This window comes from Temnothorax americanus, unplaced genomic scaffold, assembly GCF_048541705.1.
Source record: "Temnothorax americanus isolate GAGA-0224 unplaced genomic scaffold, ASM4854170v1 Scaffold133, whole genome shotgun sequence".
In the NCBI taxonomy this organism is placed as follows: domain Eukaryota; kingdom Metazoa; phylum Arthropoda; class Insecta; order Hymenoptera; family Formicidae; genus Temnothorax; species Temnothorax americanus.
Genome location: NW_027509268.1, coordinates 25,178 through 164,337, shown reverse-complemented (window position 1 = coordinate 164,337; position 139,160 = coordinate 25,178). Strand labels below are relative to the sequence as shown.

The 139,160-nt window shown below is 36.3% G+C and overlaps 8 protein-coding genes, 1 long non-coding RNA gene and 1 pseudogene across 16 annotated transcripts; 6 read left to right on the top strand and 4 right to left on the bottom strand.

Moving 5' to 3' along the window:
• Positions 1-7,160: 7,160 nt before the first annotated feature.
• On the bottom strand, positions 7,161-15,524 carry LOC143894245 (solute carrier family 35 member G1). 5 transcript variants are annotated; one of them, XM_077400387.1, is made up of 5 exons: positions 15,299-15,522; positions 14,932-15,016; positions 14,253-14,447; positions 13,940-14,180; positions 7,161-13,651 (listed from the first exon to the last, which is right to left on the bottom strand). In XM_077400387.1, exon 5 carries the CDS (start codon positions 13,647-13,649, stop codon positions 12,603-12,605), a length of 1,047 nt encoding a protein of 348 aa, XP_077256513.1. In that variant the 5' UTR covers positions 13,650-13,651; positions 13,940-14,180; positions 14,253-14,447; positions 14,932-15,016; positions 15,299-15,522; the 3' UTR covers positions 7,161-12,602. The 5 variants fall into 5 exon arrangements, with proteins under 5 accessions (XP_077256513.1, XP_077256514.1, XP_077256511.1 ...); XM_077400388.1 differs by having other exon boundaries at positions 14,277-14,447; XM_077400385.1 differs by lacking the exon at positions 13,940-14,180 and having other exon boundaries at positions 15,299-15,524.
• A 4,217-nt stretch (positions 15,525-19,741) lies between these two features.
• On the top strand, positions 19,742-21,434 carry LOC143894247 (THAP domain-containing protein 11-like). Its single transcript, XM_077400390.1, has 4 exons — positions 19,742-19,972; positions 20,093-20,267; positions 20,346-20,388; positions 20,601-21,434. Exons 2-4 carry the CDS (start codon positions 20,109-20,111, stop codon positions 20,639-20,641), a joined length of 243 nt encoding a protein of 80 aa, XP_077256516.1. The 5' UTR covers positions 19,742-19,972; positions 20,093-20,108; the 3' UTR covers positions 20,642-21,434.
• An 8,051-nt stretch (positions 21,435-29,485) lies between these two features.
• LOC143894248 (uncharacterized) lies at positions 29,486-37,374 on the top strand. 4 transcript variants are annotated; one of them, XM_077400392.1, is made up of 2 exons: positions 29,486-30,321; positions 30,379-32,374. In XM_077400392.1, the coding sequence occupies exon 2, from the start codon at positions 30,561-30,563 to the stop codon at positions 31,575-31,577; it is 1,017 nt and encodes a 338-aa protein (XP_077256518.1). In that variant the 5' UTR covers positions 29,486-30,321; positions 30,379-30,560; the 3' UTR covers positions 31,578-32,374. The 4 variants fall into 4 exon arrangements, with proteins under 4 accessions (XP_077256518.1, XP_077256519.1, XP_077256521.1 ...); XM_077400393.1 differs by having other exon boundaries at positions 30,372-32,374; XM_077400395.1 differs by lacking the exon at positions 30,379-32,374 and adding an exon at positions 34,814-37,374 and having other exon boundaries at positions 29,515-30,321.
• An 11,652-nt stretch (positions 37,375-49,026) lies between these two features.
• On the bottom strand, positions 49,027-49,848 carry LOC143894256 (uncharacterized). Its single transcript, XM_077400400.1, has one exon. It carries the CDS (start codon positions 49,846-49,848, stop codon positions 49,027-49,029), a length of 822 nt encoding a protein of 273 aa, XP_077256526.1.
• Positions 49,849-54,796: 4,948 nt separating this feature from the next.
• Positions 54,797-76,437, bottom strand: LOC143894255 (FHF complex subunit HOOK-interacting protein 1B). Its single transcript, XM_077400399.1, has 8 exons — positions 76,418-76,437; positions 76,270-76,351; positions 75,027-75,194; positions 73,674-74,936; positions 66,171-66,369; positions 65,959-65,970; positions 65,721-65,868; positions 54,797-55,303 (listed from the first exon to the last, which is right to left on the bottom strand). The coding sequence occupies exons 1-8, from the start codon at positions 76,435-76,437 to the stop codon at positions 55,165-55,167; spliced, it is 2,031 nt and encodes a 676-aa protein (XP_077256525.1). The 3' UTR covers positions 54,797-55,164.
• Positions 66,376-67,857, top strand: LOC143894244 (uncharacterized). The gene is made up of 2 exons (XR_013256031.1): positions 66,376-67,327; positions 67,629-67,857. It is a non-coding gene; the product is annotated as an uncharacterized LOC143894244 (long non-coding RNA).
• A 2,098-nt stretch (positions 76,438-78,535) lies between the features above and the next one.
• Positions 78,536-85,057, top strand: LOC143894243 (uncharacterized). The gene is made up of 2 exons (XM_077400384.1): positions 78,536-84,229; positions 84,313-85,057. The coding sequence occupies exons 1-2, from the start codon at positions 83,789-83,791 to the stop codon at positions 84,856-84,858; spliced, it is 987 nt and encodes a 328-aa protein (XP_077256510.1). The 5' UTR covers positions 78,536-83,788; the 3' UTR covers positions 84,859-85,057.
• Positions 85,058-121,567: 36,510 nt separating this feature from the next.
• Positions 121,568-123,007, bottom strand: LOC143894249 (uncharacterized). The gene has a single exon (XM_077400396.1). The coding sequence runs from the start codon at positions 122,850-122,852 to the stop codon at positions 121,662-121,664; it is 1,191 nt and encodes a 396-aa protein (XP_077256522.1). The 5' UTR covers positions 122,853-123,007; the 3' UTR covers positions 121,568-121,661.
• A 4,952-nt stretch (positions 123,008-127,959) lies between these two features.
• Positions 127,960-131,079, top strand: LOC143894250 (uncharacterized; annotated as a pseudogene).
• Positions 130,038-132,489, top strand: LOC143894254 (uncharacterized). The gene is made up of 5 exons (XM_077400398.1): positions 130,038-130,260; positions 130,364-130,509; positions 130,748-130,973; positions 131,071-131,699; positions 132,073-132,489. The coding sequence occupies exons 1-5, from the start codon at positions 130,038-130,040 to the stop codon at positions 132,487-132,489; spliced, it is 1,641 nt and encodes a 546-aa protein (XP_077256524.1).
• The last annotated feature ends 6,671 nt before the right edge of the window (positions 132,490-139,160 follow it).

Here is a 139,160-nt window from a genome sequence, read left to right as displayed (position 1 = left end):
TCTTTTATAGCAATGTTATGCATAATACAAACGGCTGTTATTAATTTTGGGATGAATTGAATATCAAGTAATTCTAAAAATCTTAAACGACGGAAACGTCCTTTCAAGTAGCCAAACGCTCTCTCTACTGCCATCCGTGTCGAAGAGTGCAAGAAATTGAATTCAGACTGTTGTGCTGTTAAATGACCGTTATCTCTGAATGGTGGTACGAGCCACGGTAGCAATGGGTAGGCTGAATCTCCTATTATACACGTTTTATTAGGGAAAATATTTTCCATGTTATTTTGAGCAGTATCATAAAGTAATGACCTTCTTAAAACACGGGCATCATGCAGCGAACCCGGCTCTCCACAGTAAATGTTCGTGAACTTCATATCTGCATCTACAACACCTTGTAATACTATAGAGAAGAACCTTTTCCGGTTGCAATAGTCTCTAGGGTGATCAACAGGCTGTCGAATGGCGATATGTGTACCGTCTATTGCTCCGATACATTTTCTTATACCTCGTTTTGTCTCGAATTTTTGCGATGTTACAAGGATGGCGTCATTTCCATCTGGCCACTTTATCTCTTCGTCCAGTCTTGACAATAGCCATTCCACAACACGACGTATTACACGAAAAATTGAAGATATAGATACATCGAATCTATCTCCCAAAGTTCGCAATGGCTCAGTATTTGCGACATACCAAAGAAATATAAGGAAACTCCACTCAGCAGATATTTTACGCATACCAAAAGAATGAGATGGGATAAAATCGCTCTGCTGCAACATGTCTGCAAATATAAAAATAAATATAGCACACATATTATTAAAAAATATAAATAATACGTATTTTTAAGAAATGTAAATAATACACAATATTTGATATACCTATTTGAAGATATGCTGTACGTCGCTGTAATCTAAAGTGTTCCTTAAATACAGTATCACTATATAAGTGGACAGTATCGAGGAAGCCTTGAACTTTGCTACGTCTCCTTCCCTGTATAAGAAGTTGATATAATGGAAACAGTATTTCATCTTCAGCTTCTTCGCTTGAAGAAGATGCACCAGATTCGTTAGTGGAGTTCATTATCTCACTAATGCTGTCGTTGAAAATATTTGAACTTGAACTGGTATTAGTAGAGCTGGACGACAGATCTGCAGCAATCGCTATTATTTCGTTTTCTATTTCTATCTGTTGTGACATATTGTATGTGTTATTTTTAATATTATACCTGTGAAACAAATAATTAAATATAATAGTAGGTAGGTTTTGCTACAAAATCTTATAAGTAATTATTAATATATTATAGTTATACACAAATACGTAACATTAAAGAAAATAAATAAAATCTAAAATACCTTCTCTTTTTTTTTTGTTATCCCTGTCAAGAATATTGAAATATTATTTTTACACAAATATGTTTAATACAAACTGTACAAATATGCTACGCAAATTTTAATTGTTTTTCTTTAAAAATGGTGAAATATACGCAGTTGGAAACGCAGTTTTTCTCACCACCACGGATTAAAAAATACCAAGGCATGGATACGGTATTGAAAAATAATCCCTAACTCTACCCGAAACCGTGCACAGCGTACACATTAGTACACATTTTGTTCCAATTGAGTCGTGCACATCGCTACACTTTGTGCCTTCCTGTGTACGTTTGTGTTAAGATGTGTTAAGCAATTGGAAAGCACCCAGTTACCGTGTCTCTTGATGACGGATTTGTGAACTGAACATTTTCAATCAATTTTCTCTAAATAATCTGGTTTTAGATAACATTCAAGTATGGTTCTGTATAAGGTTTTTATACGGGAATATAAAATATGAATTTGAGGTTTCTCGCTTTGCATTTCTCTATTTAAATCTTGGAAAAAGGGCAAAGTGAATTCAAGAAAACTTAAGTATAAATAAGTAATTGGATCGTGAAGTCTATCTAAAATTTGTCTTGAATGATTTAACTCCCGTTTCACGCATGATGCATCATTTATCCTTGCGGCTATGGTCAACGTGACGCTACAAATGCTTTGGAGCGTTCTTCTTCTTTTTCCTTCTTCATTGAAAAAAAAAGAGAAGAGGAATGCTTTGAAGCATTTGTAGCGTCACGTTGGCCGTAGCCTGGGCCAGCTGAGATAATGTGCGTGTACACGAAGGTCGCTCGAGACTCGTAAAATCGATCGATTCAAGATATCCTATTCAATGATTCAATGTAATTAGGAATGTTTGGTGTAAAACTTGGGGCAGATGGCTCCATGGCGTCCAGTCCTGTCATGGCAGCGTTACTAACACTAACTCAATAAACATGTATGTGTTGGTGTATGCGTGAGCCTATCTGTGATACTTCGCGGCTAGTTCGATTCATCAAAAAGTCGAAAGAAGATTATTACGGTCGAATCGAATCGAGTCGAATCGAATTGATGAATCGAACTAGCCGCGAAGTATCACAGATAGGCTCACGCATACACCAACACATACATGTATATTAAGTTCGTGTTAGTGACGCCGCCATGACAGGACTAGACGCCATGGCGCCATCTGCCCCGAGTTTTACACCAAACATTCCTAATTCATGTTTGCCTGACATTTTGACAATTTAAGGATCCTCAAATAGGATAAAATTTCTCAAATAATTTTAATGAATACGTTATTACCGCTAATTACCAAATGCAATCTCGTTCTGATGTGTATAACTTATTACACGTTCAGGAACATAGTTTTATATAATATATGATAGAAGCCAATCCGTTACACATAAGCGAGATATACAGTATACTGAATAATCTTATAAACAATATATCTTATAATCTTATAAACCGTATATAATACAAGGTATGAAGCTAAAAGTGTTACGGACTATTATTTCTAAAGAAAACAACAATTTAATATTTTGCTTAGTTTTTTTTAAATAATAATCTGTAACCCTTTTAGTTGTACACCTTGTATATATTTTTCAATTTCAACATAAAACATAATCGCAATAAAGCATGATTAATGTTAATAAGTCGTTAACTGTAAAATTCTTTATTTATTTTTATTTGCGTGTCTTACTGAATGTTGTTCGCAACTGTATATGTACCGATATCTTCAGGTATCGATATTTTTGATAATTATTTTTACGTCAGACATAATTTTAATTCATCCAATTTTTATTATGTCTAGACATAATTTTTGCCCAATTTTTATTATGTCTAGACATAATTTTAATTCAGCGATTTTATTATGTCATGACATAATTTTAATTCTGCCGCTAGGGAAATTTTAAGTCGATTGTTATGAATCAAGCTTGAATTCAATGTTTAGGTGTCCCAGGTTGCCGATGACGAGGTCCACATAGCCGCGCTCTATAGTTTTCGGTGTCCAGGTGTATTAATACCTTGAATTCGATGGCCACGTGTTCCAAGTTGCCGATGACGAGGTCCACATAGTGCGCTTCGTAGTTTTCGGTGTCTACATGTATTAATACCTCGAATTTGATATCTACGTGTCCTACATTGGGTGTGTTCAGCCGATACTTTGCTAGCCTAGCAATCGTGAGCAGTCGCTCTTTTTCGCTCGTTTTCTCTCTTTTGACCTACTGGATTAAAAAGAGAGGAAACGAGCAAAAACGAGCGACTGCTCACGATTGCTAGGCTAGCGGAATATCGGCTGAACGCACCCATTCAGATTTAAAGTTATTAATACACCTAGACACCAAAAACTATGAAACGCACTATGTGGACCTCGTCATCAGCAACCTGGGACACCTAGACATCAATTTCAAGGTATTAATACACGTAGACACCGAAAACTACGGAGCGCAATATGTGGATCTTGTCATCGGCAACCTAGGACACCTAAACATTGAATTTAACATATTAATACACGTAGACACCGAAAACTACGGAGCGCAATATGTGGATCTTGTCATCGGCAACCTAGGACACCTAGACATCGCATTCAACGTACGATTACACTTGGACACCGAAAACTATCAAGCGCATTATCTGGATCTCGTCATCGGCAACCTGGGATACGTGAACATCGAATTCAAGGTATTATAATACGTAGACACCGAAAACTACGGAGCGCACTATGTGGACCTCGTCATCGGCAACCTGGGACACCTAGACATCGAATTCAACGTACGATTACACCTGGACACCGAAAACTATGAAGCGCACTATCTGGATCCCGTCATCGGCAACCTGGGACACGTGAACATCAAATTCGAGGTATTATTACACCTAGACACCGAAAACTACGGAGCGCGATATCTGGACCTCGTCATCGGCAACCTGGGACACGTGGACACCAAAAACTACGGAGCGACTATGTGGACCTTGTCATCGGCAACCTGGGGCACCTAGACATCGAATTCAACGTACGATTACACCTGGACACTGAAAACTATGAAGCGCATTATCTGGATCTTGTCATTGGCAACCTGGGATACGTGAACATCAAATTCAAGGTATTAATACACGTAGACACCGAAAACTATGGATCGCACTGTGTGGACCTCGTCATCGGCAACCTGGGACACCTAGACATCGAATTCAACGTACGATTACACCTGGACACCGAAAACTATGAAGCGCACTATCTGGATCCCGTCATCGGCAACCTGGGACACGTGAACATCGAATTCAAGGTATTAATACACGTAGACACCGAAAACTACGGAGCGCACTATGTGGACCTTGTCATCGGCAACCTGGGACACCTAGACATCGCATTCAACGTACGATTACACTTGGACACCGAAAACTATGAAGCGCATTATCTGGATCCCGTCATCGGCAACCTGGGACACGTGGACATCAAATTCAAGATATTAATACACGTAGACACCAAAAACTACGGAGCGCACTATGTGGACCTCGTCATCGGCAACCTGGGACACGTAGACATCGAATTCAACGTATTATTACACCTGGACACCGAAAACTATAAAGCGCACTATCTGGACCTCGTCATCGGCAACCTGGGATACATAGACATCAAATTCAAGCTTGATTCATAAGAATCGACTTAAAAATTCCCTAGCGGCACTTTCTGCCAAGCGTAGAGAACCTTCTTTTCCGTTGACTCAATATTTATTATATATATACCTAATTTACCTAAATAGAAATCTTCCTCCTGACCGATAAGTCTATCGACCTAATTTCGAAATACGCGCGCGATATCAAAACTGGCGATACCTGCGCCGCCAGTTTCGAAAAAGTGAAAGTGACGTTCATGTTTGTTACATGTATGTTACAAAGAGCGGTCGACGTAGACGACGTATCTTAAAAATAAATTTTCGCATTTGGACTTTGCGTCGCAATATCTCCGCTCGTAGGGCACGTAGCGGAATATTATGAGAGAAAACCCCCCCCCCCCCTAATTGGACCCCAAGCTATCGATCAAGCCTACTTAGAACTTGATTCGTTCACTCGTTATCGAGATCTCAACATCTCGGGTACTCACAACCCGTCGCGTCGCGTAAAAGAGTCACGGTCGGTCTCGCTCCGCGTGTACTTGGCGCGAGACACTACCGTGTCTCTTGATGTGTTAAGGCTGGACCACCTTATACATATATACATATACTTATAAGCGTGCAATCACCCATCGATCGAAACATATTAGAGACAATGTTGCATGCGACTTTACATATATGGTAGCAAAGAAGCTAAAAATATAACAGCGTGACTTGAGTTACGAGAAGATCGCGTATGCGTACAAAGATAATCCATAAACATACATCTTGTGCATCGCATCTCGTTTCTATAAGAAAGAATCTTTACCGCAATATATCAAAAATCAAAATATCTTTTACCATAAAAGAAAAACGTAGCATTTTTTATCAGCTTTGGCATTTTTCACTATTTATGCAAACGCGTATTAAAGAATTCTTAGATGAAAGATGATTGACAATTGCATTCTTTTCTTAATATAACTAGTGATATGATCGTATAATTATTAAAATGATCTTTGTACACTTACTTTTTATTCGTTTTAAGTCATATGTTGTCTCCTCTTAAAAAAAAAGATTCTTTTTTTAATCTTTTCAACATGAACAGTTATGTACGCTTTTAATATTTGTTATTAAAATTACATTCTCTTAATCTATGTGTATCAGAAGACTAATAATATGCAAGGCAAATAATTTTTCCCGCAATGATGTAATAATAAATGTAATTTTTATTATAATTTTCATAAAACTATTACGAATAGAATATTACTATATGGTAAGAAGGAAAACAAATTGTAAACAAATTTGTTATGTACAGTAATAATAAGTTTTATTCCTATTTTGTTCGTTAATTTTAATTGATCATCTTTACATACTAGAGCTAAAAAAATGCGTTTGTAATAAATAAATATAATTTAACTATCGCCAGATAGACTAGGCAAAATAATTTGAATTATAATTCGATTTGTATAATATACTAATATTAATACATTTGTTATACTATTTATTTAATGAAATTGTTTGTATGCAGGGTGATCATTTATAATGTTAATGACAAATATCTCATAAAATATGCATTCTATGAAAAAATGGTTGACAAAACTTGGTTGAAATCAAAGGGGACAAAATAGCACTATTTGCTTCATCACAGATGGCGCTACTATGAGTGAAACAAAAGTCAACTTTATTTTTTAAAATAGGAACCCCCATTTTTTATTGTATTATCTTATGTCCCCTTTAATTTCAAACAAGTTTTGTCCAAACCATTTTTTTTTCATAGAATGCATATTTTACGTTTGTCATTAACGTTATAAATGATTTACCTTGAATAAATCCAAGAAAAGAAGAGACAGAAATAATGTGACATTTTTTTTTCTGTCTCGTTATAAATATAAAATTCTCTAGCGAGTAAAATGGAATGGAGTAAATGGAAGTTTTTAATCGATCCTCTTAGGGTTACAATTCTCATCCATCACTATCCTTCTTCTCTCACTTAACCCTTTGGACCAACGGCTTAACGTCTCTTTTCCGAAAGACGGAGCCCAGTTTGCTCCGCACAAGAGCCTATCTTGCACGGAGGGCGCAGCTTTCGGAAAATAAATTTCATGTTTACATGCTCTAGTGGACTTGAACCTGGTTCTTCAGATTACGAGTATGGCGCTCTACCACTAGACCACACTGCCGCCCCTTCTATAGCAAGTATTTCTTTAAAATTGTTAGAGAATCAAAAATATACTATACTAATCAAACATTTAATCTTTCTTACTATGGAAATGCACCTTGTATATGTACACTTGAATCTATTACAATCGAACTTTATTGTTCTTAACATCTCGGGACCAAATAAATTTCCTATTTTTAATTATTTTCTTAATTTCCACTTATTATAACATATGCACGTAGTAAAAATATCATCACGTTAATTATGCTATTAACAAATAAAGTTGGAATATACATAATATTCTTTTTTATTCACTTTTTCAATTTACAAAGTCACATGGAAAATCACATAACACAGGGTAAAGTTCAAGTAAAAATGTTAAAGATGCGGAGATTAAAAGTGTTAAATGTATAGAAAAGTGTTAAAAATAGGAAATTTAGTTATACCAATATATTCCGACCTTTAATTTAAAAAGATTATGTACAATACATTTTATATACATACTTATCCCACATGGGATATATAAACACGGCCGTTTCAAGGGCTTGTACGCGCAGAGTGTTCTGTCCTTCTACCGATTGTATTTATGTTGATAACCCAAATGAACCACACGAACCTTCATTAAACCCAAATGACTCCTATCCAACTCAAACTAATACGACCCAATAAAACTGACTCCACGTATGTACATATTGTTATTGGTAATTGATCGAAATCAAGCATTAACTTATATTAACAATTGCATTGACAGCAGAAGCGTTTTTCAAATATAAAATAATGTGCGTAGAGCAAAATTTCAATTATTTTTTTGTTTTTAATGTTCTGTAATATTGTCCGGTAGTATTTAAATATTGTTTGGCTTTTAATGTAATATTTATTTCAATGTTCCCTTTTAATAAATACCCCGATAAGAAAATTGCGAAAACATTGTACAATAATTTCTTCATTTAATTGAGACAAATTTCACAATTATTGCTCTAAGATGGTTCCTCATAATACAGCGTTCTTGCCGGCATAAAATTTCTGAATGATATTTGCACAAAAATTGAGAAATTCAATTTTAGGTTTAAATTTTGCACAATTATTTCGACATTTAGAAGCAAAATCATCACTCCAGCACACTTCAGTAAACACCGATATATAACAGTTACAATATATAGATACCACTGTTCATTATATTTTACATACGAGAAAAGATGTCATCTGTCGGCAATCCAGCAAACACAGAATATACTATGTACCTAATACAGGAATGACACATAATAAAACTTAAATATATTTCACAATTTCTTTCCAAATTTAATTATGCAAATATTCCGGTAAGATAATTCTTTTATCGCTGCTATTTTAATTGCTGAAATACTATTGTGCAAATAAATTGTGCAAATATTTATCAATATTTGCATAAAGGTCTAAATTTCTATTAGTGTTGCTGCAAATATTGAGCCAATTTCATCCATATTTTGTCATATGATGTTATGAATCTTTTCCTATTGTAGTATTTATTAAAAGCGAACATTGAACTTTAACATATTAATACAACAGTTTAGAACAGTTATAAAATCTGAATATCTTGATAAACATTGCACTAATTGAAATTACATTGATATAAAGCTCTATTTATATAAAACGCGCACGTCTCGCTTTTACTTCAGCAAATTGTTTGATAAGCTTCGATGTTTCTAATTTGCTCACAATTTTATTTATGCTCGATCGAAATTGTTGCTAAAATTAACCTTTCCTGAGACACAGTCGGACGCAAATAATTTTTATAAATTTAAGTTTTGAAAATAATCAGCGTCACTGTAATTCAGCGTGATTCAGATTTCTAGTTTAACTGATATTTCAATTTTTTTCCAATTTTTTCATTCTTAGATAGCAACGTGTCTGGATTGTTGCCGACGTGCTGGCATGTTGCCGACAACATATAGTATGTGTTGCTATCAGAATTGTGGCAACTGAGTTTGCATTTGTCGGCAAGTTAATGCCTTCACGATATAACAATTTTGTATAGCAACTTGCCAACAATTTGTTGGTAACTTATGCTGTGTTCTAAAATCGTCTTATTTAAAATTCGAGCTGTTGCTGTCATGTTGCTGTAATAATTCATATATAGGACATAGGATCACACAATGCTGTCATATTGCTAGCAACGCGAAGTAAATTTGATGCTGTTCTCTTGCCGACAAATTGCTGATATATCCAATGTTGCCTGCGTGTTGCTTCAAATATTAAATTACTCGAAGTCAATTAAAGCAAATGTACGGAAAGTTGCCAGCATCATAAGCAATCACAGGTTTGCGCGATTATGCTCAGACACCCTTTGCTATCGGGGTTTTTATTTCGGTTGTACAATTACTTTTAAAGACACGTCGGCGGCGGCTCGGGTAAACTGCACCCGTTGCACCCCAGCTTGAAACGGCCTTTATATAATATAAAGCAATGGACAGCAATGTGTGCGCATATGCACGCACATACACTCTTATCATGCGCCTCCATATACGTACGCACACTCACTTTCACTTTTTCTCTCGCATACATCCACATGTGCAAGTTTACGTATCTAAAGAAAGAAAGTAAAGAACAATAGAAAAACCTGATTAAATAAGATATTTCAAATCTACCGTATCATCTGTTAACGATAGATTGCAGATATTATTTGGACTATAATGTCAAAATATCAAGTTAAACAGAAAGTTTAAAAACTGTTATACATAGTTTTTAAACTTTACTTTATATACTATAATTGAAGTTGGTCAATTGAGTTTGCCAAAAACTCAGGCATAAATAGCAACATCAAATATAGCAACATTTTATAATAATAAAGATACTCTTAAATATCGACATAATTTGATATTAATTAGAATTATATGAAAAAATATATTAGTCTTATATAATTTAAGTTATAACATAAATATTAGTAATATAAAAGCTTTGACAGTATAATCTACACGATATCTTAATGTAAATATTTATGCTACTATTAAAAATAAGAGTACAATTGCAAAATTATAAAATAGAACTATTATATTTATGTTCCTTTTTCTCATCATTGGGTTAACATATTCGAATTCTTTTTTTATATTTTTTCTTATTTAATTGACTCTATATTTTCATGAATATTTTTTTCTAAATAAGCTTTTTTCCTGAATTTTAATTATAATTTAAAAAAATTAATTTTTTATTATTTTAATGAAATTATTCATCTTTTAATAAAATTAAAATTTTTGTAAACTACATTAAATCATGATTTATACATTTTTAAAGAAATTTTTAAACATTTGCTATTTAATGTTATAATCTCATATTCCTTGCAAAAATTGTTTTTCTCTTTAAGCCAATATTTTGAGAATCAAAGCTTCCAGTAGTAAACGCTACCAGGTGACAAATCTAGTAAAAATCTAAAACAAATTTTTTAAATTGTTTTTTGACCATTTGCTTCTAACCATTTAAATTGCAAGAAGACTACTAGGAACAAATTTTTTATATATAATAATATATAAAATATGTCCATGTTTCTTGCTCTTGTATAATCTCTGTTTGTATTATATATAAAAATAATAAAAATTAAAAAATAATTAAAAGGATAATTTTTACATTGTTTTCACAAAAAACTAAAGTTCAATGAAATGAGAAAGACTGCCTAATATAATCATATATAAATGTAATTGTATATAAAATATGATTATATATGATTACATATAGAATATTGTATAATTTAATAGCAATTTTATTTTTTCAAAAAACAATACAAAAATTAATTTTTTTATTATTTGTCAATTTTATTTGTTATTTTTCTATATACGAACAGAAATTATACAAGAAAAAGAAATATATACTTTAAATAAACTTTATGTACTATATAATATATACAAGGTGATTGAGAAAGAATCTGCAATATTCCGGGAGGTAGTATTGATGATTCTAAGCAAAAAGAACATAGGTCCTATTCCTAACTGTTACTAAGATATTCTGGTTATAACATGAAAAGAGCACAATGTATATGGAGGGATAGAAATAAATCCATATGTATTATGCCCTTTTCACGTTATAACCAGAATATCTCGGTAACTGTTAGGAATAGGACCCATGTTCATATGACTCTTTTTGCTTAGAATCATCAATACTATCACCACCTGGAATATTGTAGATTTCTCCTCAATCACTCTATATATAAAATTATACAATATAGAAATTTTTTTTACTGTACATTCAACTTCTTTTTTTAAACGTTCAGACATATTTAAAAATAATTGTATATAATTCAAAATATGTAAGAAATAATCAGTTAAAAAAAAACAATTAATATTTTAATTGTTTTCAAATACATTCTCCTCAACATTATTAGCAAGCACAACAGAGTTATCACATAAATCACATCTACGGCTAGTTCGCACTTTTTCGCCAATCTTGCCTACAGCTATCCCAATTTTTCGCATTTTATATAGCACCTTGACTACTCGTAGAGAAATAAAACACTCGAGCTCAGGAACAGTATTAGCTATAAATAGATATAGGGTTTTGGACAGTGTTGTTCCATGCAATAATAAACAACGAACTATATATATTATATATATATAATATATATATTTATACATATTATGTACCTATCTATATATGTACAGGATGACAAGAAAAAACCCGGAATTTTTTTAAAATTATGAAGCAGCTAGAAATCAGTACAGAAATTAAACATGTACACTTTAAATATAACATAAAACTTTATTAAAACATCAACAAAATTAAACAAAAAATTTTAATAAATGTTTAAAATTGCTTCCTTGCTTTCAAAGTGACTTAAAAAATGTATTAAAACCAAAGGAAATAATTTTGAACATTTATCGTAATTTTCTTTGTTTAATTTTTGTTATTAATATTCTAAGAAAGTTTTATGTTCTGTTTAAAGTGTAAGTAGATGTTTAATTTCTATACTGATTTCTACCTGCTTCATGTATTTAAAAAATTCTAAGAACTTCTTGTCATCCTATATACATATATAGATACGTATAATATATGTATAATAATAACTCTATAAACAGTAAATAGTGCACAGGGCAACACACGCCAAAGTTCCAATTAAGCTATAAATCAAATACAATTTATAGCTAATATTCTGAACTTGAGCGTCTCTGCAAGCAGCATAGATGCTACGAGAAGTAGGGATGGCAGTAGGCAATATCGGCCAAAAAGTACAAACCAACTATAAACCTGACATAAAGAAACAACATTGACAATGTTGAAAGATATTTTGAATAGACACAAAATTATATTAATATTTAAAAATTAATTAATATTTTTTTAGAGTATCTGTATAGCAATATAGAATGCAATTATTGCAATTATTTATTGCAATTAGAATGCATAAGATCTTGCCAATCCAATTTGCTAAATTCAAATGCTTATTTTGTATCAAACTTTTCATCTTCAAGTAATCACTAAAATCAACCATTAGCAGGTGAGCTGATATATCTAAAATACCTTGTACATATAAACTCTAAATAAAAAAATCATTATTTATATGACTAAGATTCCAAGAGACTTTTTAATATTTGATGTTTCCGGTAATGAAAGAGCCCATTTTCTTAATCCTGTTAATAAAACTGAGCTAGTGACTAATATAGCCCCGCCTACAGAATAATAATTTGGTATTTCATTAAAAAATAATACCTGCCAAAAGAACGCAAAGACAATATCTGTGGATCTTGCTATGGCCACTGGACCAGCTTGTTCAATTTGAAGAGCTAAGGTTAACAAAATTTGGCCTGCAAAACTAAACAGTGCGAGTGCAACAACCAAAAGTCTATCTGTACCACAATGTGGCATACATAATGCGCCAATTACCCATGATATAAGCGTAGTTTGAATCAAGGCAAATAAACCAAAGTTTGTCATTATAACAGAAAAATGAAGACCTTTTAATGCACGTAGTAAAACATATGCATTCGCACCAAATAAAGTAGCTGAAAAAGCAGCCATAGCACTCCATAAATCTGCATGCTCTGGCTTAATATGATCATCCGAGAGAGATTCTATGGTGTTACCAAAAATTAACGGAGGTCGTGTTATCAATATCACACCAATCAGTGTCAAACATACAATTACAACGTTGAACAGCCCACAGGGTTCTTTCAAAAATATCCGTGCAAATATTGCCACAAAAACAGGAACAGAAAATACAATAACTGAGGCATCAGCCAACGGCATATGTCTAAACGCGTAGAAACTAAACATAAGTCCTGTTGTACCAATAAAACTCCTTAGAATAAGTATTAATCTACGTCCCTTTGGAAAAGGATGTTCACCTTTATAAATCACAATTGGTATAGCTGGTAACAATACCCCTAAAAATCTAAAGATTGCCATTTCTGTTGGATTTACTTCTACCAAGCTCTTAACAATCACACTACATAATGAGAAGAACAGAGATGAGAGTGTCGCTAAAATTAAACCCATATAAGGACAAGATTTACATAATAGAATAGAAAACTTTTTTTTATGATTTGTTGTGTTATTTTCCACATTGGCGTCTACTAAATGTTGCAATTCCACATGCTCTGACATATCTGCAAGAAAAATAACGTTTATAAAGATAAGTACACTTGCATTTGTAAATATGTGATATATATATTTTAGAAGATAAAAACAGCATTTTACCATAGAATACAATTTTAAGATAATAAAATATTCTTGTACAAATCTGTAAAAATATTACCGCAACAATAACTAAAGTTATAAAGTAGAAGATAAAACAAAGATTTTTTGAAACAATAATATATCTTTGAACATAAATCTAATTCTACTAAATAATTATATTAGAGAAATAATATGATATAGAATAATATCTTTTATACTCAAGACAAAGTTTCCCAGATAGCAACGTGTCTACATTGTTGCTGGCATGTTGCCGACAACGTAGTATGTATTGCTATCAGAATTGTGGCAACTGAATCCGCATTTGTCGGCAAGTTGATCTTTTCATGATTTAACAATTTTGTATACCAACTTGCCAGCAACTTGTTGGCAACTTATGCTGCGGTCTAAAATCGTCACCCATTTAACTAATTCAAAATTTGAGCTGTTGCTGTCATGTTGCTGTAATAATTCATAGGATCACACAATGCTGTCATATTCCTACGCAAAGTAAATTTGATGCTGCTCTCTTACCAATAAATTGATGGCAATACATACACCAATGTTGCCTGCGTGCTGCTTCAAATATTAAATAACTCGAAATTACTGATGCAAATATACGGCAAGTGGCCAGCATCATAAGCAATCACAGGTTTGCGCGATTTTGCTCAGACACGCTTGGCTATCTGGGTTATTATTAGTAGTACATAGGAACCCAAAGGTAATGATCTATATGAAAAATAAATAAAAATTGTAGATTAGAATGTTTATCTGAAACTTTGTCTTTAAAATGTTAAATTTAAATAAAAATTAATATTATTTTACTGATATAGTATCAAATAATAGAATTATCATACTTTTTGTAGTTAAAATTATAAAGTACAAAAGGTACTAAAGTTTTACGATTATCAAATATTTTTGTATAAATTTAATCTTATTAATGCAATATTAATAAAAGTAATAATGCAAAATTATAATGTTTATATAAAAAATTTGAATAATTATATTTAGTTATACATTGTACTAAAAGAAAAAAAACGAATCTATAAGTCTCTTGTTAAATTATCTGTTATTTGAAAAATAGAATAATAATATACAATAATTAGTATAAGATAGAAGAAGAAACAAAAGTTGTTCTATAATTATAAATTTATTTAGTCAATTTGAATTCTATATTAATTAATCACATGTAGAGAACTTTGTTGGCACTTACCTATTAATGTTTGCGTTTCATCACATATGTCATATGTAAACAATCATAAGATTATGTGACAAGTAATATAGCCACAAAAGAGAGCCTAGATAAAAAACCAAAAATAAGCAATCAGAATTTGTTTTCTAATGTTCTGTGTCATTAAATACATGCCTTATATTTAATTGCTATATTTTATTTTAATCACATTATCAACTATATGCTAATGACAAAAGTTATTTCACATTTACATCTCACAAATGATATAATTTTACTTACAGACGCCTCCTTTGTATTTACTTATAATTTATATTATCTAAATTACTATCTTGTACGCTAATACGAGAAATAACAGTAATAATTCTTTACTAATAACAAAATATTTTACCATTTGAGAGATTTGTTCATTTTAATTGTATTTTCTTGCATTTGCTGTCCATAAATCTATATCCACTTTGAATGGAAAAAGAGAGGAGAAGAAACAACAAAGTGTAAAATATATGCAACTAAAACGAGCAGATCTAATTTTCAGTAAAGCTCGTAGCTCGTATCAAACTATATATTTGTGTCTGTTTTTTCTATTGCTGCACTGGCTACACTAGTTCGAGAAGTGATACGTGATACCAGAGAGAAACCTGAGAGCGGCCACCGGGATCATTCCGTTCCAGCGGAGCGGACGTAGAGTCCCTTTATAAGAGTCTGGACAGACTTTGGGAGTGCAACAACATGGCGTGAACGTCACGTATATAGAGACTCTAGTCTAGACGCCCTAGACGGAAGAAAAACCATGGCGGCGATGGATGACTACACGTGAATCGTATATCCTGGAATCGTTGTATCGTCGACGTTGTATATAAAGATTTATATCATCTCCAAATTAGTCTACATAGAAAGTGAGTTTGCTTATATTTTTATTTTAGTTTAATAGAGAGATAAGATAACTAAAACTTGAAAATATCGAGATGTACATACGATACATACATAGATAAATGTACGTGTTTCACTTTTAAAAGGGTTTTCTCTGGCATAATGGCTGGTTGTTGTATACCTGGATGTACTAACAACAATAAAAAAGGATATTCTATGAGAAGATTTCCAAAAGATGTAAAAAAAAAATTAAATTGGATAAAAAATATCAACAATCTGTGGCCTAATTGGAAACCTCCTGAGCATGGACTTATTTGTCATGTAAGTATGAAAATGTATTTTTATAATAAAATAACTAATGAAGGAACTATGATATTAATCTAAATGATTTATTTATAGTCACATTTTTCTGATGCAATGTGGGAAAAACCTCGTGTAGATGGTAAACAAAAATTAAAAGATGATGCTGAGCCAACTATTTTTATAATCATAATGTTAATGTAAGTTTTATTTTTATTATTTTTTATGTCATATATGTGTATATATATATATATATATATATATATATATATATATATATATATATAAGAAACAAGGAAATAATGATAATTTACTAAAAATGTGCATTTTTCAACATTTTTGTATTCTCCTTGCCAGATAAAACCTGCAGCTTCTTCAGTTTCTCCACCGTTAAATGATCAATCATCAACAGATTGTAATACCAATAGTTCATCGCATGACGAAATTGTGGAAGTAAATATGGAACCAAATCAACAAATGAATTCAATAGAAGTTTTTACTAGTAAATTACCGAGTACTGAAGTTAATAATATTTGTGAAAAAACCAATTCCACGGATTATGAAACTCCAACAGATTGTACAACTACATCAACGTTAGATGAAGCATTGAAAATTGCTGTTCTAAAAGCTGAAAATCTGGAAAAACAATTAAAAGTGGCAAATGCTAAGCTTCAAGCTGCAGATGTATCCGTTCGAAAAGTACTAAGATCAAATAACTTTTTATTAAGACGTATCAGACGGCTGAGAAGTAACAACAGAATACGTGTTGAGAAAAGTTTATTAAAATCTACAGAAATTTTACACAAAGTATTCAATGATGACCAAATCAAATGGCTCCAACGTGATTCTAGTTGTAAAACTGTACATAAATGGTCTGAAGAAACCATAAAAAAAGCACTTCGGTTAAAAGTATCATGTTCCAATAGTGGTTACCAAGAACTTATGAAACAAAATATTCCTTTGCCATCTACTAGAACACTTCGTAGAAGATTAGAAACGATTACATTTGAACCTGGAATTTGTGATGATATATTTGAGGCTCTAAAAGAAAAAGTTGAACAATTTGAAGATGACAGACAAAGAGATTGCATGCTTGCATTGGACGAAATGAGTATTATGAGTGGGAATCAAGTTGATTTATCAACAAATTCACGTTTTGGTGATACTACTATTCCTAACACTTTTGGTAATTTGCATGCTCTTTTCTGTAACAAGTTTTATTCATTTGTTAACATTTTTCCTATATTATATATTTTTCAATTTTCTTACATTTTATGGCGCATGAAACACCTACCTATAAATATGTATACTTTCATATTTCACATTTCATTCTTTGCATTATTTCATTCTTTGTATTATTTTCACATTTAAATTGTATAGGAAAAAAAACAGAAGCAACGCATGGTTTGGTCATAATGCTTGCTGGCATTTTTACTAGATGGAAACAAGTCGTAGGGTATTATTTTACTCCAAACGGATTTGATGGTGTTAAACTGAAACCTATCATTGAAGAAATTATTAGAAAAGCAGAATTAATTGGTCTTTATGTGCACAGTATTACATCCGATATGGGTGGAGTAAACCAAGCAATGTGGAGAGCTTTTGGAAACGTATCTGCTAGTAGGTATGGTGAAATTGTAAATTCAATATCTCATCCAGTTGATGAATCACGTAGATTATTTTTCTTTGCTGACGCTCCACATCTATTTAAGAATCTCCGAGTCTGTCTGATTAATAATAAAGTTATATTATTGCCTGAAAAATTTGTAAAACTTTAAAGTTATCTTCTGATATTGTACAATTTGAACATTTTAAAGAATTAGTAGCCGAACAAAAAGATTATCATTTAAAACTTGCACCAAAGTTAAATGAAAATGTTATTAAAACGACAACGTTTAATAAAATGAAAGTTGGTCACGCAGTGAATATGTTAAATAGATATGTGAGTGGTGCATTTAATTATATGGACCATGAAAATGGTAATAAAAATATGAAACAACAGCAAAATTTACTGAAATAATGTCTAAATGGTTTGGATTAATAACTGCACGAAGTCCTATGATGGCTTTAGGTAAAAAAGAAAACAATGAAAGAACACAAAATAAATTTAATGAAAGCATACAGTTCCTAAATTCGGTAATTGAGTTATTCCGTGATGTAAAAATTGGTTCAGATCAGCGATTTAAACCAGTCCAAAGAGGCATTTTAATAACTACAAAATCTGTAATTGAACTTACTAATTATTTAATTAATAAACGAGGATATTCGTACGTTCTTGCTGGTCGATTTTCTCAAGACTGCGTGGAAAATCTTTTCTCAAATATTAGAAAAAAATTTCCAATTCCGAACGCTTTACAGTTTAAACACAGTTTAAGTTCTGATGGTTTCTCAGTACTTACAAACGTTACAAAATACAAATTATGACCAAGATGAAGGTTCTTTCATTGCTGATTTTTTAAGACGGCCAGCTAAAACTAATTATAATCAATTTGAAGAAATTTCTCCTGTCCTTCCTCCTGGAATAGAAAATAAAGTTATAGGTATATCAAAAAAAGAATTAAATTCATTGTATGGCATATGTGGATACATTTTAACTAGAGTTTCGAAATTACCTAAAGTTTGTAAACAATGTATAAATTCTGCTGGATCCACAACATATAATGGTAGTTCACAATATTCTGCATACTTCGCCTTAGATGTTATAAACCAAATACATTGTTTTTCGTGAATGATGAAACTTTTAGATTTTTTTATCATATGGAAATTGAAATACGACGTTATTTACCTCATTTGAAATACGCAAAAGTTGATTTCGTTAAATTTTATATAGTTAAACTGAAACACATTCAATGTGATACATTGTTAAATTGCCACAATATTTTCGAAAAAATAATGAAACGTTTTATTTTATATAGAGTTAAAATTGAATGCAAAAAAGGAATTTTAAATGCTTACAATAGTAAAACTAGAGTCCCTTTATAAGAGTCTGGACAGACTGGTCCTTATTTTCATTGGACGTGCAACACCATGGCGGAACCAATCACGAGCGATAAATGGAGGCCCTCTCAGGGCGCGTATTATGGAACTTTCCGAAATGGATTCTGATCGGAATTGTTATTTCCTACATTTCTATTATGTTTTCAGGGAAAACAGCATAATTTCGATCAGAATCCATTCCGAAAAGTTCCATAATACATGCCAGTACACACTAAAGCGGGAGTACACACTTCTGCATAACGCATAATGCGTAAGCATAAGAAAATTGATTGGTCTATTTTTTTATGCACATGTGTATGGACCAATCAATTTTCTTATACTTACGCATTATGCGTTATGCAGAAATGTGTGCTCCCCGCTTAACAATATCGTTACGTGCTTTGCTACAGTGTTATATGTATATCTGTGCAAAGCACGAAATTATGTTGTTAACATTTATACTGAATAGGTGCCTTATAATTAAAAATAAAGAATTACGAAATTAACAAAAATGACATTAATGTCAAAATATTTTTATTAAAAGTTTGAAAAAGAAAATATTTAAATATATTTTTACATTTTATATGTATAATACAGTGAATATATCTTATAATATACTTTATAATATATAAATATCTCTACTATACCTTATACAATATACTAATCTAACTACTTAATTATTGAATGCATACTCATAGTTTTACTTAGAGTCCCTTTATAAGAGTCTGGACAGACTTTGGGAGTGCAACAACATGGCGTGAACGTCACGTATATAGAGACTCTAGTCTAGACGCCCTAGACGGAAGAAAAACCATGGCGGCGATGGATGACTACACGTGAATCGTATATCCTGGAATCGTTGTATCGTCGACGTTGTATATAAAGATTTATATCATCTCCAAATTAGTCTACATAGAAAGTGAGTTTGCTTATATTTTTATTTTAGTTTAATAGAGAGATAAGATAACTAAAACTTGAAAATATCGAGATGTACATACGATACATACATAGATAAATGTACGTGTTTCACTTTTAAAAGGGTTTTCTCTGGCATAATGGCTGGTTGTTGTATACCTGGATGTACTAACAACAATAAAAAAGGATATTCTATGAGAAGATTTCCAAAAGATGTAAAAAAAAAATTAAATTGGATAAAAAATATCAACAATCTGTGGCCTAATTGGAAACCTCCTGAGCATGGACTTATTTGTCATGTAAGTATGAAAATGTATTTTTATAATAAATAACTAATGAAGGAACTATGATATTAATCTAAATGATTTTATTTATAGTCACATTTTTCTGATGCAATGTGGGAAAAACCTCGTGTAGATGGTAGACAAAATTAAAAGATGATGCTGAGCCAACTATTTTTATAATCATAATGTTAATGTAAGTTTTATTTTTATTATTTTTTATGTCATATATGTGTATATATATATATATATATATATATATATATATATATACATATATAAGAAACAAGGAAATAATGATAATTTTACTAAAATGTGCATTTTTCAACATTTTTGTATTCTCCTTGCCAGATAAAACCTGCAGCTTCTTCAGTTTCTCCACCGTTAAATGATCAATCATCAACAGATTGTAATACCAATAGTTCATCGCATGACGAAATTGTGGAAGTAAATATGGAACCAAATCAACAAATGAATTCAATAGAAGTTTTTACTAGTAAATTACCGAGTACTGAAGTTAATAATATTTGTGAAAAAACCAATTCCACGGATTATGAAACTCCAACAGATTGTACAACTACATCAACGTTAGATGAAGCATTGAAAATTGCTGTTCTAAAAGCTGAAAAATCTGGAAAAACAATTAAAAGTGGCAAATGCTAAGCTTCAAGCTGCAGATGTATCCGTTCGAAAAGTACTAAGATCAAATAACTTTTTATTAAGACGTATCAGACGGCTGAGAAGTAACAACAGAATACGTGTTGAGAAAAGTTTATTAAAATCTACAGAAATTTTACACAAAGTATTCAATGATGACCAAATCAAATGGCTCCAACGTGATTCTAGTTGTAAAACTGTACATAAATGGTCTGAAGAAACCATAAAAAAAGCACTTCGGTTAAAAGTATCATGTTCCAATAGTGGTTACCAAGAACTTATGAAACAAAATATTCCTTTGCCATCTACTAGAACACTTCGTAGAAGATTAGAAACGATTACATTTGAACCTGGAATTTGTGATGATATATTTGAGGCTCTAAAAGAAAAAGTTGAACAATTTGAAGATGACAGACAAAGAGATTGCATGCTTGCATTGGACGAAATGAGTATTATGAGTGGGAATCAAGTTGATTTATCAACAAATTCACGTTTTGGTGATACTACTATTCCTAACACTTTTGGTAATTTGCATGCTTCTTTTCTGTAACAAGTTTTATTCATTTGTTAACATTTTTCCTATATTATATATTTTTCAATTTTCTTACATTTTATGGCGCATGAAACACCTACCTATAAATATGTATACTTTCATATTTCACATTTCATTCTTTGCATTATTTCATTCTTTGTATTATTTTCACATTTAAATTGTATAGGAAAAAAAACAGAAGCAACGCATGGTTTGGTCATAATGCTTGCTGGCATTTTTACTAGATGGAAACAAGTCGTAGGGTATTATTTTACTCCAAACGGATTTGATGGTGTTAAACTGAAACCTATCATTGAAGAAATTATTAGAAAAGCAGAATTAATTGGTCTTTATGTGCACAGTATTACATCCGATATGGGTGGAGTAAACCAAGCAATGTGGAGAGCTTTTGGAAACGTATCTGCTAGTAGGTATGGTGAAATTGTAAATTCAATATCTCATCCAGTTGATGAATCACGTAGATTATTTTTCTTTGCTGACGCTCCACATCTATTTAAGAATCTCCGAGTCTGTCTGATTAATAATAAAGTTATATTATTGCCTGAAAAATTTGTAAAAACTTTAAAGTTATCTTCTGATATTGTACAATTTGAACATTTTAAAGAATTAGTAGCCGAACAAAAGATTATCATTTAAAACTTGCACCAAAGTTAAATGAAAATGTTATTAAAACGACAACGTTTAATAAAATGAAAGTTGGTCACGCAGTGAATATGTTAAATAGATATGTGAGTGGTGCATTTAATTATATGGACCATGAAAATGGTAATAAAAAATATGAAACAACAGCAAAATTTACTGAAATAATGTCTAAATGGTTTGGATTAATAACTGCACGAAGTCCTATGATGGCTTTAGGTAAAAAAGAAAACAATGAAAGAACACAAAATAAATTTAATGAAAGCATACAGTTCCTAAATTCGGTAATTGAGTTATTCCGTGATGTAAAAATTGGTTCAGATCAGCGATTTAAACCAGTCCAAAGAGGCATTTTAATAACTACAAAATCTGTAATTGAACTTACTAATTATTTAATTAATAAACGAGGATATTCGTACGTTCTTGCTGGTCGATTTTCTCAAGACTGCGTGGAAAATCTTTTCTCAAATATTAGAAAAAAATTTCCAATTCCGAACGCTTTACAGTTTAAACACAGTTTAAAAGTTCTGATGGTTTCTCAGTACTTACAAACGTTACAAAATACAAATTATGACCAAGATGAAGGTTCTTTCATTGCTGATTTTTTAAGACGGCCAGCTAAAACTAATTATAATCAATTTGAAGAAATTTCTCCTGTCCTTCCTCCTGGAATAGAAAATAAAGTTATAGGTATATCAAAAAAAGAATTAAATTCATTGTATGGCATATGTGGATACATTTTAACTAGAGTTTCGAAATTAACTAAAGTTTGTAAACAATGTATAAATTCTGCTGGATCCACAACATATAATGGTAGTTCACAATATTCTGCATTACTTCGCCTTAGATGTTATAAACCAAATACATTGTTTTTCGTGAATGATGAAACTTTTAGATTTTTTTATCATATGGAAATTGAAATACGACGTTATTTACCTCATTTGAAATACGCAAAAGTTGATTTCGTTAAATTTTATATAGTTAAACTGAAACACATTCAATGTGATACATTGTTAAATTGCCACAATATTTTCGAAAAAATAATGAAACGTTTTATTTTATATAGAGTTAAAATTGAATGCAAAAAAGGAATTTTAAATGCTTACAATAGTAAAACTATGAGTATGCATTCAATAATTAAGTAGTTAGATTAGTATATTGTATAAGGTATAGTAGAGATATTTATATATTATAAAGTATATTATAAGATATATTCACTGTATTATACATATAAAATGTAAAAATATATTTAAATATTTTCTTTTTCAAACTTTTAATAAAAATATTTTGACATTAATGTCATTTTTTGTTAATTTCGTAATTCTTTATTTTTAATTATAAGACACCTATTCAGTATAAATGTTAACAACATAATTTCGTGCTTTGCACAGATATACATATAACACTGTAGCAAAGCACGTAACGATATTGTTAAGCGGGGAGCACACATTTCTGCATAACGCATAATGCGTAAGTATAAGAAAATTGATTGGTCCATACACATGTGCATAAAAAATAGACCAATCAATTTTCTTATGCTTACGCATTATGCGTTATGCAGAAGTGTGTACTCCCCGCTTTAGTGTGTACTGGCATGTATTATGGAACTTTTCGGAATGGATTCTGATCGAAATTATGCTGTTTTCCCTGAAAACATAATAGAAATGTAGGAAATAACAATTCCGATCAGAATCCATTTCGGAAAGTTCCATAATACGCGCCCTGAGAGGGCCTCCATTTATCGCTCGTGATTGGTTCCGCCATGGTGTTGCACGTCCAATGAAAATAAGGACCAGTCTGTCCAGACTCTTATAAAGGGACTCTAAGCGGACGTATACTGACGCGCTGCCTGAGAAAGTGGACGTCAACTACGTTGTTACGCTTGATAACGGTACACACATGGTTCGTGTCCGTGCTATGGTTCGTATCCGAACTACTCAGATGGAGGGGATATGCCAGTCGGCTGACCGGCACTCGGCAAGCTTCGAGCGGGGAGAGAAGGGCAGACGAGAAACGTATGCGCAAACTCTGCTCTAACAGAAAGGCTGCAAATTGATTGGCTATCGCACAGTTTTTAGCCAATAAGCTTGCAGCTTTTCTGTTAGAGCAGAGTTTACGCATACGTTTCTCGTTAGAGAATCGGAGGGCTGCTGTCTCCTTCTCGCTTGAGCTGTGACGTAGCTGCTCAGCACGCGCCGGCTATGCCACGATGCCATGCATTTCGGGTATCGCTCCTCGCGTCTCGCCGAGTGCCGAGTCACGAGTTGGCAAATCGACGATGCGCTATACGTTACATTTACGTTTATATTTACAAATTTTAATTTTTATATTTATAAATAAATAAATAAAGATATATATATATATATATATATATATATATTATATATTTGAAATTTATATAAATATAAAGATTGCAAATATAATTAATTAAAAAAATATTTATAAACATAAAAACTAAAATTCGTAAATGTAATGTATAGAAATCCCCGTTCTGCCAAATTTCTCTTATATGAAAAAAACTTACATTAAAAACCTTTACTTTAGCATAATAGTATTTAAATTTAATATTTAAATGCATAACAATAATTACATCTATATCGAGAAAAAAAGTAGTTTATAATGTTCTTTTTACTCTTATTAAATTTATATTAGCTATTAATGTTTATAAGCGGCCACGAGCAACAACAGAGAGATATTGGATTAAAATAAAAACAATTTCTTAAATAAACAATACACATGGTTAACGTTTCGACTGTACTTGGTCTTCTTCGGAACGGATTACTACGATAGAAGAAAATAAATATAAAAAAACATGCTAATTAATTTTCAAGTTTACATACTAAAACATTAAACAATCATCTAATAATATAAACAAAGTAAACAATAATCTATTTAAATTACAAATAAACGCCGGAATAATCGAATAAAACCATAACAAGGTAAATTTATATTTATGGAAGAGAATGTAAAGAATTATTTTAACGGAGGTATTCTGATTTAAAAGATCTTTAAAATATATATTTTTCAGGAATTTTTTATAGAGAAACGAAGAAAGTGAATAACGTTAAACTTTGCATGTTCTCTTCACCTTATTTTAAAAATTTATTTTTATTTGTTAAGTATCAAAAATGCGCTCTTCTTTTCTGTTATATCCTGATCACCATAAATGACAGACGGTGTAAATAATTCTAGCTGTTCTATAAGGTATCTGAAACGCAAAAAGCTAAAATTTTCTTATTCAGAAGAAGTATATGTAGCTATACCGTCTGAACTAGAACTAAACCAATATTTCCATTCTAGGTTCTAGGTTCTAGGCGGCCTTTTTATCAAAAATATTATTAATCAATATTAAATAAACCATTTACGATCTGAGCTTAGATTTTATTGTAGCCTAATAATATATTTTATATATTATACTTCCATATTTTCCCAACTTTAATCAACTACGCGCCGACTAACTTGTCAGGCTTACAACACATCTCCTGGATTAATAAAATCCCCTTGGATTAATAAAATCCCCTCACACCCCTCTAATTAAATCGATTTAAATAATAGTAAAGAATTTACTACTCCCCAACAAGAGCTGTGTTGTAAGTCTGACAAGTTAGTCGGCGCGCAATTTATTAAAGATTGGAAAAAATATACGTGTAATACACAAAAAATATTATTAGGCTATTAAGATCCAAGCTCGGATCGTACTACACGGCTTATTTAATATTGATTGATTGTATAACGGTCACATAAAACGGTCTTATTTCTCTTATATATTATTAAAAATATTATAACTTTTTTCAAAATTTTGTTAATATTTTATTAAAAGAAAAAAACTAATAAACGCGTATAATATATGTTTATTATTTTAGTTCAGACAATAGCCACACTTATTCTGAATAAGAAAATTTTTTGTTTTTGGGTTTCTGATACCTATAGAACACTAGAATCATTTACTCTGTCTGTCATTTACACCTTCTAGTGATCAGGATATAACATAGAAAAGAAGAGCATTTTTCTTACTTAAAAAATAAAAATATATTCTTAAAATAAGGTTAAAAAACATGCAAAGTTTAACGTTATTTGCTTTCTTTGTTTCCCTATAAAAAATTCCTATATATAAAAAATAGTTATTTTTAAGACCTTTCAAACCAGAATACGCCCTTAATTTATTATTTGTTATTACGATATTGTTATTAATTATATACATATAAGTATTAGAAAGCATATGGTATAAAATAATTTCAATATTCAAATTATTGTAATAATAATAAAGAAATCAATTATCTACATTTTCTTCTGTGTGTGTGTGTGTGTGTGTGTGTGTGTGTGTGTGTGTGTGTGTGTGTGTGTGTGTGTGTGTGTGTGTGTGTGTGTGTATGTGTGTGTGTGTGTGTGTGTATGTATGTATGTGTGTGTGTGTGTATGTGTGTGTGTGTGTGTGTGTGTGTGTGTGTGTGTGTGTGTGTGTGTGTGTGTGTGTGTGTGTGTGTGTGTGTGTGTGTGTGTGTGTGTGTGTGTGTGTGTGTGTGTGTGTGTGTGTGTGTGTGTGTGTGTGTGTGTGTGTGTGTGTGTGTGTGTGTGTGTGTGTGTGTGTGTGTGTGTGTGACGTTATCGACAATAGTTTTTTTGCACGTTTACATTTTTTTGCAGATTTTTTACACGCTTAATTTTAACAAGTGTGATGCCAAATGCAGACAAGATTTTTGTTTATCTGTTATAAGCGGTTATAAGCGTTATTTTGAATGCAAGATTTTAATAATCAAACGTTTTTAATAATCAAACATTTTCAAACTGCAAGCGAGGGACAAGCAATGATGACAGACTAGCGTATAATTTGTCCGCCGACATTACAAATTTCTTCTGCTGCAACACATAAAATGTTGAACAGTTTTCTCGAATGGTTCCTTGCATTATTAATTCGTTAAGGTATTGCTCACATTCTCATTCTAAAATAATAATCTTATTAAAAAATGTTTATTCTTCTTTTTAAAGAAAATACTGTCTCAAATGTTCTTCTTTCAAAAAATTTTGACAGACTTGGAAGAAAGAGTTTTATAGAGACAGAAACTTATCTTAATTTTTAAAATATATTTTAAATTTCTTTAATGCATTTAATGCACGTGTGAGTATAAAAATGCAATTTGTCTTTCTAAATATGATAAATATTATTTTTTTAAAGACTATAATAATAATCAACAGCAAGACGTTTGTGTGTGATAACAAATTTACAACGTAAAAATACATCACAAATATATATAATTATATGTAAAATATGTCTGTTTAATTTTAATAATATTCACGATGCTTAGAAGGATAAATTGAATTTTCATATTCACACGCGTGTGGCCGGGGGCGTATTAAAAAAAGAGGTACGCCTCGGAGGGTTAATGATACAAGGGCATGCAGCGTTGTTACAATCGTTCAAGAAAACTGTTCAACATTTTATGTGTTGCTGCAGAAGAAATTCGTAATGTCGGCGGACAAATTATACGCTAGTGGCTAGTGCTGCTAGAAAAGATCGTAGTATTTTAAGGATATACATACTGTAGATGATATTGCTTGTCCCTCGCTTGCAGTTTGAAAATGATTATTAAAAACATTTGATTATTAAAATCTTACATTCAAAATAACGCTTATAGCAGATAAACAAAAATCTTGTCTGTATTATTTGATATCACACTTATAAAAATTAAGCGTGTAAAAAATCTGCAAAAGAAATGTAAACGTGCAAAGAAACTATTGTCAATAACATCACACATACACACACAGAAGAAAATGTAAATAAAATTGATTTCTTTATTTACAATAATTTGAATATTAAAATTATTTTGTACCATATGCTTTCTCACACTTATATGTATGTGATTAACAATAAAATATCTTAATGACAAATCAAAAGACACGGTAGTATCTCGCGCTAAGTACACGCGGAGCGAGACCGACCGTTGCGAGTACCCGGGATGTTGAGATCTCGATAACGAGTGAACGGATCAAGTTCTAAGTAGGCTTGATCGATAGCTTGGGGTCCAATTAGGGGGGAAGTTTTTCTTATAATATTCCGCTACGTGCCCTACGAGCGGAGATATTGCGACGCAAAGTCCAAAAGTGAAAATGTATTTTTAAGATACTTCTACTTCTAACGCCGACGTCTTATATGATGACGTCATAATCAGAAACGTCACTTTCACTTTTTTGACACTGGCGGCTAGCGGCGTTAGTATCGCAGTGCAGTGCAGTGTAGACAGTGCGTTCGTTTAGCGCGCTGTCAGTCAGTTCCTATTCATCAGTTAACCTATCTCGAGAGCACTCGAGAGACAGGCCGCAGGGGGAATTGATCCGCGCAATTCCTTGGGCCCAACGCACCCACGGCATACCGAGTTCAGTACACCGCGGACATACACACACAGTTAAGCCCCTTGCACAATAGGCGATAGCAATAGCGATAGCGACAGCGACAAAGTTGCCGACAAAGGTATAGCCATGGTGTAAGTAGACAGGTGAAGCATTGCGCATAATGACGGTAGTATTGGCGGTTGAACCAATCAGGAGGCGACCCATTTTGTTGCGCTCACTTTAAGGTGAAGTTCGCTTATAAGAAATAAAAATGTGTGAATCATGTAAAATTTTAGACTTGTGAAAATGTCAACAAATTAATAAACAGCTATACGAGTCAGGCGCGGTACGTGGTGCGCAAGTAAAGAAATTAATAGTTACAGAAGTAACGAATTACAATGTATATAATATACATATACATCTATTCCAACTTGATAAACTGCGCGCTGATTATTTGTAGGACTTGAAACACAGCTATCGTTGGAACATTAATCCCCTGCCCCCCCCCCCACTAGAATTAAATCGGCACGAATTAATTATTTTAAAAAACTGTAAAGAATTTATATTGGCGAAAAATATTACCTCAGCCAGGATTCGAACCTGGAACCTCCCTCATTCCGTGAAGGGCGTCTGAGGTAATATTTTTCGCAATAAATTCTTTAATTTTCTAAAATAATTAATTTGCGTCAATTTAATTCCGGGGAGGGAAGGCTATTAATGTTCCAACGATAGCTGTGTTTCAAGTCCTACAAATAATCGGCGCACAGTTTATCAAGTTGGAATAGATGTATATGTATATTATATATACATATATTGTAATTCGTTACTTCTGTAACTATTAATTTCTTTACTTACGCAGCGCCTGACTCGTATAGCTGTTTATTAATTTGTATTAATAAAACATTTATTTAATGTAAAAAAACATTTTTTAATGTTAAAAAACGTTTTTTTTACAATGTTAAAATAAATGCAGCAAAAATAAGAATTTAAATCGCCAGTGAATTGAAAAAATCAATAAAATAAATACTTTTTTAATAAGAAAAAAAGGATTTGTTCCATTAATTTAAACGTTTTTTATATATTTTTTTTATTACTAAAAATGTTTTTAAAAACGTTGAAAAATATTTTTTTGCTACTTGGGTTATTTAGCAAATATCAACCAATATAAATGCCTCTCAACATTAATTATATTTACTACTTACTGCGTATGTTGTGTTAAAGTCGCAAAAGTTAAACACACAATATATCCCGCACAACAGACGCACGCGACGGATAACGGACGTAACGGACTACAAATTGATGGAAGCAGCCATATTGCTTTTCTCGCAAAAAAGGTCGCGCGCTGATTGGTTCAAAAACTGAACGAGTGCGCAGCATCGGGAATGCTTCACCTGTCTACTCATGGTGTAAAGAAACAAGGTGAAGCATTGCGCATATGGCGATCGCACGATAAAATTAACCAATGAAATGTGGGTCCAAGTACACGCGCAAAATTCAAATAAGAAATAATCACGTAATCAATGTCACCGATGAGATACCTCGTCGGTGGCAATGTATGTTTATTTATAATTAAGATTGTAAGAATAAAATGTAAAAATTTTTTAAACTATGTACAAAAATATTAATATATATATAAAATTTCAAAAATATATAAATAATAAATATTTTATCTCTTATGTGTAATCTCATAAAATAAATTACAAGGTATCTTTTCAAAAGGTATATGTATATGTGTTACTAAAAGAAAAATAAAAGGTTCTGAGCTGGCAGTCGAGGAGAGTAGACGTGGAGAAACAGGTGGAATTTGGAGAGCTAGAAGGAGCGGTATAGTGGAGAGAAAAAGGAGAGCTGTAGGAAATAGGAAAGAGCGGAAGCAGGGCAATAAGCAGAGATACGGTGAGTCAAAGTAGGAATCAGGAAGGTAATAATTAATAGAACGTAAAAAGTCAACAGGTGAGAAGGTTAGGGCGGCAGGAGAAGGTACGTAGGCGGAGGAGGCGGACAAGGCGCCACCTGTTGGAGAAGGAAGGAGGTAAATTACCAACAGGAAAGGAGCGGATAGAGATAAGTGAAAAGGGCGGAAAGACTAAACGTAGAGGGAGCCACGGCGAGTATACGGTAAGTAAAGGTGGCGAATGGAGGTAGAAAAGGAAGGAATAGTAGAAAGTAGACAAAGAGGTGACAAGGAAAAGAAAGGAGAAGAGGAAGGAAGGAAAACGAAGGGAAGACCAACAAAAGCGGAAGGACTGGCCAAACTGAGAGGAAGAGCAGACAGCTTAGGAACAGGGTCAATCAAAGATTACATACAGAAGAGGAAAAGAGAAGGAGTAGAGGAGGAAATAGCCAAAGCAGAGAAAGAAATATTGGAGAAATTTAACGAAGCAAGGAAGGTTGACAGATCACCACCAAATAAAATAAAGAAAGGAGAGGAAGAGGAAGAAAGCATGGCAGCAGAGGGGATTAAAGAAATTCTAAGGAAACTAGAGGAACAGGAAGCAGAAAGAAGAAAAGATAAAGAAAAAATAAAAAAAGAAATAAGAGAGCTGAAAGAAGAATTTAAAAGGAGAGAGGAAATTTTGGAACAGCAAAAAAAGTCGCTGGAGAAAAGAATAAAAAAGGTAGAGGAGAAAATAGAAAAAACAGAATTGAACATAGAAGACAAGAGCGAAGGAGGATACTTGATGGAAAAAATGAAAGAGATGGAAAGAAATATGGAAATCGCGGAGAGAAGAAGGAGGAGAAATAACATAGTTGTGAAAGGAACAGCGATAGGAAGCGAGGCAGGAAAGAAAGAGAAAGTAGAGAAGATGATAAGCGAAATAAAAGAAATGAAAATAACCATCGAACAAGTACATGAAATAGGAAAAGGAAGAAATAAAATGACAGTGATGAAATGTAAAAGCTGGGAGGACAAAAGAGAAATAATGACAAAAAGAAAGGAACTGGGTAAAAAATATAAATGCTATCTGGACGACGATCTAACTAGATTGGAAGGGCAGATACAAAAAGAGATAAGAAGAGTAGCAAAAGAAGAAAGAGAAGCAGGAAAGAAAACCACGATCGGATACCAGAAGATGTGGGTAGATAATAAAAAGATGAAATGGAACGAAAGTAAGGGAAAATTGGAGGAAGAGAGTGGGTTTCGAAAGTAGTAAAAGAAAGAAAAGAGAAAACGAGGGAAGAGACACAAGAAGCAGAGGGAGAGGAGAGGAAATATGGAGAGGGAACAAGGAAAAAAGCAAGAAATATGAAGAAAAAGAGAGTACAATAAGCATAGGCTTCTGGAACATAGCTGGACTAAAGAGAAAAAACGAAGAATTCTGGAAAGAGATGGAAAGCTGGGATATAATAGCGATGTTAGAAACGTGGGTAGAACAAAAACATTGGCGCAAAATCAAAGGAATGTTATCAGATAAATACGTATGGAAATGCCAACCTGCGACAAAAGAAAAAAGAAAGGAAGAGCGAGAGGAGGAATAATAACTGGTGTTAGGAAGGAAATAGTGGCAGGTGGAACAGAAGAGAGAGAAGAGGAAGGAATTGTAGAAAGAATAGCAAAGACGAAGGAGGGAACGTGGAAGATTATAGCGGTATATGTGAACAACGATATTGAGAAGAAAATAAGGCATATAAAGGAATTCACAAACGAAGGAGGATTAGGGGAGCAAATAATAATAATAGGAGGTGACTTTAACGCAAGAACTGGGGAAGAAGGTGGACTAACAGAGATAATGGGGGGAAAGAAAAAATCGTAAGACAAAGAAATTAACACAAAAGGAAGGAAACTGTTGGGGTTTATTGAGGAAGGAGGATTAGGAATATTGAACGGAACAAAAGGAGACAACGATGGAGAGTTCACATTTACAGGAGGAAGGGGAGAGTCGGTAATCGACTATATAATCGGAAACCAGGAGGTATGGGAAAAAACAGTGGAAGTGAAGATTGGAGAGACGGAAACAATAAAGATAAAAGGAAAAAGTGAAAGAGGAGAAGAGGAGAGAAGAGTGAGAAAAATAATGAATTGGTCGAGGGAAGGAAAAGAAAGGTACAAAGAAAGAATGAAAGAAGAGAAGATTGAAGGTACGAGCATAGAGGAAATACTGGAGGAAATAAAAAAAGCGACAAAACGAGCCGCAGAGTGGAAAGAAATAAGAGAGGACGGGAAAGCAAAGAAAAAAAATGGATGGTGGGATAAAGAATGTGCAAAACTAAGGGAGGAAGCACGTGAGAACCTAGCAAGGTGGAGAAGAGGAGAGACAGACAAAAAGAAGTACATAGCAAAGAAAAAGGAATATGAGAAGAAAGTAAAAGAAAAAAAGGAATCAGAGAAGGAGAGAGTAATGAAGGAAGCGAGAGAAGCAAATAATGAAACGGAAGTATGGAAATTTATAAACAGACAAAGGAAAAGCAAGAAAGAGGTATGCGAAGAGATAACGGAGGAGCAGTGGAATAAACACTTTATCGAACTACTGGATGGAGTTATGACGAAGCCGTATGAAAAGGATAGGAGGAGAGAGGAAAGAATAGGGAATAAAGAAGAGCAGGAAGGAATAAGAAGAGAAGAAGTGGAAGAAGTAATTAAAGAAATGAAAGAAAAGAAAGCTGCAGGCACGGATGGACTAGCAAACAAGGTTTGGATCTATGGAGGCGAGAGACTGAGAGAAAAAATATGGGAGGTATGTGACAAAGCATGGAGAACGGGGGAGATAGCAGAAGATTGGAAAGAAGGAATAATAGTGCCAATAGTAAAAAAGGGAGAAGGAAAGGAAGCACAGGACTACAGAGGGGTGACGCTAATGAATACAAGTTACAAAATATATGCAGCAATTTTGACGAAGAGGCTAGAGAGAGAGGTAGAAGAGAAGGGGATGCTACCAGAAACACAGACAGGATTCAGAAAAAAGAAAGGAACAATGGAGAATATATACGCGCTGAACTATGTGATTGGGAAAGCTATAAACAAGAGGAAAGGGAAACTAGTAGCAGCATTTATAGACCTGAAAGCCGCATTCGATTCAGTAGACAGAGAAAAAATATGGGAAGTCATGAAGAAAGAAGGAATCAGTGAGAAATTGAGAACGAGGATAGAAGACCTATATGAGGAGACAAGATGTGTGGTAAGGGTAAAAGGGGAAAAAGGAAAGTGCTTCTGGACGGTCAAAGGAGTTAGGCAAGGATGCCCGCTAAGCGTTATGCTCTTCATACTTCTGCTGGCAGACATGGAAGAGACAATGAGGAAAGGACAAGATGGAGGAGTAGTTGTAGGAAAAATGAAATTCTGGACGTTAGCGTACGCGGATGACATAGTTGCAGTAGCAGAGGATGAAGAGGAAATGAAGAGAATGCTGAAAAGACTAGAAAGATACTTTGACAGAAAGAAGCTGAGAGTTAATGTAGGGAAAACGAAGGAATTCTGCTATCTAGGCTACACATTCCAAAAGAACGGAGAACAAGAGGCACATATAAATGAGAGAGTAAGAAAAGCGACCATAGCAATGAGACAGGTATGGGGAATAGGAAAAAGGTTATTTGGAGGAGACTGGATAAGAAGGATCAAGTTATATGATGCGCTGGTTGCAAGCATAGCCTTATATGGAGCAGAAGTATGGGGATGGAAAGAAAGAGAGAAAATAGAAAGAATGCACGAAAGGTATATAAGGTGGACGTTAGGCCTGGACTGGAGCACGCCCGGATATATGATAAGAGAGGAAACTAAAAGAGACAAAGAAAGAATAAGCGCTGGTAGAAGGGCGATGAAGTATGAAGAAAAATTGGAGAGAGGAGAAGGAAACGAGATTGCAAGAGAGTGCTGGAGGGAAATAAGAGAAAAGGATAGGAAAGAAAAGTCAAAAGGGGAAGAAGAAAGAAAGAGCTTTTACGAGCGAAGAGGTTATGCAGTCAAGGAAATAGAGAGAAAAAGAGGGGAGGGGTGGAGTAGCATTGAGGAATTAACGGAAAGAGACAGGGACATTCAGATTCAAGAGAAGGACGAAAGGATAAGAGAATCAAGATACAACAAATGGTACAAGGAGGTAGTAGAAAGCAGGAGGCCTGAATACCTGGAGAGAAAAGGAAAAGAGCAATCTATGATTAGGATAGCGAGATTCAGATTAGGTAATGAGATGAGAAGCGGAAGATACTGGGATACAATAGAAAAAACAAGCTGCAGGATATGTGGCGTGGAGGCAGAATCATGGGAGCATGTGTTAGAATGGTGCGCAAGAGACGAAGAAGGAGAAGAAAAAGAAGGAATTAGCGAAAGAATCAAAAGAATACTGGACAGCAAGGGTGAAGAAGAGAAGTGGATGGCGGAATTAGAAAGGAAAAGAAAGCAAGCGAGTCAATGACAGCTAAGCAGAGAGAGTAAGTAAATGTCTTTTGATTTCAGATAAGCAGGAGGTGAAGGAACAAAGATGGAGCGAAAGCTAATCTGCAAAGGAACAATGGCAATCGACAAAGAGGCGATAGAGAAGGTTGCAGAAGAGCGAATGGTGAAGGTGATGAAGGAGTACAAGGAGGAGATAAAGGAAATGAAAGAGGAAATAGAGAAGCTAAAAAGGAAAGTATACAGACTAGAACAATGTTCAGGTAAAAGGAAGAGAAGCGAAAGTGAGGAGGAAAATAGTAAAGTATGTAAAGCAAAATGGTGGTACGAAGAAGAAGAAGAGAAAGACGATGAAAAAAGAAAGAAGAATGTAATAATTAGGGTCGAGAAGAAGAGATGGGGAGGAGGTAGCTCGAATATGAATAAGGTGAAGCAATTTTTTACAGATGGGCTTAAGGTGAGGGTAGAGGTAAAGGAGGTGAACCAGATAGGATATAGAGAGGATTGGATAATATTCCTCGTAAAGATGGAAAGCGAAAGAGATAGCAGGAAAGTACTGGAAGCGAGAAGGAAGGAGGGAAGTAGAATGAAGGTAAAGATAGATGCAGATAAGTCGGTGGAAGATAGGATCAAAGAAGGAAAAGAGAGGGAAAAGAGAAAGGAAAGGAAAGAGGAAGAAAATGGGGAGACCAGGAAGTCGGCGGAGGACGAGATCGTGGAGAAGATGGAAGACCAGCTGCTGATGAGCACGGACGAGGACGAGGCGGAGCAAAGGAAGAAGAGAGAGGGAAGGTCCTAGAAAAGGTGGGATGGGTAACAGGATATGTAAGGTCGTAAAAAGGCCAGGTGATAAGTTGGGTTAAGAGACTTATGTAAAGGATTGGGTACGTCCCTATAAAACGCCATGTGAAAAGTGTTGTATATGTTTATATGAATAATATGTAAGGGTTTGGGAACGTTTGCCCAATAAAACGCCTTTTCAACCCCGGAAGGGGAAAAAATAAAGGATTGAATTGAAATTGAATACTAAAAGAAAAAGAATATAATATAGACAGAGTATGTAACATGTAAAAGAACAATGGAATAATACAATTTGTAGTATAAAAATGCTGTTATTTTTATTTCTCACTACATTTTACATTATATATTTATACAGTACTTTGTACAAAAATATATATATTATCTTATATATGTGGGATTTTTTTTATTATATATTTTAGATATTTTTTTGCTTTTTTTCTTTAAAATATTATTTTCTACAATTTCTTTATTCAGTTTACGCAATCGTATTATGTACGAGTACGTACAAGACAACCAATGACTGCTCTAGGAAAGTTATTATTAGTTTTTGTACAAATAATATCAATTAATTTATCAAAAATCCATGGTTCTTTATTTAAAAAATTACTATGAAATTTTTCGAATTCGGAATTCATAATATTTGCTACTGCTTGTAATTCGGTAGTGGGATACATGAAATTTCCTCTAGATTTAAAAGTAACCCAATTGTCTGAAATTGCTGGAAGTGTTTTTGTAGGGACACCTAAATTACTATAAGTGTTACGGAATCTATGTGCTACATATCCAGCAACATACAATAAAGCATTTTTTTCGATAATTTCGGTGCCTATGTTTTGTTCAATGGCTTCAAGTAATTCTAATTCTTCTAAAGTTGGAGTATAACAGCTTAAATCAATTGCTGGAAAAATTATAAGAAGACAATTATGGAAAAAATTATAAACATGGATATAAATAAATTATATCACATTATTCAATAAAAAATAGTAAATTGAATATATTTTGAATATATTATGATCCATACACATACATAAACTTAATGACAATCTTAAATATAAGATCAGACTATAAATATCGATGTATAAATATAAGCTTTAACATTGATGTATATAAAACCGGCGGCACACGATGCTTATTTTATGTTATATTATTTGCTGGATTTCCTTGCTGCTGTGTGGGCAGTTGTCGTAGCAATGCTGCTAGCTGTGTTGTTAACTTCTTTACATGGTGCGGTCTTTCGTACAGGCTGAGTAGCTGGACCTTAATTTTTCAAATAAAAACAAAAACATACCGTGTGCCGCTAGTTAAATGGATGTCGATTAAATTACTATTTCTCACTAAATAAGCTAGACAGGACGAATTTCTAAAAAAAAAAAAAAATTTTTTTATTTGCTGTATTAATATTAAAAAATAATTAATAAAAAAATTAAATTAATATTCGTACTAGTAGTCATACGTTATAGAAAGAAAAATGATGAAATAATTTAAAATAAAAGAAATTCACAAAAAATTTCATTCAAATAATTTAAAAAAAGGAAAATTTTATAATATAGAATATATACATACGCTAATACTAGATATTTTATGTATTTTTTTCTATTAATAAATTAAAATGCACGCACACACTGCATACACACACCCACACACACACACACACACGCACGCACGCACGCACGCACGCACGCACGCACGCACGCACGCACGCACGCACGCACGCACGCACGCACGCACGCACGCACGCACGCACGCACGCACGCACGCACGCACGCACGCACGCACGCACGCACGCACGCACGCACGCACGCACGCACGCACGCACGCACGCACGCACGCACGGTCGCACGCTCGCACCTACGTACGCACGCACGCACGCACGCACGCACGCACGCACGCACGCACGCACGCACGCACGCACGCACGCACGCACGCACGCACGCACGCACGCACGCACGCACGCACGCACGCACGCACGCACGCACGCACGCACGCACGCACGCACGCACGCACGCACGCACGCACGCACGCACGCGCGCACGCGCGCACGCACGCACGCACGCACGCACGCACGCACGCACGCACGCACGCACACACACACACACTCGCTCGCACATACACACCAGGCTGACCTAATTTTGAGGTCTAGCTAGCAGCGCCAAGTTTTTTGACAAGAAAAATTTATGTATTTTAATAAAATATTTTTATTTTTTGTACTGTTACCTCTGTAATTCTTTGCGATGCGATTAAATCTTTTAAAATACATATATAAACTTTGTATTTAAATACCTTGTATTTCCTTGTTGGGTTTAAATATTTCAATAAAATATTTGTATTTTGTACTGTTACCTCTGTGTAATTCTTCATGATTCAATCTTTTATTCTAATCGAAGAAAAGCAGTGGTAATATTGGACCTCAAAGAAACCTAAGTAACAAGTGGTAGAGGTAATCTTTGTATCTCGAAAAATACATTGAGAAAAAAAATTGTTAATTCCAAGAAATATTAAGTTCGATACGTTCAACTAAACATTTTAGTTAGTTAAGTAAATATTAATTGTTTCAACAATTTATTTCGTTTCTTTAATCAAGAATTAATTAATTCAACTAATGTTTAGTTAGCTAACTAAAATGTTTAGCTAAACGTATCGGACTAAATATTTCTTGGGATTGACACATTTTTTTTCTCAGTGTATGTTCTCTGTAATTGGCGCTGTAATTTAAAAAGAGATATCATTTCTTTTTTGTAATTGTAATAAAATAATAGATCACTTGAAGCGCGACTCATTTTTGATAAGGTAACGTAATTTTGTGATGTGTATCATTTGAGTAATAATTTTTTGGAAATAAAAATACTATTGTTTAAGTTTTTTCGAAATTTTTCAAGATACAAAGATTACGTCTACCACTTGTTACTTAGATTTTTTTGAGGTATAATACTACCACGTCTACCACTGTTTTTTTTCAAGGTAACAACATATTTGGAAATAAAAATACTACTGTTTAGTTTTTTTTCGAGATTTTTCGAGATACAAAGATTACGTCTACCACTTGTTACTTCGGTTTTTTTCGAGGTAAAGATACTACTGCTTAGGTTTTTTCGAGATTTTTCGAGATACATACAAAGATTACGTCTACCACTTGTTACTTCGGTTTTTTCGAGGTAAAGATACTACTGCTTAGGTTTTTTCAAAATTTTTCGAAATACAAAGATTACGTCTACCACTTGTTACTTAGATTTTTTTGAGGTATAATAGTACCACTGTTTTTTTTTTTTTTTAGGTAACAACATATACACTACTATGCGTGTACTTGGCGCCTTTCTTTACCTTTTTTTTAAAAAAGGTAATTTTGTACAGATATCACGCCTTTTTGTAATATTACGCATTGTATAAACAGTATGTACAGGGTGTTATTTCGAGGTATAATACTACCACTTTGTTTTTTTCGAGGTAACAACATAATACATATGTACTACTATGCGTGTACTTGGCGCCTTTTTTTACCTTTTTTTTTGAAAAAGGTAATTTTGTACGGATATCACGCCTTTTTGTAGTGTTACGCATTTTAATCTTAACAGAAAAAAATTACACTTTATAAAGAAATGTGTCTGAAGTTGTAAATATATATATATATATATATATATATACATATTGCCGGACATTGCTTTTATGTAAAATATGCATGTATATTACGTTGCTTGTATAAATTATTTCTTACCAACTTTTTCCAAAAATAATATATAAAGACCTTTAGCACCTGTAGGCCATCGTTTATTTTCTATAATTTTTCCATCATCAAATTCAATCCAAAATGTCCTTTCTCTACACATACTTGTATAATGACCATCTTCAATAGATGTACCCTGATGAAATATAGTATTCATTACTTTATACTGCTGTTTAGCTATCGATATCTTAGTTGTTGATATGCCAGTTAAATTAAATGTCTGTGGTATTTTCACTAATTTATTATCCTGTGACGAGAACAAAATTAAATGAATGATAACTATTTCTTTCGTCAACGTTAATTCATTTCTAAACACTAGATTTCCTGCACAAAATTGGCATGTTTTTCCATATAACGGACCCCAATTTAAAAATGTATCCTTCAATAAATTATTAAGACCGTGACTCTTTTACGCGACGCGACGGGTTGCGAGTACCCGAGATGTTGAGATCTCGATAACAAGTGAACGGATCAAGTTCTAAGTAGGCTTGATCGATAGCTTGAGGTCCAATTAGGGGGGGGGGGGTTTCTCTCATAATATTCCGCTGCGTGCCCTACGAGCGGAGATATTGCGACGCAAAGTCCAAATGTGAAAATTTATTTTTAAGATACGAATACGTATATACTTCTAACGCCGACGTCTTATATGATGACGTCATAATCAAAAACGTCACTTTCACTTTTTCGACACTGGTGGCAAGCGGTTCTGATTATACAATATAATTATATACGAGATACGGTTATACATATACATAAAATACCTGAACGCAATTTTATTTTTTATAATAAAACAATACGAATGCATTCATCTCTAATTACTTTTCAATTATTTTTATTGTGTGTATCATATATATATATATATAGATTATATAGAGACATTATTATATATAGAGATTATTATATAGAGACATTATATAGACATTATTATATATAGAGATTATATAGAGACATTATATAGAGACATTATATAAAGATTATATAGAGACAAAGATTAAATCCTGTTGCTCTCAACGTTTGCCTCTGCCTCTGCCTCGTCTACCCCAATGGTAATTGGATGATGACAATTTATATAAGAAGGCCATGAACCTTTCTTCTTGCCGTCGTATCCCCGCGGCTCTGCCTCTTGGTCTTCAAACTGTAAAATAATAAAATTGTATAAGAAATTTTATGAATTAAATACATATAATATGAATTAAATTTTTTATATATAACAAGAAGGTATTTATTAATTTCGATTAAGATGGTATGTTTGTTTGTTATTGCGATAAATGTTACCACATGCCTCAGTGGTCGAATTGAGGCGACGCCTGCACGGATAGCGGGAGGTTCCAGGTTCAAACTCTGGCTGGGGTAATATTTTTCGCAATCGCAATCAAATTATTGGCGGAATATATCATGAATATGTCATTACTTTTTGTTAAATATACATAATATTAATATTACCTTGTCTATCATCTTCTGCATCAAAACGAGCAGCGGCACGATCGGCGACGACGGGATCAGCGGCGACAGGTCCGGCGACAACGGGACGGGCGGCGACGGGACGGGCGGCGACGGGACGGTCGGCGACGGGACGGTCGGCGACGACGAGACGGTCGGCGACGAAACCGGCGGCGACAGGTCCGGCGGCGATGGGACGGTTGGCGACGGAACCGGCGGCGACAGGTCCGGCGGCGACAGGATGGTCGGCGACGACGGAACCAGCGGCGACAGGTCCAGCGGCGACGGAACTGGCGGCGACAGGTCCGGCGGCGACGACAGAACCGGCGGCGACAGGTCCGGCGGCGACGGGACCGGCAGCGATATCGGTGACTGATTTTTCTTCCAATGATAATTCTAGCTCAAAATCGGCGAAATCGTTATCATCTATATCCATCTAAAATAAAATAAAAATAGCAACATTGTAATTATGTGAAATATATATTGAAAAGACAGTACTTACCATTTATACTTTCGCGATTTCTCTCAGTATGAAACGGTGGTTTCGTTGGCTCCTGCCTCTAACCGAGGACAATACGGCCAGTATTTGCCATCATATATATATCAAGATATATATAATATCAACAACCTGTTCACCGTTCTCTGGATAGAATTGTAACACTGCTCTTGCGCTTCTTGACAGACATGCATACAACGTTGATAAGAAACGATATAAACGTTTTGTAGGATTGTGCAAAGTTTTGCTTGCATAGCACAACCACAAGCGCAGAAATACTGACAGCCCCATCAAACGTACCAGCTTTAAATGGCAATCCTTGACCTAAAAAATAAAATAATGTATTAATATGATATTATGGCTACGGTCAACGTGACACTACAAATGCTTTGAAGCATTCCTCTTCTCTTTTCTTTCAATGAAAAAAGAAGGAGAAGAAGAACGCTCCAGAGCATTTGTATCACGTTGACCGTAGCCTATACATCAAGATATATATATATATCTTTCAGCAACGTGCACAACTTTATTTGAGGTTATAATTGGGTACAACATTCATCGCACGATACTTTTATAATTGCAAATCGGAAACGTACCTCGAGTTCAGCTCTTCTGCGATCAACGAAGTCGGGATCGAACGTGTCAGTCGTCACTTTCTGCCAAGCGTAGAGAACCTTATTTTCCGGTAGCGATAGTAACACGATGGGTGCGTTCAGCCGATACTCCGCTAGCCTAGCAATCGTGAGCAGTCGCTCGTTTCCTCTCCTTTTAATCCATTGGGTCAAAGGAGAGGAAACGAGCGAAAACGAGCGACTGCTCATGATTGCTAGGCTAGCGGAGTATCGGCTGAACGCACCCAATGTAGGGATACGAAATCTTTAGATAAGCACGAAGCAATTCAATTCAGTATATCGCCGGCACAATTACGGTGTTACTGCCGTTTCGCGTACGCGCGTATGCGCGCGTTGTCGCACCTTACCTCGCGACGCGTAATAAAGAGTCACACGATCGGTCTCGCTCCGCGTGTACTACCGTGTCTCTCGATCGATCGAGATAGGTTAACTGATCAGATGATGAACTGACTGACAGGATAGCGCTCTAAACGAACGCACTGTCTGCACTGCACTACACTGCGACACTAACGCCGCTAGCCGCCAGTGTCGAAAAAGTGAAAGTGACGTTCTCTGTTTGTTACATGTATGTTATAAAGAAGAGCGGTCGACGTAGACGACGTATCTTAATAAAAAATTTTCACATTTGGACTTTGCGTCGCAATATCTCCGCTCGTAGGGCACGTAGCGGAATATTATGAGAGAAACCCCCCCCCTAATTGGACCCCAAGCTATCGATCAAGCCTACTTAGAACTTGATCCGTTCACTCGTTATCGAGATCTCAACATCTCGGGTACTCGCAACCCGTCGCGTCGCGTAAAAGAGTCACGGTCGGTCTCGCTCCGCGTGTACTTGACGCGAGACACTACCGTGTCTCTTGATTCTCTCCCAGTTTAGTCTGAACTGTCTCTTTCAGCTTTTTTACCTCCTCTCCAGTTTCACATCCCATGATTATTACTCCTTTGTTTCCTTTTTTTAATTTCGTTATTCCAATTGCCATATTCTTTATATCTACCTTTTTCTTAATCACTTTTTTCGTGTCTTCACTCTCCTGTTGCACTTTCGGCTTAACAATTATAAGACTTTCTTTCTTCTTTTCTTTAACCGCTTCACTGTAGCTTTTTTGCGTTCCTGCCTTCGATCCATACTCTATTCCCTGTATTATTTTCTTCAAGTTTTCCAGCTCTTGTTTAACATTAATTAATTCTTCATGAACTACCTCCTTAATCATTATTTTAATTTCATTTTTACGCAGCGTTTCATCTTTTATTTCTTTGACAGTTCTTATAATCCAGTCTACTTTTATATCCATGCTTGATCCTTTACTTCCACTGCTCAATGTTGTGAACGCTCCTGTAGATCCTGTAGATCCTGTAGATGATGTCCTGTCTCTTCCTGCCGCCGGCACCTTCTCACTATCAATTACGAATTCCTCAAATGGGCCTTTACACGGCACGTACTCTTAGTTTCTATCGATAATTTTATGCTTACTTACACATCCTGGATGGTAAAAAAGCTTTGGGCAAATTTTACATTTAACGGCTCTGCTCTTAATTGCCTTCCTACATGCCGAGCATCGATACTCTGCATATTCTTCTTCCATGCTGATAATTACCGGCCGAAACCGTTAATATCAGCGTAATCGATCATTCACCTGTGATCCACTTCCACACGTCAGCACTATTGTTGTGAGAGAGTCACGCATCAACCAATCAAAGCAGCTCATGCGGATCACGTAGGCGCCACTCAGAAAGCCTCATGCACAGTGCAGAAAGTGAGGTACAGAAGGAGCAGATCGACAAGGTAAGCGCATGCGCAGCATCGGCCAACGTGCCGCACGGGTAATTCCGAGAATTACACGATGATTCCAAGAACGAGGTTAGAATCAGAAATGAAGCTTGTCACGAAAATACTCGGAATTAGGTGGCAATCTCCGAGAAAGCGAGCAAGGCGCGTGGCAAGCAACAAAAGCTTTGCATAAATCTGCAACAAAAAGGCCCGGAGGCAACTCACGGCAGAAAACAGATCAAATCAAAGCAGGAGCAAAAATACAGCGTGACACAACCGATACTTACGAGAGAGAGAGAGAGAGAGAGAGAGAGAGAGAGAGAGAGAGAGAGAGAGATGATATGATATGATATGATTTATTTATGCCCAAGCATAGGCTAAAGGGCAAATACAGAATAATACAAATAACAAAATTATACATGCTCTCTCTAGCACATGTGAGTTCACAAAGCATGATAAGTGAGACATAATAAAAAATAACAGCGCAAATTAAGTAAGCGCGCAACTTAAAATAAAAATATGTACATTATACTAAAACTAACTTACTACTAACGCAACTAAGAACTAGCGCAATTTAAATCTAACAGAATAACGCAACGTAAACAAGAATACTAGAAGAAAAAGAATACCAAAGAAATACAAAAATAGGAAGTACGCAAAAACCAAAGAAGGAAGGAACAAAGACACATCACTCCGATTCAGTTGAAAGCAAAAACATGCGAAGTAAGGTCTTAAATGATGTGAGAGACGAAGCTGATGTAACTGAGTTAGGAAGAGAATGCCAGAAGTAAATGGAAGAAAGCTGAAAAGAATTTCTGTAGGTGACGGTTCTATGAGCAGGAATGTGAAAAATTAGAGTAGATGATGAAGCGAGCCGGTCAGACTTCCTTAGAGTAGGATCAGGGGAGGTAAAAAGTTCACGCAGGTAAGATGGTGAGCTCATATGCAGGATACGATAAATCTGGCATCCAAGAAAGTAGTATCGTCTGTTTTCAACAGAAAGCCACTTCAACCTACGTCTATATGGGGTGATATGTTCATCACACTTAAGGTCATAGATAAACCGAATACAACAATTGACAAGTCTCTGTAACTTGATATTTAGTTCCTTGGTCAAACCATGGTATACGAGGCAACAGTAATCAATATGCGGCAAAATCAAGGTTGTAACGAGCTTAATCCTGAGATTGGTGGAAAGAGAGTTTTTGTTATATTTCAAATTGTATAGTGCATGATGGACCTTCTGCGAAACCAACGAGATATGCTTCGTCCAGGATAAGTTGGATATGAAGATGACACCCAAATTCCGTACCTCACTCACAAATGGTAAAGACGTATTGTTTACAACGATAGGTGGTATACTGCCAAGATCAATATGTCATTCACATATGCTTGACTGCCAAATATGATGACCTTAGATTTGGCAGGATTTAGCTTAAGTCCGTATATATTAGCATAATCAAAAATAGCATTAGCATCCTTAGTGATTAATTCTAGAGCCTGAAGAATATTAGCAGGTGAACACAAACAATAAATCTGAATATCATCAGCGAAAATCATATGAAACACATAACGTAAAATTTTATATATATCGTTAATATACAAAGAAAACAGCAGAGGACCAAGCACCGAACCCTGAGGAACACCAGAAGAAGTGAGTATCCAGTCGGAAAGATTGCCAGCGTCGTCTATGACCGCCTGAGAACGGCCAGTTAGATAAGAGAAAATCCAGTTTAGAACGGCATCTGAGAAACCGATCTCTTTAAGTTTGATAAGCAATAGTAAATGGGGAACGGTGTCGAATGCTTTGCTAAAATCAAAAAGTATCAAAATAGTGATAAGCCCTTCATCAATCCCCTGTTTTATATCATTACAGATACGTAGAAGTGCTGACTGCGTGTTATACCCCGGGCGATATGCAGACTGTCTTGGATTTAAGATGTTGTGTTTATTTAGATAGTCAACAATCTGTGAAGCAACTATCCTCTCTAATAGTTTAGACAGTTCCGGCAAATTCGCTATTGGTCTTGTATCCGACGGGGATAGCTCTGTACGAATTTTAGAGAGAGAGAGAGAGCGAGAGAGAGAGAGAAAGATTGATTGATTGTTTTTTATTATGCCATGGTCGAACGACTTTTAGACAAGAAATGTACAACGCAGAAGAAATAAAACACAAAAAGGCAAAACAAAAATTATAGACTAAAGCAAAAGTGCGTGCATGCTCACTCTCTAAAGGACCAGAGATTGAAGCGCGCTGAAGCATGCTGCTCGCCCCCACGCAGGGTGCAAAAGAAGTGAACCAATACTATAGTTTCACAAACTGAAGACGCAAATCGCAGTGATAATGATACGATCTTAAGACTAGATGAAATTTTGAACAATATATATACAGTGAACAATAACACAAACTAAAACTAGATCTGATTCAGGAACTGCATATATATACAGACTATGTTACGCTTAGACTAGATTATACTTGTACAATAGGTAGCCCCGAGACAGAACCATGATCAGAACCCAGCTCAAGCGAAAATAAGTGATCATGGAGCTTGCCTTTAAATTCATTGAGAGACGATGAAGACACCACGCCGGCGCCGGTAGGAAGAGAATTCCACAAATAAATTCCCGCGAGGTGGAAAGACCTATGGTAAGTCTCAGTTCTGTGGTTAGGTATATGAAACGTATGCGGCAATGCCAACCGTGACGAACGCTTAATCGAGGGATCAGCTTTTGCAAAAATATCCAAGATATAGCTTGGAGACAAATCCCTCGATATTCTATACATTTCAACACCAAGGAAGTACAAGCGTCTGTTTCTCACAGACAGCCACCCCAATTGATGTCGATAAGGCGTGATATGTTCATCGCGTCTCAAATTAAAAATGAACCGTATTGCACAATTTATAAGTCTTTGCAGTTTAGTATTAAGCTCATCGGTGACATCGTTGTAGATAAGAGAGCAATAGTCCAATAGAGGCCACACCAATGCAGACACGAGTTTTACGCGCAGTTGAAATGACAAAGAGTTCTTATGAAATTTCAGCTTGTGCAATGTGAAGTGTACCCTCCTAGAAATATGGGAAACGTGGCTTTTCCAAGAAAGATCTGAGCTCATGATGACTCCCAAGTTTCTTGCCTCGTCAACGTACGGAATGGAGATGCCATTGACTGAAATAAGGGGCAGGTCTTTGAGATTCAATTGCTCCACGTAGCCCCTGCTGCCTAGTATTAAGACCTTGGATTTCTTGAGATTGAGAGACAATCCGTTCACAGTGGCATACTCAGAGATAACACCTACGTCATGTGCCACGAGCTGCAAGGCAATACTCAGCTGGCTAAAGAGGCACTTGCGATAAATTTGGGTGTCATCAGCAAAAATCAAATGCTCAGTAAACCTTAAAAAGGCACCTATATCATTGATAAACAGAGAAAAGAGAAGCGGTCCAAGTACGGATCCTTGCGGAACACCAGCAGTGACGGATAGCCAGTCGGAGAAAACACCCTCAAGGTCAACAACTGCTTGAGAGCGACCTGAGAGGTACGAAAAAATTAGTTTGAGAGCTAAGTCAGAGAATACCAATTTCCTGAGTTTGGTTAGTAGCAGAAAGTGGGATACAGTGTCAAAAGCTTTGCTGAAGTCGAAAAGGACCAGAATCAAAACCTCACCCACATCAACGCCACTCCTAATGTCATGAGATAGTCTTAGAAGGGCAGACTGGGTAGAGTAACCCTTGCAATAACCAGATTGACGATCATCTAGAATATTATGGGAATTGATATGGTCCAAGATTTGTCGGTGCATGATCCTTTCAAACAACTTAGAAAGTTCACACAAGTTGGCTATAGGTCGCGTATCCGAAGGAGAGGTAGGCGACTTGACTTTAGACAGCGGGCGCACTATGGTTCGCTTCCAAGGAGACGGAAAATAACCTAGATCGAGACAGCAATTGAAAAATGAGGTCAAGAGATTACCAATGTGGGGCAAAGCCAAAGCAATAGCGAACAGTGGTAGTTGATCATGGCCAGAGGCAAAAGAAGCAGACGATGTTGAAACCATTAGAGAGCATAGAGTGTCGTGCGATATATAAGAAAAACAGAAATGTGGTTCTTCAGGTACAGTGGAAAGAATAATATCGGAAAACTAAGATTGTGAACAAGGAGGGTAACAGTTTGAGATAGAGGCGTAGTGGGCATTCAAAAGATCACGAAAGAAAAAATTAAGAGGTGAAGGAAGAGGCGACTCGATTAGACCCAGATTGGTGAGTTCACGCCATATTTTAGACGGATCAGAAATAGTGCTCAACTTCCCCAAATGATATTGCTCTCTGGCCTTTCTCAACTCCACCGTGAGATTATTCCTGAAGAGCCTGTAAATGTGGAAATCGAGGACATTACCTGATCTACGCGCGGCTTTGTAGAGCCGGTTGCGATGCCGAATTTCACGAACAAGATCGCCGGTGAGCCAAGGCGCTGGCGGACGGGTTACGCAAAGGTATGGATAGGAGCAAATGAATCCAAGCTGGTGGTGATGTCATTAGTAATAGTACTTAGGAAATCCTCGATATCCAACTCATCAGGACTCGTGTGGCCAAAATCCTCGGAAAAGGATGAAGACAGTTTAGAGATGAGACTTTCAATAAACCCCTGCTTATCGAATTCCCTGTAGGAACGCCGAATCAAAGTACGCTTTGCATAGGACGGAAAAATGAATGAGTAAGTTAATTCGATAAGATCATGACCATTGATGAAAGGAGCGTCAGACTTGCGAAATGATGAAACCTTGTCCAATTTGTCGACTACAAAAACATCTAACCATGAGTTAGAAGAACTGGTATGGTAAGTCGATTGCGACTCAACAATATTCAGCGACAATTGTGATACTGTGTCCCTTAAGTGATTTGATTCATATGCGGAAGCAAGAAGATTACAGTTCAAGTCGCCAGTGATAATGATGTTTTTGTAACTGTGCAAGAACACCGTAATCGCATCAACATAAATATTAAAATTTCTTCCCTTTGGTCTACGGTACATAGAGGTGAATAAAAGAGGTTCGCGTGTGCCGCCGCGAATGTCCAGAATAATATACTCCGGTTCATTGGAAAAAACAGAAGGCGATGACGCCAGAACACGCGCCTTTAGCGTCTCATGTATGTAGCAAGCCACACCACCCCCCTCCCTAACCCCTCTGTCAACACGCAACAAATAGTATCCGGCAATTCGTACTGTATCATCAGAAATATGCGAGTGAAGCCAAGTCTCGGATACGGAAACAATATGGAAAAAATTAGACGCTAAGAGAGCTTGAACTGATTCAAGATGGGCAGGAAGTGAGTTGGCGTTAAAATGAGCTACGCGGAGCAGAGAAGAATCACAAGTTGAATCATGCCGAGCGATCAGAGGTAATGGACCATCAGGTCGGACCCGTCAAACGATCTTGGCAAGATCAGTATCTGAATCGACATAAGTAACAGGCTCGCCGTCAGCATGTCTCACACATATCCTGCCATTCCTTATCCAGACATACTTATATGACTTCTCTTTGGCGATACTCTTAGCACGCTGAAGCATGTCATAAGCACTCTTTGTCAAGAATTCATTGACATGAATAATGCGATCCGAGTTACCACCGCACACCTCACTCGCCCTAAGTATGCCCCTTGCTCGCTTCTTGATAATAACCGCGTCGCGAACGGCATTCGAGGACAGGGTGACAATCACCGAGCCTGAAGATGTTGAGGATGAGGAAGACTCAGACCGTGACCTCTTGACAACTCTAGCACCAAGAACGTGACATGCCAGGTCAGGAACACCCAACGCCGTCAACACGTTTCCCGCGAGCCGGGATGGAGAAATTGGTAGTGCTGACGGGAGACCCGATACCATCAATTCATTCCCATTATGGGATTCGTGAAAAGATTGAGCAGACTTAAGGTCATGAATTACACGAGTGAGCTCGGCGCTGTCTTGCTCGAGTTTAGCTATGCGCTGACTATTCTGAGCCACGGAGTCAGTGAGACGATTCAAGTGATTTAGTTTATCACTTAGTTCTTTGTTTGTGCGTTGCTGACTGTCGATGAAAGCAGACAGCTTGGCATCTGACATTTTCATCTGCTCAATCAATCCACGCAAAAGATCGTTGGTAGAGTCGTGAACAATGTCATGCACAGTGTCATGCCCGGCTAGCTGCGCTCCTTGAGACTGCGACTGAGGCAGCGACCGAGTGCCAGTGCTAACGGGCGTAGCCATAGTATCAAAACTGGATGATTTTACGATATTTTCTACCTCAGGTGTAAGAGGTAAACTCAGAGAAATAGACAACGCTTTGCAGCAAGTGTCAGCGTATCTGGTTACAGAATATGATTTGACACAACCCGGATGAAACACCCGCCTGCACTCACACTCAACGAAGGTAGTCGCGATTGACTTCTTACACCTAGTGCACGCACGCTGCATTCCCGTCGGACAAGCAAGCAGTAGATCACACGCGAAAACGCAGAGTTCAACGTAAAAGTTGCAGTGTATAAATCGCGAGTAGAGCACCACGCAAAAGCAGTCACCGAATTAGCACGCGCAACAGATCGACACGCTCGGGCGCATAACAGCCAATCGGAAGACACTAGTAAGCACGCGCCCGAGACAGCTTATAGCCAGAGACGATTGGTAGTGATGGACACGTGCGCAGCAGTGAGTCACAATTCACAATCCCGCAAGCACCTCGCCCCGTAAAGCCGCCAATCAGCAATCACTCGAATAACATGCCAGGAAACAGCAACAAGATGGAGAAGGTTGGCAATGATGGGCGCAAGCGCAGCTGTACTCGATATCACGCCTCTATCGATCGACAATTGTCAATATCGACGCTCGGCTCGATGGCTCGCAAGAACAGCAGGTGCAGGAAGAACCAGGCAGCAGGCACATGCGCAGAAGAGGACGACGTCCTCCATGAAATGATTCTCAAAAACTGTATTGAAATAATGAGAAACATTCGTCACGCAAATGCCAAGAATCCGGCGACGGCCCGACGCGAAACGATAACGGCTCGTAACGAGCAGCAAAAAGACTTGCTTACACCTGCAACAAAAGAGCCCGAAGGCAGCTTACGGCAGAGATTGTGACAAGAGCAACACAACGGACGTGCACACCGTACTCACCAGAGAGAGAGAGTAGATACTCTGTGAATTCTCTCACTTTTCGCATGTTTACCTCGTGAAAAATACGTAATAGGACCCCAGAATATTTTCTCCCTCTCTATAATTTTCCTATCAGAGGGACTTGTACGGGTCCAACTCGCAAATATGTTGCATAGTTAGCCACATATTTATCAAAAACCTACGCAATATTACCGGTACAAAATATTTATTATGCGGTTAAATCGGTCATATTCGACCATATGATGTAAGCCCCGCTCCCATGTTGGATTCCAATAGTTTTAATATTTTCAATGTAAATCCAATTTTATTCAGATATTGCAACAAATCCGATATCAGTTATGTCCGCATTAAACTCGTGTTTTGCTGGCAGAACATGTCGATATAATCTGATAATAGATAATCGTCAGAAACTGTCATTTCGTACACATTTAAATGGAATGCATTATGTAAATAGTTACGAATTGGCAGATTCTACTGGTTCTACAGTTAATCTGTCATTATATTCGTTATATTTTTGTTGACATTCCATTGACAAAATGTGCAGCAGTCATTTTCAGTTCTCAACAGATTTGGCTATTCACACAACATGCGCACGCGCTTTGATCGTGTGATAATATAGGTGTAACTTTATTAATATATATATATTAATATACATATATATATATATATATTAATAAAGTTATAATGTGTGTGTGCGCACGCGCGTTGTGTATGTGTGTGTGGAGTTATTATGGATATGTTATTGAAAATTCGCGATTTTATCTGACTTCATAAATATATATTATATCATTATTATAATGTTCCTTAAATATGCAACATAATAACTGTTATAATTATGCTAAAGTTTTTACTAATTCTATGTTCTTTTAATTGTTAGAATTTTTTATATATTTGTGTTATAATTACAATTTGTATTATATATTTATGCTATAATTACAAGAAAAGTTTTATATTTGTATTATAATTACACAACATGTATTATTACGTATGTTATTATCTATCTATCTATATACATACATACATACATATACATACATACATATACATACAGATACAAAATATCAAGAGAAAAATATTTATAGAATTTTGTTTTTCTCATTATAACATTATCTCATTTATAAGTGTCCTTCTCGATTTTAATAACTCTTAGTTATAAAACAGTTTAAAATAAAAAACATGTGCTTTCTTAGTAACAAATAAGATTATGTTACACAGTTACAATATGTATGAATATATTTAAAAGCTGATATTCATAATCGTATATAATTTTTAGTCTTTTATTAAGAATATAATTATCTATAAAGAGATATACATTCAGCAAATAGTTATTCAGCTGTTCGGATAAATATTTCACAAATTTCTGTTTCACAAATCCATGTTTAAAAAATGTTTTTGTTTACCATTTATTTTGTATCTTCTCTTAATTTTTTATTTATTTTATAAGAATTAATCCGCGCGTATTAATCCGTATTAATCTTTAATTATAAATCATAAATAAATAATTATCAATTTTTTAAGCAAAATTTTGATTTTACACACAATAAAAATTTTCTATCAACTAATTTGACATAATCTCGTATAAATTTGTTAATCTCGTATAAACATCATTAAAAACATTTTCAATTATTTATTCAAAATTTATTAAAAAATTTATTATGGATGATTTTTTGATCATTATACAGGGTGTAACAAAAAAATGGGGACACACTTTGTGTACGAAAACTCATCGGTTTCGCAAAGGTCTCCGCCCACAGAACATCTATTTACGGGCATACGATACGCCACGCTTTAGGAACTTTACCTCCACTTTGCTCGCCTATACGCAGAACCAACCATAATCGGACGGAGTATAGGGAGGGTTGATATAAGTAATTTGAGTATAGAATGCATGTCCGCTGAAGTATCGTTTCTGTGCTACACGGCTGTGAAGTTGTCTAATTACCTATGTAGGTAAAAATACCATGCCATTTCGGTTAAGGATAGGGAAAAGTTTTATTTGAGAAAGCAGGTTAGAATTAAAAATCAGACACGTATACCAAATTTTGAATCAATCGGCCTACTTTGACGTTTGATTCATGGGCATTCATGGCATACCATTAATGATAAATAAGCAAAAAGTCCAAAGTAGACCGATTGATTCAACATTTGATATACGGGCCTGATTTTTAATTCTGAACAGTTTTCTCAAATAAAATTTTTAGCTATCTCTTTTACTAAAAAGGCATTTTACCTACACAGGAAAAGGCAACTTCACTGCCATGTAGCACGGAAATGAGGCTTCAGCGGACATGCATTTCTATACTCAAATTACTTATATCAACCTCCTCTACAAGCACACAATCTGTCCCCATCTTTTTGTTACACCCTGTATGATTATGTATGAAGAAAACATTACAATATGTTAAATGTGCCACAGAAAAATATCCCTACAAAAAATCAGTATTCAATCATTTATAATTATACTAAATGGTTGCTTTAATTTTACAAATTATCGCATATTGCAAAATATAATATGTTAAGAAAAAGCAATAAAAGACAAAATGTATATATAATGCACAACATTATTAAGCAGAAGATTCCGCCCGGTGACAGAAAATGCCAATACTTATCTATTTTGAAAAAAAAGTTTTGTATATATATATATATAGCGTGCAAAATATATAAATAAAATATAAACTTTGAAACATATATGTAGGGGAGACCGGGGCGAAGTCATCACTATTTTTTCGGTGCCGATTTTTAACAACAAAACAAATAATTTTAGTAAAATGTGTTATACCGTTGTAAAAAGTGAACCCTTGGCTACAAAATTTATACGGACATTTTTGGCCTACGTCGCTTTGTTCAACTGGTATAGAGTGAAAACGACAAAGGTGCAAAATTTGAAATGTCAAAACTGCCGGGGCGGAGTTGTCACTCCATTCTCGGATTGAATTTTAAATGAAAATTCATAATTCTGATCATGAAAAATAATAGGATACATTTTATTAATTATTTTTTAATAGAAAAATGGAAACATTAATTAAAAACACAATGGCAGAAAATAATTACAAGAAAAACGCACACACTTAATTATGTGCCCTATGCTACGCACGTTTCTCGTCAGCTCTATTCTGTCCTGAGCACACGCAACACATATTATCCAAGTCCTCGCCGGAATCCGATCACTGCTGCTTCTTTGACTTTGATTTTTGCCGGAAGCCTCCATGATATGGCTTGGTGACGACTTCGCCCCGGACACAAGTTTCAAGTTTGGTTGCTCATAAAATATTAGAAATCAATAAAAATAAAAGAACTTCACTGAATTCGTGTTCAGCATGCCTCTTTGGAATCACTTACTTTGAGATTCGGAGACACAATTAATAATATTTAAGGATCTTTATTTAGAATACGGGCCTGAACGCGAATATAGATAAAATTATGTTCAATCGACGCGTTTTTGCACGAAATAAAAGAATCTCGCAGATAAACGCGGCGGTCTGCTTCGCGAAGCGAGATATTAATAGTTGACGATTTTTTACCTATATATAGGTTAGTGACGCGTTTTACGCATGCGCAAGTGGCCAAAGCGCATGCTCGTATCGTTGCATTTCGTCGATGGCTGCGTTCGGGGAGCGCGCTATTAGCGCTATTGCATCATTCTATCTTTATCGCTCATCAGGTGTAAAACAATAAGTATAGAATAAGCAAATAGCACGAATAGCGCGCTCCCCGAATCCAACCGATATGTCAGATTTTCTAACCTGAATAGTCGTCAACTGTAACGATTAATATCTCGCTTCTTGAGGCAGACCGCCGCGTTTATCTGCCAGATTCTTTCATTTCGTGCAAAAACGCGTCGATTGAACATAATTTCATCTATTTTCGCATTCAGGCTCGTATTCTAAATAAATACCTATTTAAAATATTACAAATTTTCGACGCGCAAAAAATTTTACTTTTGACCTCCAAAAACACGTTTGCCTTGATAAGAATCACAACATGGCATATAACCTCACTTCTCGCCGTTGATCAGTCCTATTACTCAGGTCCGAGCGTGGTGGCTTATTTATATAATTTTTTAGAGAAGCGTTCTTGGCAAGACATACTCTCGGTGGTTTGCCATTGCCTTCCGAGAGGAGAACGAGCGAATATAATTTTTGGCTCTGCCGGGAATCGAACCCGGGACTTCGGTTCAATAGACCAGTGCGCTGTCTACTAGACCACGCTCGTCTCATATATCTCACTACTTTCGTTTAAATATGCTAAATTCAGCATTTTATGCACAATTAAACTGTTTGTAAAAAATACATGCCTCTTATTTTTTTACATTTGAATTGCGTGTATAAGCGGAGTAGGATACTTTCAAATATTCTCTCTCTTGTAAGTTTTATATTCTTATAAATTCTCATGTTAAGATTTAAATCTATTTTTATCTAAGGGACATAATGGCATGCTCCTGAGTGATCGCTGCGAGCTCTTTAAGCCATTCATCTAATATAACAGCACATAGTACAACATTTTGTACTGGGCTCACTTCAGTTGGCGATTCCCACGAAGTTTTTGTATATCTGTTAAAAAAGAAGATCATGTTTAAAGCCTATATAATTAATAGCATATATCTATATATCGCATATCGATTTTCAAGCATTTGTATTGGAATAAAATTCTTATTGCATATTGAGATAAAATAAAATCTAAACCGAAAAATTGTATAAATCTATTTTATGCAAAAATAAATAAATTTTTTTTCAAATCATCATTCGCTAACGTTTAATAGTATACACAGTCTCACTTTAAAAAATCTGTTAATATTTTAAATATATACAAAAATATATATATTTTAAGGTGATCCTAAAGCCGTGATCCTAACCGGTTTTTTTCAGTTTTTTTTCTTAGCACTAATCTTTTAATTGGCTTTATAGAAATGCAAAATTCTTGTCTAGAATTAAAGTACGCATCAAAATCTAGGTCATGGTGGTCGAATTTATATGTGGTGGTCGTCACGTATAACAAAAAATATTAATTTTTTTTGTTTTCGATATAAATTCAACCATTATAACCTAGATTTTGATGCGTAATTTAATTCTAGAGACGAATTTTGTATTTTTATAAAACCAATTAAAAGATTAGTGCTAAGAAAAAAACTGGTTAGGATCACGGCTTTAGGATCACCTTAATTAATGTAAATATATATAGTCATATAGATCCTCTTATAAAAGCGGTACGAAACCCTGGAAGTTGGCTGAATCGCGTTTGCAATTGTTACTGTGTTATTGCGAACGTGATTGGTCGTCTCGATTTAATCGATTAATTGAGTGTACAAATGCGTTTTTTGCACAGATAATAACAGAATAACACATAAAAACCATCACAAGGCGCGCGCGAAGCGCACGCTATAATCTAGTCCATATTAAAGAGAGGGAGAGAGCGAGCGAGCGAATACAATGAGAAGATTCAACTGTATAAGCTCTTATGTCATAATCTAATCTAAAGTTATGTTTTTTACATTAAAAATATGGATTTTATCTATTAATAATTAATAATTTATTAGTAGTTTATTTGTTTAATAATCCTATGGTATTATAAATCTTTTATTTAATGTTATAAAAAGGTAAAAAAAGTAATATTAGACTTGTTCAAAAATATTTCAGAGAAGTATTTGGTTTTATTGTGGTTTCTTTCTCAGGTAAAAGTTTACAATAACTAACACAGCTTGGATTACTTTGACCTTGACATATGTTGTCAAGGACATAAATACTGAGTAACTTTTCCTTATAACTTAATCGGCGGTCGCTGCTTATTAAAAAGTTATTAACAAAAAAAGTTTGGCGACCTCACCGACTTCAATGACCTTGATATATGTTGTCAAGGTAATGACCCCGAGTGACCTTCAGAAGGTTTTAGCCGTCGCTCGCTATTCGTTAAAAGATTATTAACAAAAAAAGTTTGGAAAATATAGTATATATAGGTGCATATATAGGTTAGTTGACGCGCTTTAAACACTTAAATACTTTTAAAGCGTGTCAACTAACCTATGTAGGTTAGTGATCAACGATTTTACTGCTTTAAATGTTGTGTTTTGGTAAAGCAGCGACTTTCTCGCAAAATAAAGTATTCTCTGCTTTAAAAAAAAAAAACGTAATTTTAGTCGTTTATGCCTTTCAATACTCAAAATAGCTGCTATTCCAAACTTTTTTTGTTTATAACTTTTTAATAAGCAGCGACCGCCGACAAAACCTTCTGAAGGTTACTCAGGAGGGTGACCTCGGCAACCCCTGTTGAGCTGGCCCCCCCACCTTGCAAAAATTAAAAAACAAATAGCGCAAAATTACAAGCTATTTATGAGCTTTCACATTCCGCAGATTAAAAATTTTGAGCTCGTTACACTGAACAGGAATTTAATATTTTTTGTGGGGGGGCTGAGTCAACGTTGACTCAGCCTCCCCCCCACTACTTAAAAATAGAGATATTGAATCGATCTTTGCGGCAGAATTAGGAGCTATTTATGAGCTTTCGAAGTGATATAGTTTCGATTTTTGAGCTCATCCCCTTAACCCCCAAACAACCCTTTAATTGATTCAACTCAAGAGAAAAATGTTGAGAAAAATTAAAATATATCGTATCGCGGATATAATTCGTATAGCGTATAAATTCTAAGAATAAACTCTTAAAATACGCGCATTTCGATTATTGAGCTACAACCCCTTCGCAAGAAAACCACCCCATCTTCCCGGCTTAAGAGAGAACTGTATTTAAAATAAATAAAATTAATTATTTTGCGACTAAATATCGTTTACTAATTTATGAGCTCGCAAAATACATGCATTCTGATTATTGAATTGCAATTTCTTTTGTTGGAATATTTTATATTCCTGCTATACGAAAAAATGATAAGTTATACTTATAGAATACTAATTTTATCTAAATTAATTCTTTAATAGCCCAAAGTATACAATAATTTGTTTACATCGTGTAAATCATAAATTAAAAAAAAAATAAATTGCGTTAATTTTTTAATTGCTTTTTTTGTGAATTACATCAATACGTGAATTATATTAATATGTGAAATATAAAAGGTAAATTCCGTAGAGAATTTAATCTTAAATTCTATATATTACAGGACAATATTTAATAAATTTTCTTACATTTATTCTTACATTTATTCAAAAAGATATAAAATAATTTTTTACTGGAATTAATAACAATTTTCACTACCTGTTTAAAAATAAATTTATCTATTATATTCTTATTGCATGTGATTTGGATCTTTATATAAATCTTTATATAAAACAAAATTGCTTTTGTTACATAAGAAAATAGTACATTAGGAAAATATATTTTAAGCACATTTTATTTATTAAAACTAGTTATAGTATAGTTTATTTAAACAGCAGTACTTAACGTAAATAGTTATGTAATGCTTAATATACATATACATATAATAGTATATAGTATATATAATATATATGTATAAGTATATGTATATTACATTAAATGGAATATCATAATAACTGTATATTTCCGTTGAAATTTGGTGATACAGTAATTTCTGTCGCCTTTAAATCGTCGTACTGTATCCAAGATTATCTCTCCTCCGACAAATAGCAGTAAAGTGTCCTATTGTTTTTGGATCAGATTTGCGTGTTCCAGAAGATCTTAGATTAACCACTCCTCTTAAGCGGTACGGTTGAGACATAAAACTGCATTTTAGAGTTGTTGGTATATCCGAAAGTCATATAGTTTTATTAATATTTTCGATATCATATAATTCGCATATTATGAAATGACCTGCAAGATAAAACGTATCATTCTAAGTAAAATATAAAATCTAATAAAATACATACATATAATACATATAATACATACACTGAGAAAAAAATATTTAGATCTAAGAAAATATTTATTTGAATAGTACCAATGACATATTTACATAACATAATCACATATTTATTTAGAATTAATTTTAATTTACTTAATTTTATTTAGATTTTATATATTTTACTTAGAATGATACGTTTTATCTTGCAGGTCATTTCATAAATCGATACTCAAAAGGTGTCTCATAACATGTACAAAGACAATAATACTGTGAGCCTGCATCTGGTCATTTGACCTTCGAAGATTTTGGATCATATAGCGCGTTGAGCTCGTAATGAGAAGGGTTACAAACGTAGATGTTTAAAAAATTGTGTCCATTAAAAAAAATTAAGTTGACCTTTATTTGACCATGACGCCTTCACCCAAGGTCAAATTTTTTTTTAAATCAAAGTATGTCCCCTTTGCTACCCTATATTCTCTCCAAACCGTGTTTTGGTATCTTTACCAGTTCCCGAGATATTCCGACTAAAAGTTTTCAAATTGACACCCTGTATAACGTTATATATTAAAATATATAGTCATGATTGTATAAGTCAAGTGCTTGTCTCTCTTCTTATAATAATAATAAGGCATAGATACTTTTTTGGCCAATCGTCAATCTCTGCACATATGGTTTTGAACGGAATATTGACTGTTTCGGATCTTATACTACACTTTGTCTTAAAAAGTTCAAATCTGTAAGTATTTTAACGTACCCTACAGATTACATATAATCAAGGAAATCCAAATCAAAATTGCCGAAAGATAAATTTTCAGCTTTATAATTAAGCGGGATTACTTTGCCCATATGTTTGCAGCAATAATCGTTCTTTTCGAATTTGTTTTAATTAATTTTAATTTGTTTTAATTGTATATCTGTTAGTAAATATTATCAGTACAATTCCTTGTATATATCTATTCATAAATACTGATTAATAATACGAGAAATTGCAGATTGTATTGATTATTTCTCTTGCCACACTTTTTTTATTTTTATTGATATAGGAAAAAACTCTAAAACCCTTTGAAATGCATTCAGAACTATAACAAAAAGTTAATTTTTTAAAAGATGAGGGGTGCCATTATTTACAGAAATAAATTAATTGCGAATCATAAATACTGACACACTAAATTCTTTTGTCGGTATTCACAAATCACACTCGAGTCGATATTTAACGGACTTTTCCCACATCTTTTGTGGACGTTTCTAGACGCCATGATCTTTTCGTTGTTTTCCAGATCTTCGCTGTCGTTACAATAAATCCTGCAAGTCACTCAAAAATTTAAGTTTAAGCTTACGCGATAAACGATTATTGTAATAAAAATCTTAACTTATTTCAACATTTTATAGATTTATACCGCGGTTTTATCGAGTTTAAAACATATTTTGACATTTTTGCTTTTTGCTCCATTATGTATCAATGATAAAGTGCCTAAAGATACTATTATTTCGATCGCTGTAACTTGTTGTATACGTTCAACATTCATGTTTGATAATTGATAGAGTAGATATAAAGCATCAATGTCACTAATCGTTGATGAATAACGCTCAAGATTAAAAAAAATTAATTCTATTACTTTTTAGATATATTAGAAATTTATTGACATAATTTGTGGTGAGACTGCGTGTAAATTGATAAAACATGATGTAAATTCTTTTTAATTATTTCCATTAATATAGAAATAAATTTATCAAGATTGCAGCTGTTTCTGCAAAATCTCTGTACGAGTAATACATTGAGATAAAATAATTTCTTTATTAAAAAATCTTAATCTCTTTTCTTATTCCAATAACATATAGAACAACATATAGAATGAAGATGTTGATTATCAAAATAATTTTTATTTTACATGGCCAAGTGACAAGAATCTGAAACATTTCACATATCTACGCTGAGAAAAAAATTAATTGCACGGACTAAATTTGTATAGTTGTTGATCCATCGGTTGATTGAACAATTATTAAGTTGCACTAAAAAAGGTATAGTCATGTCAACCATCAAAAAATTTTTTAATCAAGAATTAGTTAATCCAACTAATGTTTAGTTGAACGTATCAGATTAAATATTTTAGTTGGATGAAACACATTTTGTGTTTCTCAACAATTTTTTTTTCTCAGTGTATTTGGTTTCCAGTCAAAAAATGTCTCTCCTAAATGATCTCATACAAGAAAGTTTCGGGAAAAATATCTCGGTCCAAAAATATCTCAGTCCAAAATGTCTCAGTTCAAAAACATCTCAATCCAAAAATATTTCAGTCCAAAAATATCTCCTTACCATAATGTATTGTACTTCGAAATTACATCATACAATTTGTATTACACAATATCATTATAATAAATTACATCTTACAAATTTTTATTACAAAATATTACTCGTCTCGCGTGAAAAGTGTATGCGTGGAGGCAGTAAGTTCCGCCCCCCTGCGGAGTGCTCCACTATTATTAAACTAGGCACATAGTGTGCCTTCAAAGTACATGCGTGGACTTTCCACGCGTGGAGACAAAATTAATATTACATTTAATTAGTATCACATTTCATAAACAGCCATACATTGATATTAAATTATTCTAATCAATTGAATATAAAAATAATAACAATAATATAATAAACAATTTACAGTTTCTACATTGTTAAATTGTGCGCGATTCCACGTAAATAATCAATAATTTCATTTTTTCTTTTATCATACTTTCCCACAATTTTGGAAATTTTTTGTTCACGATCACGATACCGACGCTTACTTTGATTACCATCATTACCAGCCAGCAATTTTTCAATTTCACGATCAGTAAATACTTGCTCTTCTTGAAGTAACTCTATATGAACTTCTACACACTGACATGGGCTGCTTGGGGATGATTATTAAATCCATTATGCCAACCTTCTACTTTGTTATTTGTTCTGTTTTCATGTTGCAAAGTTGTATCATAATGATTCCAAGATAAAATAGAGTATAAGGCCCCAGTTCTCTGCTGACGTCGATTACGAGATCCAATCCAGGTCTCTTCAAAGTAAGTTAATAAGCGATCCAATTCTTGGGCGTGATCAACATAAAAAGGAGTAGCAATAAGTTTTTCATAAGCTCCCACAACATCATCCGGCGGTACAAACGCAAGCGTGCATAACAATCTCAAATTTAAAGCATACTCCGCATCATTAATGTAGTTTCCTTGCAATCCACACGCTTGAATTTGCTTTCACACACGCTGTGTGAAGTGAAAGAAACATCCTTTAATAATCGCATTCGGAAATGTTTTGGAACTTGCCGTGATAAGTACACGCTCATAATCAGCCATCACTACTTTTGGCTGAAATCTAGGCTCTATAGCTTTTAACTCCAATAATGTAGAATAAATTTTTCGTGTTTTATTAGTAGTTAGCGCGAAAACTAACATCAATAATTTGCCCTCAACAGCACCATGTATACTATACATTTGATAAAATATATTAGGTACAGTATTGAATGTACCATCAGCATACATAACTCTACTAGACCGCAACATATTCATATTGTTATTTGTAGTAAATATCAGAAGCCGATCACTTCTTTTGGCAGTTGTGACCTTGACATCTCGTTGTAAAAATAAATCGTTACTTTTTGTAAAACAATATTCCTGAGGGACAAGTTCAGCAGCAGTAGTAGGATTGGCTAGCATATTTTGACTGACATGACATATACAATTTACCGTGCGACTCAAGTCCCGACGACTTTGCAAGCTCACCAGAAGCAGCAACAGAAACATTAGCAACGGACGCGGAAACAATAGTTCCAGTAGGTTCTTTACTATGCTGGGCTGTATTTCTTAATTTTTCCATTGCGACCATAACCTCAACTTTAGCTGGATCCGGAGCCTGTTTATGACCAATTTTATCTATAACACTACTTATAAAAATATTTACACGCTTGATAACTAAAGTAATAATTCAATAACAGCAAATAAATAATTTATCATCTTTGTCTTTTGTTGTTGTATTACAACTACTACGACATTTTCCAGTGCCGTAATAAATACACCTCCAAATATGATGATCAGAACTTTGACGATAATAACGATAAATATAGCCGTCATGGATGAGGTTATATCCTTTCTTTTGATTTTGTACTAAGTATAATGGCACGTATAAGAAGTTAAACGGATGTTTAACAATAAAAAGTAACAATTACTTAACGAGCCTTAACGTACTGAACGAGCCATACACAAACCACACGAATCACCTGAACGAATTAATGAACAATATGAATCAACCGGCCATCATTTATACAGATTCAACTAATGCCATCTCTTAAGGTTATTGGGCCATCAGAGTATGTCAAAGAAAAAATCTGAATTAAAAATATGTTATAAAGAAAACCTAAATACACACTTATAAATTTGCAATTTTGAGAAGATCTGACGTCTAGTTTTTGAGATATTAAATCTCAAAGTTGGCATTTTTAACATAGATTTTACGGGAAATTGTACTGGAAACATACATTTTTCGAGGATTTTACTCACTGTTTGTAAAGAAACAAGTTCAAAAAACTGAAAATAACATTATTTGATTCTTCTAGCACTTGTCAAGTATATAAGACAAAACGACGTTGACGTGTAATAAGGCCAAAATTCAATCAAAAGTTGATGAATTGTCGCGTTTTTTGTTGGCCTTTCGATCAGCTGTACGCGACGTGAACATGTGGCAACGCCGCGCGTTGTAGTGTTTTCTTTCCACTGCACTATTCTTTTGCAAGCAAATCTCTCGTTATCGAAATTGTTTGTTACCTTCCATTATTTTTCAACATAAACACAATACATAACCTCACTCAAATACATGGCACTGGCATGATAGCTGCCAGCGAAGAGATGCAATTTCGCGACATTTCTCTTGTACGAATGTCAACTGAAGTCAAATCTTGAACTGTTTACATTTATCAGTAGATAAATTGATACATAATCGAATGTAAAGTTACATTATAAAACCAGTAATTATACAAGTGTCTAGAAGATATCCATAAAATTTTTCTTAAACTAAAATTTAGGCCATATATTGACTCATATGGTACTAGCCCAATAACCTTAATATAAGCCAACACTAAAAATGTACCCGCATCGTTTAAATCGACGATTTAGAACGTTAATGAATCCAGCAGACGTTTCATCCTACCAATATTATTTTACTTGAGATATTTTTGTTCGATAAATTATTGCTTGAGATATTTTTGGACTGAGATATTTTTGGACTAAGACATTTTTAGACTGAGACATTTTTGGACTGAGATATTTTTGGACTGAGATATTTTTGCTCTGAGATATTAATGGCTGAGATATTATAGACGAGATATTTTTGCTAAGATGTTTTGGGCTGAGATAAAATAAGGGGTCACCAGTGTTATTCTATCAAATTGTAACATACAAAAAATTAATTATTTTTTGTATGTTACAATTAGATGAAAGAAACTGTCAACGAATCGGTTGAAAAGGTAGTTATAACAATTATGATAACTTTGGTCCCTCAAACTGTTAGTGGTTTTCGGAGGAATTTTTGGCGAGAAACACGGGAAAAATAGTTAAAAAAATTTTCGACAAAAAAAATTTTCCAAGGTTTACCCCACTTGAATCGAGATTTATCATTGTACGGTTCGGGTTTTCAATTTTCTATGCAAACCGAGATCCACCCCTACCCTGCCTGCGGGGGAAGGGCGGTAGCCTATACACTTAGACAGTTGTCTCACTTAGACATGTGTCTATCACACAATTAAAGTAATATTTAAAAATTTATATTATTTGTTTTTAACTTTAACCGTGTATCTCGAAAACTAGAGCAGTTAGCCCTATAAAACCTTATATTTTTTTTGTTCAGCATAAAAAATACTACCAGAAATACTACCATCGTCAAATCAAGGGGCCAAAGTTATCGTTATTGTGCCAGGTAGTTTTATCCTTTCCTAAAGTCTTGTGTCCACGATACTAAAAATTGCTCGGAGATTTCGAACGGAGAAAAATTTGATCAATCACATTTAAACAATTCGGCAATTGACCAATGCAATTGGTTAATTCTTTCTCCGTCTAAGACCTCAGAGCAATTTCTAGCATCGTGGATACAAGGCTTAAAAAAGGCGTGTTAACTAACAAGGGGAAGCTGCGTACTTGGGATCACCCAATTGAAAAACGTTTTTTTACATAGTATAGTACTCTACCAGAAGAGTACTTGAGCGCGCAAAGGAATAGAGCGCAATGCTCAGCCATTTCCGAGAAAAAAAATGTAAGTACACGATTACTACGTTGCTGTCGACCCGAGTTCAATTCCTGTCCCTCGTAGAAAAATTTTTTTATTTGACTTTTGCAAATGCGAATTTATAAGGGAAAACAAAATTGTTGGTTACATTAACTTTATTTTACACGAATAAACAGTTATTGTATGAAAAAATTAAGAAAAGTGCGAGGGATAGGAATTGAACTCGGGTCGACAACGTAGTAATCGTAGACTTACAATTTTTTTCTCGGAAATGACCGAGCGTTGCGCCTTAGCCCTTTGCGCGCTCAAGTACTCTTCTGGTAAAGTAGTATACTATGTAAAAATGTTTTTCAATTTGGTGACCCCAAGTACGCGGCTTCCTCTTATAAGTCTCGCATGTATCGAAAGCTGCAATCAATTTGATGCTACAATGCTCTAAAGCGTTCTTCTTATTTCTTAAAAAAAAAAGGAGAAAAATGCTTCAAAGCATTTGTAGTGTTAGGTTAAGTGGACTGCAGCCAAGACTTCAACGGGTGTTGCCATGGTGGAAGTATCCTTCCACCATGGGTGTTGCAAAAACTCCTGTATATCCAAACATAATGACAGCACCGCATGTTGGACACTCAATCCCTCTTATCTTTGACTATATAACCATGGACTGCTAGTTACCTATCCTCATAATGCTTCGATGTGGGAAAGACATGAAACGCGCTCTTACTGCCTAGGTGGCCAACTTTCCCTTAACAACCCTTGAATTAAATTCCCTATATCTATGCTACTCTCCGCAAAAATAAATTTCTCGATAGATTTGGCTGTTCAAAGTTATGTAAGATATTGTAATTATTATAATATCAAAATATCAATATTATAATGCGTAGTAAGTAATAAAAAATCTAATTGTAAGACAATTTACCTATATCCAGATCCAACTATTTGCAGCTGATCTTCTGATATACTGGACGGTTGACTGGTAGAAATTATTAGACTTGGACCTAAACTACCACTTGATCGTTTGAACATTTGTGTAAATGACGACGTTAAACTTCTTCTTTTTGGTTCCCCTGTAAATATTGTTGACATAGCAATTTAGCATACATAGGACTTTGTATCTATGTCGCATACATGCAAAAATATTTTGTATCAATACATACATCTTTTGAATACTTCCAGCGTGCACAAAATTTCAGAAGATATGATTAATGCAGCTATAAAGTCAGAAAGAAAGCGAAAGAGCAGAAACAAGAGAAGAATAAAAAAGAGAGAGAGAGAGAAGAGTGAAGAAAAGAGAATCAATGTTTGTGTTCTTTAAGTATGATAGAGAGAAAAATGTACTTAATTCTTATGTTCACGAAATAAATAATACCTCTTGAGAATGATTCACCGGCCAAAGAATGTCTTTTAATAGATGAGGACTGGGCAGCAGCTTCTATAACATTTTTTCTCGCATTCACTAGTTTGTTTTCTCGACCAATTAGAAATGATCTTGCTTGTTCAATCAATAAATCCACATTGCTATGTTTCGAAAGGAATTGGTCTATTTTGTGTTTTAATGACGCAAGCACCTGCAATATAAATTATAAAACTACTATTTCTCTTAATTTCTAATGCAGTCGGTAACATTTATTGTGATTATAGAGATAGTGAGGCGTATCCCGTTCAAACACGTAACGATTGGACACCACTCGATTAGACAAAACTCACAAAATACGATTCGACACCGCACGATTGGTTCCACATTGGTTTTCAACTTATCACGCGAACCGAGGTCCACTTCCACCCACCAGTGCTTGCGGCCTGCGGGGGAGAGGCTACGCCCCTCCTCCGCCTACGTGTGTACTGTCTATACACAAATCACGCAAACCGTACAATGTTAAAGCTGTGTCCAATCGTGCGGTGTCCAATTCAGCGGTGTTTTATCGTGCAGTGTCCAATCGAGCGGTGTCCAATCGTTAGGTGTCCAAACGGAGGTCACCCATTATGTAATATTATAACTATATATGTTTATACTTATAATACTTTCTCTGGTTGATTTACAATGGAACTAGTTTCGATTTCTATTTCGATCCTCTTCAGTCAGTTATCAAGTATGAACTGATCGAAATTATTAGCCCGGGAGGTAACGACACAAAAGTGTCAGCAATTTGATTAGTCTTGGAACAAAGTAATTCCTTTTGTTTTAATAGTGTTGTTGATGAAATGCAGAGTCTGGCTGCGCTGTCTCGCTGGAATGGGCGTTGCGGCGCATTTGATCTTGTCGTAAAAACACTTATGTTGGAAGAATTTGACTAGTGCTGAGCTTTTATATATTTATTGTTTTTTGTATAAAAAAATGTTTTAGAAGAGTCTGGCATACAACTGACACTGGAAAGAAATGCTTATTTGCAGCATATGACAAATTTGTCTCCGATTGAGAATGGCTGGAAAGAAGTTGACGAAAAGTTTACTTGGTTCGAAGAAGTGCAACTGCCCCCGTTCGTGAGCGATATATTACTTGAATCAAATAAGGAAGAAAAAATAAAGGTATATATTTCATAAATTAATTTTATTTTAAATAAAAATGCAAAATTAATTTTGAATAAATAAACTATAATAATAATAAAGTTATAATAATGATGCAACAAATAATTTGAAATTAATAAAGATACTTATTATTATAATAACTTATTATTCATTTATAGACTTTAAAAATATGATTTTAAGATAATAATTTTTTTGCAAATAAAATGAGTTAATTAGTTTAGTTCGTAAAAGTTTTATTTCTATCGCAGCTTATTAAAATCGTGTAATTTTAATAATAAATTCAACTTTAAATTATTTTCAGATCATACACGTACTCAATCAAAGGAAATCGAAAAAGAATTCAATGACGATACCGACAACACCGAGCTCACCGATGATGAAAATAAAAGTTTATCAGAAATTGAAAGTTTGATTACAGATTATCCAGATGAATAAATTAATAATTTTAATAAATAAAGTTAATTGATTTTTTATAAGCGTATACTTGCTTAATGTTGACTTCTTTAAAATATAGTTTTATTTTTAAATTATACTTTATTTCTGATTATTACATAATTGATTACACATCATTCCACTACTAATAAGTACGAAATCGTTTACGTTTTTCCTTTTGGACAAGTAACATTTTTTTCAATGAGTAATGCGTTAATAATATTTAGAGATACGGCGGGCAACGAGCTACCGGCGCGCTCGTGCAGACGACTTTAAAGGGGGTGCCAGACCAATTTTCCAGCCAGTACAAGTAGCCAGACTTATTTTTTTTATAATTTTATATATTTAAACTACCATCTTGACAAGTTACAGCTCTAATCAAATGATTCTACAAATCGACTTTTACAACGACTTTGGGAGGATGCCAGACTCATTTTCCAGTGTCAGTTGCATGCCAGACTCTTCTAAAACATTTCTTTATACAAAAAACAATCTACTATATATATAAGTACCGGACGTCTGTCTGTCTGTCTTGTCTGTCTGTCTGACCGCAAACTACTCATTCGTTAGTGGACCGAATTTTTATCAGAGGTACATGAAATAGGGGTAGAATTTCCCCAGGAGTGCCATAAAGTGTATAGTTTTTCGTTGCCGATTTTTTGGAAACCGGTTTTTCTAATTTTTACAATTTTTCGGGAAATAATTGATCGAATCTCAAAAATTGTGTATGAAATAGAGATATAATTTTCCGGGGAATGCCATAAAGTGTATAGTTTTTTGTTACCAATTTTCTGGAAACCGGTATCAGAAATTTTTACAATTTTTCGGGAAATAATTGACCGAATCTTAAAGATTTATAGATCAAACAGGGATAGCATTTTCCGGGGAGTACTATAAAGTGTATAATTTTTCGTTACCGATCTTTTTGGAAGCCGGTACCAAAATTTTTTCAATTTTTCAGGAATTAATTAACCAAATATCAAAGAATTGTATATGAAGTAGGGGTAGAATTTCTCGGAAAATGCTATAAAGTGTATAATTTTTTGTTACCAATTTTTTTGGAAACCGGTTCAGAAATTTTTCCAATTTTTCGGTTCAAAAATTTTATTAATTTTTTGAGGATGGGTTTTAAATATATAAATGCTCACACAGCATTAATCAAATTCTTCCAACATAAGTGTTTTTACGACAAGATCAAAGACGTACGTCGCAACGCCCATTCCAGCGAGACAACGCAGCCAGACTCTGCATTTCATCAACAACTCTATTAAAACAAAAGGAATTACTTTGTTCCAAGACTAATCAAATCGTTGACACTTTTGTGTCGTTATCTCCCGGGCTATATAAAGCTTTTCTTTACATAATGTTTATTAAGAAGGTATTCTGTTTGAAAGGTCGTAAAAAAGGTATTTTTCAAAAAATTTTTGTAGAAAAACGAAATTTTGTAGGAATATTTTGTAGGAAAACGAAAAAAAGTGAATAATGGTAAACTTTGTTTTGTAAACTTTTAACCTTATTTTAAGAATTTTTTTTATTTTTTAAGTAACAGAAATGCTCTTCTTTATATCCTGACCTCTAGGAGGTGTGATAGACAATGTAAAAGATTCTTGCTGTTTTAGGTATCTGAAATGTAAAAACTAAAAATTTTCTTATTCAGGAGAAGTGTGGGTATTGTCTGAACTAGAATAAACATTATACGTTTATTATTTTTTAAAATAAAATACTAACAAAATTTTGAGGAAAACTATAATATTTTTAATAAAAAGGCCACCATATATTTTATTTAAAATGGAAATACTGATTTAGTTCTAGTTCAAACGATAGCCACACTTCTCCTGAATAAGACAATTTTTGGTTTCTGCGTTTCAAATACCTAGAATAGCTAGATCAGCTAGTCATTTACATCATATGTGGTTTTTCTTGCAAATTTTTAGTGACTAAGATATAATATAAAAAAGAAGAACATTTTTGTTACTTGAAAAATAAAAAAATATTCTTAAATTAAGGCTAAAAAACCATGCAAAGTTTTGCATTACTCACTTTAAACCATAATTACGAGGAAATACAGAGCTGCATTTTAGGATACAGATCTAAGAATGGGGGGAGAGGAGGGAAGAGAGAGAGATTGACATTTTAATTAATTAAATTTTCGTGAAAACACAAAGATTTAATGCATTACTCTCAGAATCGTACAGGACTGGTTGTTCCAACCTGTTGGTAAGCTAACTAACAGTTAAATTATATGTCTATCTTTATCTAATGTAAAGGATAAACAAATACATATATATAATTTAAATTAGGTAATTTACCAACAGATTGGAACAACCTGCCCTTAATGTACATATGTACGAGGGTTATAAATAATAAATTATACACGGAAAAAAGGATTAGTTACTATAGCAAATCGTAAAATATGGGATAACTAACATTTTTTGCAGCGAGAGCTATAATTTAGCAATGGTAGCAAAATCTTTTTGCAATTAAGTATTATTAAGTAGCAAAATGTTTAACAAAACTTTCACAAAAGGTTTTGCTATTATTGCAAAATTATAGCTCTCGCTGCAAAAAATGTTAGTTATCCCATATTTTACGAATAGATTTACTATAGTAGCTAATCTTTTTTTTCTGTATAGCAACACTGTTATAAGACATATTTTGTAATCCTAATGTTACTATTGACTTATAGATATGCTAAGTGACCTCGTGTGGAGAAATCATCAAATACAACTCGTAATAAAATGTAAAGATGTGTCGCGTAAATCGTAAACAGACAAAACATCAATTAATGACGAGAGTAAATTGAATACAAAAAGAAACATTTTTCAAAAAATATAATAAATTTTAATATTTAGTTATAATAGATCATTTCTTGCAATTAATCACAATTTTTATTAGAAAAACACGAAGATCTTACAATTAGATTAAGAACTGTCAAATTATAAGAGTCCGATTTTAGAAATACTCTGTATAAAATACAAAAAAGAGACTGAATTTAAGACACAAAATTATATAACCAAGCATATTTAGTTAGTACAAGAAAATTTGATAAAAACTTGAAAAAGTCTTGAAAAAGATATCAATTTTATCTTTGCGACAACAAATCTTAAAAACATTATACGATTTACATTATTTATATTGACTATTGAATCATGATGGAGAGGGAATTTTCAACAAATCCATCCATCCTCTTATAAAAGCGGTATGAAACCCTGAAGTTGGCCAAATCGCGATTGCAATTGTTGTCGTGTTATTGCAAACGTGATTGGTCATCTTGATTCAGTCGATTGATCGAGTGTACAAATGTTTTTTGCATAGATAATAATAAATAAAAAACATCACAAGGCGCCCGCAAAACGCGCGTTATAATCTATCAAGTCTATATTATTGTTGTCGCTTTTCCGCGATGCCGATTGGTTCTCTCGCTGCACTTACTTCATGAGCAGCTGTTAAGTAATAGCATAATGTTAAAGCTAAATAGCGCGCGCGAAGCGCTTGTCTGTGATGCCTAGTGTATTACAAAAAAATGTGTTCTGATTTCATTGTTAAGATTATATTTTGGCTGAAGAGAGAATATAGGTCGCAACTTGTTCCAGTATAATTCAAGTATAGAAAATATTATACAAATATATAAAATATTATGAATATAAAAAAGGTGGCAATTATATAGTTTAGCGGAGCAGGCTCCGATGACCTTGACCTTGACGTATGTTGTCAAGGTCATTGTCACCCTTCTTGAATGACCTTTAGAAGGTTTTAGCCGGCGGACAGTTTTTATTAAAAAGTTATTAACAAAAAAATTTAAGAAATATAACAGTTTGTGTCAGTGCTAAAGGAAGTAATTTGGTGATATGTGTGTATAAACAGTACACATGTAGGCAGGGGAGGAACTACAGCTCCTCCTCCTGTAACAAGGGTAGTTGGGGGTAGACCTCGGTTTGCGTGGAAAGTTGAAAACCCGAACCGCGGCGTACAATGATAGACCTCGTTTCGCGTAAATGATTCTCTGGACAGCATTGTATTTTTTGCAAGCAAGATCCATCCCACCCCACTCCATTTCACCTCCGCTTTTAAGGCAAAACGAGGTCTATCATTCTACAGTTGGGGTTTTCAACTTTCCACGCATCTTCATCCACTTCTGTGGGGGAGGGTAGCGCCTTCCCGTCTACATCTGTACTGTCTATATATCTATATGTCTATATATACAAATATACATATTAGTAAATTACTTCCTTTATAGACCTCGTTCTACAATGTACACGTGTAGGCAGGGGTGGGCCTTCCCCGCATTCAATAAATAATATTTACAATTATAATCATACAATTATGGTTAAAGCAGAGAATACTTTGTATTCATGCTTTCTAACATATAAAATTGTATATATACTTTTCTATATCAAGTATTCTCTGCTTTAACGAAATACTGTTTAATATATTAATAATTCACTGCATTAAATGACTTTTCTTTGTTCATACAGGTACTATTTCCACATACATATTAGCCGTTTATGCCTTTCAATATTCAAAATAATTAACTGCTGTATTTTTCAAACTTTTTTTGTTAATAACTTTTTAATAAAAGACGACCGCCGACTAAAACCTTCTGAAGTTCATTCAGGAGAGTGACTTTGACAACATATGTCAAAGTCAAGGTCATCGGAGGGTTCCCAGTCAAAATGTCTTTCACAAATGATCTCATACAAAAAAGTCTCGGGAAAAATATCTCAGTCTAAAATGTCTCAGTCCAAAAATAACTCTGACAATAATTAACTTCAAAAGTACATCATACAATTTATATTACACAATATCATTGTAATAAATTACATCTTACAAATTTTTATTACAAAATATCATTATAAAAAATTAATATTACATTTAATTAGTATTAGGACAGTCGTAAACTCATGTGACAACTCGTCTCGCGTGGAAAGTGTATGCGTGGAGGCAGTAGGTTCCGCCCCCCTGCGGGGGGCTCCACTATTATTAAACTAGACACATAATGTGTTTTCAAAGTACATGCGTGGACTTTCCACGCGTGGAGACAAAATTAATATTACATTTAATTAGTATCACATTTCATGAACAGCCATACATTGATAATAAATTATTCTAATCAACTGAATATACAAATAATAACAATAATATAATAAATCACCTTTACTTGAGATATTTTTGTTCGATACATTATTGTCTGAGATATTTTTGGACTGAGATATTTTTGGATTGAGACATTTTGGACTGAGACATTTCGGACTGAGATATTATAGACGAGATATTTTTGCTGAGATAAAATGAGGGGTCACCTCATCGGAGCCTGCTCTGCTAAACTAGATAATTACCAAAAATATAATTATATTACACAAATCTACGCTTACAAATTTGTATTAGCTTTAATTTAATCTTTCTATAAATAAACTAATTATTGTTTATTTTATTCACTTGTTTTATATAAAAAAAATATATATATAAAAATAATTATTTTAATAATGACAGAAATTTTTTCTTCGCCAGTAAATATTTAATAATCAAAAATTAGGCGACCAAACTGGACAAAAATTCTTCTATATATTAAAACTCACGACGTTTAGACCATAATCTGGTCCTTTTCAAGTGAGAGATTTAAAAACTCCAGTAAACATATACGCAGAAATGTACGCAGAAAACATCGTACGTGGCCAGACGATGTGTCCTAACTGTAACGTACGATGTTTTCTGCGTACATTTCTGCGTATATGTTTGCTAGAGTTTGTAAATCTCTCACTTGAAAAAGACCATATTATGGTCAAAACGTCGTAAGTTTTAAATGTAAAAGAATTTTTTGCCAGTTGGATCGCCTAATTTTCGATTATTTATTATTTTAATATTTTATAATACATTTTTTAAACATAAATGCAATCACAACTCGACAAATATATACCTGAAATAAAGATCTGATGCTGGGTTGAAATACAAGAGAATGGTTCAGCAGAAACGATTGCAATAAAGGTTGCGGGTATATCGCCAACCTGCTAATGAGGCCCGTGAGGTGTAAATTGACATACAAATTATTGCTTGTCATACATTCGAGTTTCCGTAAAACCACATCTAAAAATATGCCGACATTTGGCTGTCCATTAAACACATCTTGTCGATACGAAATGTCCTTATTTAATTTTCTTGATGTTTCTGCAGTTGGGGGAATCGATTCTCCAACATTACGCATAGCGACATCATCAACCTCTTTCTCAATTTCAATGTGTGTTTCTTCAGGTTCACTCATACGATTCTCGCTGGTTTCGATATCTGGCGTTGACTCTGGCGATCCTTTAAATGCAAAACTTTCATAGCCGCTGCTCTCACCCAGTGACATAAGCGAATTCATAGCCGTAGTCGAATCGTCTATGCAGCTATCGGATTCCTTCTTATCTAAGGTCTCCTCTGTATATTCTGTCATTCCGATACTTTCGTTCAATAGCTCTGCAATATCGGCATCCAATTGCGCCTGTTCGTCGAGAGATAGTGCAATATCCGTATTCAATTCGTTTTTAATATTATGTTCATTGCTGTTTAAATCTTTGCCCTCTAACAAAGATTGAATATTAAGTAATACATTATCCAGTGATGTACCATCATCATTTTTGCACAATTTTATTGCATTTTTAATCATTTCCAATGTTCTAGATTCTTCTGTTTTTTTCTGTGATTGATTAGATATAATATTTTCATCTATCAACGTAGTCATGCTACTAGTATTGCTATTTCGAAGTAAATTACCATCGTACTGGCAAGACCAATTGGAACACGCATTACGGCAAGCTTTGATCTTTTGTCTGGCATCACAGAGATACGCATGATAATTTCCATATAAGCTATCTGATAATCTCGTACCGTAATTTATCGATGCTGGTAGCGATTTCATGGAATCGGATGAGATATATCCATATTTATCATATGTGGATGATACGGTGCTAGGTAAAGAATTCGTTTGCGACTCCAATGTAAATACGGAGCAGCAACGTGGTGTTAAGGATAAAAATTTTTCTGCTGCACGTCCAAAAGGATCTATATCCCTCAGTCGGCTACGTTGAGAAAGCATTACATGTGAGCATGGATTTAATGCACCCAAACATAATTCCAACATAACATCTTCGCAATTTAAATTAACCAGAGTTTCAAACAATGCCAGAGTAACTATGCACAACTAAATTGAAAAGTAAAATGTTAGAAACAAATTAATATTTAAAAAATATTTTGTCAGATAGTTTGTAAGAATGAACGATTTGTAATTTACCCTCGAACGAGAAGAAATCCTCTGTATTAAGCTATCCAGTATTCTACAGTCATCGTAATTATCTTCTAATAGAAATCTAACAAGTGATTTCAACAAACCAGGATCGGTTACAGATCGAAGAAATAAATCAAAATAAGCTGTTGCTGTAACCAATTCTTCCACGGTCGTCTGCAAATATTTTTTCAAAAAATTAAAATAAAAATTTAAACACACACACACTCATACACAATATACACACAATTTAGACAATTTTTTATAAATAATTAATAAATTATAAACAATATGTTAGTAATTAGTAAGATAATACTTTATAATTGTGTCATCAATTTATAAATCTCTTTTGTTAATACTTATGCCTTTGATTTTTTTAACAGCCTACATCGAAAATTATTTATAAAATTATGCAAGTATTTTGATTCAAATAAACGATATCTTATTTCGATAAATGATGATAGAAATTTTCCTACTCCTTATACTTTCAAAATATTACTTTCATCAGGTGAAAACAATTAATGAAACAAACTGTCATTTATTTGTATAGATACAAATAAATGACAGTTTGTTTCAATGATAATCGTTCAATAAAATAAAGAATACAAATCTTAATAAACTCTTTTTACGCAAAAACGATATATGTATAATACAGGATGTTCGGAAATTGACCCGACAAACTTTCAGAGATTGTCGGAGGCACCATAAAGATCACTTTTTTGCAAATAGACCCGGGGTCGGAAACGCATTGTTACATCGCTATGACGTCGGGAACGTCAGTGGCAAAAGGCTCTGAGGTGAAATCAAGGATGATCCTAGTGTATTCACCAGAGTCTGCCGGTCCATGGTTTGGTGCTATCGTCTATGCAAAGATCATGGGGAATGACACTTCAAGCACCTGTTCTAAGGTCCGTATTCATAGTCGGATCTTATTTCAAGACTGTCTAAGTAATGTCTTAAGATGCTAATATGGCTCTGTGATTGGTTCGTAACATCTTAAGATCGTACTTAAGATGGTCTTAAATATAAGATTCGACTATGAATACCGGCCTAAGACACTCTCCTCATAACATCACTCATAAGCAGTAGCGATGTAACGATACATTTCCGACTCCAGGTTCTTTAGCAAAAAATGACCCTTATGCTAGGTCTACAATGCAAGTCGTAAAGTCGTGAGTCGTAAGAATTGACCAATCACAGTCGATTATTCTCCTCAAAATCGATTGTGATTGGTCTATTTTCTACGACTCACGAGCCACGACTCGCATTGTAGACCCAGCATTATAGTGCCTCCGACAATCTCTGAAAGTTTGTTGGTTGAATTTCCGAACACCCTGTATACAGTGTTCTAAAAAAATGGTATTAAATTTTAGGAGTATGTAGTACTTGTAAAAACATACCAAAAAGTCTTAACAAGCATTACTCCAAAAACAATTTATTTCCAAGTTATAAAGCATTTTCTGCTGTAATAAATAAAAAATAAATTTAATATACAACAGATGTTTGATGTACCCTCCATTCATTTCAACACACAATTCGGCACGCTTCTCATTAAAGATTGAACGTTTAAAAATTCCAGTTTTATTTCGTATTTGTTGACAAAAGTTTTCAACTTTCTGTATCAGTTCATTCACAGTAAACACATTTTATAACGGCAATATAACATAGAAGTTACATGTAATATCACAATGTTATTCTTGTGATATATAAGAGCTACGTAACATGAAAGTAACATGCAATTTAACATTCGTTATATGCAGGTAATATAACTGTTATACATTTTTTTGCGTTACAGTTATGTAACAAAAATTGTGTAATTGTTACGTAACACGCTTGTATCAATGTTAGTATAACTAGTAATATTCTGGTAATATTAACGGAATAACATAAGACTGTTGATTTGCTTACTGCTCACGTTTTTCTATGTGCCCGGGCTCTTAAACCCTGCATCGTTTTATTTTGCTAGAGCTAATAATGATCTGCGCTTTTCATCATAAATTTTCAATTGTTTTTAAATATATATATTTTGTTTGGATGGTATAATATTGTGCAGAAGCCTTTTAATTTGCCTTAATTTTTAATTAATAATTAATAATTTACAAGATATTTATAATTTATATAATCAATTTATATAATCCGGGTATCCATCCATATCGGTAAATAACGTAATTAATCATCATGATGCATATTACCATTACATGTACCAATTTAGTAGAATGCATTTACGTACTGCTTCTATGAACATATAATAGATATATAATGTCAATATTAAAAATTTGGGCACTTATATACTCTTTTTAAACTTAATTTATTTCTTAAGATAATATTTAAAAAATTATATATGTGCGCTGGTTGTGACATATGTGGACTATATATAACACTTATATCAAATTAAGAAGTAGTCTACCACGTAAGGCAGTTAGCTCACGATCCAAAGGTCCCGAGCTCGAATCCCACCAAGGTAAGTGTGTTTTTCAAATACGAGAAAATATTTATAATCATAGACTGCATCTTAAGAAACAAATTTAGTTATAAAATGGTAATAAAATTTCGAAAAAAATAATTTTTTTACGCTTATTATTACAGCTAGTATAACAGTTGGTGTAACTGTTACGTAATAGTTAAATAACACGTTATGTAACATGTTATATTGCTGATTCGGAAATTATAACTTACATGTAAGTTGCATGTAACACTCTGTTTGATATAACCTGTTATATTCGGTTACATTGCCGTTGCATTGCTGCTATATTACTGTGTTCACTGGAATGTATCAACTGATGTGGCATACACCATGCTCTTCAAATGACCCCATAAATAAAAGTCCAAACCAGGCACTGTCAACAATTTCAAACAGCCCTACCCCTCTGGATGCTCTGGATAAATTCAAACCTCACTCATGAATAGGTATGGAAATCCTGAGACTCATAAACAGATAATTTTTTTTAAATTAAATCGAAGAAAGTGAAAGTAAAAGCTGAAAAGCGATTTCTTTTAGTGGAAGAGGATAAAAATAAGTTGAGCAATAAACTACAATTGAGACACGTAATATTGTACTTAAAAGAGAAGCCAGAAGTTTGACCAATTTTCTCTCAATTCAGGAAATTGGTCAAACTTTTAATAACCACATTTTTTCAGCATTCTCATATTCGAACGGTCGGTCATTTTCGACATTTATGCCCATTTTTACCAACGTTGTTTAACTTTAACCCTAGTTTAACTCACTCTTCGTCTGTTTCTAAGAGAGACTGTTAGAAAAAGACAAAAAGTGGGTTAAACTAAGGTTAAAGTTAAACGACATTGATGAAAACGGGCATTAGAAGATTAAAAATCTATCTAATTGTAAGATCAACAATGTCTCAAAATTAAATGACATTTCAACGTTAAATATTTATCATGAAATGATTGGTGATATAGATATCGAAAAAATTTTAAACAAATTTATAAAGAAACATAATATTTTAAAATGTGATGTATAAAGATAAATAAATATATTTTGTAATTTTTTTAAACCATAGTTATTATTTATTTAACCTCTTCTTGTATGAAAATATTAAACTACCGGTAAAAAAAATTTCCTTTTTACATCACCTTAATAATAAAAAAATAAAAAATATGGTAATTATACAGAAAGAGGGCAACCTCACTGATTTCAATGACCTTGACATATGTTGTCAAGGACGTAATCTTTAGTAACTTTTCTTTATAACTTAATCGGCGGTCATTGCTTATTTAAAAGTTATGAACAAGAAAAGTTTGAGAAATTTACTAGTTTATGTCAGTGCTAAAGGAAGTAATTTATTGATATGTGTGTATAGACAGCTTAGTACACGTGTAGGCGAGGGTTATTGTCTCGCATCAAAATTAAGTATGTCGTTAGGACTTTCAGCCCTTAAAAAGAATTTGTTGTGTCGCTTATGGTTAAAAAGATATGATGATTAACGTAGAGCCTTTCAAAGATGGATTCTTTGAAATAGAATATCGAAAAATCACTCGTGATTTTCTGTCATTAAGGACGTGCGGTTGCTCTTCATATTATTTATATATTGCAAACTTATTTTATATATACATATTAAGAATTAATTTAGCAGTTTCACATTCCTTTAAATAGGTACTATATTATAAATTAAAAATATAAATAAATAAATATATATAATATATATAAGACGTTCTCTCCGTTACACCCAAAAAGGCCACTTCCTCTTGCCCACTTCAATTTTTTAGATAAAGTGCTTTAAAAGGGCTTAAAATTTTCGTTGAAGTGTTTTTAATGTCGTATGGCCTTTTTGACAATTCAAAACACACACACACAGATCAGACCCCCACTACGTCACATTCTATACGTTTATTCACTATATCATTAATTTTTTCAATGGTTTATTCCATTTTAGTCGCGATTGTGGGTCCGCCATTTTGAATTGTCAAAAAGGCCATACAACATTAAGTAGACACTTCAACAAACATTTCAAGCCCTTTTAGAGCATTTTATCTCAAAAATTGAAGTGAGCAGGGAAAGGTGGCCTTTTTGACAGAGAACTCCCAGAGAAGCTTCATATATGTTGAAAAATGTGTTCTAATAGCAAATAAGACATTTATGTTATCATGTATTCTATGGTTCATGCTTCCGTAAACTAATGTAGAGGCGCCTTGATCGCCTTTCGCGATTACATTCGCGCCTGAGCCACGGTAGCGTGCGGACGTCGTTCCCTCTTTCCCGTGATTCTCCGTCGTAGTGCCTGTGCAGTATTGAGTCAGTCTTTTCTCACGTCGCGAGTGATATTTGTAATAAGTGTACGACATACGTTACTCGATTTGTTACTATATTTCTGTAGTAGTGCAAACTTCGCGAGATTTTTCTAGAAGCGCACATTGCAACGGGGAGATGCAGACGGCCTCGGCCTCTTGCATTTTCGATCCCGACGAGGCCTCCCTCACTCAGCAAAGTATTTTTGCCACTTTAAGTGAGTTCAACAATTTTGCCAATAGTTTTGATATTTGTGAACCGATTTCAAGCCGCTTGCCCGCGAGCCTCACTAATTCTCTATTAAGTCGCTCTCGCTCTCCGTCGGGGGAACGTATTCATTTTGAGGATTCGGCAAACGATTCGCAAGATAGCTTAGACGAACTCATGGGGGGAAAAAGTAAAGTTAAGAAGCACACGAGTCGCAATTCCGGGACAGTAAAGGGGAAAGATGGGTCTCCACCCCTTCTTCCCCCGCCCCGGTAACAACTCGATAATTCCTTATAAACCTAACATGACCGTTTTGGGCAATGCAAGTCGCGCGGTAACAGCCTCGACACGTGCGATATCAGATTACACCGAGCGAGACAAAGTTAACAACTCGGTTTCCGTAGATCAAAATAGTGATACAACGAAGCCGTCTATTGCTATTCCGTCCGATCATAACAAAGATAACAATTCCCCCTCGGGTTCGGGCATGGATGTCGAGTGTGTTCCTGAGGTGAGGAGGGGTGTTAAGCGCGCAACCAAAGATAGCTCGACAATAATCAAGGAGGGATCGTCCCTCTCCTTCTCTGTTCCGTCTAACAAAAAGTACCGTAGAGAAGCTAATCGCTATTCCGCCACTGATTTGCCGCCGTTCCTTGTACACTTCCAGTACGCGGAATCTAACATTGCACCAGATTCTCTTTTAATCTCCAAAATCATTAACGAATTTGACAAAAACATTGTAGAAATTCATACAATCGGAAATAATAAGGTCCGCGCTAAGTTTGAATCATACCAAGCAGCTAATCGAGTCATCGGTCACCCGGCTCTGAAAAAACACAATCTGATAGCTTTCATACCGTCGTTTAAAATTATGCGTTATTGCTCTCGTCAAGAGCATCTCGTTATGTTTCACAGAAATAATGCAGGAAATAGAATCTTCCGCAAAAATTATCTCCATTCAGCGTCTTAACCGCCGCGTTAGAAGAAACGGAGAATCAATGTGTGTGTGTGTGCGTGCGTGCGTGCGTGCGCGCGTGCGTGCGTGCGTGCGTGCGTGCGTGCGTGCGTGTGCGTGTGCGTGCGTGCGTGTGTGTGTGTGTGTGTGTGTGTGTGTGTGTGTGTGTGTGTGTGTGTGTGTGTGTGTGTGTGTGTGTGTGTGTGTGTGTGTGTGTGTGTGTGTGTGTGTGTGCGTGTGTGCGTGTGTGTGTGTGTGTGTGTGAACCCTCCAAAACAATTCTAATTAAATTTGAAAGCCAACTTCTCCCCTCGGAGATTTCCATTTTTAAAACTAAGCTTAAAGTAGAGCTTTACATTCCGCAAGTTCAAATATGCTTCTCATGTTTCCGATTCGGACACATCAGTTCGAACTGCCGCAGCAAGGCGATTGCCTCAGAATTAATTTACCTCCCTTGTGTATCAATTGCAAGGGTGAACACCTCCCCACAGCGTCAACTTGTCCCGTCTATATTAAACAAAGACGAATTGTTCAAATTGCAGCTGAACAAAACATTCCTTATTTGGAGGCTCGCAACAAAATAGAAAATTATCAATCTTTAATTTATTCTCCACCCTCGGATTTCAGTTTTTCGGACTCTTATCCTTCGCTTTCCAGTTCCCTGAATTCCTCGGATTTTCAAAGAAGTATCCGTTTCAACTTCAACCCTATTCCTTCTCTTAATGCATCTCAATCGTATGTAGGAATCTTAAAAAACGGTTCTCGTAGTCAAAATAATTTGTGCCCTCCCTCTCCTCAGCGTATCTCTCCGAAAAGTCGTTCCCAAGAAAATAACTAACAATATTAGACAGTGCAATCTCAAAGAGACACACAACGTCTGCCTTAATTCCCCACACGGCAGGGAGCAAACATATGGCTCTCAATCTCCTGTTTTTAATTATGGTAATTCGCCGGTTAACGATAGGACAAGCAATCCGCTTTCTAATTCTAACTTTTCCTTTTCTTTTGAGTCCCTTCCTGGCCTCGTTAAAATTATTATCGATTTTGTTCGCAAGTCAAGGATTCACAATTTTATAAGACGATGCTTCAATTGTGCACCATCATTCAAGGTGTTTACGGCCTTTAAATGCCGATCAGCACCTCTAATTTGTCAAAACCCCCCCTAGTTTTAATATCATTTATTGGAACTGTAGGGGAGCCGCTCTCAGAAAGCCGGACATTGAAAAGCTATTGAAATCCCATAACACTATATTTTTATCGGAAACCCTCCTCAACCCTCTTCATTCCTTTCCCATTTTAGGTTTCAAAGTGATCCGTCAAGATCGAGACATTGGTCGCCAAGGCTGGCCTTGATCATTTGCAACAATATAAACTTTTCCCCCATCAACCTTGATAACATCTCAAGAGCGGATGACTCTGTTGAAGCCATCGACATCAAGATATTCGTTAATAATACTAGCACTCATCGGACTTTACAGGCATCCCACTGGCGTTTGTCCACAGTAAACCTGGCAAATGATATTCAATCTCGTCAATTCTTTTCCTCATTTCTTGTTATTAGGAGACTTAAATGCTCACCACCCTTATTGAAAGGCCCTTTCCCCTAACTCTGCAGGACACGTCATTATGGACTTACTGGACCGCTTTCCTTTCATGTTACTTAATCCAAATACACCTACGTTTATCCCTCCTCCAGGCATCACTCCATCCCTAATCGATTTAGTCATTGCTTCTTGCAACTTTGCTCCTCTTCTCAACATAAGCGTATATAACGACACGCGTGGCAGTGACCATCGCCCGATTGGTATTACAGTCAACGCCAAAGTCAAGACAAATTGTATCTTTCCCCACAAATACAAACTAACTAAAGAACAACTCATCGCTCTCACTTCCTCTCTCCACAGCAAATCCCATGAAATTGAAACGTTAGTCTTCACTAACGCTGATAATGAACCTTTAAAACAATATGATACATTCGTTAATTCGTTGCAAGAAGCGCATCGATGTTGTCCTACCTCCTTCCGTATCCAAGAGCTCCATTAACGGTAACCATATCGAACAAAACAGCACCCACAACCGCCCCCCCCGGTGGAACGTGGAATGTGAAGAGACGATTAAAGCTAGAAGCAGTGTGTGCAAAAGATACCGTAAAAACCCTACAGTCGATAATTTCCAAGCCTACCGCAAACAAGTAACCGCCACTTATAAAATTCTGTGAAAACGGCTAAAAGGGAAGGATGGAAGAGCTATTGCAATTCGCTGGACTTCATGACTCCCACTCCGTCGATCTGGAAAATAATCAAAAAATTCCGCAACCGCAAACTAGCCCCCTCCGGTGACTCATCGTCGATTAGTGATTTTCTCGCTAAGAAAACAATGTCAAATATAACTCCCCCTTCTTGTACAGCTGATCGTCCTAACCTCTTCAACAATTAAGTAAATCTTGACGGTCCTCTCCAAATAGACTATACAATCCTCAAAGCTTTTCCCATTTCTCTCAAGAAGCTCCTTCTCAGAATCGTCAATAATATTTTTATATCACATGTGCGTCAAAAGTGGCCCATTCCGTGCGCGCCATCTGTACGCAAAATAGCCAATTCCATGCATGATAAATTTCTCACTATATTCCCGCATTGAGTGCGCGAATATAGTGAAAAATGTCATTCCCGCACGACTCATTGGCAACACTTTCCTTATTTTCCCCACTCATTCTGTGTCTTTTCGTCGTTAAGATTCTTCAACTTCAATGCTACGCGAATTACCACAGCGATACTCAGACATAACCTTCCTTGACACGAGTGACACGTACCTTTTAAAGTCATTGTGAGCATACACAGTAAAGTGAACATACACATAAATTCAAAAATGAGTAACATCATACCAGAAACACCAGAAACCGAGACCGACGGCCAACTAACACCTCAAGAAATAACACAAACTGCAAGAAACGCGATAGAAAATCTATTACCTTCAAAATCCAAAGACAAATATACAAATACATATGACAACTTCATACAGTGGACAATTACTAAAAAAGCAAAACCATTCTCAGAAAACACAATACTGGCATATCTCACAGAATTATCAAAAACACATAAGCCATCCACCTTATGGGCAATTTACTCAATGCTCAAAACGACTCTAAATATTAACAACAATATTAATATTAATAAATATGATAAACTCATTCCATTCCTGAAGAGACAGTCACAAGGATATATACCAAAAAAAGCAAAAGTATTAACATCAGAACAAATTCAAAAATTTCTCAACGAAGCTGATGACCAAAAATATTTACTTATAAAGGTAATGTATCAAATACAAACATAAACTTTTACATTAATAAAAAATTTTATACAATCTGTACATATATACTAAATTATTTACAGGTAGCTATGATATTTGAAGTTTGTGGTGCATGCAGAAGAGAGGAACTCGTTAATATAAAAGTTAATGACATCGAAGACAAAGAAACTGTCTTGCTTGTTAAAATTCCAACTACAAAAACTTACAAACCAAGATCTTTCATAATCTCCGATGAATTCTACACTATATCTAAAAAATATATAAATTTAAGACCAAAAAACGTCCAAAACTCAAGATTTTTTCTAAATTATCAAAATGGAAAGAGCACCACTCAACCAGTTGAAATCAACAAATTCGGAAAGATTCCATCAATTATCGCATCATATCTACACTTAGCAAATCCTGATTCTTATACTGGCCACACCTTTCGTCGCATTTCTGCCACGCTGCTAGCAGACTCTGGAGCGGACATAATAACATTAAAACGACACGGTGGCTGGAAATCAAATACAGTTGCTGAAGGATACATTGAGGACTCCATCAATAGCAAAAAAAAATATACAAATCAATTACAGAATCAATCAACATCCCCATGTCAACATCCAACATCCAAAATAAAGAAAATTTAAAACCTATACATAACACAGATACAAATACCGCAACACAAAAACCTATAAACACTACAGATACAAATATCGAAACACATACAAATGAACAATATATAAACAGAATACTAACGACATCCAACACGAAAAATAATCCTATTATACTACAACTAAACAACTGTTCAAACATAACACTAAATTGTTCAAACGTAACCCCGGAAATAAGAAATTAATTTATTTTACTTTCTAATATACAGGGTGCCCCAAAATTCTTGGTACTTTTTTCATATTTAGATAGAGCGAGCCAAACTGAGTCGAAAAGTCATATACCATTTTGCAATTTTCGCAATAGTTGACGAGTTATTAATGATTAAAAGTCGACGTATTAGCCCGCCTTCCGCCAAATCCAAGCGCGCGGCGAGATGCGGCCGCCCCGCGGTCGGCGCGCGGGCAGTTGTTTACTACAAGCGGCGATGATTACGCACGAGCGGCGCGTAACGCCGGGCCCCTGTCCTACGCGATGATATATAGTTTTTCACCTTTTTTAAATAGAAATAAAATTTTCTAACAACATAGAAAATTTTTTTGTGCGTACGTATGTACATATGTGTGCACATGCATACACAAGAAAATATCAATTCTACTGCTTAAAAAAGCGATTACTCAATTTACCTTTTTTTTTTAGTAAGTAATGGTTGTCTTTAAGCATAAGAATATTTTCATGATAATAGTCTTAAAATGTACAAATTTTAGAAAGAGTCTTTATTATGTACTCGAAAAAAGAATTTATACTTCTTCAAAGAACATAATAAGATTTTATCAAAGAAAAGTCAAAATAATAAATAAAATAATATGAGTACCCTCGAGATTAAAATAGGAGAAGGCTATGAGGGTCAGACGCAGATCACAGTGCGTAATATCAGAAATAAGTGATTTATTCGTCGTTTTGATACATTACATCGATCGGTACGTTTCGGCTCAGTTTTGAGCCATCTTTAGCGGTAGTTACAGAAATTAAGTTACACGTTCTCCGTACCGTATGGTGAGTTTACTAATTCAAAATATCAGAAACATAGACCAATTGATCCATATCTGTAAATTTGTTCAATTAATGTTGAGATATTAAAAAGATCCCTTAGGAAACTCACCATTCGGTCTGAAAAACGTGGAATACAGAGCCATGCGTACATAATGAATATCTACTCTCTGCGAGAAGACTTGACGATCTTGTCGACACGACACACAATAATATGAAAGGTCTTGCAAGAAGAGGCATGTCGTAGGCCAACACACCGGCGAGGATTATAACAAAGCACGATTTGACACCGTCACAATATTGCATGTACCAATAGTAAAACCCCGATTTGCCAACGACCGAAGTTCATGAGCATGGATTACAATTTGCTCAAAACCGTGACATATGCATGATGCAAAATATCCGTGTCATTTTGAGACGGTGTCAAATCGTGCTTTGTTATAATCCTCGCCGGTGTGTTGACCTACGACATGCCTCTTCTTGCAAGACCTTTCATATCATTGCTGTGCATGTGTCGTGTCGATAAAGATCGTCAAGTCTTCTCGCAGAGAGTATTCATTATGTATACATGGCTCTGTATTCCACGTTTTTCAGACCGAATGGTGAGTTTCCTAAGGGATCTTTTTAATATCTCAACATTAATTGAACAAATTTACAGATATGGATCAATTGGTCTATGTTTCTGATACTTTGAATCAGTAAATTCACCATACGGTACGGAGAACGTGTAACTTAATTTCTGTAGCTACCGCTGAAGATGGCTCAAAACTGAGCCGAAACGTACGGATCGATGTAATGTATCAAAACGACGAATAAATCACTTATTTCTGATATTACGCACTGTGATCTACGTCTGACCCTCATAGCCTTCTATTTTAATCTCGAGGGTCCTCATATTATTTTATTTATTATTTTGACTTTTCGTTGATAAAATTTTATTATGTTCTTTGAAGAAGTATAAATTCTTTTTTCGAGTACATAATAAAGACTCTTTCTAAAATTTGTACATTTTAAGACTATTATCATGAAAATATTCTTATGCTTAAAGACAACCATTACTTACTAAAAAAAAAAGGTAAATTGAGTAATCGCTTTTTTAAGCAGTAGAATTGATATTTTCTTGTGTATGCATGTGCACACATATGTACATACGTACGCACAAAAAAATTTTCTATGTTGTTAGAAAATTTTATTTCTATTTAAAAAAGGTGAAAAACTATATATCATCGCGTAGGACAGGGGCCCGGCGTTACGCGCCGCTCGTGCGTAATCATCGCCGCTTGTAGTAAACAACTGCCCGCGCGCCGACCGCGGGGCGGCCGCATCTCGCCGCGCGCTTGGATTTGGCGGAAGGCGGGCTAATACGTCGACTTTTAATCATTAATAACTCGTCAACTATTGCGAAAATTGCAAAATGGTATATGACTTTTCGACTCAGTTTGGCTCGCTCTATCTAAATATGAAAAAAGTACCAAGAATTCTGGGGCACCCTGTAAATAATATATGTATGGAATATATGGTATATATATATAATATATGGAATATATAAATAAATATAAAATGTTAAAATGTAAAAAAATATACATTAATTTTGTTTTTATGTCTTTCAAAATACGTACAAAACTTTCTTTCTTTTGCAGGATATATTAATCATGACCGATACTGTAATAAACATTGCTTTTATCATAGGCGCCCCTCCCCCCCGCGCCCCCCTCCCCGCCTGCGCCCAACTTTTCGACTCGGGGGCTTCGCCCCCTTGGACCCCCCCGCCTGGGGGGGCTTCGCCCCCCATCGTTGGAAGACATGTCCCCCCGCAAGTCCTTCTTTTACCCTCCTCTCAAATTACGTCTAAAACACTTAGCAACAAAATATCTTATTAAATCTTTATCGATTACTAACCATCCTGTAATAGAAACTATGTTCCAATTGGCTATAACAGCACAAGACAGGCCACCTGACTTGGAATACTGTCGTAAAAAATTTCCACTCCTTGAACTCTTTTTGCAAATCAAGTCTCTGCTGCCCTACATCCACTCTAAGGTTGCCCCCTCCCCCTTCCAGCACTTGTACCACTTTATACTATTTTCCCCCATCTTTTATCGTCCAGCTTCTGATCTTCTAAGCCTGATTGACAGAGTTCCTAAATCTTCGGTTCAAAACATTTTCATGCAAGCATTTGGTCCAATCATTCAAGACTCCATAGTTTTCTACACAAACGGCTCAAAAATTGACTCCTACAGCTGGGTGGGTGGCTCTTGTTACTCCCCGCAACTCCAACAAAGCTTTATGTTAAAACTTCCCGCCCGCGCCTCCGTCTTCACAGCGGAAGCCTGGGCGATTTACAACGCTGTATTGCTCACCCTAGACCTTGAGGGTCCTAAATTCACCATTGTTTCTGATTTCAAAAGTGTTCTAGACACCTTTGCTAACCCAGTAACATGTAGATCTAACTATATAATCCCGCTTATAAAAAACAAGATAATAACAGCTCAAAACCGCGGTAAAGAAATCCTCTTTATTTGGATCCCCTCCCACAAAAAAATCACAGGAAACGAGATAGCGGATGAACTCGCCAAAAAAGCCATTCGTCTCGGCTCTATCAACCCGTCATTTAAAGTACCCCATTCAAACTTGTTCATCAAACAACGCGAAAAATTAGCTATCAATTTCCACAATTATTTATTTAACAGAGCTTGAAGCAAAGGCAATCATTTCTTCCAAACTATCTATGTAAACACCCCAAAACTATGGTATTATAAATCAGGTCTTAAACGCGACGCGATCGTTACGATCTCGCGACTGAGAGCGAACCATTATAATTTGAATCACAGTTTATTCCGAAAAAACATTGTTGATGATGGCTCATGCGCTTGCGGCGATCCTGTACAAAACATCAATCGTGTAATTTTTCACTGCCCCCTAACACATGTTCAGGCAGCATATTTAAGAAAAGCAATTCAGTTGAGTGAGGGACCCCAATGCAATGACATCTTCCCGATTCTTAAGAAACCCACGCATAAAATCTGTCGACTAAGGCCCGGTCTACAATGGATGTCGTAAGTCGGAATCGTAAGAAATTGACCAATCACAATCTATTATTCTCCTTGCGGTCGAAGAATAATAAACTGTGATTGGTCAATTTCTTACGACTCCGACTTCCGACATCCATTGTAGACCAGGCCTAATCATGTCTTTCTGCAAAGCAGTGGATATCAATTTATAAGACGCGCGCTCGCGCGTGCTCGAACGACCGCCGGCTCAATCCCCTTCGTACCCAGTCAAAGTGCTCCCACCGCTCCTTCTTCTTCCTATCCAAACACGACCACCGCATTGCGAGCTTAAGCCTATTCACACGGCTACCAGTAGCAGCCATACGCTACACTCAGATCAACATCAGACAAACCAAACAGTGGAAAAGGTTGGCCATATTGTCCTCGGAAAAGAGACAGGAGCCAATTAAACTAAGAAAAAGCTTTTTGCAATTGTTTTTTTTTTCGTTGTCCGCTCCCGGCTTCTTCCTCGCAAGCTCTCGCGCTGTAAAGAGACCGTTGAGATCACGTTTTTAAAGTAAAGTATATTAGCCACGCATAACAGAGTCTGTTCAGTCTGTTTCGTTCCCAATCCCCATATTCTACCAGGTTATGGGTCCAGACTTTACGCGATACGAAAAGCCGGAGAAACTTGTATTACTTGTAACGAGATAAATCTGTGCACGATACGCGTTATGGCGGAAATTGAAAAGTACAGGATTCCCTTGTTGGACGGAACAAACTACGACGACTGGAAATTCAGGGTCGAGACCCTGCTAGCGAAATTAGAGCTCACACCCTACATTGAAGTCGAGCCCTTACGAAAAAAACACCCAAGATTTTGGTGTTTACACTCAACTTTGGGTGTTTACACTCCATTTTCGGTGTCAACGCCTAAATTTTCAGTGTTAACACCGACATTTGAGTGTCGACACCCAAAGTTTCGGTATCGATACTCAACTTTTGGTGTTGACACCCAAATTTTGATGTAGACAATCGGATTTCAGTGTTGACACCCAATTATAAAACAAAATATAAAAATTATAAAATGCAAGGTTAAAATTTTGGACAACGGAATGAGGGAGTTTCCAGGTTCGAACCCTGGCTGAGGTAATATTTTTCGCAATAAATTTCTTTACAGTTTTTAGATAATTAAATTGAGTCGATTTAATTCCGGGGAGGGAAGGGTTTTTAATTCTAACAATTACTGTGTTTTAAGTCCGACAAATAATCGGCGCGCAGTTCGTTGGAAAAATTATATGTATATGTTACGGGCAAAGTCCGCATGGTGTACAGTGTCGGCATTGCCCGGGCAATGTTAGCATTGCACTACGCGACTGGGCAAAGTAGTTTATTAGCGGACATTGCCCGGTTTGATGCGGGCAAAGTTAACACTGCCCATCCAGCGATGGCAATGTCAGCAACTATTATCACATTGCGGACTTTGCTCGATTCCAAGTGGACAATGTCGAAAATTAACAGTTAGTCTTATGTAGGCAAGGGAGGGGCTCAGTTTCCACGCAAAACGAGTTGCCACATGGCTTTACAACTTTCCATGCATGGAAAGTCCACGCATGTAAACAGGGTGCTTTTGAAAGGCACACTGTAGTGTCTAGTTTAACGGTAATGGAGCTTCCTGCAGGGGGGCGGAACCTACTGCCTCCACGCGTACACTTTCCACGCGAGACGAGTTACCACATGGGTTTTCACGCGTTGAAAGTTTACATGTAATTAAAAACATCCACGTCGCGTCATGGCTGCATCAATAAGCGTCCACAACGCATTGTGGCATTTTCACATTGCCAAAACGCGTTGTAAGCGTTTTTTAAAGTATCAATACGAATTTCGCGTTGTGGCCTTTTTGAATATGCCACAATGCGTTGTGGTTAGTTTTTTCGGTAATTATGCAGTATAGGGGACCACACTTCGTTGACCTTGACCTTGACATATGTTGTCAAGGTCACCCTTCTGAGTGACCTTTAGAAGGTTTTAGCCCTCGGTCATTGTTCGTTAAAAAGTTATTAACAAAGAAAAGTTTGGCGACCTCACCGATTTTAATGACCTTGATATATGTTGTCAAGGTCATGACCCCGAGTGACCTTCAGTAATTTTTAGCCGTCGCTCGCTATTCGTTAAAAAGTTATTAACAAAAAAGTTTGGAAAATATAGCAGCTATTTTGAGTATTGTAAGGCATAAATAACTAATATATACGTGTGTGTGCCCTGCTTTAAAGAAAATCACAACTTCTTTAAAGCAGGGCACACACACGTATATATTAATTATTTATGCCTTCCAATACTCAAAATAGCTGCTGTATTTTTCAAACTTTTTTTGTTTATAACTTTTTAACGAACAATGATTGAGGGCTAAAACCTTCTGAAGGTCACTCAGAAAGGTGACCTTGACAACATATGTCAAAGTCAAGGTCATCGGAGAGTGGTCCCCTATACTGCATAATTACCGTTTTTTCGCCCCAGTGAGCGTTTTCGGTCTTTGAGCTTGACATGTCCATTTAGCGCAGCTTAGTCTACGGAGATTTAACATTGTCGACATTTCTCACTTGGAACCGAGCAAAATTTGCAATGTGATAATAGTTGCTGACATTGCCATCGCTGGATGGGCAGTGTTAACTTTGCCCACATCAAATCGGGCAATGTCCGCTAATAAACTACTTTGCCCAGTCGCGTTGTGCAATGCTGACATTGCCCGGGCAATGCCGACACTGCACACCATGCGGACTTTGCCCGTAACATATATATATAGACATATATGTATACAGAAACTAATATAAGGCTTTCAAAGACCTAAGCTTGGATCGCATGGCTTTTGATTCTAATTGTTTGTATATCGTTATACGATCCTATTTCTCTTATTATTATTTAAAATTTTAACTTATTATAAAGCTACATTATACATATATCTAACTTTAAATTATATATATATGTATATATACCCAAGTAGCAGATGATATTTTTTAAATGTTTTTTTTAACATTTATTGAATATTTATTTTACATTAATTATTTGTTTGAACTAATGATTTAGACGCTCGACACCACACGGATGTGCCTTTGCTTTGGTGTGCGTTGGCAGCATGTGGAGGGAATGCGCTGCCAGCGCATGCGCAGGGGCCATATATATATATATATATATATATATATATATATATATTGTGACGTTGCGGCTCGCCGCATCGTCGCGGCGCCCCGCCGCCGTCACAGGACGCGGAATTTCGCGCCCAACGACGGACCAGGGAGGCAACGACGAGATCTCCAGGGGTCGTAATTAATTGCGTTTCCACATTCTGATGACGTTCTTTTTTTTTGCAATGTAATACGCGCGGCACCTCACCCACACCACGGCAAACCTTCGAGGGAGTACGTGGCGAGGGAAATCAAGGACGATCGATGACCCGGGAGGGGTGGCAAACGCGGAAGCAGCAGAGATCGCGGGCTGGCGAGAGCAGCGCGGCAGGCGGGCGGCACGTGCGGCAGCGACGGACGAGGCCGCCGATAGCGGGGCCCCAAGCGCATGGGTGAATCCCCGGCTTCAGCAAATGATCTCTACAAAACATCGACCTACGGGGTGACTGATCACCGCCCCAGGGTCAAACCGGAGGCACACCGGCGAGAACCGAATTCCGTCCGCTGCTAAGGACCGAATTGAGGAGTCGCACGCCGCCGAGGGACCGCTGCACGCCCCCGAAGGATCTCGTATCGACAGCACTGCGCCGGGACACCGTGGGTTTGCAAGCTCGCGCACGATTGGCTCGCGCGCCCCTCAGGAAGGGGTACCGTATCGATTCCGCAATCGAGCGGGTCTAGCGTTTTCACTCTCTGGTCGTCCGTCGGCAAGATACGTTTCGTAAGATACGCGATAGCCACCCCGAGTCGGGTAATTCGATATTCGTCTGGAGGATCGAGGATCGTGGTGGAAGGCGACGGCGAGGAGCCCAGGAGGAGGCGTATTCCCGGTGAGGTTGCCCGTAAATCGCGATATGTAAAGCCACGACACCGCCCTCCGGTACACGCTCTCGCTCGGGATAACGTACGTTAAGATTGAGTGTAATTTCGCGATCGATAACGAGAGCGAAGGGCCTCGGGATGGTATCGTGGCCGCGGAACCGTGGTACAAGCGTTGTGGCGAATCCCTGGAGATCGCGATAGGCGTTAATGCGTTCGATATCGCGAGTATATTGCGTTGTCCTCGCGACCTGGGTGTACGGCCGCATATGGACCGGTAGTTCGTCAATTGCGTTCCGTTTCTTCGCGTCGGGAAATTCTGGTGTTCGAGCGTCGGTGTTAGCGTATCGATCGGTGTTCGGATCTCGTATTGCGGGTTGATAATTGTGCTCTCGCGTTGAGGAACTTTGCGTCCGGTATTACTTGCGTTGCGTCCTATACTCGCGCTAAGAAATTACCGGCGTTCACACGCTTCGTGCGTTTAGATGTTAATTGCGTAGTTCTTCCTGGCGTTCCGTGGATATTAGATACGCACTTCGAGTCAAAGGTGGTGTGGCCTTCTCCACACCTGGCGCCCAACCGTATTAGCGATATCGCGACTGGCTTGGTTAAATGACTTGGCGCCTCCCCGTTGCGCCCGAGCCGAATATCTCGCGTAAGTAAGATATCATTGCGACAGAGTTTTCGTACGGGTCCGGACGAGGTTTTCACGCCATCCAAGCGTGACATACCCTTATCTTGCGACTTTTGTGTTGAACCTCACTCTCGTGAGCGATGTTAAGAGTAGTATTCTTGCGTGTTATAATTTCCGACTCGAATTATTAATTGGTTAAGAACAGAACCTTCCGCGTGTTTATTAGAGACCCAATCAATACTCCGGGGGTGTCTCGCGTCCGCATTAATATTATTTCTGTTAAACGAATCTCGACACCCCGCCACCGGCTATTCGTGATTTATTTATCGAATTTATCTTGTGTTTAATCGAAGCCGGATGGATAAACGTTGTTATTTTCTCGACAACCAGTACTTAATAAATATTATATTCTTTGTTATCTGACTGAGTATGAAATTAACGTGTCACCCCGCCGAGTGCCGCGCCGCCCTTCATTAACCCCGCCCGTGATTAGGTCAAGCTAGCCGATTCCACGCACCTCCACACTTCGTTTCGCGTCTCGTTTAGGTTTTCGCGATCTCGTGGACGCGAAGGTACGCGTCTGGCGCCCAACATTCGGAATATTTCGTGGAGTATCGGAGGTGCGAGGAAATCACTGGAGAGGCCAACCATCCCGCTCTCCTGAGTCCTTTTGATCCGGCTCACTTCCCGGAGCGGTCCGGGAGTGCAAAAAGTCGTGACAATATATATATGGCCCCTTAGGATATATATATATATATATATATATATATATATATATATATATCATATAAGTAGGGAGCCAAGAGGTAAATTTTTTTAATTAGCGTTTAAATAAATAATCTTGAAATAAAATTAAATCTATTAAAGGTGGTTTGAAATTAATTTGTATACTCCCTTACAAAAAAAACACCCTAAATAACACCTAAAAAAACACCAAAAAACAACACCCAAAAATAATAGCGTAATTTCGGATACCCAAATGGCGTTTACACATTTGAGCGTTAACGCCAAGAAAAACACCCAAAAAAACACCATAAAATAATAGCGTAATTTCGGATCCCCAAATGGCGTTTACACCATTTGGGGATCCGAAATTACGCTATTATTTTTTGGTGTTTTTTGGGTGTTTTTTAGAGTGTTTTTTTCGTAAGGAAGTATACAAATTTGGTACAAATTGAGACGACTGACAACGCGGAAACATGAGCGAGGAAGCAAGCCGAGATAACTGAGCATAAGAAGAAGGACAGAAAATGTAAATCGCAAATAATACAATGTATTGCAGACAGTCATTTAGAGTATGCGAAAGATAAAGCAACAGTGCGTGATGTGTGGCAATCTTTGAAAAATGCATTAAAAAAAAGGTATTGCGAGTCAGCTCTTGATACGAAAGACACTTCTTACATTGAAATTTGATGCCGGTAATGATAATCTCTCTAATCGCTTTTTGAGGTTTGATAAATTAATTCGAGAACTCAAATCCAAAGGTGCTACCCTCGAAGAGTTGGATATAGTATGTCATCTTCTACTCACAATACCGACGGAATATAATACAGTAGTAACAGCACTGGAAACTATGTCATCAGAGCTACTGACGTTGTGCTTTGTGAAAACGAGACTACTCGATGAAGAATTGAAGCGGAATGGAAAACTTGCATGCGAAAAGAATAAGTATAGTAATGCGTCGACAACTACCTTTTCATCGTCTACGGGTAATAGAAAAGAACATGGATCTTCTAAAGGCGCAGGAAAGAAATTTAATACAAATAAAGTAAAGTTTACATTTAATTGTCATAACTGCGGACTGCCTGACCACAAAAGAGCAGACTGTCGGAAAAAAAACAAAAACTAAAAATACTGAAGGAACTACGGCACAAATCGCTTCTAAAGGTGAAGATACAGTTTTCAATTTTGCTACAACTACAGAGCATGAATTACGGAATACATCGAGCTGGTTCCTAGATTCTGGTGCAACGAAACATCTTGTTAGTAGCCGTGATCAATTGTCAAACGTGGTAACACTGGAAAGACCGGTGAAGATAAACATCGCTAAATCTGGCGGTTACTTACGAGCAGAACAAACCGGAGAAATCAACGTCGTGAGCAACGTAAATGGAAATAAGATTCCTATGAAGATAAAGGACGTACTCTTCGTACAAGGATTGACTTACAACCTAATATCCGTGCGTAAATTAGAGATAAACGGATACAAAGTACTATTTGCTGACGGAAAAGAAATAATCAAGAAGGGAAACATGACGGTGGAGATTGCAAACAGAGAGAATACGCAGTTGTATGCATTAAATCTGGAACATGTAGGAACGGTGAATGCTTGTACTGCTGCAACAGAACTGGAAATTTGGCACAAGAGATTCGGACATCTGAACTATAAGAGCGTCAGGAATCTTGGATCAAAATAAGAAAACAATTACGGATGCATCACAACAGTCGATAGAAAAATGTCAGGTGTGTATTGAAAAAAAGCAGACCAAACTGATACATGATCAACATCGGATTCGGGCAAAAAGACCACTTCAGCTGATACATAGCGACATAATGGGACCAATAAATCCAATATCTTACGATAGGAAGAGGTACGTATTAACATTTGTCGATGATTACACGCACTTTACCGTTGCATATACTATTGAGTATAAAACTGAAATATTGAAATGTTTTAAAAAATACGAAGCAATGATAGCAGGATATTTCAATTAAAAAATAAGTTGTTTCAGATGCGACAATGGACGCGAATACATATCCAACGAGATAAAGGAATACTTCAAAGAGAAGGGAATACAGTTTAAATTCACCATCAGATATACGCCTCAACAGAACGGAGTCGCTGAGAGGATGAATAGGACTGTCATTGAAAGAGCGAGATGCATGATCTTGGGTTCTAAACTTGGTAAAAAACTTTGGTCCGAAGCTGTATTGGCAGCTGTATATCTTGTCAACAGAAGTCCACTTTGAATAGAGGTGTGCCTGCGTACTTGTGGTTCGATGAGCCAGTAAATACCAAGAAAATGAAAGTTTTCGGTTGTGTTGCCTATCTACGCATACCAAAAGAACTTGTAGCTGGAAAATTTGAATCTAGATCAAAGAAATGTTACTTCGTGGGATATTGTCCTAATGGATACAAGCTCTGGTGTCCCGAAGAGAGGAAAATTCTGTTTGAAAAATACATTATATTTGATGAGACGAAATTCACCTTTATCGACTCGACGAGTGAAGATTAGATTCCGAATACTGTTGGACAACAAACAGATTCTATTGCTCATACACAAGAAAACGTTGATGTAAACGAAACATCTCGAATTAAAACACCTTAAACGACTGAATCATCTGAAGTCGAGTTTGAAGATGCAGATGGGACTCCGACACGCGCTAACGGAAATCGAGAGAGATAGATAGATAGATAGATAATTTTATTATGCCCAAGCAATGGCTAAAGGGCAAAGATAAGAATACAATCAATAATTATAAAGGCAAGCACACAATATAGCAGTACAAGATGTTACAAGATCAAGATAGAAGTACAGTATTGTAATTACAAAGCATAATGCAAAGATACACATGATGTAGATAAGAGCAAAATATTAAAGACAGAAGTTTATGTGAATTTGATAGAAGTACAGTACTGTAATTACAAAGCATGTGCATGCTCTCTCTCGTAAAGCGAGCAACCAATGATCCAGTATACAAACAATTGATAGGATGTTGAGTATAACGCAATGAAATATAACCAATTTCAATAACATATATTATAAAATTAAGAACTAACGCAACTTAATAAGTATAATAAAAATAGAATATGATAGGAAGCAAGTAATACTAAGCAAACTGAACAGTGTATATGGAACTAAGAACTAAGGCGCATCACAATCTACAAACTAATAACATGGTAAGAAAGCGCTAGAAGCTCTATACCAAAAACTGATATTATCCAATTCCATGTGCAAGCAAGTCGATATGTCCACAAAAAGAGTTAGCGTTAAATTAAGCAATACGGATAAGAAACTGGGTAGACCCAAAAACTGAGCCGCGATGCGCAACTGAGGACAATGAAGAGCGCTCGGAACGGGCATGTCAAACGAGCTTATCAAGATCAGCAATAGAGTTAATCTGAATAACCGGCATGCCATCAGAACGTCTGACGTGGACACGACCCCTCCTCACCCAGACATACGCATAGGACTGTCCTTAGCGACACGCTTCGTCCGTTGCAACAATTCGTAAGCGTCCTTAAGGAGCATCTCGTTAACATGAACATTCCGATCCGAGCCGTTGCCACAAACATCCTTCTGCGTGAGCGTACGCCGAGCCCGTTTTTTGGACATTACAAGGTCACGAACCGCACCCGAAGCCAATGTGACGATGTAAAAGTTCGTAGCAGAAATCGGTAAAGGTCGGTCACCAGCCGCCACCGGCAGAGGCTTACGAGTGACAGCCCTAACATCAAGAACGTAGCACGAAAACTCAGGGATCTCCAATGTCGCAAACACGTTGCGAACACATTCCGAAGGGGTGATAGACATCGCGGCAGGCACACCCGATACAATCAATTCATTCGCACTCTGAACATACACATCAGAATGAGAACCAGCACGATCACTCTTCATATCACGAATCTCATCCGCGAGAGCATTACACCGCTGCTCTAACTCAACAATCCGCTGACTGTTCCGCTCGACAATTCGTTATTCGTACGCCGCTGCTCCTCGACAAACGCAGAAAATCTCGCATTCGACTCCATCAATTGCTCAGTCAATTTTGCATTCGACTCGCTCAGCTGTTCAGTTAAACGAAGCAGAAGGCTATTTGTAGTATTGTTACGCTCGTCGAGTAAGCTCGCCGCCGTAACACTATCGCGCACTCCACACTCGCGCACGTATTTCGCGGAAATCGCAAAAGGAAAGAGAACTCAAAAGAACTTGAGAAATGCGTTTATTCCAAGCTCGTAAAACAGAACGCGTGCGGATTCCAAAAATCCGCCAGACAGGCAATCAATAAATCCATAAACAAACTCCCGTTGTCAAAGAGCGCGCTTCACAGCTTTCCCCGACTTCTCTACTCAGTGTCCAGCACGGGCGTAACAGTATTGTCACACTGAGACTGCAACTGAGACTGTGACTGAGCACCGGCGCTTGCAGGAGTAGTCATAATGTCAAAATTAAGTGATCGCACGGTATTATCCACCTCAGGTGTAAGTGGTAAATCAGAAAAAGCAGACAACGATCTGCAGCAATCTTCAGCGTACTTAGTAATAGAATATAGCTTAATGCAACCCGGATGAAACACACGCATGCACTTACATTCAACCAAAGTAGTTGCGACTATCTTTTTGCACTTAGTGCACACACGTTGCATCACTGTTAATCAATCAAGCAATACAAATGGAAAGCAATACAAATGGAAAGCAATACAAATGGAAAGCCCGCGCTAAAAAATCACATAGACAGAAAGAATCGGTAACGGTAAGCGCACTCACAGCAGTAAATAAAGGTCGCTACACACGGATCGCAAGCACTGAGTCACGTATGGCAGCCAGCCCACCCAGATAACACGTACTCAGGAGATAGCGTCAACATGGAGAAACCTTTAACAATAAACGCAACCAGAACAGCCAAAAGTGAGGTTATAACGAACGAAATTTTTCCACGAAAATGCTCTCGACAGACAGCAATCACCCAAGAGATAACAATTGTGCGTGATAAGCTTGTTGCTTTTTTGTTAAAACGTGCAACAAAACGGCCCGAAGGCGGCTTACGGCAGAAAATAGGACAGCTTAAAGCAGAAGCAAGAAAATAAACACGCTATAATACTCACAGAGAGAGAGAGAGAGAGGGGGGGAGAGAGATTGATTGATTGATTGATTGATTTTTATTATGCCCAAGCAATAGCTAAAGGGCAAAGAATGAAAACAATATGCATTGAATACATGTAAATAGAACATGTTCATGTTCATGCTCTCTCCCAAACAATACACACTTAAAACTAACTTACAACTAACTCGCCTTAAAAATTAACGCAACTTAAAACTAAGAGAATAACGCCACGAAAAGAAAAGCAAATAACTACAAAGAAAAAATACAATAATACAGCAATTCACAAGAACAAAAGTCCAAAGGACCCACTACTCAGATTCAGACGAAAGCAAATACTCACGAAGAAGGCTTTTGAATAATGCAAGAGAAGATGCAAATGTAATTTCATCGGGAAGAGAATGCCAAAAATATATGGAAGAAAGTTGGAAGGAATTTCTATAGGTGACCGTTCTGTGAGGAGGAATATGAAAGATTTGAGGAGACAAAGCAGCAAGTCGGTCAGATCTTCTGAGTAATGGGTCGAGTGGAGTGAAAAGTTCACTTAAGTACAAAGGTGAAGACAAATAAAGTATCCGGTACATCTGACACCCGAGAAAGTACCGCCTTCTGTCTTCCACCAAAAGCCATCCCAAGCGACGCCTATACTGAGTAATATGCTCATCCCGCCGCAAGTTATATATGAATCTGATGCAGCAGTTCACTAGTCTCTGTAATCTGGTGTTCAGTTCATCACTCAAGCCATGATAGACTAGGCAACAATAATCTAAATAGGGTAGAATTAACGTCGTCACAAGCTTAATCCTCAGCTCAGTAGAGAGAGAGTTTTTATTGAATTTCAGCTTGTGTAACGCCCAGTGAACTTTTTGCGAAACATGCAAAAGAGAGGGAGGGAGAGAGAGGGAGAGAGAGAGAGAGAGAGAGAGAGAGAGAGAGAGAGAGAGAGAGAGAGAGAGAGAGAGAGAGAGAGAGAGAAGAGAGAGAGAGAGAGAGAGAGAGATAGTTTAATATGCCCGAGCAACTGCTAAAGGGCAAAAAGTAAAATACAAAAATCGAAATACAGAACAATAATAATAACAATAATAATAATAATGCCAAGCATACACAGGCTCACTCTCAGCCTACATGCAACGCAAACATTCAACAAGAACTTATAACTAGCGCAACTTAAAAACTAATTTAAGACTAAATGTAACGAAGACAAAAATAGAGGGAACATGGCATGGGTTACCCGTAAGCGAAGTGGTCACTCGAATTCAGATGAAAATAAGAATAGACGCAGAAAACCTTTGAATGATGCTAAGGAAAATGCTGATGTAATACTGCTAGGAAGTGAGTGCCAAAAATATATGGCAGAAAGCTGGAATGAATTTCTGTACGTGACAGTTCTATGAGCAGGAATATGGAAAGATGAAGTGAAGGAAGCAGCCAAGCAATCGGACCTTCTAAGAGAAGGATCAGGAGAGGTAAACAGTTCACGTAAATATGTAGGAGAAGACAAATGCAAAATACGATACATCTGGCATCCCAGAAAATATAAGCGTCTATTCCTAACAGAAAGCCAACCTAACTGACGCCTGTAAGGCATAATATGTTCGTCACGTTTTAAATTAAAAATAAAACGAACACAGCAGTTAGTTAGTCGCTGCAATTTAGCATCCAACCCATCGCTCAGGCCATGATACACTAGGCAACAGTAGTCTATGTGGGGCATAATCAGAGTAGAGACAAGTTTGATTCTAAGATTGGTGGAAAGAGAACCCTTGTTAAACTTGAGATTATGCAACACATGATGGACCCTTTGTGAAATCAATGAGATATGTCGCGCCCAAGAGAGATCGGAAGTAAACATAACCCCAAGATTTCTCACCTCATGCACAAATGGAAGAGGCGTATTGTTAACAAGGATAGGTGGTAAATTACTAAGATTAATTGCATTGACATACGCTTGACTTCCAAATATAATGACTTTGGATTTAGCCGGGTTGAGTTTAAGTCCATTCTTATTAGCATAATTAAAAAGAACTTGGGCATCCTTAGAAATTAATTCTAGAGCACTGAGAATATCAGCAGGTGAGCAAAGGCGATAGATTTGTATATCATCTGCAAAAATCATATGAGATGCATAACGCAAAACTTTGTATATGTCGTTGACGAACAAAGAAAAAAGCAGAGGACCAAGAACGGAGCCTTGAGGGACCCCAGACGAAGTAAATAACCATTCAGAGAGATTACCCGCATCGTCAATAACAGCTTGAGAACGGCCAGTTAAGTAGGAGAAAATCCAGTTAAGAACAGCATCAGAAAAGCCAATCTCTTTAAGTTTAACAAGCAATAGAAGATGGGGAACCATGTCAAATGCCTTATTGAAATCGAACAGTATCATGATGGTTATGAATCCATCATCAATCCCCCGCTTGATATCATTACAAACGCGCAAAAGTACCGACTGAGTGTTAAACCCTGAGCGGTATGCAGACTGTCTTGGATTGAGTATGTCATGTTTATTAAGGTAGTCTAATATTTGCATAGCAACAATCTTCTCCATTAGTTTAGACAGTTCGGGTAGATTCGCAATGGGTCTTGTGTCTGACGGGGATAGTGGTGTACGAACCTTAGAAAGCGGACGTATATATGCCTTCTTCCACTCGGATGGAAACAACGAAGTATTAAGCGAGCGATTAAATATGGACACAAGCAACGACGAAACAACCGGCCATGCTACACGAAGTATATACAGTGGAATGCCATCTGACCCAGAAGCATACGAGTGAAGAGGTCTCTCAGACATAAGTTTAAGAACTTCACAAGGTGAGATAGACGAGAAAACAAATTCAGGACGATCAGAAGGACGAGAGATCGAAGCAATGGCTGAGATAAAGTTAAAATGAGTGCAAACAGGCTGAACATTTGTAACAGACACGTAGTATGAGCCCAACTGGTCGGGCGAGAAGAAATGTAGAGGAGAAGTGAGAGTCGGTTTTGCAAGTCCCAGCCGAGCAAGCTCCCTCCAAAGTTTAGCAGGGTCTGTAATGCCAATGAGAGAACTGTAGTAAAATTTACTCTTAGCACGCCTAATGTCTATATTAAGTTGGTTACGGAAAAGTCTATATGTGGCATAGCCTAAGAGACTATTGGCACGTTTAGCTCGCCTATACAACCGATCACGAATTTGTAACCGAGCAGTCAATTCCGGAGTGAGCCAAAGTACAGGGGGCCTCTTAATTGATAGGACGCGAGCGGGGGCAAAGATATCAAGAGCTCCCAACAAGTTGCTGGACAAGACTCCACACATTCCATCCACATCAGCATCCCCAGACAACCCGTCCAATTGAGCCCGTACCGTGCCGGCGATAGAACGAAGATGATCACAGAACTCAGAGCCATCAATGCCCCTGTAATTCCTCCGGGAGATAGAACGCTCGAGTCTCAGCTTACAATCAAGTGACACTGACAGCTCTAACAGATCATGACCAGCAATGAAGGGACTTGAAGATTTAATATATGATATGATTTTTTCAACATCATCTACCACCAACACATCAATCCAGGTATCAGAGGTAGCAGTATGATGGGTAGGCTCAGAAATGACAATATGTAACGATAGGCTAGACATGAGTTCACGCAAGTAATCTGCCTCAAAGTTAGTCGAGAGAGAGAGAGAGAGAGAGAGAGGGAGAGAGAGAGAGGGAGAGAGAGAGAGAGATTGATTGATTGATTGATTGATTGATTTATTATGCCCGAGCAATGGCTAAGGGGCAAAAAGTAATATAGCAGTTACAATAATATCGCAATTACAATACTATAGCAGTTACAATACCACAGCAATTACAATAATATATAGCAGTTGCAAGATGCAAAGATACAATGTGATATAAACAAAAGCGAAATATAGCGACAGGAGCTAGCATGATATGCATGCTCTCTCTCTTAAGGCAAGCAACCAGCAATCTCAATAATATACACTATAAAACTAAGAACTAACGCAACTTAAACTAATAATGAGTACAGTGAAAAAGAATCTCAAAAAAATATAAGCAGTAGTATCTTTATTTCCGAAAAATTATAACCCAAGTGATACACGTCACAAAATTATGTTACCTTATCAAAAAGAAGAGTCGCGCTTCAAGTGATTTATTACAATTACAAAAAAGAAATGATATCTCTTTAAATTAAAGCGCCAATTACAGAGAGAACATGTATATTGCCTCAAAAAATAATTGTTGCACTACTTTGAAAAATCTTTACATTGTGTCAATTAGAAAAGAATGTATAATAACAATTTTATAAGATTAAAAAATTTTATTTAAAAATTTAACAAGGGAATACAAGATATTTAAATACAAAGTTATTTACATGTGTATTTTTTAATGGCCACAAAGAATTACAGAGGTAACAGTACAAAATAAAAATATTTTATTAAAATACATAAATTTTTCTTGTAAAAAAACTTGGCGCTGCTAGACCTCGAAATTTTAAATAAATAAGGACAACAATAAATAAAAATAATTCAGAGAAGAATGCGATGGGAGTAATATTAAATGATTATCAGCGTGGATGTGGGAGTGAGTGATATGCGGGTGTGCGTGACTACGCGGACGGCGGATAATGCGGCTTATAATTAAGTATAGAATAAGTTTATTTATTTATTTAAAATTTCGAGGTCTAGCAGCGCCAAGTTTTTTTACAAGAAAAATTTATGTATTTTAATAAAATATTTTTATTTTGTACTGTTACCTCTGTAATTCTTTGTGGCCATTAAAAAATACACATGTAAATAACTTTGTATTTAAATATCTTGTATTCCCTTGTTAAATTTTTAAATAAAATTTTTTAATTTTATAAAATTGTTATTATACATTCTTTTCTAATTGACACAATGTAAAGATTTTTCAAAGTAGTGCAACAATTATTTTTTGAGGCAATATACATGTTCTCTTTGTAATTGGCGCTCTAATTTAAAGAGATATCATTTCTTTTTTGTAATTGTAATAAATCACTTGAAGCGCGACTCTTCTTTTTGATAAGGTAACATAATTTTGTGACGTGTATCACTTGGGTTATAATTTTTCGGAAATAAAGATACTACTGCTTAGATTTTTTCGAGATTTTTCGAGATATAAAGATCTACCACTTGTTACTTAGGTTTTTTCGAGGTATAATACTACCACTTTCTTTTTTTTTTAGGTAACAACATAATCCGCACAAAATTACCTTTTTTAAAAAAAGGTAAAAAAAGGCGCCAAGTACACGTATAGTAGTGTATATGTTGTTACCTAAAAAAAAAAAGAAAGTGGTAGTATTATACCTCGAAAAAACCTAAGTAACAAGTGTTAGATCTTTATATCTCGAAAAATCTCGAAAAAATCTAAGCAGTAGTATCTTTATTTCCGAAAAATTATAACCCAAGTGATACACGTCACAAAATTATGTTACCTTATCAAAAAGAAGAGTCGCGCTTCAAGTGATCTATTACAATTACAAAAAAGAAATGATATCTCTTTAAGTTAGAGCGCCAATTACAGAGAGAACATGTATATTGCCTCAAAAAATAATTGTTGCACTACATTGAAAAATCTTTACATTGTGTCAATTAGAAAAGAATGTATAATAACAATTTTATAAGATTAAAAAATTTTATTTAAATTTAACAAGGGAATACAAGATATTTAAATACAAAGTTATTTACATGTGTATTTTTTAATGGCCACAAAGAATTACAGAAGTAACAGTACAAAATAAAAATATTTTATTAAAATACATAAATTTTTCTTGTAAAAAAACTTGGCGCTGCTAGACCTTTTAAATAAATAAAAACAACAATAAATAAAAATAATTCAGAGAAGAATACAATGGGAGTAATATTAAATGATTATCAGCGTGGATGTGGGAGTGAGTGATATGGGTGTGCGTGACTACGCGGACGGCGGATAATGCGGTTTATAATTAAGTATAGAATAAGTTTATTTATTTATTTAAAATTTCAAGGTCTAGCAGCGCCAAGTTTTTTTACAAGAAAAATTTATGTATTTTAATAAAATATTTTTATTTTGTACTGTTACTTCTGTAATTCTTTGTGGCCATTAAAAAATACACATGTAAATAACTTTGTATTTAAATATCTTGTATTCCCTTGTTAAATTTAAATAAAATTTTTTAATCTTATAAAATTGTTATTATACATTCTTTTCTAATTGACACAATGTAAAGATTTTTCAATGTAGTGCAACAATTATTTTTTGAGGCAATATACATGTTCTCTCTGTAATTGGCGCTCTAACTTAAAGAGATATCATTTCTTTTTTGTAATTGTAATAGATCACTTGAAGCGCGACTCTTCTTTTTGATAAGGTAACATAATTTTGTGACGTGTATCACTTGGGTTATAATTTTTCGGAAATAAAGATACTACTGCTTAGATTTTTTCGAGATTTTTCGAGATATAAAGATCTAACACTTGTTACTTAGGTTTTTTCGAGGTATAATACTACCACTTTCTTTTTTTTTTTAGGTAACAACATATACACTACTATACGTGTACTTGGCGCCTTTTTTTACCTTTTTTTAAAAAAGGTAATTTTGTGCGGATATCACGCCTTTTTGTAGTATATTACGCATTGTATAAACAGTATGTACAGGATAAAGCTATTTGGAGGTATAATACTACCACTTTGTTTTTTTCGAGGTAACAACATAACAGGGTAACAACATAATACATATACACTATTATGCGTGTACTTGGCGCTCATTTTACCTTTTTTTTAAAAAGGTAATTTTGTACGGATATCACGCCTTTTTGTAGTGTTACGCAACTTAATCTTATAAACAATATATCTTATAATTTCATAAACCGTATATAATACAAGGTATGAAGCTAAAAGTGTTACGAACTATTATTTCTAAAGAAAACAACAATTTAATATTTTGCTCAGTTTTTTTAAAAATAATAATCTGTAACCCTTTTAGTTGTACACCTTGTATATATTTTTCAATTTCAACATAAAACATAATCGCAATAAAGCATGATTAATGTTAATAAGTCGTTAACTGTAAAATTCTTTATTTATTTTTATTTGCGTGTCTTACTGAATGTTGTTCGCCACTGTATATGTACCGATATCTTCAGGTATCGATATTTTTGATAATTATTTTTACGTCAGACATAATTTTAATTAATCCAATTTTTATTATGTCTAAACATAATTTTTGTCCAATTTTTATTATGTCTAGACATAATTTTAATTCAGCGATTTTTATTATGTCATGACATAATTTTAATTCTGCCGCTAGGGAAATTTTAAGTCGATTTTTATGAATCAAGCTTGAATTCAATGTTTAGGTGTCCCAGGTTGCCGATGACGAGGTCCACATAGCGCGCTCTATAGTTTTCGGTGTCCAGGTGTATTAATACCTTGAATTTGATGGCCACGTGTTCCAAGTTGCCAATGACGAGGTCCACATAGTGCGCTTCGTAGTTTTCGGTGTCTACATGTATTAATACCTCGAATTCGATATCTACGTGTCCTACATTGGGTGCGTTAAGCCGATACTTTGCTAGCCTAGCAATCGTGAGCAGTCGCTCGTTTTCGCTCGTTTCCTCTTTTTTGACTTACTGGATTAAAAAGAGAAGAAACGAGCAAAAACGAGCAACTGCTCACGATTGCTAGGCTAGCGGAGTATCGGCTGAACGCACCCATTCAGATTTAAAGTTATTAATACACCTAGACACCAAAAACTATGAAGCGCATTATGTGGACCTCGTCATCAGCAACCTAAAACACCTAGACATCAATTTCAAGGTATTAATACACGTAGACACCGAAAACTACGGAGGGCAATATGTGGACCTTGTCATCGGCAACCTGGGACACGTAGACATCAAATTCAACGTACGATTACACCTGGACACCGGAAACTATGAAGCGCACTATCTGGATCCCGTCATCGGCAACCTGGAATACGTGGACATCGAATTCAAAATATTAATACACGTAGACACCGAAAACTACGGAGCGCACTATGTGGATCTTGTCATCGGCAACCTGGGACACGTGAACATCAAATTCGAGGTATTATTACACCTAGACACCGAAAACTACGGAGCGCGATACCTGGACCTCGTCATCGGCAACCTGGGACACGTAGACACCGAAAACTACGGAGCGCACTATGTGGACCTCGTCATCGGCAACCTGGGACACCTAGACATCGAATTCAACGTACGATTACATCTGGACACCGAAAACTATGAAGCGCATTATCTGGATCCCGTCATCGGCAACCTGGAACTCGTGGACATCGAATTCAAGATATTAATACACGTAGACACCAAAAACTACGGAGCGCACTATGTGGACCTCGTCATCGGCAACCTGGGACACGTAGACATCGAATTCAACGTATTATTACACCTGGACACCGAAATCTATGAAGCGCATTATCTGGATCCCGTCATCGGCAACCTGAGACACGTGGACATCGAATTCAAGATATTAATACACGTAGACACCAAAAACTACGGAGCGCACTGTGTGGACCTCGTCATCGGCAACCTGGGACACGTAGACATCGAATTCAACGTATTATTACACCTGGACACCGAAATCTATGAAGCGCATTATCTGGATCCCGTCATCGGCAACCTGAGACACGTGGACATCGAATTCAAGATATTAATACACGTAGACACCAAAAACTACGGAGCGCACTGTGTGGACCTCGTCATCGGCAACCTGGGACACGTAGACATCGAATTCAACGTATTATTACACCTGGACACCGAAAACTATGAAGCGCATTATCTGGATCCCGTCATCGGCAACCTGGAACACGTGGACATCGAATTCAAGATATTAATACACGTGGACACCAAAAACTACGGAGCGCACTATGTGGACCTCGTCATCGGCAACCTGGGACACGTAGACATCGAATTCAACGTATTATTACACCTGGACACCGAAATCTATGAAGCGCATTATCTGGATCCCGTCATCGGCAACCTGGGACACGTGGACATCGAATTCAAGATATTAATACACGTAGACACCAAAAACTACGGAGCGCACTATGTGGACCTCGTCATCGGCAACCTGGGACACGTAGACATCGAATTCAACGTATTATTACACCTGACACCGAAAACTATAAAGCGCACTATCTGGACCTTGTCATCGGCAACCTGGGATACATAGACATCAAATTCAAGCTTGATTCATAAGAATCGACTTAAAAATTCCCTAGCGGCACTTTCTGCCAAGCATAGAGAACCTACTTTTCCGTTGACTCAATATTTATTTTATATATATACCTAATTTTTACTTAAATAGAAATCTTCCTCCTGACCGATAAGTTTATCGACCTAATTTTGAAATACGCGCGCGATATCGAAACTGGCGATACCTGCGCCGCCAGCGTCGAAAAAGTGAAAGTGACGTTTCTCTGATAGATCGCAGCGTTAGGAGGAGTATCTTAAAAATAAATTTTCACATTTGGACTTTGCGTCGCAATATCTCCGCTCGTAAGGCACGTAGCGGAATATTATGAGAGAAACCCCCCCCTAATTGGACCCCAAGCTATCGATCAAGCCTACTTAGAACTTGATCCGTTCACTCGTTATCGAGATCTCAACATCTCGGGTACTCGCAACCCGTCGCGTCGCGTAAAAGAGTCACGGTGCGGTCTCGCTTCGCGTGTACTTGGCGCGAGACACTACCGTGTCTCTTGATACACTACTATGCGTGTACTTGGCGCCTTTCTTTACCTTTTTTTTAAAAAAGGTAATTTTGTACAGATATCACGCCTTTTTGTAGTATTACGCATTGTATAAACAGTATGTACAGGATAAAGCTATTTGGAGGTATAACACTACCACTTTGTGTTTTTCGAGGTAACAACATAACAGGGTAACCACATAATACATATACACTATTATGCGTGTACTTGGCGCTTTTTTTTACCTTTTTTTTAAAAAGGTAATTTTGTACGGATATCACGCCTTTTTGTAGTGTTACGCATTTTAATCTTATAAACAATATATCTTATAATCTTATAAACCGTATATAATACAAGGTATGAAGCTAAAAGTGTTACGGACTATTATTTCTAAAGAAAACAACAATTTAATATTTTGCTTAGTTTTTTTTAAATAATAATCTGTAACCCTTTTAGTTGTACACCTTGTATATATTTTTCAATTTCAACATAAAACATAATCGCAATAAAGCATGATTAATGTTAATAAGTCGTTAACTGTAAAATTCTTTATTTATTTTTATTTGCGTGTCTTTTACTGAATGTTGTTCGCAACTGTATATGTACCGATATATTCAGGTATCGATATTTTTGATAATTATTTTTACGTCAGACATAATTTTAATTCATCCAATTTTTATTATGTCTAGACATAATTTTTGTCCAATTTTTATTATGCCTAGACATAATTTTAATTCAGCGATTTTTATTATGTCATGACATAATTTTAATTCTGCCGCTAGGGAAATTTTAAGTCGATTGTTATGAATTAAGCTTGAATTCAATGTTTAGGTGTCCCAGGTTGCCGATGACGAGGTCCACATAGCGCGCTCTATAGTTTTCGGTGTCCAGGTGTATTAATACCTTGAATTTGATGGCCACGTGTTCCAAGTTGCCGATGACGAGGTCCACATAGTGCGCTTCGTAGTTTTTGGTGTCTACATGTATTAATACCTCGAATTCGATATCTACGTGTCCTACATTGGGTGCGTTCAGCCAATACTTTGCTAGCCTAGCATTCGTGAGCAGTTGCTCGTTTTCGCTCGTTTCTTCTCTTTTGACCTACTGAATTAAAAAGAGAGGAAACGAGCAAAAAAGAGCGACTGCTCACGATTGCTAGGCTAGCGGAGTATTAGCTAAACGCACCCATTCAGATTTAAAATTATTAATACACCTAGACACCAAAAACTATGAAGCGCACTATGTGGACCTCGTCATCAGCAACCTGAGATACCTAGACATCAATTTCAAGGTATTAATACACGTAGACACCGAAAACTACGGAGCGCAATATGTGGACCTCGTCATCGGCAACCTGGGACACCTAAACATTGAATTCAACATATTATTACACCTCGACACCGAAAACTACGAAGCACACTATGTGGACCTCGTCATCGGCAACCTGAAACACCTAGACATCAAATTCAACGTACAATTATACCTGGACACCGAAAACTATGAAGCGCACTATCTGGATTTCGTCATCGGCAACCTGGGACACGTGAACATCGAATTCGAGATATTATTACACTTAGACACCGAAAACTACGGAGCGCGATATCTGGACCTCGTCATCGGCAACCTGGGACACGTGGACATTGAATCCAAGGCATTAATACACGTGGACACCGAAAACTACGGAGCGCACTATGTGGACCTTGTCATCGGCAACCTGGGACACCTAGACATCGAATTCAACGTACGATTACACCTGGACACCGAAAACTACGGAGCGCACTATGTGGACCTTGTCATCGGCAACCTGGGACACCTAGACATCGAATTCAACGTACGATTACACCTGGACACCGAAAACTATGAAGCGCATTATCTGGATCTCGTCATCGGCAACCTGGGATACGTGAACATCGAATTCAACGTATTAATACACGTAGACACCGAAAACTACGGAGCGCACTGTGTGGACCTCGTCATCGGCAACCTGGGACACGTGGACATCGAATTCAAGGTATTAATACACGTAGACATTGAAAACTACGGAGCGCACTATGTGGACCTCGTCATCGGCAACCTGGGACACCTAGACATCGAATTCAACGTACGATTACACCTGGACACCGAAAACTATGAAGCGCATTATCTGGATCCCGTCATCGGCAACCTGGGACACGTGGACATCGAATTCAAGATATTAATACACGTAGACACCGAAAACTACGGAGCGCACTATGTGGACCTCGTCATCGGCAACCTGGGACACGTAGACATCGAATTCAACGTATTATTACACCTGGACACCGAAAACTATAAAGCGCACTATCTGGACCTCGTCATCGGCAACCTGGGATACATAGACATCAAATTCAAGCTTGTTTCATAAGAATCGACTTAAAAATTCCCTAGCGGCACTTGCTGCCAAGCCTAGAGAACTTTCTTTTCCGTTGACTCAATATTTATTATATATATACCTAATTTACCTAAATAGAAATCTTCCTCCTGACCGATAAGTCTATCGACCTAATTTCGAAATACGCGCGCGATATCGAAACTGGCGATACCTGCGCCGCCAGCGTCGAAAAAGTGAAAGTAACGTTTCTGATTATGACGTCATCATATAAGACGTCGGCGTTAAAAGTAGAAGAAGAAGAAGAAGTATCTTAATAAAAAATTTTCGCATTTGGACTTTGCGTCGCAATATCTCCGCTCGTAGGGCACGTAGCGGAATATTATGAGAGAAACCCCCCCCCCCCCTAATTGGACCCCAAGCTATCGATCAAGCCTACTTAGAACTTGATTCGTTCACTCGTTATCGAGATCTCAACATCTCGGGTACTCGCAACCCGTCGCGTCGCGTAAAAGAGTCACGGGTCGGTCTCGCTCCGCGTGTACTTGGCGCAAGACACTACCGTGTCTCTTGATAAAATATAAGGAGCAAGTATTACTGAAAAGAACTAAATAGTGCATATAAACTAAGAACTAAGGCGTAGTGCAATTTACAAGCTAATAATAAGGAATGAAAGGACTAGAAGCTCTATACCAGAAACAATGTTATCCAATTTCACATGCAAGCAATAAGTCGATATGTCCACGAAAGGAATAAGCGTTGAATTTAACAAAACGTATCCGAGAAGAATTATATGTTGATTATGCCGAGCGATCAAAGAACAAGAGACTCGAACACCTCAGTGGATGCGTCTCATGAGGTCAATCAAGGCGAGTCAGATCGGCGCTTGAATCAATGTAAATAATAGACGAGCCATCTGATCGTCTCACGCAAATCCGCCCATGCCTTATCCAAACATATTTAAAAGAACGTTCCTTAGCAATACACTTGGTCCGCTGCAGCAACTCATAGCCATCCTTAGTGAGCAATTCATTAATATATACAATGCTCCTGGAGTCATTTCCGCAGACCTCTCCTTGCCTAAGAACACCCTTAGCTCGCTTCTTAGATATAATTAGATCACGGACGGCATTAGAGGTCACAGTAATAAACAAAGAATTACTAGCTGCAAAAGCAGTAGAGTGTGAAGAAGCAGAATCAGGGGGAGACCTGCGGACAACTCTTACACTAAGAATATGCGGCGAAACATCAACAGCATCAAGCGCTGAAAGCACGTTGCGCGCAGCCACAGAAGGAGATAACGGAAGCGGCTCCGGTAACCCGGAGACAATAAACTCATTAGCACTAACATCGTGACATTCCGAGCGAGACATTTTTAAATCATGCAGTTCTTTTTTAAGAGCCTCATTCTCACGTTCCAATGTGGAAATACGCTGAGAATTGTTGGCGACTGTTTCTGATAGGCAATTAATAAGATCTAATTTGCTATTAATAACTTCATTCGTTTTTTCCTCACTCTCTATAAAAGCAGAAATTCTTAAATCAGATCTCATGATATCGTCATTAATTTTTTGTTGATTAGCAATAAAAGCTGAGATCTTCGAGTCAGACAGTTTCATTTGCTCTATCAAACCCAGCAGAAGCTCATTTGTCGCAGGCAGTAAGGTCGACTGAGTATGCGAGTCAGCAGAAGAAGCCATGTTCTCAAACTCAAATGAAAGCGCGGTTGTGACAGGTGTTGGTGTAAGAGGGGGTATATCCAATGATGTTAAGAGAGAAATACAGCAGGACTCAGCGTTCCTTGACACTGAATAGGATTTAATACAACCGGGATGAAAGCCTTTCTGCACTCTTTGCACTCAATCAACCTATTAGCATTTGATTTCCTGCACTTATAACACGTAGGCTGCATGAGTAGTTATACAATGACCACAACGGAAGAATTACACGCAAGTTCGTCAAGAACGCAAGTGACGACGCCTAGGTTGAACCGTAGAGCGACCGGATAAAATGCACGCTAACTCTCACCGCGCACAATCACTAGCGACAATCGTATCAAAGATCAAGATCGAACGCTCGCAGGGCAGCCAACCCCCACTCGACAGCACCACCAGCCGTTCCAGACGCAGATCAGCCAACACCCAGAACGCAACAGGCCCCAGCAGATCGTCATGCGCACCTCGAGAGTAAAGTGCAGAAGGAGGCAGACAGATAGCAGGCTCATGGGCAGTAAGAATCAATGATCCTCGAGAATGATTCTCAGAAATTTGGTTAGAATAATGAGAAACACTCGTCACACAGTTTCCAGGAATTAAGAGACAGTGGCAGAGAAAATGATAGTAGCTCGTGACGAGCTATATAAGAACATGCTCACACCTGCAACAAAATAGCCCGAAGGCAACTCACGGCAGCAAAATATCCGGTCAAAGCAGGAGCAATAAGACAGACGTGCACGCTGTACTCACCAGAGAGAGAAAGAGAGAGAAAGAGAGAGAGAGAGAGAGAGAGAGGGGGAGAGGGAAAAGGAGAGGGAGAGGGAAAAGGAGAGGGAGAGGAAGAGAGAGAGGGAGAAGGAGAGGGAGAGGGAGAGGGAGAGAAAGAGGGAGGGGGAGAGGGAGAGGGAGAGAGAGAGAGAGAGAGGGAGAGGGAGAGGGAGAGGGAGGGAGAGAGGGAGAGGGAGAGGGAGAGGGAGAGGGAGAGGGAGAGGTGAGATGAGAGAGAGAGAGAGAGAGAGAGAGAGAGAGAGAGAGAGAGAGAGAGAGAGAGAGAGAGAGAGAGATGAGCTTTATTTAGCTTTCTCAGCTATTTACAATACAACTCAATTCTTTACATTACTTATATTTCGTCACAACATATACTTTCAACATCCTCCTAAACGCTTTTATAGTTGTACATGATTTTAGTTCTGCCGGTAGTTCGTTGTATATTTTAACTCCTTCGTAATATAAACTTTTTTGCGCACTTCTCGTTCTGCGATACTGAATTCTGATATTTTCAGCTTGCCTTGTTTGTCTCCCACTTATACTACCTACTATTTCTATTTTATTTGACTGACTAGGCAATAAACCTAAAACTATCTTGAATATAAAGGTGCATACATTATACACCACTCTCTGATTTATTGACATAAACTTCAAAGCTTGTAGCATCTGCTCAATCCTGGTGCGGCGGTCGCACTGGAGTATCACTCGCATGGCCCGATTCTGTGCCACTTGAAGCTTGCCCAGTTGTGTTGCACCCATACCGACTAATATTGTGGAACAATAATCAAAGAGTGGTGCAATGATTGATTTATAAACCGTACATCTGGCATACACTGACAGGTCGTTACCTATTCTATTTAGGAAACTAATTCTTTTCCCTATTTTCTTAAGTATATAATCACAATGCTCTTCCCACCGCAGCCTGCTATCAATAATTACACCTAGATATTTTATACACTCTACACGTTCTATCACAGTACCGTCCAGACATCTTAGTACAATGTTTGCCCTTAACTCTTTTCTTATGCTTCTAACAATCATGTATTTGGTTTTATCTACATTCAATTTTAGTGAGTTCAATCTTACCCACTCTTCGACAGCACCAAACACCTCATTCATGTTGCTTTCAAGCTCCTCACAACTTTCACCCTCCACATATACTGTCGTATCATCTGCATATAACTTTTTTCTTCCCTTTAAACATATTTTAACTAAGTCATTCATATGTACAATAAATAACAAAGCGCTCAGGACTGACCCTTGTGGTACTCCGTCTAATATGTCAATTATGTTAGAAAAATTATCACCTAGCTTTACCTGTTGCTTTCTTTTACATAAATATGATCTAATCCAGTCTAACGCAGCTCCTCTTATTCCATAAATATATAATTTTTCTAACAATTTTTCTCTATTCACCGTCTCGAAAGCTCTTTTAAAGTCTAAAAAAATCACTCCAACCATTTTTCCTTCCTCAATTATCATTTTCCAATCTTCGATTATATCTTGTATTGCTGTCTCGCATGAATGGTGTTTCCTAAAACCTGATTGATGTTCAGTTAATATATTATTCTTTTCTAGAAACGCCTCTAACTGATTTTTTACAACTAATTCTAGAACCTTCTCGTAGATTGGAAGCATATTTATCGGTCTATATTCACTCGCTTTCTTTGGATTCTACTTTTGGTATTGGGACTATAGTGGATGTTTTCCAGCTGTCTGGGCATATTCCCGTACGAAGTGAATCATTTATCACTTCAGCAAACTCGTCCTTTATTACTGGTAGCGCCATTTTTAATATACTACTCGATATCCCTTCCTCTGTTCCTTTTTTTGTGGGAGAACCATTAAACAATTCGTTCCAGATCGCCTACTGTGATTGGTTCGAAAGAGTCCATAGTCTCCTTACATTCAAATACAAATTCGTTTTACTATCTGTCACTACTAACCCCTTGCTATCAATAGATTTTACAATGTTACCTATGCTCTTAACATAATATTCGTTAAACTTATCCGTTGTATCACAGTCCTTCACATCATCAAGTATTTCAAAATCTATGCTATCATAACATTCTCTGTCCTCTGCGCCCCCTTGCTCCCCATTGATTACCTCTTTCAACGTTTTCCACATCTTTGTAGGTTCTCCCTTATTAGATCTATCGCATTCTCAAAGTACTCTTTCTTTTTCGACCTAATAAGTTTCACTACTATATTTCTTTCATTTCTATAGTATTTCCAGTCCTGGTCTAAACCTGTTCTCAATGCTCTACTGTAGGCTATATCTCTTCTATCTGCTGCTATTCTGATTTCGTCTGAAAACCATTTCTTTCCCTCCCAGACTTTTGGTATCTTAAATTTTTTCTTTGGCGCCAGAATGTCCAGTACATTTACTAATTTATTAACGAAATTTTTAGCCTTTATATTAATATCTAAATGTTGATTTATCTCGACTTTTTCCTTCAAAATTCTAAGAAATTCATCTACATCAAAATTGCTAAAGTCTCTACCTATAAATTCTTTATATTTGTTTCTTTTCCCTTTTGTATTAAAATCTATTTTTAACCAAGCATGGTCCGTAATTTTAGGTTTTTCGCAGACCTGTGTCTTTAATATCTTGTTCGAAAATATTAAGTCTATAATTGTTTGACTATCTTTCGTGGACCTTGTCGGACTATCCACATATTGCTTCATCCCTAAGTTTTGCATTGCTGTTAATAGTTTCCTCGTGTAGAACGATTCTACGCATACATCTATATTAAAATCCCCGATTATTATACAATCACCTTTTATTGTCATGCTTTCTACTACGTCTTCTAAAAATCAAATGAAGTCACCATCAGATGCACTAGGTGAGTGATACACCACTGCTATCACCTCTTTATAAATTATCTTTTACTTCTATCGCTAAGCACCAACAGTTTGACAGTAGCTTCTTCTTTTCAATTACTTTGAATTTAATATTTTCTTTAACATATAGCAGAACCCCTCCTGTGTTTCTATTCTCGGCATCGCATCTCACAGCGCTATAACCCGGTACGTTAACCTCGCTATCCTCGATTTCTGGGGTCAGTCTAGTTTCTGTTAACGCTAATATTGTAGGTCTTCTTCTCTTCATAAACAGGTGTTGTATTTCGTCTTTGTGCGCCATTAAACTTTGTGCGTTCGTATAACACAAAGAATCCTCCTCTGCTGGTTGCTATTCTGAGTCCTCCCATCCTGCTCTTCTTTTTTCTTCCTCTAGAATCTTCTTAAACGTCGGGCACTCCGAATCTATCGCCTCATGCTCGGTATTCAGTTTCAGGTTATACGTCTTATTCTTATAAGTACAGTTTACACAGTTTTTTATAGCTGCCGTACATTCATTCACCTTGTGATAACCCGCACATTTGAAACACGCCTCTTGTCTCGTGCAGTTCTTCGCCATGTGGAAATAGCCCCAGCATTTGTAACATCTTACGACGCTGATGAAGTTGTACACTATACATTTTCTCCATCCTATATTTAACTTGCCTTTTTTATTATCGCTTCATGTGTACCATTATCTACCTCCAATATCAGAGATCCTTCTTCCTCTCTCCTTTTTCCATTGGATCGTTCATTATTCTTGTCTCTTCTTTTATACATTCTCTTTACTATCCGCATAAAAAGATCTTCTCCTGCTGTGTCTTCAATTCTGTTCTGTCTCTTAATCGCATCTAATAGTTTATCATCATCCATCTTTATTTCATCTTCTCCGACATTAATTACTTTAATCTTGGGTTTTTTCCACTGAGGCTCATTGACCTTGAAATCTTCTCCCATTGTCGCTTGTACCTTATCTTTCAGCGTTTTCATTTCTTCATCTGTTTCGCATCCGAGAATAACCGATCCTCCGCCTCCCTTTCTTAATTTTGAGATTCCAACTTCCATGTTTTTAATATCTATTTTTTCTTTGACTATCTTCTTTGTATCTTTGCTCTCTTGTTGCGCTTTCGGTTTAATTATCAAGATATTCTCCTTCTTCTTCTCTTTAACCGCTTCACTATACTTTCTTGATGCTCCACAGATTCCATCCGTCATCATTCTTTTCAAGTTTTCCATTTCCTGTTTAATAATTCCTGTTTCTTGTTGTATTATTTCCTTTATTATTGTCCTGATCTCTTTCTTGCATACCATTTCATTTTTTATTTCTTTCACCGTTTTTATAAGAAGATCAATCTTTACATCAGTCCCCGCTGGTCCGGTCGCCTCCGCCGATCTGTTACCACTTGCCGCCACATTAACTCCTGTAGCTCCCATTGGTCTTCCTGTCGTTGTCCTTGTTTTATTTTTCTCCACTTCTTTTTCATCCTCAATCATAATCTTCTCAAACGGGCCGGGACACGATATAATCTCCCGGTTTCCGTCTTGAATCTTGTGCTTGGTTACACATCCAGGATGGTAAAAAACACCAGCACACGCTTTACATTTCACGACAAGATTTTTAATAGACTTTTTACACGCTGCGCACCGGTATTCAGCTATACCTTCCATATCGATAGTGATCGATATATCGATAGACCGATCCGCCACGCGTCACACAGCACGCGTTTCGACACGTCTGCTTCCTCTCATGTGTCACCCGACGCAATGACACCAGAAATCACCACCGGCGTCACGCAGCAACCAATCAGACGAGACAAAAGCAAGTCCACGCAGATCACAGCAAGCGGCACTCAGATAACCACATGCACATGTCAGACCCGAGAAAAGTGAGGTGTTGAGAGATAAGGCAGGCGCATGCGCAGCAGGGGTCGGCGTATTGTATGGGTATTTCCGAGAATTTCACAGATGTTTCCAAGAACAAGGTTAGGATGAGTAATGAAGCTCGCCACGAAAATACTCAGAATTATGTGGCGAACTCCAAGAAAGCGAATAAGGCGCGTGACAAGCAACAAAAGCCTTGTTCAAATCTGCAACAAAAAGGCCCGGAGGCAACTCACGGCAGAAAAACAGATCAACTCAAAGCAGGAGCAAGAATACAGCGTGACACACCGATACAAAAAAAGAGAAGAAAAAGGAGAAGAAAAGAAAGGGGGAAAGAAAAAAAAAATTTTTGGGGGGTTTTTTTAATGACCTTTTTTTTTTCAGCTTTTTTTCTTAATTTTATACTAAAAAAGCTTTTTTGCACCTTTTAAATTTTTTTTTTCGCATTTTTAATTTGGGTGGGGGGTTATACATTTTTTCCCTTCATAAAAATATTTTTTGCGCATTCCGTCCACAAACTTTTGTTTAAAAACCCGGTTTCGGGGGTTTCCTATCTTTTTTTTCCCCAATTTTAACGGTTTTTTTTTGTTCCGGGAACATTTTTCCCCTTTTTAAAAATTACACACTTATTTGCCTTTTTTTTTGGACTAAATGCGCGTTTTTGATTCTCCCTTTGGTATTCTATTGTTGCAGTATCCCCCTCGTTTTGCCTTTTTTTACCCGTTTTGCCCTTTTTATCGAATTAAAACTTGCCAATTCAAAAAAAGGGCTTGATGTTTAAATCGTCTTGGTATAACCGATATGTATTTCCTATTCATTAAAAAACTTTTTTTTTTTTCTTTTTCTTTAGCAAAATCACGTGATTTTAAAATTAAAACCTATCGCAATTTATCCTAGGTTTCATCTTCGACCCCTATTCTTTCCTCAACTTAAACATTTTTACCTCTTACTCTTTTTTACACTTAAAATTATTATTTTTTCTTTTCCCCCCTGCATTTTTTTGCTTTTTTTCACCATTTTCTTCTATTTAAAACAAAATAAAATTCATTTCCTTTTCTATTCTGCGTATTTTTCCCCTCAAAAATTTTAAAAAATTCATCGGAAAATTTTTTATCTTAACCTTCGGACGATTTTTATTATACATTTAGAAAGTAAAATAAAAAGGCCCAATACGCCCTTTTGGGGAATCCTTTTCCTTCCATTTTTTGCCATTTTTTTAAAATCTACCTTTGAGTTCTTTTCGTTGATAAATTTAAAAACCTTAAAAATTTTTCCCCTGTTCCAATTGATAAAATTTTTCCCCCGTTTTTCCCTTTAGAAACCTCTTAGATCCTAAAAAATTCCCCCCCCATTCCCTTCCTAATATCGTTTTTTTTAACTTTTTCCTTTTCCGAATTTTTTTTCTAAACCCTTTTTTTTAATCTTTTTTTCTAAATTTTTTTGTTTTTTCTATATTTTCCCTTTTCCCAAATGGAACACTTTTGGCCAAAAACCCCGCCTTTTTGGTTTTTTTTTGGGTCGGTTTTTGGTTTCCCCTTTTCGGGGCACAACCACTCTGAGAGTTTTTTTTATTAAAAAAAATTTCCCTTTTTTATTCGCCGTTTTTTTTAAATTCCTAGTTTTTCCCCCTTTTCCCTCCTTTTTTTGGGGCGTCCCTTAACAATTTCTCTTTTCTACGTGTTTTCCCAAAAATTTTCCTAGTTTCCTATTTTCTAGCATAAAAATTTTTACCTGCGCCTGTGCTTATCCTGATTATAGTTTTTTAAATTAAAACTTGTATAAATAATTTTAAATTTTTCCCTAATTGCCCTTTGTAAAAAATTAGTTTTTAAATATTTAAAAATTTTATTCTTTATTTTTTTGAAATTTTCCTGCCTCTAAAAATTTTTTTAAAAATTTTTTCCCTAGTGTAGGATTTTCCTTATTAAAAAACTTAAAATTTTTTAAATTTTTTTTTTCTTTAAATTAAATTTTCTAGATTCTAAACTTTAAATTGCAACCAGCTTTGTTCTGTATTGGCATACATTGCTTGCCTAAATGCCTCATCCCTCCTATCCGCAGTTCTCTTATTTCATCTGAGAACCATTTTTTCCCTTCCCACTACTTTCGGAATTCTAGATTTCTCTTAGGTGCCATTATATCTAACGCGTCTACTATACTATTGACAAATTTTTCTGCTTTCTCACTCACACCCATACATACACACTGCCAACCCTGACTTTCCTGTAATTTAATTTTTTACTAACATAACAAATTCTTCTTCATCAAACTCTTTGTAATTCCTAGCGCTAAATTCTCTATATTACTTTCACTTTTATTCACACTCAACTCAACTTCCAGCCACGCATGGTCCGTAATTTTAGGTTCATGAATTACGTGCACTGTTTTATTATTATTAGCAAAGATTAGATCTATAATTGTTTGACTGTCCTTTCGTGATTCTCGTCGGTTCATTTACATACTGCTTCATACCCAGACTTAACATTGTCGTTTGCAGTTTCTTCGCATAAAACGAGTCCGTCCTAAGATCTATATTAAAATCTCCTATTACCATGCATTCTCCCTTTATTATTAACTCCTTTACTATATCCTCGAAAATCTTATAAAATCCCCGTGCGATGCGCTAGGTGAGTGATATATTACCACTATCACTCCTTTATATAATTTATCTTTTACTTCTACCGCGACACACCAACAATTCGATTCTAATTTTCTTACTAACACTGTCTCGTAAACAATATCATTCCTTACATATAGAACAACGCCTCCTGTATTTCTATTCTCAGCATTACATCTAGTTATACTATAACCAGAAACGTTCACTTTCACTGTCTTCAATATCCTCGGTCAATCTGGTCTCCGAAAAATGCTAAGAACGCAGGATATATTTTCTTCATAATCCGATGTTGAATCTCATCCTTATGCGCTGTCAAGCTCTGCGCATTTGTATACAGTAAAATTTCTTCTTTCTTCTGCGTTGCTATTCCTCTTCCCAGCCTGCTCTCCTCTTCTCTTCCTGTAACGCCCTTATAAAGGTCGGACATTCCCGGCTAATAGCTTCATGGTCGTCATTTATCTTCAAATTGTATGTTCGATTTTGAACATACAGTTCACACACTTTTTCTCCGTCGCTGTACAAACACGCGAGTTATGATTCCCCGCGCATTTGTAGCATGTTTCTTCTCTCTTACAATTTTTCGCGATATGAAAATATCCCCAGCACTTGAAACATCTTTTGACACTGATGTGATCAAATGCAGGACACTTTTTCCATCCTACATTTAGTTTTGCTTTCTGCAATATCATCTCATGTGTTTCTTCATCTACTTCCACTATTATTGATCCTTCTTCATTTCCTCTTCTTTGATCATTCTTTACTTTGACCATTCTCTTCACAATTCGCATATTTACTGTATCTATTTTATTTTGCTTCTTTATCGTACTTATAAGTTTATTATCATCTAAGTTCATCTCTTCTATATTTATATTAATAACTTTCACCTTTGGTTTTGACTTAGATGACTCCGTTACTTTATAATTCTCTCCTAGTTTAGCCTGAACTGTCTCTTTCAGCTTTTTTGCCTCCTCTCCAGTTTCACATCCCATGATTACTACTCCTTTGCTTCCTTTTTTTAATTTCGTTATTCCCATTGCCATATTCTTTATATCTACCTTTTCCTTAATCACTTTTTTCGTGTCTTCACTCTCCTGTTGCACTTTCGGCTTAACAATTATAAGACTTTCTTTCTTCTTTTCTTTAACCGCTTCACTGTAGCTTCTTTGCGTTCCTGCCTTCGATCCATACTCTATTCCCTGTATTATTTTCTTCAAGTTTTCCAGCTCTTGTTTAACATTACTTAATTCTTCATGAACTACCTCCTTAATCATTATTTTAATTTCATTTTTACGCAGCGTTTCATCTTTTATTTCTTTGACAGTTCTTATAATCCAGTCTACTTTTATATCCATGCTTGATCCTTTACTTCCACTGCTCGATGTTGTGAACGCTCCTGTAGATCCTGTAGATCCTGTAGATCCTGTAGATAATGTCCTGTCTCTCCCTGCCGCCGGCACCTTCTCACTATCAATTACGAATTCCTCATATGGGCCTTTACACGGCACGTACTCTTGGTTTCTGTCGATAATTTTATGCTTATTTACACATCCTGGATGGTAAAAAAGCTTTGGGCAAATTTTACATTTAACGGCTCTGCTCTTAATCGCCTTCTTACATGCCGAGCATCGATACTCGGCGTATTCCTCGTTCATTCTGCTAATATCGGCAGAGACAGTTATTTGACTCGTCACTATAACACGTCACTTTCACACGTCAGCGTTTTGTGTTCGTCGCCGATGTCTACCTGTCGTACGAGGCTTCGATGACCTCTGTACGAAATGCAGTTCTCGTGTCTATGTATCAACATATTCCGGCTAGGTAACACTCATGGCTACCCCCGGTCTATGAAGATATTCGTTACACAACTTTTTAACACTCTCCCTCACTTCTAAACCACCCAAAAGTTAACACTTTTACGGAGCGATGTTTCACACGTCTGCTTCTGCTGAAGAGAGAGAGAGAGAGAGAGAGAGAGAGAGAGAGAGAGAGAGAGAGAGAGAGAGAGAGAGAGAGATTGATTGATTGATTGATTGATTGATATATTTATATGCCCGAGCATAAGCTAAAGAGCAAGAACAGTAAACAAACTACAAAAAAATATAAGCATTACTTCCGCATACATCACTAAGTGAGTAACATAATGATACTTAAAATTAACTTAAAAAAAAAATAAAAAAAACTTAAAATAAAACTAAAACTAAAACTAACCCTAATACTAAACCCAGCAAGTACGACCCGACCTGTACACGAACTAACACTCAAATTCAGAAGAGAACAGATGAGCACGAAGAAGACTTTTAAAGATTGAAAACGAAGACGCCGATGTAATTTGAACAGGAAGAGCATGCCAAAAATAGATGGACGAAAGATGGAAGGAGTTCCTGTAGGTAGTTGTTCTATGTAAGGGAATATGGAAAACATGAGAAGAAGTGGTCAGTCTGTCAGATCTTCTTAGTAGTGGATCAAGTGGGGTGAAAAGTTCACGTAAATACACAGGCGAATTCATGTGAACAATACGATACATTTGACACCCGATAAAATACAGTCTTCTGTTCTCCACTGAAAGCCATCCGAGGCGACGTCGAAACGGCGTTATATGCTCGTCACGCCGCAAGTTGTAGATGAATCTGACACAACAGTTAACCAGTCTCTGCAATTTACTATTCAAATCACCACTCAGGCCATGATAAACCAAACAGCAATAATCAATATGGGGTAGAACCAGAGTCATAACAAGCTTGATCCTCAACTCAGTGGAGAGAGAATTCTGGTTAAATCTTAACTTGTATAAAGCACCATGGACCTTCTGCGAGACAAATAAGATATGTTTTCTCCAAGATAGATCAGACTCAAAAAAGACTCCCAAGTTCTTCACCTCACTCACATATGGTAAGGGTATCTGATTAACCATTATCGGTGGAAGAAGATTGAGATCTATATTGCCAACATTGGCCCTGCTGCCAAATATAATCACCTTAGACTTAGCAGGATTCAGATTAAGACCATTCTCCTTTGCATAATTAAAGATGGCATTAGCATCCTGAGAGATTAGCTTAAGATTGTGAAGTAGATCGGAGAGTAGACTTAGGCGATATATCTGGATATCATCAGCAAAGATCATATGCTCAGAGTAGTTCAAGACTTTACCAATATCGTTGATGTAGAGGGAGAACAATGGAGGACCAAGTACAGATCCCTGAGGCACACCACTAAGCATCAACAACCAAGCCGAAAGACATCCCGCATCATCCACTACAGACTGAGAACGGCCTGTAAGATATGAATATAACCATAAAAGAACTGAGTCTGAGAATCCTAAGATCTTGAGTTTAATAAGAAGTCGAAGATGCAAGACCGTATCAAACGCCTTACTGAAATCAAAGAGAATCATGATCACGAGAAGGCCATTGTCGATTGCCTTCTTAATATCATCACAAATACGCAGAAGCGCAGACTGGGTGTTGTGGCCCGAGCGATACGCAGACTGTCTAGGGTTCATAAGAGAGAGAGAGAGAGAGAGAGAGAGAGAGAGAGAGAGAGAGAGAGAGAGAGAGAGAGAGAGAGAAAGAGAGAGAGAGAGAAAGGAGTCCACGTATAAAATTTAAAAATATTTTAGTGAAACTACTTAAAAGTCTAATTTATGTCTTACTCTGTATTTTTTATATGATTAATTTGAAAATAAATAAGTATTATATAGTATTATCAACATGGTTGTGATTAACATAATATTTAATTCTAAAAACAATATTATTTAATTCTAGACAAAAAATAAATTAGTCATAAAACCTTTTTCCTGAAATTGAACTAGGACTATTTTAGAAAATGGATGGAAAAGTTTTCTGTCAGAAAAAATTAATTTGTAGCTAAACTATTTAGATAGTAAAAAAAGGATTAAATGTATATGGCTGTTTTGATGAAAAAAGCTAATAATACTTTGTATTGTAAAAAATATTGTTTGTAGAACTTTTAAACAGTTTATATAATTTTTCATTTTATTATAAAATAATAAATAAAATTAAAATTTAATATATTGATAATTTAACAAATTTATATATAAATATACGTGTGTGTGTGTGTGTGTGTGTGTGTGTGTGTGTGTGTGTGTGTGTGTGCGTGTGCGTGTGCGTGTGCGTGTGCGTGTGCGTGTGCGTGTGCGTGTGCGTGTGCGTGTGCGTGTGCGTGTGCGTGTGCGTGTGCGTGTGCGTGTGCGTGTGCGTGTGCGTGTGCGTGTGCGTGTGCGTGTGCGTGTGCGTGTGCGTGTGCGTGTGCGTGTGCGTGTGCGTGTGCGTGGGCGTGTGCGTGTGCTTGTGTGTGTGCGTGTGCGTGTGCGTGTGCGTGTGCGTGTGCGTGTGCGTGTGCGTGTGCGTGTGCGTGTGCGTGTGCGTGTGCGTGTGCGTGTGCGTGTGCGTGTGCGTGTGCGTGTGCGTGTGCGTGTGCGTGTGCGTGTGCGTGTGCGTGTGCGTGTGCGTGTGCGTGTGCGTGTGCGTGTGCGTGTGCGTGTGCGTGTGCGTGTGCGTGTGCGTGTGCGTGTGCGTGTGCGTGTGCGTGTGCGTGTGCGTGTGTGTGTGTGTGTGTGTGTGTGTGTGTGTGTGTGTGTGTGTGTGTGACAGAGAGAGAAAATAAATTAAAATATTTGAAAAATTATGCAGCATTAGCGTTACGCGCGGAATCATTTGTAGAAAATGTACCGGAAACGTTCGAAGAAATTCAAGGAAAAAGAGATAAAGAAGAATGGGAAAGTGCAATACAGGAGGAGATAGATGCTTTAATAAAAAATGATACTTGGGAAGTAGTCGAATTTCCACCTGGAAAACGAGCACTCAACTGCAAATGGATATTCAAAGTCAAACGTAATAGCAACAGAGAAATTGACCGTTATAAGGCGCGATTAGTAGTCAAAGGCAACGAACAGCGGTGTGGATACGATTACAAGGAAACTTATGCGCCAGTTGTAAGGCTGACAACTTTCAAGACTCTGCTAGCAATCATTAATGAAAGGAACCTACATGTTTGTCAACTAGATATGAAGAATGCCTTTCTACACGGTTAACGAATTAAGGAGGAGATTTACATGAAGTCACCCGTATAGGATTTCAAGTTCGTGGAAACAAGGTGTGCAAATTGAAGAAGGCCCTATATGGCCTGAAACAGGCTCCGCGGTCATGAAACGAGACTTTCTACACGGAAATGAAAGATCAGGGTTTTCAACAGGCAGAAACAGATAAATGCTTGTATGTGAAGGATATAGAAGAAGGAAAAGTTTATCTGCTTTTTTATGTTAACGATATTATCATTTCAGGAAATAATTTGTTAGAGAAATAAAAAAACTGAAAGACAACTTGAAGAAATGTTTCTGTATGAAAGATCTTGGCGATCTACACTTATTTCTGGGAATAAATATAGTCAGAACGGAAGACGAAATACGACTCATTGTTAGTCAACCTGGTTATCTGCAGAATCTGTTAACTCGCTTTGGGATGAACAAATGCAAGGCTGCGAAAACGCCGATGGAACTTAAGAGTACTCTACACGAAGGCGCGGAATTCCTGGATGAGTCGAAGCCATACCGAGAATTGATCAGATGCTTAATGTATGCTATGCTTGCAACCAGACCCGATCTAAGCGTAGCAGTAAACTACTTAAACAGATACCAAATGCGGCAAACGGACAAACTGTGAACAGGACTGAAACAAATACTCCGATGCATCAAAGGAACAATAAAGCTGGAACTGTGTTTTTGAAAAGGAATAAAAAAGCCGTTAATATGTTATGCGGACGCAAATTATGGAAGCGAAGCTGATAGAAAGTCAACCACTGGATACCTTATACAGGTGTACGGAAATTTTATGGTGTACGAAGGAGGCAGACTACGGTAGCGCAATCTTCGACTGAAGCGGAGTATGTTGCTTTAGCAACATCATTCACAGATCTAATATGGACGAGGAATCTTCTAAAGGAATTCGGAGTGGAATTCTCAAAACCTCCCAAAATCTATGAAAACAATCAATCAATGATACATCTGTTGTGTCGTTGGGAACATCGGAGACTTAAGCACGTAAATGTGTAATGCGATTTATAGTTCTTAAGGCGCTTGAATTCAAAAGGACTTCGGTTCACACGGCCCAACGTACACCACAACCGATAAGTTAATAGTTACAAGTACGGTCGGTATCTCGCCTTTGATGGTAAAAGACTGGTTCACGAAATAAAATTTTGTAAGCTGCAATAAGTGTTTCTTCCATTCCGGTTTTGACGATTAATTTTATCAGCTACTAAGATATCTACATTAAGATATCTACAAAAAATATCAGGAACTATAGAACTGGACTGTATGCGAGGAGAACTCCCTTTTATTTTTTATCTGCTAGAAAATGGTCTGCTACGGGAAGTTAGCAGATCATTTTATCGATCGACTGTTTTTTTGGGTAAAATCACTAGAACTATAGTAAAACTCCACAATTAGGGCCTATACAAAAAATCAATTGGGAAGAGGTAAATTTAATGTATTTTTGCCCTCTGAATCCGAAACTGTTAATAAAATTTCGGAGGTCGCTTGTATTTTCTAAGATAAGATGTATATTTTAGGGCCTATACGAAAAATCAAGTAAACACAATTCTCGTGTTATGATACGAAAATGCGGTCTCGCTTCGTGTGTACTTGGCACGAGACACTACCATGTCTCTTGATCATAACATCATCCCTAGTAGCGCACTTAACGTCAGTTACTTAATGTCACATTGTTCGATCGACGATTGAACACTTCAGTCTGTTAGTGGTTCTGCGATAACAATCTACGGAAAAATAAAATTATTTGAATTTCTATCGATGTGTGAGCACCGAAATAAATTAATAACAGGGTTTTTGCGAAAATGTGGCGTAATCAATACGGAAATGATATGTTCGTGATGTAAAAACAAACTTGCTTTGAATATGTCAACGTTATTGTTTTGATGTCGAAAAACGGTTATTATCAAATACGGTAATAAGAAAAAAAACTTTACAGTGTAAATTTAAACAAAGTATTATAAGTAATACGTGGCTAGCCAATTCTAATCTCAATGTTACAATTATCCGTTTTATTGGGTATTTTTATACGTTCTCCACGTTATGCATTCTTTAAACAAGAATTAGAACTGAGCAATAGTACTATTGTTGATTGATCAACTTTTTGCCACGAAGTAAGTAAAAAAACCAGAGAATACTTTATATTTATATTTTCTAAAATTGTATATATAGGGTAAAGTGCATATTTCGGATCAGATCCTAATTCGGATTAGCAAATTTAAAATGCTTCTCCTAGCCAACTGTACCTATCATATGTGGATTTTTTTTACTATTTGTCTATAGCTATAAGAGATATAGCTATACAATAGCGAAAAAAATCCATACATGATAAATACAGTCGGCTAGAGAGGCACTTCTTTGCTGATTCGAATTAGGATCTGATCCGAAATATGCACTTTACCCTACTTTTCAATATATCAACTATTCTTTGCTTTAACAATTTTGAACTGCATCTTATTTCAGATGTGCGTTTTTTGGCTTGAAGATCAATAAAACCCAATTGGAGGAGAGGGAATTGTCGTCGAGATAGATGAAGCCAAAATTGGCAAGGGAAAATATAATCGTGGATGTCTAATTACAGGCAAATAAATTTTTGTTGATTTTGATTGTGATACAGGCAAAGCTTTCATTGTGCCGGTTGAAAATCGCACCCGAGAAACATTGTTGAATGTAATAAAAAAATGAATTTTGCCAAAAACAACAAAAATATCGGATATGTGACGGGCATACGATTACTTAAACAACGAGAACTTCATTCACTTAACTGTAAACCACTCGATAAATTTTGTAAATCCGGAAACTGGTAATAAAATTTGTAATACTGTTTTATCATTAAATCATATATATTATTGAATTATATCTATATATTTTACATTTACAATGATACGCAACAAGGGCATAAATGTAATATTGCCATAGGAGCTCATACCCAGAACATCAATCGAACATGGCGAGAAGTTCGAGCCAATATTCCACGATATGGTACGCGAGAGAAACATCTCATCGGATATATGACAGAATCTTTTTTTTAAACGGCAATACAAGTTTGACGAACGAATAGTCGCTTTTTTCGAGGTTATTGGAAAATTTTTTCCATCAAAAAAGAATCTAACGTAGTAGTATTATAGTTAGAACTTATGATTAATCCGCACTTACGTTTGATAAATAAAATTAACACGATTAAAAAACCAAACAAGTTTAGCGTTTTCTTGTCATTTTTATGACAATATTTTGGAAAATTAGGAAAATACAAGCGACCTCCAAATTTTATCAACAGTTTTGGATTTAGGAGGCAAAAATACATTAAATTTACTCCCTCCTAATTGATTTCTCGTATAGGCCCTAATCGTGGAGTTTTACCAGAACTATTACTAAACGGTGGACCCTGATGCCTGGTCCTCACAAGATCCCTAGCTCCCACTCATGGCTTTTAGCGCCACACCCCGGGCGACTGCATTGACCTGCAGGCTGAACTGAGTGGGGGTAGCCAGATATGGTGAAAAATGACACAAGGCAGCAGCTGTGTCATAACTGACGCCGGGCTATTACAATAATAAATTCTCTAAAGGCCGGATCAGAGGGCCATAGTCGGAAGACCAACGATGAAACTGCGCCACGGAAAGAAGCGGGACCCTACCGTGGAAGTATTGTCCCAAGAAGACTTATCATGCAGTGCAACACAAGAGTGAGGCTAGCGTCTGGCGATCCGGTTGGCAACCGGCGCCCCAGTTCCAAGTCTGCGGGTGTAAAGTAGGCTATTAGTTGTGGACCAATGGAGGACCAGGTTGTCCACAGAAAATATGCGACTGATACCAAATCTAGATCCAACAAACTCGGAATAAGAACCTGGAATGTTCAAGGACTAAACAAACCGGGAAAATTCCATGTTCTGGAAGAGGAGCTGAAGAAAATCGCAATCATGGGCATATCAGAGACCCACTGGAAAACCAGCGGACATTTCATCTCCAACAATAACAACCTAATTACATGTTCTAGTAGGCGTAGCAATAATAATTAATAAAGCTATTAAAGAAGCGGTCCTAGGCTATGAAATAGTAAGCGACAGAATAGTCACTGTTAAAATATGTGCCCAACCAGTTAATTTAAACATTATACAAGTATACGCTCCAACATCAACATCCACGCAAGAGGAAAGTGAAAACTTCTACAGAAAAATGGCTGAAACTATCGAAAAATGCCAGAACAGGGAAATACTTGTGGTGCCGAGCGACTTTAACGCGAAGGTGGGAGACACAGAGAACGATGGGCACACACAGAAGATAACGGGCAACTACGGTCTAGGCAACAGGAACAAACGTGGAGAGATGCTCCTGTAATTTTATGCAGAAAATAACTTACTCATCGCTAACACATATTTCCAACATCACCTTCGTCGCCTGTACATGGCGATCACCGGACGGGCGTACAAAGAACAAGATCGATTACTTACTCATTAAAAGAAGATAGGGTACGACAATAAAGGATGTCAAGACCTACACGGGACTGGAGTGTGGAAGTGATCATAACGCCCTAGTAGCAGAATTAAGTCTCAAACTGAGAAAACCACCCAAAAAAATACGGGCAACCAACAGATGGGACCTACAAACTAATAAGGAATACAGGGACAGAGTCTCGGAAATCGTGGCTGAAATCTCGGAAGAGTGCATACAGGGCTCGACCGCGAATGAACTCTGGTGCAAAATGAAAAGTAAGATCAAACTGACAGCAGAAAAATTGGAACCAAAGAAAAATAACCCGAGGAAGTCATGGATATCTCATCATACACTCATAGACACTCATTAAAGAGTGCCAGAAAATCAAAGCAGACGAAATTAACAACACCTACATACACCAGAGATACAATTACATTACAAAAGAAGTTAACAAGGCCTTGGCTAAAGATAAAAATGAACACATTATAACCATTTGTCGGGAGGTAGAGGCACATAGGAATCAAAATGAATCAAGAGACATGTTCCGGAAAATGCGACTCTTGACAAAAAACTTCGGTACAAAACAGTTGCCAATCGAGGACGATACGGGAAGAGTACTTACCTTAAAGAACGAGATTCTAAACAAGTGGTGCCAATACTGCAAATGCCTCATGGTAGACAACGAAAACCAAAGCAATGAACCTCCGAAGAGAATCACGGACCTGACGGAACCATCAATCATGAGGAGCGAGGTAGAAGCGGCGATACGAAGACTATCAAAAGGAAAATCTGCAGGGTCTGACGGAGTAATGAGGGAGATAATTGGAGCAACGAGTGAACGCGAAACGGATATACTGCATCACATATGTAACAAGATATGGACAACTGGCGATTGGCCAACAGAATGGACAGAATCGATCTACATACCACTGCACAAAAAGAGATCCAAACAGAAATGTTCGAACTATAGAACCATCTCATTAATAAATCATGCCAGCAAGGTGATGCTGTATATTATACAGGAGAGACTAAAACCATACCTTCTGCCACAAATTTTGCCAGAACAAGCCGGGTTTGTACTTGAAAAAGGCACAAGAGACCAAATAAAAAACGTAAAACAGACGATAGAGAAATGCTACGAGTATTTTGGACTACTCCAAGGCCTTTGATAACGTTAATTGGAGTCACCTGTGGAGAGTACCAGGAGAAATAGCAGTACCTGGTTACTTGAAACAACTCATAAAATCACTCTATGTACATAACAAGGCTTATGTTAAAATTGAAGGAGAGATATCCGAGGCATTCCGGGTTAAGAAAGGGGTTAGACAGGGATGCGTCTTGTCACCACTCCTATTTAATATCTATGGGAAATAGATCATGAGAAGGGCCATGACAGATTGGAACGGGATAGTATCTGTGGGTGGCAGGAAAATGTCAAATCTCCGCTACGCTGATGACACAACACTTCTAGCAACTACGGAAGAAGAAATGGCGGAACTACTTCAACGCGTTGAGAGATATAGTGAAAAGGCCGGACTAAAACTGAACCGGTCAAAATGCTGCCTGATGACGGTGGACAGGCAGAAAGTGCTACCTAATCGGTTCCAGACCATACAGGACCTGGAAAGGAAGGACGAGCTGACCTACCTTGGCGTTCAAATCTCTAATAAAGGAAACTGTGTAGGAGAAATTAAGAAAAGAATTAGCATGGCCAAAACCGCACTCTCTAGTCTAACCAGAGTATGGAAAGACCATCACGTGAACAAGGAAACGAAAAAGAGATTAGTGTAGGCCTTGGTCTTTCTCATCGCTAGCTACGGATCGGAGTCATGAACAATAAACGAAGCAGGCCGCAGACGAATAGAGGCTTTTGAGATAACGTGCTACCGTACGATGTTGCGGATCCCTTGGACGGCAAGAAGAACAAACAGCTCCATCCTAAAAGAACTGGGAATCAACACAAACACTCGCTTGCTTGCAAACATTCAGAGGCAGATTCTGAGGTTCTTCGGACATCTTATCAGACGAGACGGCATGGAGAAGCTGGTTGTCCAGGGGAAAGTCGATGGAAAACGGCGAAGGAGACGCTCTCCAAATTGTTACATTGACCAGATGAAGACCTGGATAAACATGCCACTGGGGGAGGTGATGCGCGTGGCGGAGGACCGTGAGGCGTGGAGAGAGATTGTGCACAGGACTGCATGAGAAGTCACGACGTTCGGAAGCAAAGTACGACTAAGAAGAAGAATTACTAAAAAGTATCAGGAACTATAAATCTTGACTACATGCAACAAGAACTCCCTTTTATTTTTGATGCTTGAAAATGATATGCCAACTTCACCAACATCAGTTAAAATTAGTCTCAATTGGTATGGCACCCTTCACGAAATGAGAGAGGTTCCAGGCTAGAACCATAGCTGAGATAATATTTTTTACAATAATTTCTTTACAGTTATTTAGATGCTTAGCATCAAATTAAATCGAAATGATTTAATTAGGGGGGAGGGAGGGGATTTTACTACTCCTACCACAGCTGTGTTGCAAGTCTGACAATTTAGTCGGCTCGCAGTTTATTATGGTTGGAAAATATCTATTAAAAATGTAACGATGCGCCCCGAAAACGCATCGTTCCCGGCAAACATCAGCCGGATGCCGCCCATCGGGCGGAGAAAAGCACGAAGTGCTATCATCAAATTCCGCACCCGAAAAATCCGAAAGGACTTACCGTGCCTACCGTGATAACCATCTCGGAAATATCGAGCGCTGCCGAACCCGGCCGAGCGCCACCAAACGCGATCGCAACGTCGGGGCCGTTACCCGATCGTACTAAAGGCTCTACTTTTTTAGAGCTCTAATCGTACCGAACAATCCCAGCGCTCGCGATTGCCGTCGCCGCTACCCCCGCCGCCACCTGGCGGCGACGCGGGGGTATATAAACCAGCGTCTTTTTGACAAAGAGAGATTCTGCCGGGAGATAGCAAGCCGATCTGACCGATCCGCTGCTCTTGGATCCCGAATTCCGAACCGAATAAAGCCCTGAGGTAGAGAGACGCTTTCTGGCTCTGTCGAGTGATGTATCTTGAAGGCCGATTCGATACCGACCAGTTTCCCGTCCGATCATTGCGACGTAGGGTAAAGAGTTGCTCTCTACGCTCGCCGAGAGTCTTGGCCGCCCGGTACCACTTCTTGGATCACATATCCCCGCATACCACCTCGCACGAATCCGTGCTCCCGCGCCGACCGTCGACGTATCACCGCGCCGCATTCCGCGAATCCGCGCGCCCGCCAATCACCGCTCGCGTATCCCGCGACACTTGTTCATAGCGTTCTGTTCCGAAATTCGCGTGTTATAAAACCTGTAAATAGATAACGTATCACACCGTATTTCGAGTATTATCCGCGTATTATATCTTTGTTGTAAATAGCGTTCCGTTTCCGAAAGCCGCATATAATATCCCACGCAGCAAAATATATCACCAAGATATCTAGAATATCTGAATGATGGAATATCTGATTGCGCAAGATATGAGAATATCTCAGAGACATCTCCAAGATTATAAAAAGCCATGATAATTTTATCTCACAAGGGGAAGCCGCATACTTGGAGTCACCGAATTGAAAAACGTTTTTACATAGCACAATACTTTACTAAAAAAGTACTTAAGCAAGGGATAGAGCGCAACGCTCAGCCATTTTCAAGAAAAAAATATCTAAGTGCACGATTACTACGTTGTCGACCCGAGTTTAATTCCTGTCCCTGCAGTTTTTTTTTACTTTTTTCATGTAATATATGTTTATTTGTGTAAAATAAAGTTATTGTAACCAACAATTTTGTTTTCTCTTTTAAATTCACATTTTCAAAAGGCAATTTTTTTTAACTTACGCATTACCTAAAAAAAATTGCTTTTTAAAAATGCGAATTTAAAAGAGAAAACAAAATTGTTGGTTACAATAACTTTATTTTACACGAATAAACAGTTATTGCATAAAAAAAATTGAAAAAAGTGCGAGCGACAGGAATTGAATTCGGGTTGACAACGTAGTAATCGTGCAGTTACATTTTTTTTCTCGGAAATGGCTGAGCGTTGCGTCCTATCCCTTTGCTCAAGTACTCTTCTGGTAGAGTACTATACTATGTAAAAACGTTTTTCAATTCGGTGACCTCCAAAGTACGCGGCTTTTCCTTGTCAGATATGATATCTGATTTTGCATATGTATATCGAATATCTATACCTCATTTAAAAGCAGATATGTTATATACAATCCAAATAGCAAGAAGAAAAGAAGAGTTCAGAGATAATAACATAGTTTAAAAACAAATAAAACATTGCAAAATACATATAGGAATAAATATTATGCTGTCTTTAAATCATATGATTGCTTAAAAATGTTTAACAAATTAAAGAAGAATATTATTAGAAAATTACCTTTTCAAAAGAAGTCACCAAGTGCACGCACTAGTATAAAAAACTATTGTACAAAATTATTTTAATATATCCAATCAAAAATAGAAAATAATTATGCATTGCAACATAAATAGTGTTGATTTCCGTAAGAAGAATGTAATATATTTTTTGAAAAAGAGTTTTAAAATCAGAAAATTGCGCCAAATAAAAAGAGGAAATATGTTAAATGTTAGAAAATGAAACATTTTTAAACCCACCAAGGTAATATAAAATATTTAAATGTATATCATATTAGATTGAAATAAAAAAAATATTTAATGCAAAAAACTTATTGTTAGTGTTGCTAGACCAAGTACGGCCGAAATAAATAACTAAATGTGATAAACATGTACGATACGTGTGTGTCATGTTCAGGTCTACATTAAAAACATTATTTATTTTTATTACCTAGCAGCGCAAAATTTTTTACACTAAATATTTTTTTATTTTAATTAAATATTATATACATTAAAATATTTTCTATTATCTTGGTGGGTTTAAGAGGATCCTAGAGCGACGGCAATGACCGATATTTATAGGTGTATGATTTTCTTGGAATTGGCTTTAAAGATTTGAAATCTCTTTAACACGTTTAAAGTACATACAGAAATGATGGGTGGCGTGGTAAATTAAAGACTAAAAACTTAAAAAAGAATTGAAAAAATTATATTTGATACTACTTGGTGTACCTAACCTTTTGTACCTAGAGCTGTCACTAATTCATGGAAACTTTCGTTTAATATACAAATTATCAAGAGACACGGTAGTGTCTCGCGCCAAGTACACGCAGAGCGAAACCGACCGTGACTCTTTTACGCGACGCGACGGGTTGCGAGTACTCGAGATGTTGAGATCTCGATAACGAGTGAACGGATCAAGTTCTAAGTAGGCTTGATCGATAGCTTGGAGTCCAATTAGGGGGGGGGGGGAGTTTCTCTCATAATATTCCGCTACGTGCCCTACGAGCGGAGATATTGCGACGCAAAGTCCAAATGTGAAAATTTATTTTTAAGATACTACTTCTAACGCCGACGTCTGATATGATGACGTCATAATCAGAAACGTCACTTTCACTTTTTCGACGCTGGCGGCGCAGGTATCACCTGTTTCGATATCGCGCGCGTATTTCGAAATTAGGTCGATAGACATCGGTCAGGAGGAAGATTTCTATTTAGGTAAATTAGGTATATATATAATATATATATTGAGTCAATTGCTTCATGTTTATCTGGAGAGATTTCGTATCCTTACATTATTATTACTACCGCTGCCGGAAAAAAAGGTTCTCTACGCTTGGCAGAAAGAACCGCTAGGGAATTTTTAAGTCAATTCTTATGAATCAAGCTTGAATTCGATGTCTAGGTATCCCAGGTTGCCGATGACGAGGTCCAGATAGTACGCTTCATAGTTTTCGGTGTCCAGGTGTAATCGTACGTTGAATTCGATGTCTAGGTGTCCCAGGTTGCCGACGACGAGGTCCACATAGTGCGCTCCGTAGTTTTCGGTGTCTACGTGTATTAATACCTTGAATTCGATGTTTAGGTATCCCAGGTTGCCGATGACGAGGTCCAGATATCGCGCTCCGTAGTTTTCGGTGTCTAGGTGTAATAATACCTCGAATTCGATGTTCACGTGTCCCAGGTTGCCGATGACGAGATCCAGATAGTGCGCTTCATAGTTTTCGGTGTCCAGGTGTAATCGTACGTTGAATTCGATGTCTAGGTGTCCCAGGTTGCTGATGACGAAATCTACATAGTGCGCTTCGTAGTTTTCGGTGTCCAGGTGTAATAATACGTTGAATGCGATGTCTAAGTGTCCCAGGTTGCCAATGACAATGTCTAGATAGTGAGCTCCGTAGTTTTCGGTGTCTACGTGTATTAATACCTTGAATTCGATGTTTAGGTGTCCCAGGTTGCCGATGACGAGGTCCACATATTGCGCTCCGTAGTTTTTGGTGTCTACGTGTATTAATACCTTGAATTCGATGTCTACGTGTCCTACATTGGGTGCGTTCAGCCGATACTTCGCTAGCCTAGCAATCGTGAGCATTAGCTCGTTTTCGCTCGTTTCCTCTCTTTTGACCTAATGGATTAAAAGGAGAGGAAACGAGCAAAAACGAGCAACTGCTCACGATTGCTAGGCTAGCGGAGTATTGGCTGAACGCACCCATTCAGATTTAAAGTTATTAATACACTTAGACACATTTTAAATTTTTTAAAATTTCGAGGTCTAGCAGCGCCAAGTTTTTTTACAAGAAAAATTTATGTATTTTAATAAAATATTTTTATTTTGTACTGTTACCTCTGTAATTCTTTGTGGCCATTAAAAAATACACATGTAAACTTTGTATTTAAATATCTTGTATTCCCTTGTTAAATTTAAATAAAATTTTTTAATCTTATAAAATTGTTATCATACATTCTTTTCTAATTGACACAATGTAAAGATTTTTCAAAGTAGTGCAACAATTATTTTTTGAGGCAATATACATGTTCTCTCTGTAATTGGCGCTCTAATTTAAAGAGATATCATTTCTTTTTTGTAATTGTAATAGATCACTTGAAGCGCGACTCTTCTTTTTGATAAGGTAACATAATTTTGTGACGTGTATCACTTAGGTTATAATTTTTCGGAAATAAAGATACTACTGCTTAGATTTTTTCGAGATTTTTCGAGATATAAAGATCTACCACTTGTTACTTAGGTTTTTTCGAGGTATAATACTACCACTTTCTTTTTTTTTTAGGTAACAACATATACACTACTATACGTGTACTTGGCGCTTTTTTTTACCTTTTTTTAAAAAAGGTAATTTTGTGAGGATATCACGCCTTTTTGTAGTATATTACGCATTGTATAAACAGTATGTACAGGATAAAGCTATTTGGAGGTATAATACTACCACTTTGTTTTTTTCGAGGTAACAACATATTATAGCTTACGTGTACAAATCGAAAGTACCCCACTAATCGGACTAGATTAAAGAACAACGTTGGATCATTGAAACTAAATTTAAAAGCCTAATAAGAAAGATTTTCATTGATCGCAGATTTTATGCATGTACACACATGCAGTGTACACAGCGTTGCAATCTGACAAGGACAGATATCTCGTAGAATCTCGTTGGATAAGGACAGAATGATCAAAATAATCGATATTTTTAATTCCGCTTAGATGAAGGCGCTTTCTCGTCGGAGTTCGGCCGTCACTCCAGGATCCCCTTAAAAATGTTTAATTTTTTAAAACTTTTATATTTCCTCTTTTTATTTGGCACAATTTTTTGATTTCAAAACTTCTTTTAAAAAATAGTACATTTGTTTTACGGAAATCAACACTATTTCTGTTGCGATGCATAATTATTTTGATCAGATAGTTCATTACAATTAAGACATTTTCAATAACATATCCGCGGTAACCTAGCGAAAAATAAAAAGTCAAAATAATATCAAAATGTGGTCATCGAAAAGAGGTAGAGATTCAATGGCTGCGTTCGGAAACGTCATCCGGGTACACACGGGTATACTCCCTTCTCCTTCTAACTCGCTGAGATAGAAAGAGCTATTTGCAAGGCTCTCCTCAGTAATTTGATATACCCCCGCAAGTGATGCATCGATCAACACGTACTTGTCTTCCGCCACAATAGTACACACCATTGAATGGGACCGTAACGTTTACCGAGAATTTATATGACAATCAATTCCAAAAAAGAAAAGAATTGTTGAGTATGAGAGTATGAGTACATTCTACTCCCCGTGAAAAACAAAAGAATAACAATTCCTATCTTATGATTACGTTGATTACGCTTTTCTGGTCTTGTAGCAATAAAGTTTTTCAATGTAATAGCGTGTTATTCAGTGAATTCCTGGAACCTTTTCCAATCATTATATCTCTATCCCATACGTAATAAAAATCTTATTTATTCTTTAGTCTAAAAGTAAAGCCATGATTTTAATAAAAACATAATGAGAGAAATGTGAGATAAAGTGATAAAGTCAACCGTTGCTTTTCTTTATTTAA

Coding starts and splice junctions, on each gene's coding strand:
- LOC143894245 (XM_077400385.1), bottom strand. CDS start 14,358: ATGATGCTGGCCACTTGCCGTATATTTGCATCAGTAATTTCGAGTTAT. Junction 13,652..14,252: donor GTATTGCCATCAATTTATTG/GTAAGAGAGCAG, acceptor TTTTTCTTGCAG/ATATGTCAGAGCATGTGGAA.
- LOC143894247 (XM_077400390.1), top strand. CDS start 20,109: ATGGCTGGTTGTTGTATACCTGGATGTACTAACAACAATAAAAAAGGA. Junction 20,268..20,345: donor AGCATGGACTTATTTGTCAT/GTAAGTATGAAA, acceptor TTTTATTTATAG/TCACATTTTTCTGATGCAAT. Junction 20,389..20,600: donor GGAAAAACCTCGTGTAGATG/GTAGACAAAATT, acceptor TCTCCTTGCCAG/ATAAAACCTGCAGCTTCTTC.
- LOC143894248 (XM_077400392.1), top strand. CDS start 30,561: ATGGAGGTAGAAAAGGAAGGAATAGTAGAAAGTAGACAAAGAGGTGAC.
- LOC143894256 (XM_077400400.1), bottom strand. CDS start 49,848: ATGGCTACGCCCGTTAGCACTGGCACTCGGTCGCTGCCTCAGTCGCAG.
- LOC143894255 (XM_077400399.1), bottom strand. CDS start 76,437: ATGCTTGTTAAGACTTTTTG. Junction 75,195..76,269: donor TACAATGCGAGTCGTGGCTC/GTGAGTCGTAGA, acceptor AAATATTTGCAG/ACGACCGTGGAAGAATTGGT. Junction 55,304..65,720: donor ATAGTTGGATCTGGATATAG/GTAAATTGTCTT, acceptor CTTTTTTAACAG/ATATACAAAAACTTCGTGGG.
- LOC143894243 (XM_077400384.1), top strand. CDS start 83,789: ATGAGTAACATCATACCAGAAACACCAGAAACCGAGACCGACGGCCAA. Junction 84,230..84,312: donor AAAAATATTTACTTATAAAG/GTAATGTATCAA, acceptor AATTATTTACAG/GTAGCTATGATATTTGAAGT.
- LOC143894249 (XM_077400396.1), bottom strand. CDS start 122,852: ATGAACGAGGAATACGCCGAGTATCGATGCTCGGCATGTAAGAAGGCG.
- LOC143894254 (XM_077400398.1), top strand. CDS start 130,038: ATGGAGGACCAGGTTGTCCACAGAAAATATGCGACTGATACCAAATCT. Junction 130,261..130,363: donor CAACCTAATTACATGTTCTA/GTAGGCGTAGCA, acceptor GTGCCCAACCAG/TTAATTTAAACATTATACAA. Junction 130,974..131,070: donor ACTCTGGTGCAAAATGAAAA/GTAAGATCAAAC, acceptor CACTCATTAAAG/AGTGCCAGAAAATCAAAGCA.